At 41.2% G+C, this 142735-nt stretch overlaps 6 protein-coding genes across 27 annotated transcripts in view; 4 read left to right on the top strand and 2 right to left on the bottom strand.

The window, feature by feature from the left end:
* The window catches only part of cacnb4a (calcium channel, voltage-dependent, beta 4a subunit), a 32308-nt gene extending 2105 nt beyond the window's left edge, over positions 1 to 30203 (top strand). The window contains exons 1-13 of one of the 2 annotated variants that reach the window (XM_079356822.1): positions 8523 to 8660; positions 19330 to 19449; positions 20404 to 20526; positions 21468 to 21595; positions 22521 to 22600; positions 22807 to 22826; positions 24135 to 24215; positions 25708 to 25766; positions 25859 to 25968; positions 26111 to 26262; positions 26589 to 26684; positions 26844 to 27020; positions 28066 to 30203. In XM_079356822.1, the coding sequence (XP_079212948.1) occupies positions 8616 to 8660; positions 19330 to 19449; positions 20404 to 20526; positions 21468 to 21595; positions 22521 to 22600; positions 22807 to 22826; positions 24135 to 24215; positions 25708 to 25766; positions 25859 to 25968; positions 26111 to 26262; positions 26589 to 26684; positions 26844 to 27020; positions 28066 to 28329 (1455 nt within the window). In that variant the 5' untranslated portion in view covers positions 8523 to 8615 and the 3' untranslated portion in view covers positions 28330 to 30203. Of the gene's footprint in view, positions 1 to 8522; positions 8661 to 19329; positions 19450 to 20403; positions 20527 to 21467; positions 21596 to 22520; positions 22601 to 22806; positions 22827 to 24134; positions 24216 to 25707; positions 25767 to 25858; positions 25969 to 26110; positions 26263 to 26588; positions 26685 to 26843; positions 27021 to 28065 lie in introns of those variants that run through there. The other variant, XM_079356821.1, reaches the window with a different exon arrangement.
* A 1046-nt stretch (positions 30204 to 31249) lies between these two features.
* On the top strand, positions 31250 to 37529 carry arl5a (ADP-ribosylation factor-like 5A). The gene is made up of 6 exons (XM_079356827.1): positions 31250 to 31635; positions 35458 to 35518; positions 35655 to 35802; positions 36336 to 36419; positions 36497 to 36648; positions 36849 to 37529. The coding sequence occupies exons 1-6, from the start codon at positions 31590 to 31592 to the stop codon at positions 36895 to 36897; spliced, it is 540 nt and encodes a 179-aa protein (XP_079212953.1). The 5' UTR covers positions 31250 to 31589; the 3' UTR covers positions 36898 to 37529.
* A 5058-nt stretch (positions 37530 to 42587) lies between these two features.
* On the top strand, positions 42588 to 107011 carry neb (nebulin). 21 transcript variants are annotated; one of them, XM_079356799.1, is made up of 142 exons: positions 42616 to 42684; positions 43419 to 43527; positions 43818 to 43898; positions 46814 to 46876; positions 48073 to 48180; positions 48324 to 48431; positions 49108 to 49212; positions 49294 to 49398; positions 49514 to 49618; positions 50586 to 50690; positions 51687 to 51791; positions 51892 to 51999; positions 52477 to 52593; positions 53592 to 53693; positions 53788 to 53895; positions 54000 to 54104; positions 54214 to 54312; positions 55450 to 55554; positions 55643 to 55750; positions 55879 to 55992; positions 56106 to 56303; positions 56433 to 56540; positions 56654 to 56752; positions 56906 to 57010; positions 57243 to 57350; positions 57956 to 58267; positions 58373 to 58579; positions 58704 to 58808; positions 58914 to 59021; positions 59105 to 59416; positions 59558 to 59764; positions 59869 to 59973; positions 60075 to 60182; positions 60263 to 60574; positions 60701 to 60907; positions 61008 to 61112; positions 61200 to 61307; positions 61395 to 61706; positions 61822 to 62028; positions 62129 to 62233; positions 62321 to 62428; positions 62516 to 62827; positions 62919 to 63125; positions 63217 to 63321; positions 63433 to 63540; positions 63645 to 63956; positions 64076 to 64279; positions 64444 to 64548; positions 64724 to 64831; positions 64922 to 65233; positions 65353 to 65556; positions 65725 to 65829; positions 66005 to 66112; positions 66204 to 66515; positions 66635 to 66838; positions 67723 to 67827; positions 67942 to 68049; positions 68513 to 68824; positions 68926 to 69129; positions 69240 to 69344; positions 69589 to 69696; positions 69815 to 70126; positions 70212 to 70415; positions 70505 to 70609; positions 70847 to 70954; positions 71050 to 71361; positions 71467 to 71670; positions 71885 to 71989; positions 72903 to 73010; positions 73145 to 73456; positions 73602 to 73805; positions 73922 to 74026; positions 74223 to 74330; positions 74411 to 74722; positions 74907 to 75011; positions 75147 to 75245; positions 75676 to 75777; positions 75876 to 75983; positions 76097 to 76408; positions 76495 to 76599; positions 76726 to 76830; positions 76918 to 77022; positions 77123 to 77230; positions 77341 to 77451; positions 77732 to 77929; positions 78426 to 78530; positions 78654 to 78758; positions 78853 to 78957; positions 79061 to 79168; positions 79257 to 79370; positions 79502 to 79699; positions 80387 to 80491; positions 80623 to 80727; positions 80826 to 80933; positions 81774 to 81881; positions 81970 to 82077; positions 82172 to 82276; positions 82391 to 82495; positions 82572 to 82670; positions 82783 to 82887; positions 83169 to 83273; positions 83381 to 83485; positions 83589 to 83693; positions 83934 to 84038; positions 84174 to 84278; positions 84391 to 84495; positions 84648 to 84752; positions 85046 to 85147; positions 87343 to 87444; positions 87540 to 87647; positions 87762 to 87866; positions 87975 to 88079; positions 88173 to 88277; positions 88901 to 89005; positions 89123 to 89233; positions 89342 to 89452; positions 89569 to 89670; positions 89941 to 90045; positions 90501 to 90590; positions 91842 to 91955; positions 92090 to 92194; positions 92785 to 92889; positions 93644 to 93748; positions 94839 to 94949; positions 96138 to 96248; positions 97478 to 97591; positions 97682 to 97786; positions 97908 to 98012; positions 98382 to 98486; positions 98917 to 99009; positions 100022 to 100114; positions 100479 to 100571; positions 101407 to 101499; positions 102012 to 102104; positions 102453 to 102545; positions 103272 to 103364; positions 103809 to 103916; positions 104114 to 104300; positions 104928 to 105020; positions 105307 to 105447; positions 105666 to 105769; positions 106175 to 107011. In XM_079356799.1, exons 3-142 carry the CDS (start codon positions 43839 to 43841, stop codon positions 106346 to 106348), a joined length of 19188 nt encoding a protein of 6395 aa, XP_079212925.1. In that variant the 5' UTR covers positions 42616 to 42684; positions 43419 to 43527; positions 43818 to 43838; the 3' UTR covers positions 106349 to 107011. The 21 variants fall into 21 exon arrangements, with proteins under 21 accessions (XP_079212927.1, XP_079212914.1, XP_079212930.1 ...); XM_079356802.1 differs by having other exon boundaries at positions 43419 to 43541; XM_079356788.1 differs by lacking the exon at positions 43419 to 43527 and having other exon boundaries at positions 42599 to 42684.
* Positions 106591 to 127388, bottom strand: tbc1d8 (TBC1 domain family member 8). Its single transcript, XM_079356818.1, has 20 exons — positions 127025 to 127388; positions 122096 to 122206; positions 121805 to 121923; positions 121462 to 121690; positions 120106 to 120346; positions 117986 to 118193; positions 116252 to 116449; positions 115671 to 115820; positions 115393 to 115543; positions 113679 to 113893; positions 112789 to 112906; positions 112017 to 112302; positions 111451 to 111604; positions 111211 to 111309; positions 111002 to 111070; positions 110364 to 110634; positions 109566 to 109631; positions 109185 to 109271; positions 108974 to 109083; positions 106591 to 108888 (listed from the first exon to the last, which is right to left on the bottom strand). The coding sequence occupies exons 1-20, from the start codon at positions 127149 to 127151 to the stop codon at positions 108505 to 108507; spliced, it is 3393 nt and encodes a 1130-aa protein (XP_079212944.1). The 5' UTR covers positions 127152 to 127388; the 3' UTR covers positions 106591 to 108504.
* A 3521-nt stretch (positions 127389 to 130909) lies between these two features.
* Positions 130910 to 134175, top strand: pdcl3 (phosducin-like 3). Its single transcript, XM_079358277.1, has 6 exons — positions 130910 to 130997; positions 131796 to 131913; positions 132042 to 132132; positions 132325 to 132468; positions 132775 to 132983; positions 133656 to 134175. The coding sequence occupies exons 1-6, from the start codon at positions 130992 to 130994 to the stop codon at positions 133802 to 133804; spliced, it is 717 nt and encodes a 238-aa protein (XP_079214403.1). The 5' UTR covers positions 130910 to 130991; the 3' UTR covers positions 133805 to 134175.
* Positions 134176 to 134291: 116 nt separating this feature from the next.
* nms (neuromedin S) lies at positions 134292 to 140656 on the bottom strand. Its single transcript, XM_079358276.1, has 7 exons — positions 140357 to 140656; positions 138411 to 138457; positions 137472 to 137528; positions 136375 to 136401; positions 136228 to 136284; positions 135863 to 135937; positions 134292 to 134939 (listed from the first exon to the last, which is right to left on the bottom strand). Exons 1-7 carry the CDS (start codon positions 140427 to 140429, stop codon positions 134907 to 134909), a joined length of 369 nt encoding a protein of 122 aa, XP_079214402.1. The 5' UTR covers positions 140430 to 140656; the 3' UTR covers positions 134292 to 134906.
* Between the last annotated feature and the right edge of the window lie 2079 nt (positions 140657 to 142735).

Below are 142735 nucleotides of genomic sequence, written 5' to 3'. Positions count from 1 at the left end.
CCTGCTTCCATTGAGGCAACACCTGTTGGTTTCCCTGGTCTGTCTTCATCTGTCTTATCTAATACAGGCAAAAGGAGCCATACATATTATTATTGAAACACAGTTTCCTCTCTGACAGTCTAACCATGCCAGGACTTTGAGTTATTGGTGAACACAGTTGTGGATTTTATTTGTTGAAGATACTCTCGTCCTGTTTTTTTGTTTTTTTTGGAGAGACTTGAAGTTCTTTGTAGTCTGGCACCATCAATCCAATAACTGCCCGTTCCAAAGCCAAAGACAGTTTGAGTCTAATTTCGAGTGAAATGTGAGTAAGGACTTTGACGTCCGATAAACTTTTGGCCTCTGTTCTAGTTAGGAGTGGGAAACGATGACCTTGATTTGTATTCGCCTGGGAATTCATCCCGCTCAGCTGCTCATGAGGCGTCTAACAGCCATGTATTATTCATAAGTACAGGAGCAGGCTGTTTGAATATTCTTACTGCCGCCTCCTGTATAAATGCCACTGTAAAACAAATTCAGATTGGTTTCCTGTAATAAGTCCCTTCTGTAATTCATAAATCAGCTGGGGATTACTTTGCACTTTGACATCTGGCTAACAAGTCGTCAAGGGAGCCGAGGCTATTCTGCAATCCAGGGGTAGTTCGCCATGCCTGTCTTTCTTCACTTGACCCCCTCCATCATGTGCTAACGGCCCTCTGAGAAAACGGCGTGACATCAAATAAGGTCACGTGCACATGCTTACAAAAAGCACATGACGGCGTTTCAAATCTAGCTTCCAGATGTGATTAATGATAGTGTCAAGTGCTCAAATCTGGGGCTGCAGCTTTATCCAACATATGTAGGTCAGTATTCCTATGAGAGATTTTCCTCAGAGAGACTATGCAGACATTGCAGGTCATACTATTTATTTGATATAACGCTGTAATGTAATCAGTTGAATAAGATTTCACCTTAACCAGTTTAGAGTATTACTGAACACAACATGAGAGTCAAATATACTCAGCGAAGGGGAAAAAAGCTGTGCAGCAAAGTTAAGCTAAGTACTGAAACGTAAAAAAGAATGAAGTCTATCCACTTAAAATACAAGACGTCACAATGTCAGTGGATTGTTTTAGCAGCTCATACACATTTTCACAAATATACAGAAATCCTCGGGTTGATCTGCATGTGTGAATGAAAGCGTTTTGGACTTTTTATCCAGTCAGCCTCTTAGTAACATTTCTGCGTTAAGTCGGGCTGAGCCAATGTGAGAGTGCGTCAGGAAGTATTCAGGAAAGTGAGCTAGTGAGCGACATGGGGAGTTAACCTTTACATCACCATACAGCACAAGAGCACTTAGTTTGATTCTCATGTACGTCGTGAAGCTGCTCCTCACTTTTCACCGGTATGTTCTATACCAGTGGTTCTCGACTGGTCTTGCCTCAGGACCCACTACCAACTCCTGCACGGAACAAATTTCTGCACTTCTTCAACCAATCAGGTGAATTTCATGAGAAATTGTGCAGTTTGGATCTCAGACTGTACCAAACATGGAATAAAGAATTGGAATAAAACATACCTAGACAGACTTTTTGACACCATTTTTCTTCCAAGGAACACAATAATGACCCACTGAAAACGGCTCCATGACCCACTTTTTGGGTCCACCAGTTGAGAACCACTGTTCTATACTACTGTTAATACGTCAAACAACACACAGCACAGCACATCTTCATAGGTCGGGTGATATTGATTGGTTTGCTTTTTCTGTGTTGTCCTTTCTACATCATGTCCCGCCTCCTGACACTTCCTTCTTTCCGTCTCCTGCTTTGAGATGTGAACAGGCAGGTCAGGAAGATTTCAGGGAGGAGCTTGTTCTGAAATTTTCAACCTGTTGATATGGCCCATAAATGTATTCATACCCACTGCTGCGGAGTAATTATGAGGCTCACAGAAAGGAGGAAAAATAAACTATTGACCAGAAGTTAATTTGTATAAAGAATGGATACATGGAGAAGATAAAAAAATAAGTCAGGATAAAGAAATGTATAGGCCCACATAATGTCTCTGTCTCACTCCATTCTTCAGTCCACACTCACAGATTTCTTTAACACCCCCGCTGTGATTTCTGTCATCACCGGTGTGATCGTCATCAGGTGAGAAGAGGAGCAGTGGGCTCCCTTTTGATTCACTCCAGTATCCATAGTAACAGCTGCCCTTCAACAACATGGGGTCAAGCACAGAAGGTTGATTAGCAGGAAACCTCCTCCTCCTCCTCCTCCTGCTCCTTTATAAGCAGAAAGCCTGATTTATATTTTTCTGCAGGAGATTCTTTCATGAAATAAGAAAAGCTTGAAAGACCTCTAAATTAATGAAGCTATCGTCGATTTCTTCACATTTTTTTCTGCTTCGCGATATCTCACTCTTTTCCTTCAGATCATTAACAGGAAAAATGTTCATGTCATGATCTCTCGTCTTTTTTTCTTACGTTTTGCTTTGAAATGTTGCCTTTATGGCTCTTTGGTGCTATTCATGCTACTCCTCTTCGCTTAATTACAAGGACATGTGACATGGTTTCAATTCTCAAAAATCTCTCTTTCCTATAAAATGCTCAATATTTAATGAACAATTCAAATTAACAGTTTGGAAAAATCACAGAAACAAAGATTTTTCTGACAGTCAAATTCTGAGAAGCTCAGATAACGTGCCTCACCAGGACTGTGTGGGTGTGGTTTGATATTTGATTGACAGCACTGGCAAGAAAAAAAACTGTCATCAGATTGTGATTCAAATATTGCCAGTCAAATTCACCCACCAAAAATCTGTCAGAAGAGCACACTCAAAAACCACGGAGTGTGTAAAAGAATTGGAAGTGGCCACCATGATGTCACCCGTTGGTGCGTGGACTCATGTTTCTGATGTGGTGACAGCCCACTCTTCAAAAACAGAAGTCACCATGTGTCAGCATACCTGAAGTAATCAGATCAATACAATGAAAGAATTCATGCCCAAGGTTTATCAATAAGCTAAGTTAACCTCATTTAAAAGCTAACATGCTAGTACTGAGGGCACTGACCTGCTTGTGAGTGCTAATGTGTAAATTGAAAAATAAGAGTATTACACTCAACACTTAAACTGGGACACAGATGGTCTCTTACAACACATCACTCCTTGATTTGTGGACCGACGCTTCGAGTTTTGCATTTTTCGCTTTTCTCCTCTTGATATTTTAAAATCACCACTTTAGGAAAAGATTAGTGAGAGAACAGATCACAGCTGGTTGGTGATCTGTAGGGATAACCCCTGATTTATTTTTTTGCATGAAAGGATTAAAGAAAATTTAGAATCGTGGTGTGAAATAAATTCACTGCTTTACTCTACATCCAACGATCACAGGCGTGAAATAAAGAGGAAGTTAGTGTAGAGTTGGACATTTGTCATCCAACCTAGAACTAACTTCATCCCTCGCATGTTATTCAGTGCTGTGTTATAGTGCCAGGATGAACGCTTGTCATATCTTGTACTTTGATGTTAATAAGGGAAAAGATGCATCGCTTCACCTTGTTCTTTCCCCTCGTTCACAGGTTCCCGTAGTAACAACATGTCAATCACAGGTTACCATAGCGAAATAATAAAAAAAAAATTGTTTGAAAGGAGACCTGAAACTAGCAACCATGAACTTATTCTGATTTTTTTTTTTTATTAAGATGAAAATCAAATGAGAAGTATGCTCCTTTCCTCATCGACTCCTATACAACTGAACTTCTTTTTGTAACTCGCACAGACTGTATATAAAGACTGTATATCCTCCTGATTAAAAGCGACAGCACACCCGCCCACTTATTAACTCCTTTCCTTTATGAAATCAAAATGTTCAAGTTATAGAAAAAACATCCTAATCAAAAATAGAATAACAATAAGAATAACGAGGTTGTACATGTTTATTTCTAAAGGTCTGTTTATGAAATGGGTGTGTATGTGACTTCAGGGGCTTCTGCAGCCAGCCTCAAGTGGACACTCAAGGAACTGCAGTTTTGTGCACTCCTACATTGGCTTCATTTTTCAACACTGGAGTTTGCTTCTGCTAGTGAAGCAGCCACCTGCTGGCCATTTTAAAGAACACTGTTATAATGCAGTTCCACATGGACTTTACTTTATAATCTAAAAGGCTGCAAACCCCTTCCAGCATTCAGTTTACGCTGACTGGCTTTTGGAGTCAGCCCCAAGTAGCTTTGAAGAACAGCAGTGTGTTTTTTGGCTCGTTCTCCGAAAGCTTTTTTTTTTTTTTTCAGCCCCAGAGTTTTCAGCTTGACAGAAACACATAAGTTGGCAGAAAACTGACTACCATGGAAGAAGTGTAAAAGAGGTTAGTATAAAGGTTTGTTTTCAGGGCCTTCAAGTGGAGTTTTCTCTTTGTGAATTTCCTGCAGATTGACTTTTTAAGTGTCCGGGTTAAGTGAGGATCAGAGAGTCAACTGTCCGGGCCAGAGTGTGCGGCATGATTGGCAAAACCACTCAGGGCAAAAGAGAAGGTCTGAAAGAGAAGGGGAAAAAAAACAATACAAAGAGAGACGTGTTCAGAGAAAACAACACTTAACATGAAGATGATCAAATATCAGCGTTTCTTCCCTTCACTTTTGAAAGGGAAAAGGACAGAATGTATTGGAGAAGATTTTGTTGATCAGTATGAGTCACGGCGTGACATGCCAATATCTCGGTATCTGTCACAGAAAGGTGCTGGTGGAGAGCTGATTCTCCCAGATGGTGCAACGAATATCAACATGCACCGTTTGCATGGACAGATGTTTATGATGCCTGAACAGTTTCCCAGCCGAACCCTTAGCTCGATCAAAACAAGAGAAAAAAAACCTGACAGATGTCTATTCACAAAAGCAGCTAACTATGGTACTTTGAAAGCTTTTGATGTTTGTGCGGGCTCACTTATACATCCTGTATCTGTGTTCTCTGAAATCAACTCTGCATCTGCAAAATGTAATGCTGTTATAGGCAGAGAGAGATAAGGTCAGAGTGGAAAGGTTTTTTGTTTTAAAGGTTGATGTTCCAGTATCAGCTCAGAATGATTAATCCGTCGTTGATGTTTTTAATCCTCCTGACACACACACACACACACACACACACACACGGACAAGTGCTTTTAAGTGTGTCCTGTACATATACTGTATACTGTACATACATTTATAATAGATGACTGTAGGGAATAACAGCCGGTGGATGTGAAGTGCAACGAGCCACTAAAGGAAGAGAGGAGGAAGACAGCATGTGCCTCCAAACAACGTGGACTCTTCCCAAAATCCAGTGAAATGTAACGAGAAGAAATCATTGTGTGCTGAAGATGAGTCAGATGGGAAAGCCAGACAAGACTTTAGTGGAGACTAAAATCTGATGAAAACTGAGAATTTAATTAAGTGATAAAATCATTTTTCACATCTTAGTGTTGAACAAAGAAAGCATGCTTTTTCTTAGTTGTTGGACCCAAACGTGAAGACAATTTAAGTTGCTCTCTGCTTGACCTCGTTCCTTCCTTGAAAATTGATTTGGTTTTCAAACACGAGTTATAAAACGGTGTTTCCCCTCATTTAAGGAGGGAAACTTTGGACTTAGAGTGTAAAAATGTTTGATGCTTTGGTAAATTTTGACACCATGTTTTAAACATAATAACAGTCTCTCTTTATGTGATGAGTTCATGATCGGCTGATGGACGAGTGCAGAAGCTTTTAGAATAAACAAAAAACTCTTTGAGTCATTTCTTTGACTCAGAGAAGGAGGAGCAGAAGGAGAGTATGTGAGCAACTTTATAAACATTTATGACATATTTTTACAATATACACAGTATACGTAATGCAAACATATCCTAGACCTTACACGAAAGATAAAACCTTAACAATAATTAATTGATAATTAATGTTTGAGTTAAACCTGCAAAATACATGGCATTCAAAATGTTTTACAGTAATGAGTTCTGCGAGGACTGTTTAACGTTTTAATGGACTTCCCAGCAGCGGCCGAGCTGACAGTGAATGCTAAGTTCTGACAGAATTGGAGCTCCAAACAAAAGACCTCATCTCAGCCTCTTTTTTTTTTTTTTTAAATGACTGGAATGAATTCTCTGCCCACATTCACATCCTGTGTCACAACGCTTCCTTCTCTTCTGTCTGAAAAGGAAAGCAGGAATGTAAGAGCTTCACATTTTAATGTCGCTCCATATTGGGGATGGCACAGCTTTGGATTTTACAGCTTTCTCTGAGAAATTAAATTTTATGACTCAATCACAATGCATTACACAAGGAAGTCCCTTTAACCTAATTTTCCAGCCTGCAAAGTGAAAAGATGGGGCATCTTCACGCTGCTAATCCCTCCTATATAGGCCACATGGCTCAACTCAGCGGACTTCAATTTGTGAATGACTTAATGTGGCCCGGTCACCACTCGCTTTGCTCATGTGATGCACTTGTCTGCGAGCAACTTTTAATCGCCATACAACCTCCTGGAGACCCCCTTTAAACCCTTAAAGAAAAAAAACAAATATCAGCTGCCACACTGCTCAGGCGTTTTTAGCTTTCACCGCGTCCCCACCCCTTTTTTTAAGTTCAGTGTGTCACCTGTCTCAACGTTTCAACAGCAAAAACTGCGGGTCATTAATAAAAAAGCAGATAAATATAAACCCGTCTCTGAATACATACTAGACTGCAGCCAAGAAAAGGACCAAGGCTCCACGAAGAGAACTCAATGCAGAAGTCTTAAAAACATGCAATTATCTATTTTGGCCACTAGAGGGCGCTCTGTGTTTGGAACAAGAAGTCTGATTGTTTATTTATTTTAACCTTTATTTAATCACCAGGTTGGTCCCATTGAGATTAAGAACCTCTTTTCCAAGGAAGACCTGGCCAAGAAAGTCAGCAGCAAAAACACAAAGTAACAGACAAAGACACAAATGAAGACAATTTACAAAACACTTTTTTTTTTTTTTTTTACCATGTAGCTGAAATTATATGATTTGTGAGTATAGCAATATGCATCTTTAGTCTTTGGGCACTTTTGTTCCATGTGAAATGGCGGCTGTGTTGAGTTGACGTACTTCTCCTTGATCCTCGCTGGCTCCGTCATGGTGGAGAGCTGTCTGAGAGCGGTGCAGATACAGGTGTGCATGTGACGAGAGGCGCGTGAACAAAGTAACACTGAGCTCTTAGCTGCTCTCCCTCTACAATATGTGAGTGTGAAGCCAGACAGTCTTCGTCTGAGAGGTGTTTATTTAGACGGAAGAGAGTGTGATGAAGAGGCACGGAGCTGATGAGAGCAGCAGGTTCAGCTGCTGTTACACAGTTCGTCAGGAGAGGGCGCCACTGCTCTACTGTGTGCAAAGAAGACGCTTCAACCTTCTCTGCAGTTTTACTCAGATTAAAAAGATGTACAGGTGGTGCAGTTTATTAATTACTCAATTTCAGGGACAAGCCGTGTTTTTAACTGTATTCTGCTCATATAGAAGTTGCATGGATAAAGTTGCTCCGTGATTTGAGAGGGAATATTGTCTTGTTTTTGTGTGTTTCTAGCTAATTAAGATCTTTGATTAGAATATTTAACTTGTGGTGAAGTCGTTTGTTTCTCTTCACATTTAAGTTGCCAGTTTTTTAGTTTTGACTGTTTTTCACTCCAAACTTGGAGAATCTTTTTTTCCCTTTAAGATTCATTTATATTGTGATAACATTTTTTTAAAGTCAACCATTTCTATCTCTCTATGTAAAAATGACAAAAGATTTAACTCGTTCTAAATAATTAGAGGAAACGTATAATATCAACTGACTGAGTTGATATTTAAAAGCATTTCTCAGTTTTTTCCTGTGAATGACTTTAACAAGGACGTTTCTCATGAAAGATGTCAAACTTCAAATTTTAAATTTAAATAAACCATCACTACTCCTGTAAAACAGATTTCTATATTATTGTTGTGTTCCCAAGCTGTTTACAAAGCTGTAAAGTCTTGAGTTCTAGCACCATCACTCCGCTGTTTCCCGTTGCTGGTTTTGTAAATTAAATGCCAACCTTCACTAATGGCTGCTAAGGTTCAGCGTAAATACACACTTGCATGCAGAGACAGCACAACGTCTGCAGGTTAACCCCACTCACAGACTCTCTCTCCCTCTCTTCCTCGTCCTTATTGAGTATTATTGACTGGAGCCCGGACCAGCCAATCGGCAGACAGCATCCCACCTCTGTCATCAGCAAGAGCTGGAGGAAGGGATTGGCTTGTGTGATCTGAGCTTGGAAGGCAGATGAAATGCCAGGTCTGCTCTGCCTCTGGGGACAACCAGGTTGCCTGATAATGGGAACCAACACTCGCTCGGCTCGGGGGCAATAATATCCAATTCAGCATCAGGAAAACAAAGGGCCACACCTTGATTTTTTTTTTCTTCCTCTCCATCTGCTGCTCTAGTGTGATCTGGCTGCTCTGTGGTTCACCTTCATGTGGAGAAAGAGACTGCTGGTGGGCTCTGACGCTCCCCTGCCCTCATCATCATCATCATCATCATCATCACCCATCCTCTCTGGAACAGGTTGATCATTTGGACAATCCTGCCCATTTTGCGCCAAAGAGCTGCTTTTCGGATTCTGACTCCTCCATGTACGATAACTTGTACCGACATGGATTTGAAGACTCAGAGGCGGTGAGTGGAAGGGGCGTCTGACACTTGTGAACCATGCTTTTCTTCCGTGCCGCGGCTGGTTGATCCCATCACCAACACCCACAGAATGCGCTGAGACTTGAGTGGGCTGAGTGTGCACTCTTCTCGGGGGAGTTGGAAGAGGTTGGGGGAAGGGTGTGCACGAGTGTGTGTGTGTGTGTGTGTGTGTGTGTGTGTGTGTGTGTGTGTGTGTGTGTCGGCATGTCTGTATTTGAGAGAGTGTGTGTGAAAGGGCTCCTCAATCAGCCAACTGTACAGATTTCTCACTGACGCTGACAGTTATTGGTTTAACGGCAGCAGACGTATGTCTTCACCATCTCTCCATTTGATCCTATGGCCTTCATTGCATTCAGTAAAGCTCTGTTTACATGTATTAAGGGTATTTTTACATATGTATTGAATTCCCAGCAACATCTTCTCCTACTATGTGGCATCTTTTATCTGTCTCTACTTTCATCACATCCCACCTTTACATCATCAAGGTGCAGAAAAGACCAACAGCTGTACTTGTTAGATCACACTCTACGCTGACGATCACATTTAAGACTCGACTGTATGCATGGTTAAAGAAAGCTCACATCCTCTTCTCTTTGGGGAGAAATTGTCATTGATGCAACACGAATATTGACCTACACACTGCTTTTTGATACAAGGAGGCAAATATTATTATTGATGTGCAGATCAATCATCCGTGGGATAAAAATGTATCGCAGGAGTGGGAAAATGCTTACAAAGGCAATAAATGTAGAAGCTGCTGCTGCTGGGTGGAGGGGCGGAGGGAATCCCACTGAGCGAGAATCTGTCAAGACCTTTCTGTTACTCCATCTGACATCCAGGCTGCCTCCTGGACATTAAAGTTTTTTTTTCACACCTATTGTCTGATCCACGGTGTAGGCGAGGGCGAGGTGGGTGGTTTACAGAAGAATGAACACCTTTAACACCTGACACACCAACACATCATATCAAAATGTAAACCTCTCGTAGCGTGTCAACCTTACTTGTGTGTAGCTCTTCTTCGGCCAACTGCCTCAAGTCCCTCTTACAAGACTTGTTCATAATACACAATCATCGCTGCTGTACTATGTTTAGAGGGCTTTTGGCAGCACTGCAGAGGACTTCTGTCGAGCTCTTACTGTCCATGTGGTTTGCTATCAGCACTTGTCATTATCTTGTGGATGTCTGGATGTTTTCGGAAATGAGCCTTTGTCTCAGGACTTGTAAGGCAGCAGGATGGGGAAATAATGCATCTGTTGCTTCCTCGACCTGTAATGGCCTCAAGGCTGGTCTGACTCATCTCCAGATGAATGTGTTATAATCTTCTGTACTCGGGAAATTGTTCTTTGACCATTGACGGAGACGGCCATTTGGGTGTATGCCCATCTCCTGCTTGTAATTGTTTATGTGTGGATCATATCAGCACAGCTTTTGTTCATTTATATCTGCTGTATAGCCCATTACAGTTTGTTTAATGTATGACTCAAAAAAGCAATAATAGAAATTACAAATACACCTGATGAGTGATTGAAGGGATGTTTGAGGGAGACGTCTTTGAGACTAAACTCTATGAATGAATTACGAGATCATATCCCTTATTTAGGTTTAGTTTTCTCCAAGGTGTCCAACCATGTTGGCGGTGTATGTAATGAAGAGAGAATGCTTTTAGCATTGTAGCATTGATCTGATAGTCGAGGTGGTCAGAGGCGGGAAACGGGTGGAGATGGGACGCCACGCCGAGCTCTGGCGTCTGTACAGATAAAGCTCGAGTGTGGCACGATGGACTCAAGAACTGGCCACTTGACACTCATAGATAACAACCAAACAAACAACTCATTGTCTGTGTGTGTGTGTGTGTGTGTGTGTGTGTGTGTGTGGGTGGACTCAGGAGACAGACAGAGACGAGGTGGAGAGCTTTCTTGGCAGAGTTGTTGCTCGTGTCCGTTCACATGATAGTAAACATTTGGGAGCGCTTTAAAGTGGCTCACACCCTGAATGAGTTCTTTCCTTAACAGAAAATGAGACAAATGACATCTTCAGTTTCATTCATACCCGACCACTTTGAGCAATTTTGGGTGGCTAATCTCGGGGTTACCAAATTAACAGCCAACATTGTTTTTTATGCATAACTTTATGTCTCTGTCATGGTTTCAAAAACACATCAAATAAAGTCTTGTCCAAGCACAAGAATGCATCTTACTTATGTTTTTGTCTAACATGTTAGCTGCACACTACATGAACATCTAATCGGGGGGTTGGGGGGGGGGGGGGGATGACTGGAGGTGTGACGCTGGAGGAGAGGCTTCAGAATAGCAGAGGTGACACCAAACAGAGCTTTGTTTTGGTCTAGTGCTTTGTACAGGACAGAGGCGTTTTAACTTTAAAGTTTTATGAGAATGAAATGACACCATGTGAATTGAAATGAGTACTTATGATACTTTAGTATACCACACTGTTGAGAGTTATATCTCATATTATTCTGATTTAAAGGGGAAAAGGTTTGACCTATGAAAAATAAAGACCAATCTCTAATGAAACAATGATAAGTAGTAAAAAAAAAAGCAGATAAACTCAAGTATAGGATGGAGAGGTTAAATTCTACCTTTGGTTTCCAGACACATGGTTCTTTATTTTCAATAGTTATGCATACGGTAAAGCAGGTGGATATTGGCCTTTGGTGGCATGGTGTTTGTCTTTCCTCCCTCCTCTGTCCTGCAGCTATAGATTTCATTCGTAACGAGGCACTAAATAAGAGTTATTTGTATCAGGGAAAGACTCCCATGGCTCTGAACGGATCATTAGTAGAGGCGCCTGGAAGCCCTGGACAAAAGCATCAATCCTGTCTGTCCGGTCTGGCAGTTTGATTTCAAAGAGTTACGGCTAAAACAAATCCTCTGATGCACATTTGACCATTTGTTTTCATTGAATTATTGATATGCATTCTTTGTATTCTCTTCAACGATAATGTGCAGACTCTTACAAAGAAAACTTCATTCTTTAGGACATCCTTCTTCTTTTTCTTTACATTAACTTTTGCAATGGACAGACTAACAGATGATTTGACTGATGTATGGACTGATTAATGGATGGACAGAGAGACAGATTGACGGATGGATAGAGGGATGGACAGTTGACAGACAGATGGACAGTTGGACAGATGGATGGATGGTTTGACTGACAGAGGGATTGATGGTTGGATGGATGGCTGGATAGAGGGACAGACAGTCATATGGATGGATGATCAGATAGATAGACAATGGATGGATGGAAAGAGGAATAGATGGATGGATAAACTGATGGATGGAAGGAAGAATGGATGGATGGATGGACAGATGGGATGGAAAGATAGATGGATGGATGGTTTGAGTTACAGATGGAGGGACATACAGTCAGATGGATGTTTGGGTAGATGGATGGATGGATGGATGGATGGATGGATGGATGGATGGATGGATGGATGGATGGATGGATGGATGGATGGATAGATAGATAGATAGATAGATAGATAGATAGATAGATAGATAGATAGATAGATAGATAGATAGATAGATAGATAGATAGATAGATAGATAGATAGATAGATAGAAAGCATGCTATCACAGCAAAAACAGAGCAGCAGAGAAATACAGGGATCAAGTTTAGTTGAATGTAAAAGCTGTTGACAGTGCGCCCCTGCCATCAGTCACCCATGTAATTTACTGTTTACAGGCCTATAGGACACATCTATACAGGGAGACTACGATTTCCCCTTCACAATGACATTACTGACTTCATCCAGAACAGACAAAGTGCCTCTTTGTCTCTTCACTGTGGCATGTAAACAGCTGATCACAACACAGAATGCAATCATGCAAACGTATGTAGTGGCCGAGGATGTGAGGTAATTGGTTGAGAAGGTTGTTGGGGGGAAAAAAAAGCGCCATCGCAGGAGAAGAAATTGATGAACGGGGCAGAATTTGAAGCAATACATCATGCCTGAGTCCTGATGTCAAGCAGCCCTTTGTAGGCATGTTCCTGCTCCCATGAGCTTTACGTTGTTGTGTGTTTGTGTGTGTTTGGGCTTTCACATGCATTGTGTGCAGTTTCTATAGCAGCCCCATAGGTTTAGTAATTGTAATCTTTTTCACATTTTTTTTACAAGGTTAGTTTGTTGTATATCAGGTTTCTAACAAAGGCTAGAAAGAAGTGGATAAAAAAAAAATGAAATAGGTTGAAAAATGACAAAAAAAACAAAAAAAAACAAAAAAAAATCAAATTTCACAACCTGAAACCAACAAATGTTTCAAATGTTTGCCTGTTAAACGTCTGAACTATTAAAGAACAATCTACATTTTGAACTATAACTTGATTAATTCATTATTTGCTGTTTATTTTAAATTTTACATAACTGTCATCTGAAAATGTGTCACATTATGTTTCAGTGATAAATCTTCAGTTCTTCAGAAAGAGTCGAGCTGCTAAATAAAGAACCCTCGCTTGCTCACCAAATCTCACATTTTCAGGTCTTATGAAATGTCCAGAGGATATGACAGAGGCTCTGTTTGTCACAGTGTATCCGACTGAATGCTACCCTCTCTTTTGGTGGTCGGACGCAGAGCAGAGTGTATGGCAGCGACCGCAGGGGCAACAGACTGTACCGTCATCTGTTCGGTAAACATTTGAGCTGGGGCCTGGCTTTTCAAACGTCCACTATCCGCCAAAAAGGAAATGACATCAACCAACCTGATGAGCTGGACATGTACTGGGGTGACAGCAGCTCATCGAAGTATATGATTTTATGTTATCTATCATATATGTGGACCATATGTGAAGTGAATGGAAGTAGTTCAAGCAGCACGCTTGAATTAGAGTTTTGTTTATTGAATTAAGAATGACTCCACCTGACTGGATGTCTCACAGCTGAAACATAGAAACTGAAAAGAGAAATGATTGTGAATCAGGGATCAACTTCACGAGCTTCTGGCTTTACAAATGAGTCAACCTCCCGAGTGCTGAGAGAAATGGACAGCTTCCACGATCTTCACGCTTCAACAGCTGAGTGGTGACATGATGTTTTCACAACGGCCACTTGGACAGAAAGAGACGTGTGAAGTTATTCTCTTCAGACAAGATCACACTTGTGTAAAATTCTGAAAGTGACCATAAGAGTGTTGGAAGTTTGGTCTTAAAGGAGCAATGTGTGAGATATGTAGTGAATTAAATCATAGAATGAAATTACAGTGTCATCGAACATGAAGCGAACATGCTATGTTGAAGTGTCGGCTTCTCTGACAACAATGCAGCAGCCAGTTTGTCCTCCTTCAAGTTCAGATTCTGGTCCTGAATGGTCTGGATTAGTTTGGATCACTGATGTTTTGGACGCCTCTTAGCGATTTAAAAGTGCACAATGCATTTAATGTGTCACTTTAAAGGATATTGTTAGTCTCTAGTATCCTGATAATGGTCCTTCCCACTTAAAATATTTTAAATTCTATCTGTGAATCTTTTCAATTTGGAAGTTATTTATGCAGCATCTTTCACAGTTTGTTTTGTAGCAGTGGATTTGTCTTAATGCATTTCAGCTTTCATTGGAGTTTTCAGCTGCCGTGTGACCTACTTATTTTATTACATGATGTCAAGCGGAGCCTATTTTTAAAGAAATGAAAGCTGGCAGCAAACATTGGGATTATTGTATATCTCTGTGTTTACGTACGCAGTAACGCGATACTCTTTGTTCTGCACTGTTCAGCAGGTTTAATGCACACAGAACACTCAATCACCTGCTCTTCAGTCAACATGATGTTGTCTGACGTTATTATATTCGGAGGCAGAACCCTTCAACAGTGTTGTATTATTAGACCTTGAAATAGATTTGTAAGGTATGTTTATGATATTTGAAACCATGAAATAAAAATAAGTGAACGCAATGGGCTGATGGGATATGACAAGCATTGTAGAATGTTTTATCAGAAGGGTAGTGATGCTCTGACAGATGTTCTTAAACATGGACGAGGACTAACATCTGCACACTGACTGCAAAAAATCAAATCAAGCGACAAACATTGCAAATGATCCCAATGAATCCATTACCTATATTTGATCTTCTGTATTTTTCTATATCCTCTTAATGCCTTACTGCTGAACCACCGTTGAACTTGCGTACATTTAACCTTATTGGATAAAGGCCTGATATGACAGCCAGGCTTTATGTCCACCTACATAAGGTTTCATGAAAGTTTGTCAAGTTTTTTTTTATAGTTAACCTGCTGGCAAAAATGTTAACCTTTTCAGAAATGGTATTTAGAGAACATATGGTTATTTAAAAACACATGTTTTTAACATCCAAAAAGCATGTTTTGTTAGTTTAGGACGAATCATTTTGTATTCTGTTTAAGCAGTACAATGACGAGGCATCCTTTCTTTTCTCTTCGGCCTAAATGACAAATGAAAATGTACAGGTCGAACAAAAACGTGTGAACCTTCCCTTTGTACAAGGAAAAGATTGATAATCATAATTATGTTGCTCAAACCGTACAGCTCACGAGTTCGACACAGGAAAAGGACATTTAACTTACTTCTTGTATTCAAGCTTGTGCTATGATTTATCTGCTTTTTCGTCTCCCGTCTTTTGATGGTGAACAGTGAGTGCAGGAGCTCTGCTGATATTCTGTCTCAACCAGTGAGAGGTGAACCGCTTTGATTTCACGACATGAAAGCAACAGAAGGCATTAAAATTCATGAACTCGTTCAGGTACTATGGCATGGTGGCCATTTAACTGCACTGTGACACACATTACATCATGCAACATGGTTCAGTGTCATAAGGCTTTCGCCTGTTACATAACACTACGTATGCACTGATTGTTTCGTGCATTAGCTGCATTTTTTTAAACCAAGAAATACAGGTTTGATATGGATAGGGTGTATCTGCATTCTAACTGCTTTTGTTCTGGTTATTCTGAGGTGACCTTTGTTTCACTATAAATAGAAAGTACTGAAGAAGGACTGACACTTAATGAGATGTTAGACTAAATGACAGACAAACAGAGAGCGTATATGACTTTGGACAGGTGGGTTTTAAACACTGTGAGGCCAATATATTATAAACATTTTGATGTCACTCTTTTTTCTCTTTTTTTTGGAGGGGGGCGGGGCTTGTTGTACCTTTATTAGAGAGATAAGACAGTGGATAGAGTTGGAAATCAGGGAGAGAGAGAGTTGGGGATGACATGCAGGATGTCAGCCAACAGGTCGGATTCGAACCTGGGCCACTTGCTTGGAGGAATATAGCCCCCACATTGGGCGTGTGTAGTAACCACTGGCACTAACAGCGCCCTGTCATTGAGTTTTTTTCTCCAAAAAACCCCATAATTGATTCCTTTTAAAGTTGTTTTTTTTAAGTTGACGCAGGTGATAACGTTCTCCTGGCCCTGCAGAAGCTGCTCTGTGTGGCAGCCTGCAAGCAGCGTACAGCGCACCTGTACTGGAAGGCACTGATGAGCAGTAATATGCATGCAGACCCCAGAGAGTCTTAACACTGAGCTTGTTGTTTGTTGCCTATGGTGCAGGCGTCCAGTGTTCATGCTAATTCTGAGATTACTCAGCCGTAGTGTAGCGTGTGTTACAGAGCGGAAATATCTCACTCCGTCACGGGGACGGAACAGAATATAAGAGCTAACTGGACTAGAAAGAGAGGATCGAAGAGTGAAGCACGATGCTGTGAATTCATTCATCTCTTTTTTTTTTCAGTGGCGCTGCCCTGCTAGCGACCCAGAAACAAGCGCTGCTGCTCTCTGTCTGTTTCGGTGTTTCTCTGTCCCGACAAATTCCCCCAAGGGGGCAATAGAATAACAATAAAATCAACTTTCACTTTTTAGCATGTCAAGAGACTAGCTGATAAAATAAAGTCAACAACGGGCGGCAGACACCTTTTAGTTCCTAAAAAGGAAGTTCCTATAGGACTAAAGGTTTCAGGTATTTTTAATGGAAACATGGCACCACTAAATAAACCAGAGGATTCACTGTTGACCCAAAAGCAGTTAATGAGTAAACAAGCTCAAAGGTAACAGTGCTCCGTGAACATTGCATATTTTAAACAGTTACAGTATTAGATGAATTAAATCAAAACAAAGACCTAAATATGTACCACCACACACACTGTGTACTGTACAGTGCACAGTTACAATGTACATTTGTAAAAACTGACCTGAAGCCAGATCTCCCATATGGAACACAAACAGCTACAGGAGCGGTCAGCCAAGGGTGAAGTCCTTGGGCCAGGATGCGCTGGTTACATATGCATCATTGTTGTGTGTAGCATAATGTGACAAATAGGTCAGCGCTGTTTGAAAGTGGTTTGTTAAAGCATGAGCGGTAGATTCAGCCGGGATTATTCATGCAATTAGCCAAGAATCCACTGACAGGGCTCCACTGTGTTCAGTGATCTTTTGGCCATGTTTGCCCTTACTGGACAGGACAGCATACAGGAAGTGTTTTCGGAGGAGAAAGTAGGGGATGATGCAGGGGGATGTGGTCGTATTTGAAGACATGGCGGCTGCGGCGAGGACTTGTTCATGGCGAATATATCGTTTAATGCTAATACTTCTATCAGGCAATATAGTATTGGAGACATGGATTGCATGATGAGAATCAGATTTGTTGCAGAATATTAAAGTTTGCGCAAAGAAGTACATCTTTCAAAGTTTTGTTCCTCAGTCTGAGATCTGCACCTGCTATGTGTTGTTGGATCCTCACTGCTAAGGGTCTGAAACAGCGTCTCCTTAATAGCACCCCTCCTTCTCCGCAGGCCCTCTGCGATGTGATGCTGGAGCTTGATGAGCACATTTGAGCCGTAATAATTTCTCTCTGCTGAGGCAAGACTCGCTTCACAGCTGTGTCTCTGTGCGTCCACTGCAGCTTCTGTTTATGTTTCCACACTGAGTTTCCTCAGCTCGCGCGGTCATAATCTTACTCTCTCTCTCTCTGCCTCTTTCACTCTGTTGCTGTCTTGAGTGATTGGATGGGCGTTTTTATTGCTCCTCTAACGCAGACGGGTAGCTAATAAGGACGAGGGTTGAGGCAGTGTGTGAGTTAAGAAGGAGATGAGTGCGCTGATAGTGATGTTATAAGACTGATCGTCACCCTGAGGGAGACTGGTGTGAGGGTCAGACTATTTACTGTGCCCAAGAGGAACTGACACACACGTGCTTATTCAGGCGGCTGCACATATAACCAGTAACTTGATTTATAATCTGATTTTGAAGGGGATTTCTAACATGTCGGCCAAATGTATCCTTATCTCTAACATCCTCCAGATGCGAGTCATATTTTCGGAGTGTTATTTTCACAGTTGGAAATTGTTGCGAGGACAGATTTTGCAAAAGTAAAAAGCTGTTCCCAGAGAGCCAATCAACACCGGCAACAGCTTAAGGTGTTAAAATATATCGGAGATGCATACATAGAGATACACTTGTGAATTGGCCAACAAGCACTTCAAGTATTGGCAGTGAAAGGTCCATCCAAAGAAAACAGTTTAGCAAGACACAGTATTCTCTGCGATAAACAAAATGTCTTATAGCACATCTGTTTTAAACGGGACATATTATGAAAAATCAATTTTTGTGTTGTTTTTGAATAGAGAGAGTCTACCGACCCACAAAATGTGAAATAAACCCATCCAGTCTTTTGTTTGTGGTCTGCATAAACACTACAGCGCAGAGAAAAACGCTCTGTTTCACATTTGCTCGCCCTGTGACAGCACAGTGGGATACTGAAGAGAAAAAAAAGCTCCCTTCTGCTGGTAGCTCTATCCATGGACTCTACCCCGAGCCGAAAGCAAAAGTTGCACAGGTCTGCAAAAAGGTGGACAAAGAGGATAATATGTCATCTTTAAGGGAGTTATCCTAAGCTACATTTGTATCTGGCTTGATAAAAGACAGGACCTCCAATATTTGACATTGATGTGTTCAGTATACCCACAGAAAAACAATCCAGGTCCTGACAGTAATAGACATGACAAATAAGAAGGAAGCATTGAAGTCGGACACGTTACCCAAAACCTGACAGTTTAGCTCCATTCCTTTGATGAAAAGTGTAAAACACTGAACCCATAGAGGTCAGCACAGCTTTCCATTTCCTCCACAGACAACACTGTGTCCCCCCTCTCTATGTCATCACCAGTATTCAAATTTACTCCAACTACCATGACTACAGGAATAATGAAGCAGGGTTTCCTGTTAACTACAGACAAAACACCGTCCCTCTGAACCCCCCCCCCCCCCCCCCCCCCAGCCAGTTGTCATCTTTAATCTGTCTGCCTTTGATCCTGAATGAAGAAGAATACAAGCAGCTGTTTGACACAGCGACACACACACACACACACACACACACACACACACACACACACACACACACCTGTGGTTGCTGTAGCCTCCTAAAAATTGATTTGCTGTGTGGTTTTAAGAAATAGCCTCCCATTATGTCTTGCTTCCGTTTGCACTGTCATGCACTCAAATGTGTTAGAATCGGGCATATCAAGTTACACACCCTTTGTATGTCAGACTTAATCAGCATCATATGAAGAAAAAAAAAAGTTGTTCATACCCTGTGGATGTTCCGCCAATACTTCAAAATGCTGTCCCTTCTTGTAAGACTGAATCTTCATCTTCTTTTTCTCCAGGGTTCAGCTGATTCGTACACAAGCCGACCGTCTGACTCGGACGTGTCCCTTGAGGAGGAGAAGGAGGGCGGCCGGCAGGAGCGGGAGCAGCAGGCCACTGTTCAGCTCGAGAGGGCAAAGGTCAGGATCTCAAGGAACTATTTAGAGGACAATAGAGACACTTTCTGTCCTGTGTATCACATGGAGCTGTTTTGATCCCAGGACAGACTTCACTCCTGCAGGTCTGCATGCACAGTTTTAAAAGTTATCCATCCACGGGGCGCTGGTGGCGAGGCTATGGTCTCGTTCCCTTTAATGGTGTAGATTCCAGTAAGGTCCGGTACGTCCTGGCCCTTTTGGTTTATTGAAGGTCGTTGTCCAGATGTTTCCTGCTGTCATGTGTTCACATACCACACAGTTAATCTAAAGGTGTGGATGCTCTAAATCCCACACATCACACCTTCCTGTGATGTGGAAAAAGTTTTATAGCTGTACTGAAAAGAAAAGACTCTGCTGAGACTTCTTTAGTACTGGTGTGAGTTCACTTCACACTTCCCTGGGAGATTTAGAATATAACATTAGTTAGCACAAATAATTAGCACAAATTAGTTTGTTAGAGAGCTTTCCAGATCAACTTTCCGTGTCTCTCGGTGAATTGATAGTCAATAGGGCTTTTTCATTGCAGGCACTTTTATAGTAGAAAATCCCATGGTGTAACTAAAAGCATGAACTTTGACTCTGTCTTTTAGCTTTGGCGGATGATGGTTTCACTGCCTCCATCATGAGGAGAGATCTTTGTTTGCACCCGTCCCTCGCTGTAGGTTTGCTGCAAGTGATGGTGGAGCTTAATGTGCAAACCCTGCTCATTTAATATCTCTCTCTGCCAAAGGGAAACACACCAGTCGTGTCTACTGTGCATCTACTGTTGTGTCTGTTTTGTTCTATTATTGAAATGCCTTAACAAGAAAACAAAGCCAGCTTTATCGTATCACACTTCATCTTTTGTGACTGGTGATAATATCCCCTTTTCCTTTGACATGTTCACCTTCCAGCTTAATGCTGTGATCACATATTTTCCTCCCTGCTGTCTTACAGACTAAAGCAGTGGCGTTTGCTGTGAGGACAAATGTCAGCTACTGTGGCGCTCTGGATGAGGATGTTCCTGTGGCCGGCACTGCCGTCAACTTTGATGCCAAGGACTTCCTCCATATCAAAGAGGTACGAGTCGGGCACTGTGTGAGGATTCCTTTTGGTCCACCTCATTTAGTTTATTTATTAAATCAGCATGATGTGCTTTTATATTGAAGGCTGTTCTATTCTGTTGCTCCTCAAGTATCTGGCAGCCATTGCTCACAAAATAAATTCCATAATAATATGCTATTTATTTAGCACTTAAGCTAAACTAGATTTTTTTTACTGTCTATGACATCTTAGTTTGCAACTAATAGTTAGTGAACTCCTTATTCCGACTGTGGCTCAGTGGAAGAGTCGGCCGTCTTTCAACCAGAAGGGTGGGGCAGCTACATGTCCGTGTCCTTCAATTCAATTCTTTATTTGTCCCCGGGGGGCAATTCAAAGACACTTCATTCGACAGGAGTCAAGAAACTACACATCCCACAATCTATTATGGATGATATCACTTCTTCTTAAATGTTCTGTGCTATGTTATAGTTTGTGTTGTGGAATATATAAATTAGTTTCACTGCTACATAACAATGTCATTACTACTATTTGTGTTAGCTAGCTAACTAGCTGGCCTGCTTGCGCAAAACTATCAGTTGGCATTCAGCGCCCAGGTGCAAGAATTTAGCCTAAATGTTTATTGATTTTAACATACATTGAGTAAATTAGAAAACATACTGATATATACAATACAATTTGGTTAAAAATATCTAATAAAGGACATGACAGTTAAAGTTATTAAGGGTAGGTACAGTATGAATAAACCATTTTTTAACTTCATGTTTAAATAGGATGCTGACTCTCTAATTGATTGCAGTATTAAACTGCTGATTTGTTGCTCTGATGGAAAAGACAGCCTGGCCCAGTGTGTGGGATTGTGCCGACCTCTCTCGCTGCACCTCTAGTGGTATGTTGTCCATCTCACAGAGTGGAAATCCTAAGGTATTATGTCCTCTTTTCATCCCTCCGTTCTACAGAAGTACAACAATGACTGGTGGATCGGCCGTCTGGTGAAAGAGGGATGTGACATCGGCTTTATCCCGAGCCCTCTAAAGCTGGAAAACATCCGACTCCAGCAGGAGCAGAAGAGAGGACGCTTCCATGGGTGAGTATCAGAGAGGAAGGAGTGAGTTGAAAATGCACAGAAGGCAAAGCTTGGAAGGGATGAAGAGGGTTTTGGGGACTTGTTAAAGACAGAGCCACTCCAGAGAGGAGTAAACATGGCTGCTGGAAGAACTGGCAGATAGGGAGGAAGTGAGATGGATGAGGGCCAACCTGTGTTGTGTGGTCCAGCCTCTCAGAGGTGCGCATGGATCCTGGCCAGCGCTGAATTTTCCATCAGATGGGACGATGGGTTTCAGCCAGGAAGGGCGTTTAGAGATGCTTAGTGCCTTAGACTTTCCTGACTTTTAATATAACGAGAAGAGAGAGAGTCATTTATTTCTGTTTCTGTTTATTTTTATAACAGAAACCATTTGCACGTAGTCCTCGCCTCCATTAAAACATGCTTCCCCTTTTTGAAAATAATTAACCTTAGTCAGTTTCCACATATATTTTACTTGACCCGATTTTCAGATGGTAAGAAAATATGTCCAGTTGTTTTCTTAAGATTGTGACGTGTTTTTGTCATCATCTCAAGATAACACTGCTGGTTTCCCAGGATAAAAAATTGATTTCTTGAGAACTCTAAAGCATCAGAAGTTGACTTAATACTATACAACAGCGCCATCAAATAAAGTGTAGTATTATTATCATTATTATTATTATTATTATTATTATTATTATTATTATTATTATAAAAGGAAATCAGGGTAAAAAAAGTATTGCTGAATGTCCTCTTTGGGCTTCTGTACTTTGAGCTTAAATGAACTTCAATGCTCCTTTAGGTGTTCATATTGAATTAAATTAAGAAACATCACATTTGTTGTGTGATATATTATTTAAGTTTGTTGTCTTTGATGACTTTTGACAGTAACTGAGTCACTCCTGTTTTTCTCTTTTCTTTTTCTATTTGCTGTTTTTTATTGTAGCAACAAGTCAGGTGGGAACTCTACGTCCAGTCTGGGAGAAATGGTGTCAGGAACATTTAAACCAAATCCAAACTCTGCAGGTTGGTCCCACAGATATTCTCTGTGGAATTCACAGATACAGATGTTTGTATGTGTGTCTGCTCTGTATTTGTGTCTTGGTAACTGTGGGAGTATTAATATCATTGATATATCCGATCATGTGTGACTTGATCTTTTCTAATCCGTTTCCACAATTTCTCCAACATCAAGTATGCACTCTTCTGATATTTTTTCTCTTTTACTTTAGGAAAGCAGAAACAGAAAGTGGTGAGTGTTGCCTTTTTCTTCAAATATTTGCTCATTTTACATGTGAGCAGGGGCGTGTCCAGACTTTTCTAAGTGGGGGCGGCCCACCTGGGGCACCTTGATTACATGGCTGGCATAATGTGACGTGTTTGGGCACACACACGCAAATTAATTTCAGATTGCTAACCTATTATCCCCACTGATGAAATGTAAGTAAAACAATTTGGCAACATTAAATCTTAGCTTGATTCTTGAGGGTCTCAAAAACTAAGATTTATGTGCATTATTTATTATTTTACATTCACAACTGAATGCAACTGGACTCAAACTCAGACTCAAGTATACCTTTACTAGCAATTAGTTCCTTTGCTAGTTAGACAGTGTGCACAAGTTATTAATATCCTGTTGAAGACAGCCAGAATAGTTGATTAGTACTTAAGCTCCGCCTCCGATTAGGCAAACAGACAAATTTTGAGGTTGCACCTTGAGGGGCCAATCAGATATTAAGGGGTGCCCATGCAACCCCTGGACACCCATCTGAACACACCCCTGCTTGTGAGTGATAAAACAGCTCTGCTTTGCTGATGATGAATGTTAGACATGGATGAGATGGATCATGAACTTCTCAAACTTCAAATAGGAAAACCTCATTTTGATATGAAAGAGGGAAACAATCAAGTGAATTAAATGTGGGAGATTAGAACTGATTAGAGTGCTTTAAGTTGGAGAGGTATCCTTTTTTGCACGCTGAGTTACACAACGACTGTGACCTTAATTAACATGTCCTTCTTATTAAAATAGAGAGAAGTTGCACTGATTAATCCATGAATCAATTTGCTGTAAGCTTTAACTTTACCTTGTTAAAGCAGAATATTTTATGTGTATGTTTTTCTCCTCTCTGACTGACCTCTATTAACTTTGTTTGAGCGTTTGAGGAACGTCATCTTGGCTTTCAGGAAACTCAAAACTTTCTGATATTTTATAGTCCAATGGTCACAGACGAGCAGACTGTCTATTTTGATTTAGTCACGGCAAAGTCATTGGGTTCGAATAAATTAAGTCGTTGGTGCATCTGAGTCAGAGTCAGATGTAGGAACCAATTCTCAGAAGTGACTCTTCTCAAAAGTGATAAACCACTTGAACCAGCACATCATGTTTCAAGATGACGTGTCTGTAAATTAAATCACAACACTAACTTACAGTTATTGAAAGCATGAAAACACTTTTAATTAAAATGTTTCGTTGTATGGGAGCGTTTAAAGATACCTTGGTGTGTTCGATTTTCTAATATTACATTTTGACTGACGCTGTGTGTGCCCGCCCCTCCAGGCTGAGCACATCCCTCCCTATGACGTGGTTCCCTCCATGAGGCCGGTTGTCCTGGTGGGGCCGTCTCTGAAAGGTTACGAGGTATGACACGCTGCCACTGCTTAAGCTCTCTGACCCTTGCACCTTCTTACAGCGAATATCTTCAAACCTACATCACTCACCCAACTCTTTAAAGCGTCTGTGAGGAACTTTCTGGATTAAATATCACATCAACCTTGAACTACAGATGCATCCTGCTAACCAAAGTAGCTGTTGACGAAGTGTTTTGGAAAACCTCTTGCTCCACTCCAGCTCCACCCTTTAGTCCAAATATGGTCACTTTCAAGGGCAAAAAAAACAAGATGATAATAGCTGAACACAAAACTCTATTGAATCTTCGATTCACCTTGCATATTTTTTTGTAGTGACAACTGCTAAGGGTACTGAAGTATCATCTGTTCCCCCCTCAAAAAACCAAGCTGCCTCAGTTGCTTCATGCCGTAGGTATCCTGCATATCCACGTCTGCTGATTCCCTTTCAAGTGAAGATTCCAAGAGATACAATATTACAGCTGAAAGTGCTCATTGATTATCAGTTAACACTGCAACCTCGGGGCAACACAATGAAGGAGGCTGAAGGAGGTGGTGTGGAGTCAGTTGTCATGGAATCACCGTCTCAGCCCTTCCATTCTGGTGTTGCCGTGGCAACAACCTTCCGGGTAAACTGCTTTGAGTCTGAAAAAGTGGAGCACGATTTGAAATCAAAAAGAGAGAATGACGTAGAGCAACAAGGTTTTAGAAAGAGATGTGTGACTGAAATGCATTTTAAATGGTCAAATAGCAAAAGGAAACGTCATCAAACTTTAACAGCTTCTTAATCAGTGTGAGAGCAGATCATGCATCTCATGTGGTTTAAGGTTTCTGTGCTTCTTTTTCTGTTTTTACAGTTGTGATTTTCTTAAAGTGAGTACTGCGTTTAGTTTGTATGGAGACTGGTACATTTCCAGTGGTGTAGAAGAATTCAGATCCTTTAATTAAATGACAGTGCAAATACCAAATATTCTCAATAAGAGGTCAAAGCTGGCAATGTATGTAACTTACATGTAAGTGAAAGTACAGACTCATTGGAAAGTTGTTCTCAAAGTGAAAATAAAAGTACTCGTATTGCATAAGAAGGACCTTTGGCTGAGTTTAGATCAGTGGTTCTCAACTGGTGGATCTGGACAAAGCATGTGTATAACCGGTCTGTGAAAGGCTTTTAAAGCATGTTTGATTTGTTCAGTTTCTTGATTCTGTCATATGTTTTGTAACCACTGAGGTCCAAACTGCACAACTTTACAGTAAATAAATCTGATTAGTCGAAAAAATGTTCAAAAAGCTCTTTAAAAGTCAAATGTATAATCATAATATTAATCATCTTTTTGATCCAATCAAACCTTAACGGACAAAAATGAAATAAAATGTGCATATTTGGAGTTCATGTCAGAAGAATGTTGATTCTACGTGACTCATTTGTTTGCTTGAAACTTGCCTGACACCTTTTTGGCTTCTTTTCATCCTGTGTCCTCCCCCTTCTGCTGGATTTATTTCCGCAGGTGACAGATATGATGCAGAAGGCGCTGTTTGACTTCCTGAAGCACAGGTTTGACGGGAGGTGAGCATCCAACAGCAGGCAGACTCAATGAACAGTACATATCATCCTGCTGTCAGGTAGCTATGTATGAAATGTATGTTGTGTTGTTTCAGGATATCCATCACAAGGGTAACAGCTGACATATCATTGGCCAAGAGGTCAGTACTAAACAACCCCAGTAAGAGGGCCATCATTGAGAGATCCAACACCCGCTCCAGCCTTGGTAAAGCTACAGGAACTATCTCACTCAATGATGTGCATATCATGTTGGCGAGGACGATGTGGATGTTGTAAAAATTCACATTTCTCTCTGTTCATTCCTAGTTCTGCTTTATCTTGTCGTTGTGGTTGTTGTGTTCCTGTAGCGGAGGTCCAGAGTGAAATCGAAAGGATATTTGAGCTGGCCAGATCTCTGCAGCTGGTCGTGTTGGATGCAGACACCATTAACCATCCAGCACAGCTCATCAAGACCTCATTAGCACCAATTATCGTCCATGTTAAAGTGTCCTCGCCGAAGGTAAGATTGAAAGCTTTGATACTGCTTAGCCATCCAATAAAACCCTTGGCTGCGGTCTCGAGGGATACCGTAAAAGCTGCAGTCAGTATCATTTGAAGATAAAAAGATCTTCTGCATTGATGTTGCATAGAACAAACAAAATGATAAGAATGTGAGAAACATCCTCTCTTGTTAGCATTTCAACATGAAGTATGAGGAAACCAATACACGACTCTCCCTGAGGCATGCATTGTTACACTTGGTACCTCGAGCCTTTTTTAAATTGTTTATTCCACAATTAGAGATCATTTATTGCTCTTTTGTTTCTTTACATTTGCGTCTCACAGGTACTCCAGCGGCTGATCAAATCAAGAGGGAAATCTCAAAGCAAACACTTGAATGTGCAGCTTGTTGCGGCGGAAAAACTGTCGCAGTGTCCTACTGTGAGTAAACTTCAAACAGCCTTTTAAATCCTGCAGAAAACCCCCCCCCAACTACCTGGTTAGGGTTTTATTCTGCTACCATCAGGGGTGAGACTTAAGAAAAGAAATACATATGCAAGAACAGCAGCTACACTTCACCGTCTTTCTCTTCTACTGCAGGAGATGTTTGATATCATTCTGGATGAGAACCAGCTGGAGGATGCCTGTGAACACCTGACAGAGTACCTGGAGGCATACTGGCGTGCTACACACACTTCACTAAGCACACCACTCAACCCCCTGATGGGACGCAATCTGGGATCCACAGCGCTCTCCCCATATCCTGCTGCCATTCAGGTGAACTTGTCAAACAAGAGAAAAACATTAACAATTCTCATTTTTTTCTTTTGGTCGTTAGTTAAAAGCAAGAAATTCCTGATGTAATATGTTCGATCGCTTCTCCTGGTTGGTGCATCAATGTCACACTTGACACACTTGCATTCAACATAAAGAGCAATAAAACAGATAAATCACATTTCCATGGTATCCCAAATCCGCCATATTAGCATCTTTTGGGCTACAATTAGCTACCGGGTGGTTACCAGCAGTTTCAACATTGTTCACCCATGAAGGTTGAACTGCTTTCCTCCAGATTTTATTGCTGATTAAAGGATTTATAGGTTGCGCTATTTGTTGTTAATGTGGATGTATGCTCACATGTATACTGCATTCATGAGATAGGACAAGGCCTTTTTCAGTCTTTGTAGACCGCAGGACGGTTTTTTGCATTGTTTTATTGACTGAATATTAAGCTGGCAGAAGCAGCCCTATTGACCTCTAAATCTTGCCAGCTTTTCATAGAAGTCATTGTTCATGGTAAATGTTGTCATTTGAGGAAATACTGTACATTTCTCAGCATGAGTGTAATAGTTGAGATTCCTTCAGCCACAAAAATGCTACATATCTAGTAAGCCAAATCACTTCCTGTTCATATCAAACACCCCCAGTGCTCACACTGTAGTTTGTGATTTAGTTCTTCTTTTTGTAGCTTACTTTTATTGTTTATGTGCGTAACAAGTCTGTGGCTCTTGGTGGCAGATAACAGCTTTTAATAAGAAGACATCGACAACAACACTGTACCAGAAGGAAAAGTGAAAGAACGAAATCAACAAGATATACCTTTAAAGTCAAATGTGAATTTTCCAGTTTCCAAAGTATATTATCTTATTGCTTTTAACATGTTTGCATTCAAAATGATGTCATATCACAGATATCTTTAACACTTACAATCATTATGGAATTTTATGCATCATGTCCCACACCATGAATCATGTGTATCACTGTGTATATTCTGCGATAGCAAACAACACCATCCAGAATCCATTTTTCCTTTCTCAAAAAGGCCCAAAGAAACCGCAACAGCAACCACACAACAACAGACCACTCCCCCATTGAACGCCGCAGCCTGATGCCCGCCGACGAGAACTACCACAATGAACGCGCACGGAAAAATCGCAACCGTCTGTCCTCTGGCTCTCAGCATAGCCGAGACCACTCCCCTCTGGTAGAGGAAGACTACCAGGACCCCTACCAGGATTCGTACAAGCCTCATCGCAACAGGGGATCCCCAGGAGGCTACAACCACGACTCCAGGCAACGGCTCTGAGCGCTGGCTGTGTGTAAACCAAGTTTAGGCCTGTCTTTCTCTTACCAACCAACTATGAACACATGAAGAGTCAAGGCTGTTTGCTGTAACATGAAGAAAACTACTACACTCATTTGGACTGTAACAACCTTGTATTGATGTGTAGTACCTTTTTCCCTCTGGCCTTGGCTCGTGACAAAGAGCATATAAACCTAAAGAATAAGAATCCTGCTTCTTGCTTTGTCGTGAAACAAGGGAAGGGACTGGATCTGAAAGTAGCACAAGATTAGAAAAGTTTGAAAGGGAGGACTAAGGCTGGACCTGATTTAAATATTCCCCAGACATGGCCTGTGAGCTCAGTACATGAGCAGGTGTTCGATATGTGAACCCTCCCTGCCATCTCAGCTGTTACTGTAGCATGCAGGTATAGGACTGTACAGCTCACGACTTCTCGTCTCAGCCAGAAAGCAAGAGCGTCCAGCAGTGATGATGAGCACAGAACCTGTTTGCACGCGTCCAGGAGCTGCTAGAAGCAGAATATAATGCATTTTTAATGCTCCTCAATTTTTGTTTGCCACTGTCCTCGATGTGAGTGTAATAAATCCTGTGGAAGCCTGTTCCCAAATCCAGAGTTTAACACGTTTGTTTTTGAACATGGATGGTGTTTTGTTCTTTTCAGGGTTCATGCTGTAGCTCTTTGTCCTCTTTTAGTGATTTCTTGGAGTACTTTTTCTCGAAAACCATTTTAAGACGGAAATATAAAATCATGTAGAACATCAGGAAAGAGGGGTTTTTTTTAATTTCTTTATGCCACATTTGTCAGTATCCATATCAAGATGAATATATATTTATTGATAACAAATTATGAAATATTAATATATTTGAAAGCACCAAACCTCAGGAATGAGAGGTAATTTCGAGTACATACACGTTTTCTGACAAATGTAGCGTTTATGTTCCTACTGAGGGAAATTTGAATACTGATTATTAAGATTTAGTTTTCCCCCAAAAAAGACGTCACAAATAAGGTCATTTCAGTTTATTTTTCATATACATTCCATACTTTTATCAACTGCTGTTATCTGTTTTTATGCTTGGCAAGGTATTTTTCCTGAATAACACAAATGGATTTTAGTGAGAGATTGATATTGAGGGCTTCCATGTGTAAATACAGTCAAAATAATCAAAGGGAAGAGTCTATAGTTTATGGTATATGATCAAAACATTCCTGTCGTTTCTTCTGGCAAAACCTTTCAAAAACTTTCCAGCACTAGGAAAAACAACATAAAATCCCTCTGTCATATTTTGTTTTTAGAAGTTGAAATATTTTCTTTGAGTAGCAATTTTCATCAGCTCCTTTCTCTTACACTTTAACTCTATTTTGAGCTGCAGTTTTGTCACTGTATAAATCTGAGTTTCATTAAAGACTCTTTAAAAAGGATGTGAAAGCACTTGAGTAGGACTGCACTGCATTTGTCAAAATGTCTTTTACATATTAATGTACTTTTTCTGGAAATGTAGAGCGTTTTCCAACACTTTTAATCAAAAAGAATTACTTATGCTGCCCAAAAAAAGAAATGACTGATACATTAAAAAAAGAAAAAAACTCTTAAACAACATATCTTTGACTCGTGAAATGGTTGTTTTTGTTTATTTTCAGTTCATAGTCCAGGGATGTCATTGTGCTTCAGTGACTCTGGAAAACAGGGGTCGACGTGGAGACTTCTGTTCTGATATGCCATAATCAGTAGCTTTTACTGTTGTTGTTTCCAATCTTTGGATCAACAGTTTAAAATAAGAGTTAAATACTGCCTGTGAGAGAATGATGCATTGATTAGAAGTTTGTGTGCACTGTCATTTTCCAATTGTAATGAAATAAAATGCCCTTATGCTGTAATTGATTGTACTGTTATTTGTTCAAAACATATACACGACTTTCATTTATCTTGTCATGTGACTTTTTAAGACAGGCTGATATAACTTCAAATGTAGAAGAATAGCTGGTGGAGCAGTGGTTAGTGCGCATGCTCGGTGTATGGAGGCTATTGTCCTCCAAGGGTGGACCAGGCTCAAATCCGACCTGTGGCTCCTTTTTCACATGTAATTCCCCAGTCTCTCGCTCCCTGATTTCCAACTCTATACACTGTACTATTTCTCAAATAAAAAAAGCCCAAAAATAAATATATATTTTTTTATTTATTACTAAATATATCAATGATAAGGTTGGTGGTCTTTTCTTTTTTTCTTCTTCTTTTTTTAGCATTGTAACTTTAATAAAAGGTATGTTTAAAACATGTTGCAGATTAAGTGGAAATTCGAGCAATCTTTTGAGAAAGTTTTACTTTTACAAATATTCAAAAAATCTAATATTGCAGCTAGATATTGTCAGATCCCCAAATAAATGCAATGTATTCTTTCTGTTTTTATCCATATTTAAAATGGAAATATACAAATATTTATCCTGGGAATAGCGAATTTATTTACTAAGACATATCTTACTTACTTAATGTCTTTAATTTTCAAAAATATTGTTAATTGATTTGGTTGATTTACTTTTTAGCATTTTAGCTTTAATAGCAATCTGCTTGAAACTTTTTGCAGATCTTTTGAAATTAATGTTTTATCATTGAAAATATTTAAAATCTAGATATTGTCAAATTCCCAAATTTATAGAGTATAGTAATTCTGTGAAAAAAATAAAATAAATATAATATATAGAATGTATATATAATCTCTATTTGAAATAGAAATTTACCAATAATTATCCTGTAAACAGTATACCTATTTTCTATACCATGTCTCACTTACTTAATGTCTTTAATTTTTAAAAATACTTTCTCATAAATACATTATTTTTCATTGATAAATATTTGCTGTATTGCTCTCACTCACTCACTCTAAATCGAGTTTATAACACTGCCAACAAGACAGTGATAGTACGCATGCGCAGCTTTGACAGCTAATAAGCGCAGCGCATTCACCACAACAGCCAGCTGATAGCGACCATCCAGCCAGCCACTGTGGCTTACGTTTTGGTTTTGCTTTCGGCAATACTTCTCACTTTTCGACCTCAATTTAGAACACATGATAAAAAACATCAATAAGACGAGTGTGTACAAGTATGGAGGTTGTTCCAAAAGGCTCTTCGTCGTCGGTGTAGTCGACTAGTCAGCTAGCTACCAAGTGGGTAAAGTTGATAGCACTGGATAGCATCAACCCTGGCTAGCTAAGGTACAGCGGACTCCTACAAGCTGGCATTTAAAAAAAACTCATCGTCAGCCATGGGGATACTCTTCACAAAGCTGTGGAGGCTTTTTAATCATCAAGGTAAGACTGGTCGTTGGTCATTTATCGTTAAACTATCGAATAAACGGTCGCTTAAGGGGGCTAGGTGGTCAGTGAAGGCCCCCCATTAAAACAGGACTGGTACACATTTGAACACACATGATGCTTACTTCGAGCACTTTTGGGGTTTATAGGGTTTATCTCTGTGTCTCAGATTTGAATAGGAGCTGAGGGAGAGTGTCTTTGTCTGTTTCCTTGTATATTATTTATGCTCTTTGGGGCTAGGAGGGAAGGTTATGTGACACCACGTTGATCCTCATGATACTGATCTTGAATCAGTAAACAGTTTTTTGTGGAAAACCCCCCTGTAACGTGAGTTCGGGTCCGACGTCTGGGTCAGCGTTTATTATCTGTTCACCAGGTGTGATGGCTACACAAAACAAGTCAGCCACATCAGCAGTAACGTGGATGAATGAATCACTTTGACTTTGTATCTTCACTGTGATCACATCACCTGATCAGAGACGTGTCACGAGCAGCACAGGTGAACCCAACATCCATTCACACCTGGCTCTAAACCAGGGGTTTTCAAAGTGCGGCCCGGGGGCCATTTGTGGCCCTTGAAGGGATTATTTCGTGGCCCCCTGACCTCAATCTAAGAATTAGAAGATTTTTGACGAAAGGCCTCATTCAGATGGCTTGTTTTATTTTTATTTTTCATGTTAGCAAGGGCTGAAAGATATTTTCTAAAATAGATTATTTTCAGTACAATTTGTTTTCTTTGTTTTTTTAGCAGCTTTGACTATTTTCCACATTTTTTCCTTAACTAAAAAAATGAACCTTTGCATAATTTTTGGAAATAAGCAGACTGTTGTTTAAGCATTTAGTAACTTAAGCGAAATACAGAAAGCTTTTACTAAAAAACAAATGTTGCAGGCTTCTTTCAGAGAAAAATAAATAAAAAACCCAGATGAAGTACGAAAAAAAAGTATTTGATGTCCTTTCATTTAAGACAATTTTGGGGGAAAAAAGTTTGGACACCACTGTTCTCAAGCTTTGACACACCCACATCTGTCCCTTCAGGCATGTGTACTGGGCTTATGCAGAGCATGTACTGCTCTGGTCCAGTGACAGCCTTTCACCACACTGTACATATAGAGCCTTATCACCAGACAGACACGTTTGATAACTTCTTTTTTTTTTTTTTACTCATCCAACATTAGAACTGAAATAAATTAATAGTTGAATGTAAAGTTTTGTTTTAGTTGACTTTTCCTTTTGAGTACATTTATTGCATTTTTAGTTATAACCTTACTTAGAATCCCTGAATTTTAAAATCAGACCCAACAATCCAACATATGTCAAAGTCTAAATATGATTCATAATATTTTTGTCCCTGCACCTGTATGCATTTTGCTTGGATGTGTGCACATGCTAGTTTTTGCTCCTGTTAACAAACAGATTCTTTCTCTGGATAAATCATCTCTACTCTCTGCTTTCATCCATCATGTCAGTGGACTGTGTGAGGCTTTTATTGTTACCACTGGATCCAGCCCCAGCTACACTTCCAAGTCCCAGGAAGTCTAACCACAACCCCCCCCCCCTCACCAACCACCACATGGGATCAATTCAGTCCAATCTGAAAACAACTGTTCATTCTCAGTGGGGGGAGCACATGTGATTACACATTTAGTTTTATGTTTAAAAAGCCTCATGGCAATGTTTATATAAAAAAAACAACAACAACCTTATTGAACATAGTCATCACTACACTTGAACTCACAGTTGTTTGAAAAACTTCCAATTTATATCCATTTTCTAAAACATTTGTAGTTTAAGGTAAAAGTGCAGTGGTGACGTTTGGGTAGCCGTCATATTAACAAACAAATTCACACTTAGAGAAGTGTTTTCCCTTCACTCCTTTTAAATATAATTGAATAATTAGGCTATTAATTATAAATGAACAGTTTCACCTTCTAATATGACCACAGCCTTATTACCTTTTTCTTACGTTTCTTAACCCAAGCCTTGCTGTAAAGGGAGACTTATCAAAATGATCAAAAAAAGAATTTGTCGTTTTTGAAGACCTACTTTTAGTTGTGAGAGGAAACACATTTAACGGTATATTTAGCTTCGCTTGCACCTGCGTGACCCTTTTTAATGGAGAAGTGTTTTTGCTCCGAAGCCTTCTGATCTTCTGATCTCTGCATGTGTTTGTCTGCATGTTGAGTCTGCGTATGTGCGGGCTGTTTTGTCTGCTTCAGCTGTAGTTTTGTTGAAGTAGCTTTAGACCTTGTCCCCACAGCTATCATGTTTTGTTTAGGGTCAGCACGGCAGAGTTGCAAAGATTAGGCCCACACTTCTGTTTGAAACCGCTTTCACTTCCTCAGCTAAATTATGGTTTTAGTTTAGACATACTGTAAGTGTAAATTAAAGCGGTGAGATATAGCTGCTGATTTTCTGTAAATCTGTTGAACTCAGGACAGAGAGGGGATGTTAAGTTTCGTAGAAAGTGGTGTACTTTGCAAAAAGATGCAGTTATATAAAGTAATCTATTACTCTATTATATATTCAGAATCCTCTGAAGAGAGACCTTATATTATGGGACTCATCTTATGAATCATGTCATTGTATTACATTTGTATGTGTTAAAGACTTGAGTGAACCTCTGCCCTTTTCTTGAATCTTACGCTGTGAATCACTTTCACGGCCCTGTTCAACAAAAGTCTGCTCTGGTGTTTACATTCGTCTGTACGTACACTGGCCTTTCTTCTTCTTCTTCTTCTTCTTCTGCTGCTGAGGGGGAGACGAGCAGCTGAGTAGAAGAGGCGGTGCCTTTATCAAATCCTCAGGGCACGACAGGATTTGGGGGAGTTTAGGCTCATCCATGAGCTGCAGCTCTGTTATGAGCGCTTCATGAGCTCAACACACATTTCTGCTGCTGGAGAGCACAAACTGCTGGAAATTTCTTTCCAAAAGAGTTTTCTTGCTGACGTCCCGATAGGTCTTTAAACTTGCGTTAAATAACTCAGAGAAGTGGGACACTGTTTGTTCCGATCTTTCCTCCAAGTGGACCCACCGAGGTGTCATCGGGGAGTTCCCAAGTTAACAAAAGAAGTTTAACTCCACCTTATGATGCGTCGCATCCTATCTGTAAGGCCTGAGTGATGAGCAGAAAATAGAAGTTTGTCACAAAAACTAAAATAAGCTCGAGAAAAGACATACCCACATGTTCGACCCAGCTAATCTGTTTTCTTTGTAGATTGTAGAATCAGGATTATTGGAAACGATGGAGAAGTTCTAGACTAGATTAGAGATGAAAGATTCTGAGTTTTGTTGCAAAATATTTCCACAGCAGTAACTAGCGCTTTGATTCTGTCCTTGTACACGCTGAAGGACATCTTGTCACTTTGGTGTACCGACGGGGGAGCAGCATTCATCCTGGCAGTCACATCTTGTTCATCTTTTTCATAGGTACAGTCTCTTTGTGTTTGTCAGAAAAGACGTATGCGCGCCATCTCCACAGCTGCTGCTCCGTTCGGCCTGATCGTACAAGCTTCTTTAAGACCACCCACTAAGTCATCTGTAGCCGTGAAAGCAGCGCTGTTCACAGCACCACAATGTCTCAGTTATACCCGATGCACGAAGCAGCTACACAATTTGGAAGTGAAGGATAATGCTGGACACAAAAGGGCCGTTGTTTGAATCTCTGTGCAGTTCCACATCAAAAGACATCTTTTAAACAGATTTCTTGGCCGAGTTTACACGAGAGTCATACGTCAGTCAGTCACTAGCACTTAGCCCACATATTGATGTCACTGTTTGCTCTGTGAATTCATTCAAAGTGTCTTTATTGCCTTTCAGAACACAAAGTTATTATTGTGGGGCTGGACAATGCTGGCAAGACCACCATTCTTTACCAGTTGTAAGTATCCAAACTGCACACTCTCACTTATCCTCTTTGAAAAGCTCTCACTGCTTTATCATCGGTTTAATGTATCATGAATGAGTAATATCAGGTTTTATTTGAAGGCTTCTGTCGGCGTTTCTGTGTGTTCTAGTTCAATGAATGAGGTGGTACACACCTCTCCGACAATTGGGAGCAACGTGGAAGAGATTGTGGTGAACAACACCCATTTCCTGATGTGGGACATTGGGGGCCAGGAGTCTCTTAGGTCATCGTGGAATACATACTACACGAACACAGAGGTACGTAAAAGGCCAGTGAAATGAGCCGCAGCGGTAGACGCTCTATGCAGCACGCTGCGTAATGTCTGAGCAAAAAAATGTGTCTGTTTGCGTTCACACCTACTGTACAGCTCCTCCGGTTCATCTCCTGTGTTTTTCAGTGTGTGAGAAGGTTTTATGTTGGAGGCAGTTCAGAAGCGCTGTAACTGTTACTTAATTTTCTCTGGAGAAATTTGACAAGCTGATGATTCAATTTATTAAAAAAAAAAAAAAAAAAGTGAACATCCCACTTAATGCATATCTTTCTGATCACTCAAAACAATGTTCAAAGAGTACAATAAATGTCTTTGTGAAAAAACATGAATTTGAACTATTTTTTGTTTTCGTTTTTGGGAAGTTAGATTGTTGCATTTTTTTTAATACTTGAGAAAATCTGCAGGAAAAGAATAAACCTAACGTCGTAATGAAGTCAAGTGTCTCCTTAGTCCACAGTGACCAAAGTGTGGACGTGGTTTTTCTTTTACTTATCAGCATTTTGTCTTTCTCTTTCCCAGTTTGTTATTGTTGTGGTAGACAGCACAGACAGAGAAAGGATCTCAGTGACCAAAGAGGAACTCTACAGAATGCTGGCACATGAAGTAAGTGTCACGAGAAATGACCGTGGTTTCTGTATTACATTATATGAGTCTACATTTCTCTCCATCTGCCCTTTTAGGATTTAAGAAAGGCCGGCTTGTTGATCTTTGCCAACAAGCAGGACGTGAAGGGTTGCATGTCTGTGGCTGAGATCTCCCAGAGCCTCCAGCTTACCTCTGTGAAAGACCACCAGTGGCACATCCAGGCCTGCTGCGCCCTCACTGGGGAGGGGTGAGAACTACATTTACTACTCGTCCCGTTAAAAAGGAAACTTGTACATGCAAACTGAGATCACTTACATTATTTTGAGTTTTTCCCTGAAAGGTGTTACTTCCAATATTATTTGGTTGACACACAAAAATATAATCTTCATGCTTGTTTTTGCTCTCCTCCACATCCCCTCTCCTCTCCATTGTCTGGTTTACCTCCAGGTTGTGCCAGGGTCTCGAGTGGATGATGTCACGGCTACGCGTGAGATGATGACCTTGGACTTTGATCCGGAGCGCGCCCTTTCTCTTTGTTTTCCTCAGCCTCCAGACAATGAGCTCGAAACAAGTGTGAAGGGGGGGTCGGGGGTCATGTGACTGATGGCTGTCCTCCTCATTCCTTGTGATGCTGACGTGGACAGGCTGCTGCTGGGGGACTTTATATTCTTCTGTGATAATTTATTTTACAAAAGACGTCTATGAACAACAACAAAAAAAAAAAAAACGTGACCTTTTCAGAAGAACATGAGACAACACAAGAGACTCAAATTTATTTAAACTGAAATTTCTTGCACGGTTTTCTTTACAGCATTACACAGAAGTCAGCATAGTGTCTGACTTGGAACTGTACATGGACTCCTTCTGCTTCGGTTGTGTGTGTCTTGCCCACCCGTGGCCTTTGCAGTATTGCCGGACTGGCTGTGGTGGTTTTTAATGCCCCTCCCTGTGTGTACAGTCCAGTATTCTCTTTTAACGTGGTGCCTGCAGCAGAATGTTAAAGCTATGATGGTTGATGGCGACTGAAAGCTGCAGAAAGGGGGGGGCAAAATCATAATATGCCCCCCCATACCTTCAGTCCCCATGAATAATCGGTGAAATAAAGTGTTTTTATCTGTTTCAGGTGAATCTCAGCTTGTCATGAGTGAGTATTTCTTCAAGGTGATTCACTCCGTTTCATTTACTTCCCCCCCAGGGTTAAGATTTGACTACTTTGAGTTTTTGTATTCAGTCATTCTTTTTTTAGTCCAGGATGTGTCACATGAGCTCACGGCCACTGGTGCTTTTCAGGGAGCATGATGAGCTGCCACAGAAGTAGACAGGGCAGAGCCACAGATTAAGAGCAGGGGAGAAGAAGAAGAAGAAGGAGCGAGACCAGGTCCCAAATGTGAGCAGACAACAGAGAGGGATTAAAAGAGAAAAAAGTAAGGGCTACATACGAGTGTCATTCTTCTAAAATGTGAAATTAAAAGGTTTGAAAAGTAACACAAATCAGCCCAATACCCGCCAAAGTATCAACTTATTCTTAGACTTTATGCTTCCATGATAATGTTGTTAAATGGAAATAGCTTATAACCAAGTGGGAAAACAGCTGCTAGAGAAATGTGAAGAGAAATTCAATTTCACACTCTGTTGTTGAAAATGCTGAAATACACAAACAGTGGACATGCACTAATGGAGAGATGTCAGAGTGAGAGGGCTGCACACAGCACAGTGAGTGCTCCTGAGTTAGGGGATTCTGTGCCTTGCTCAAGGGTCCCTGATCAGTGCTCAGGAAGTGATATGGCCTCTCTAGCTACCTGATCAATTTCCAAATTTTGGCCACACTGGGACTTGAACAAGAACCGGCGACCCTCCAGTTCCCAACCTAAGTCCCTACAGACAGACTGACTTAAAATGTGATGAAATGTATAGAACCAAATATAAGGTCATGTGACTTAGTTTACTGCTTCTCTTCATGATACTCTGTGTTACCGTCATCAAGCAGGCTCATTTCAAAGTGTTTACACAAAGTGATAACAGTCTGAATCTTAAGCCTGGAGGACTTGATTCTTTTTATTAGTAGTTTATGAAACACATGACTTGAGTATAAGGACAGAGTCAGAGCATTGTGTGTCTGTGTGGACGTCATGATCTCTTTCTGAGACGAATCAGCGTTCTGCATCTTCTGTGTCCAAAGAGAGTTAAAAGAAGAAATGGAGCTGATAATGAGCTTCTGCCCTCACTGAACATGTTTGTCTGATTGTTCCTGAAGTTTGAACAAGAGTGAAAGTGATGTTTAAAAGTCTATAATGAGACATCTTTTTGATTGATATTACACTGTTTCAAAAGAACTCGGGACGTTATATAAAATGTTAATAAAAAAGAATGTGATTATTTTCCAAACATTAAAAACAATATTTATTTTAAAATGGCACAAAAAAACTAAACAAAATAAAACATTTTAGAATTTGTATAAAATAATATTCCAAATTTGAACTCGTTTAACCAAAAGTAAGCACTGGGTGACATTATTTCATCCCATTTTCTTTGAACTACACTTCAATTGAGTTGGGGAACAACTAAATAAATTCCAGATAGGCGGACAGTTGACGTTTGATTTGTTATCTTTATGCTGTTTTTAGTTAAATTTTGGATTTTATTTTTTCACAAATGATCAGATTGAGTTTTTAGTGACATTGGATACAACATCCCATCTTGATAAAAAACATGGTTGTTTAATGATGGGCCTTCATGACAAGAACAATAAAGAAAAAGACAAACAATTAAAGGGCACAGCTATAAGACACAGATTAAACAGTAGAATGAACACCGTCAGGAATTTATCTCCTTGTTTTTCTGCCCATATTTCAGGAACTGTAGCAGGTGAGTGGACCGTCAGCAGGAGTTTTAGGACCAGACAGTTCAGGAGACTTTGAAGACGAACTATTCACTAGGGAGAAGTATTATCACGAGACACTTTACAAAAAGTGAAACGAGAAGTGTAAACTGTGGGACTTTGTTTCCGTCTGTTTTGCTGCCTGTCCATAGTGACGGCTGAGATGAATCTAAAAGTGACGTAAGCCCAGCTGACAGTTACTGTATTTCCTCCTTTGCATAAACACAAATCACCCAATAATACACGGACTTCGTTGTCGGTCCATTTGTCTGTGTTTTTTTTTGTGTTCACCGACTGTTCATGTTTACAGCAGGATTTAAAAAACCTGACAAATGGACCAAACACTGTGCACTTTACATCACACAGAGTGAATACCTACTCTCTCAAGCAGCAGATGAAAAGCTTCGAGGGACCTGAGTAGTTCATAGTTCTTGTGGTGCAGAGTAACTATAAAACAGAGAAGGTTCCTGGAGCTATGAAAAAGAAATACTGTGAACATAAGTTTATTATAATGAACTGAAATATGTTTTGAAGCCTTGCAGGATGCAGGATGGGAGGGCTCTGTGTCCTCCCTTTATTTAGAGTAGTGAGTCAGTGATTGTGTCAGACACTGTAATCACTCTGAAGGTCTGACCCCGGCAGTTGACCGACATATTGTTTGCACTGGTCCACCTAATGTTGACAACACTGAAGGTCTGACTACAGTAGAGACTGTTAAGTTTATTTGCCTGATTCCATGGTGAGAATAAACAAATCAGTCTAAACCTAAAAGATAAACTAAGACATCACTTGTTTCTTCATAGAGCTTCAATGATCAGTCCAGATGTTTGCATTCGTCTGTATATCTGCCCGTTTGTAGAGTGCAAGCCATCCTGTTTTTGCAAAGTCAAGCTATTGATGCCTGGCTGTTTTTATTTCGAGCGTCTTACCTCACTAGAACCTTTTGTTTTTTTTCATCCCTATGTGTTGATGTACAAGGATCGACTGTTGGCAGTGTTTGTGTTTTGGTTGTCTATCCTGCAGCTGTTGTGTTTCAGTTGCAGTGGTCATCAGTCAGTTTTTCCAGTGACTAAGCATCATGTAGTCCTGCCCCCCCCCCCTTGTCTTTAGGAAGTCATTCTTTCGACTGCTAGAATCATTAAAAGACTGATACCCCGTCTGAAGTTCAAACGTAATGCACCAAATGTTTACAAAGCCTTAAAAAAATTGGATAACCTCATACTCAGACAAACGGTTTGAAGGGTACATCGAGTTCTACGTGGCTTTGGATATTGTTCAAAAGATGAAGAGGTCTTAAAAACAGTCCTTTCTGGTCAAAAATAAGTGTAGGTTCGAGTTGATCTCTGGATTGGAATACAAATAGTTGAAGATTAAAACAAGAGGAAAAGTTCAGGGCTCGCTCTTTAAAAACAACAGAAGTAAATGCACTTTCATTTGTTGCTTTTAAAAGTAAGCGACAATGTGTAAAAAAGAAAAAAAGACATGTTTTTTACTCCTGCATATCTACTGAACAATAAGCCAGCAACACTCTTCAAAGGGATTATATATTACCTAGAACAGTCAGGTAACAGTGAGGTTTATTAATCAAAAGTAATTTGGCCTTTAAAAAAACTAAGTATGAAACCTTAGTGTCAGGCATTGAATGTTTCTGTCCATGTGCATGACGCTCTGTGACTGTATTAATATGAGTTCACTTTAAAATAATATATTAGTTCATTAGTTTCATGACTTCAAAACGACTTTACTTCTTCAGTTTCTGCAGATTAGATGAAGACTTGTGATGTTGCTAATGAGGCCTAAGCAGCAAGTCATCCAGTGCATCACAGAGTGGAGAGCCCTAACCACGCTCCCAACAGACACACACAGAGAGAGAGAGAGAGAGAGAGAGAGAGAGAGAGAGAGAGAGAGAGACGCTCAGCTGCTGCTGTCCATCTGGCTCCCTGGGCAGAACCCTGCTGCTGGCAAAACGAGTGAGAGCATAGGTATGACATACCAAAGAGATAGAGGCACATCAGTTAAAGAGACAAAAATGACTTGTCTAAAGTTCTGCATCAACGTGTTTAACGCCGTTTTCCACAATGTTCTTCTTCCATAATGTTCTTTATACACATCTGCAGCTGCACCTCACAAGTACAACTCACTCAGTCTAGAAATAGTTCCTGTTTTTTTTTTAATCTCAAAGTCTTTTTTTACTCTCGTCCTGGAGTTAACGCAACTTCCTACACCAAGTTCCTACATTTGAACTTGAATTTGCTTTTTGTGCTTTTTTGAGTATCGGCCATTTTAGAGAATTAATTGAATGTTTATTTTCTTGTACACTGTAAATGATTCAACCTATAATCAAGATGTGTTTCTGTTAATGAGCAGGAATCGGCACAATAACTACTGTATATTTGTATCTGTAGCCATTTAAACAGGTAATCACAAAAAACATTACACAGGTTTCCAAACACCGTTCAAAAGACCGGACACAGAAAAGCTCACCGACGACTTTAACACATTACTAATAATGTTCTTAGACTGAATCATGTCCATTTTCTATTTGCTGTATGACCTGTAGGTTGTGATTGAAGAGTTCAAATCTTTGTTTTGGTAAAAAGATACAGACAAATATGTTTTAAATTAGTTGGCATGAGAGCACTGTTAAAAAACCATACGGTGTGAAATTGTTGTTGGTCTTCCCTCAGTTGTCTCAAAGGCTATCAAGTCAAATGTCCTCAACCTTAATTCCACAGCAAATGTCAGGGCTTATGCAGGGTGACTCATTATATGTTTACAGACTTTGTCTTAATCCAAAGGGCGCTGGCGATTAACTAGATGAACTTACATTTGACGTGCGTATGACTATATTTATGTGGTTCGTATTTATCAGAGCATTTGCTTGTTTTTGTTATTTTCTGTCTCGCTGGTCTTCAGTCTAGCGTTGACCTGATTCTCGACAGGAGCGAGCGTGCTCAGGGTCAGCTAACAGATGACCTCAACAGATCTGGCACTCACAGCCCCGCCAGGCCTTACTCATATCCTTCCCCATCTGTGACCTTTTCAAACCTTTCACAAACATTTATCAATACCACAACAACCACACACCCCTCCACACACAAACACACAGTGAGGTAGTTGGGGTTCACTCTTGTCTTCTCCAGACCCCCAACTCCACCAGTGCCCCACTGCCTTCCTCATAACTGTAGCGCTGATGTGTTAGCCTCAACAGGTGCTCTTTTCTGTGAGGATCACTTAGGTATATTTAGATTTTGAAACTCGAGAGGACCGGCCTGTGATTGGCTGTGCCGGCCACATGATAACCTGGGTACAAACCTCAGCTGTGTGCTGTCGCCCAGCGTTTCTCTGGAGGGAAGCTGGGAAGACTTTGGCGGCTTGGGAGACCAATTAACTTTAATATTTCTGGTAAGCAAAAAAAAAAAAAAAAAAGGATAATGAAGCACCAATATCATTATTTTCTTCACCCTGCATGGCTTTCCATCTGCTTGGACTTCCATCATTTCTTAAACTGCTGCCATACGGATCCAGGAGGACAGCTGAATGAGGAATAAGGAGAGTGAAAGCTCTGCTGCACCTTGATGGAGTTTAAATAACCGTCCAGAACTGCAAAAATCAATCAAGCTCAGAGCCTGGCCTGCCTTTTGGATGTATTCGAATCATCAGCAGAAGTCTGACCCTTTCGCCTTCCTTCTGCAATCTCAGCACCTTTCCACCTATTTGGTTCTTCCATCTTATCTCGCACGCCTATTTCTCATGCTTTAGAGAGAAAAAAGAGTACGTTTTAATTCAAAGAGAGGGCTATCAAGTGCTAAAAAAAGGGAGTTCGTATGCCATCCTATATTTAACCTGCAGCCTCAGAAGGCATTGCATCTCCGTTTGCTAAACAGAGTCCACCAATCAGGCTGTGGCATTAGCTTACATGTCAAATAGCTGAAGCACTGTTGGGCAGCTGTCGCCAACCTTCAGCTGGGAGGCTCAGGTCTTTGAACTGTGTTGTGGCGAGTGAGGGAGGAGGGGCAGCAAAGGCCTGTGAGGATGCACTCAGGGTCTCACATCCCTGAATCTGTAATTCTCCTTGTGCCATTATTGATTTACACTTGTTGAATAGCTTGTGAGTCTTGTCACATTTTTGTTATTAGTTTGTGCAGGATTGGGGAAAATCACAAAGTTGGACTATCAGTTTGAGATCCAGTGGATGGAAAGTGACGGTTCCTTCCTGTAAGGAAACACTGCGGCAGTCTTAGGCTGGTAAACATCTACATGTTAGTGTTCTGTTTCTCTGTTTTTAATTCCCCTTTTTGAACAGGGCGATTGTGCTCAATGGGGAATAACTGGCAGCATCCTAAAACTGCTAGTGCAGCTTTTCTATGTTTCCAGTTTAAGCTTCTTTTGATAAAGGCTGGTTAACATGACGAGTTGGTGCTACAGATAGAACCGCTGAGTTACGACGGGTGTTTATATGATGTAAGCTTTGAAATGTTTTACACCCAGGTGTTAAGTGACGAACGCCCTAAAGTTGTCATCTCTGTTTTGTGTAGAGCCTCTAAAACTGTGTCAAAATGGCGGGCACTGTTGAGGAATATGAGGAATTTGAGGAAGAGGAGGAGATTGTTGACGAGGTAAGTGGATATGTTCATCTCTTTTTGTATATTGATTTTAAAGTGAAAGAAAGTTCATCTTTACTTTTAAAGGGATTTTTTTTTAATTATTATTTATTTTTTTACATTTCAAGACTTAATATGAATTAAAACAACACAAACGTAAACTATAGGTAGTACAGGATTTCATTGACTCCTGTACATTGAGGGTATTTGCACCAATGAAGGCCCCTATGAATAGTGACGTTAATGACCCTCTGCAGTCAGCAGTTCAGGGAACAAGTCATCCATGCCTGCTGGTGGATCCTGTTTCACTGGGACACCTTCTGATGGCTTTTAAGTCCTGTGTTTCCTACAACCATCAAAACTATTTCAAGCTGAAGACGATTAGGAACGTGAATATTGTGTTGTTCTATGAAGGTACAGTGGCCTTAACCAGAGGCTGTGCCAGCTACACAACCTTTTTAAAATAGAATCATTACATCAGAATTTAATCCTTACATTCATTGGAATCATTACACAGCGACTTAAAGTCGGCTATTCCTGCAGAGAAATTAAAAACTTGTATTTTTTTGTATTTTTAAAGCAGGCAATCTGCCATATTTAACATATCCAGTGTATTTTTCCGATGCTGTAATGCCACCCAACTTATGATGGCATCCTTCCTGTGCAGCAGACGCACTTACAGGCTGGATTACATGCAGGTTGAGGGTGTCTCTGTTTCTGAAAGTTAAAGTGAAGAATTTTGTCTTTTGTTTTTAAAATGACTCTGTAACATATTTTTACAACATATTTAGCGTCACTCTTTGAACTCTCTGTTCATCCAACTTTTCCCCAGTGATTTCTGTCAGTGTATTTTGTGATTGCAGGATGTTTTTATGTCTGTATATGTTGTACATGAATTACTGTGTCGCTAAAGGTCTCCGCGTCAGTGTCCAATGGAAGAGTGAAAGCAGAAGGCTAACACCTTAATCTCATATTTCCTGGTGAAATAGGATTAAAGTTTGCCTTGTATTTGTCCTTACTTAATATGCAGGATATTTTATAGGGGAGTTTGAAGGATCACATCATTCATCTCCCATATAATTTATCATCTGTTTCGATTTACATCTTTGAAGTAAAGATGTAAATGATTTGGGAGGCGGAACAGGCGGATACTCACAAACCCTATACACTCTGATTTCACGAACACTTTCATCTGCACTGTGGAGAAAAGTGAAAAGAAAGACGGCTTCTTATTTAATCCACAGAATGGGGAGAAACATAGTGAAGTTCAGGTCGTAGTGGAAAACGTACAAACAGTTAAAGTTTCTCATTTCAAGCTTAGTGCAGGTTTTTGAAAAGTCTTAAATCATTCAAATGTGTTTTTTTAATATTCACCTTTTTTTTTTTAAATGGCTGACCCCCTCAGGTCATTCAGAGCAGGAGTGTAGAGTTCTCTGTCTGGCGTTCAGACAAATTTAGAAGTGGACATCTACGGCTCCTTTGGCAGAGCGATGGAGAGCAGGGGGAAGCAAAGGGAGAGAAAGTATGAGAGGGAGTGAGGGGTGGTGGAGGGGAGAATGAGAGGAGCTGTAAATCACACTGATAGCCTGGAGCGGCTTCACGTCACACTGCTAGAAATTTGCTTAGGAGAGGAGGATGCGTGGAAAAAGTGTGTGACCGTCGATCAGTTTATACACTGCTTCGTAGGGACGTGCAGATGGCAGTAGTTTCCATCCACACTGATGGTTCTCTCCTGTCTGATAGATTGAAATAATGAAGCCTCTTGTACATGTTGATCCTCATGATTGAGATGTTCTTTCTCACAGCTCTGGTTGCTCTGAAATTTCAGGAAGATTTGAAGGAATACTGAGTCGTTTTTCTTTCCAACCTTACGCCGCCTGTCACTTTGACAGTTTCTACAGAGAGAGAAGGAAAACTCATAGCTGGAACCCGATCCTGTAGGTGGAGAGGAGAGGTGTTCAGCTTGATTCTCAAGCTTTTCTAAAATGACAGTTTTCACTTTTATTTCACCGAATTAATGATGCAGAAATGTTTTGATTACAAACCCAGATTTAAAAACCTAGCTTGAATGAGTTCTGCCACCACTTCAGTACAATGAGGGAAAAAAGGAACTACATCTGTTTGGCTCAGAGCAAAAAAGAAACCCTACAAACATTAAAAAAAAAACAAAAAAAAAAACAGTAAACATGTTTTATGGATGCAACACATTATAAAAAATGCAATTAAACCCACTTCACTGTGGAGGATAGGAGGCTCAAACTTCAGTGATCTCCAAATGTCATCAAATATAACCCAAACTATCTGCATGGCGAGATATTGCTCGAGATTAGTGAGAAGATCTGTAATTGTTGCTCTCATTTGTGCTGTGTTTGAACAGACATTGAAAGTACAAAACTGTCTAAACAGCTTGTATACTTGCTGTGTGCTGTAGCAGCAGACAACAGGGATAACAGTCTATTTAATGGCAGAATAAGAATAGGATTATAGTCATGAGAGCGTCTGGTCTTTATAGACTTGGTCACAGAGTTAGAAGCAGTCTGGCTCACATAACACAGAGGATATTAATGCCACTGTTTCCTCTGAATACAGACAGCACCGAGACATTTACCTCACAAAGTTTACCCTCTTTTCAGTGACACAATCTGAGTACAGGAGAAGTCCGTTGGTGACGGGTTAGGCACAGAGATACCTGATGACAGCACTATTTTGCAGCGTATTGTTTGTTTGAGAGCAGAACAGATCAAATGTTGTGCAGCAGCTGCATCCCGGATTGTTTTAGTAGAAGTGGGACTGATAGATCAGCACCAGAGCTGTGGAAAAATCAACCTCAATCCTGTGAGGAAAAAAAAAAAAAAAAAAGTACTGTGCTGTTTCTCCATTCAACTGTTCTGGCAGTTTTGAAAACCCCAGAGTGTTTCCTATATTTGTAGTATTATGAGGAGATAACAACGACCACGACAACTGTCGGTGAACAAACCAGTCAGTCCTCTCAGGTAAAGCACCTCACTCCCAAGGGACGACAGCACCAATCGAGCAGGATATGCCTCCCTTGTCTTGACCATGTTGCATCCCCCTCCCTATGTGCCTGCCTGTCTGGAGTTTCCTGCTGTCTGCTTATTTCATTAAAGGCAGTGTCTCTCTTTGTTTTACGTCCGGTTTGTCAATAAAGCCTTTTAAGTTACTGCAGAAACATCAGCATGCACGTCAAAGTCTTTTGCAGCTTTTAACAATTAACTTTGTTCTTAAAAAGCACATTTAAACGTACCTGTCCAGAAGAAATGCCTTCTTCTTTTTTGGTGCAGTTATTTGCTTGTGTTGCTTCTCTTCTCAACAGACGCTATACTGTCACTCGTAGGTGTTTTTATATGTGCTGAGCCTGGCATTGCATGTGGGGAAGAATCGTACGGAAACTTTGAAGCTGTTGATGTATATTAAGCGCTTTCCTTTACATGTGTAGCTGTTCTTGTTCCGGCCTTCATCTATTTTACATACATACTGTATATCCTGTCATTATCCTAACGGCCAGGTGTGTGTAGAATATCTTAGGGTTTCACTTAGAACCCTTTGAGTCCCAGCATGTGCCATTGAATTCTTTCTCCTCTTTTTTTTTTTTTATAAACTCTAGTATCAGAAAGGTTCAAAGCTTTAAAATAACCACAGAGCTTCAGGTAGAAATCTAAAGCTGAAGGGAGAGAAAGAGCGGAGTCTAAACTGCACAAATACGTTGCTCACTGTGTTTGTGCAATTAAGAGAGTGTGCATGAGTAGCAATCTTTGTTTATTCAAAACAGGAAATGATCAATTATAAGGTACCAAGGACTTCTATTTTGGTGATAATTATACATTTTATTTATGGGCACCTTTCATGAAACTCAAGGTCACCCTACAGTTGAATAAAAACAACACAATCAACACCAGGGGATTTTAACAGTTTGGTATCAAAGATTATAATTCTGGTATTGAGACAACCCTATCTCAATGTCAAGAGCTGTAAACTTCTGATACAGCTGCAAAAATACCTCTCCAAGATTTGCTCTGTGAAAATGATTTTGCATCCTTCTCCTTGACTTTGGTGATTGCACGGTCAGTGGTTGTTCGACTTCCTGGGCCTATATGTTTTCTGTAGTTGGGAAACCTAGGCCATTATGTTAGTCAGATGCTTTACTGTTTTTCACCCTGTCCTCCTCCAGGCTGGTTTGCCTACCAGGAAAGTCAGGAAGAGGGTCAAGGTGGATACTTCCAAGTTCATGACTCCATACCTGGCTCACAGCCAGAAGATGCTGGACCAGTACAGTCATGTAAGCCCCATGTTACTCACTGTGTATCTCTGTTTATTGTTTCTTGGTTGTGGAGGAAGATGTTTTTCAAGCCTTTTATATAAATATATTACAATGTATTTCATGACGACTGTGCTCAACACAATTATCTCTCTCTTTGGCAGAACAAGTACAGGCATGCTTACGACATGTCCCGAGGTCAGCCTCCTGCAATCATCACCGATAGCCCTGAAATGATTCGCATCAGGAAGGCCCAGGAGCAGCTAAGTGAGGTACTGCTGTGCATCACCAAATCACCAAACCAGGATTTCCAGACCTTTAAAGGGAACTTCACACTTTGTCCACTGGGGTGCAACCAAAATCTTCACAAAAGATCCCCACAGTTACTTTAAAATAGACATTTAATGACTGATACTGAAGCTATTTGGTGAAATATTTCACATACAATGTCTACCTTAACTTTGATACCAAAAAACAAGAAAGAACTTGAGTGCAAATATGTTTAAAAAATGTATCAGCTACCTAGTAAAGATGGTTCTGAGCTGTTTTAAAGTCTTCTTGTAATCCATCCTGAATCATTTTTTTGTGGATCAAAGTGATCCTATCCTACTTATCCGGATAATAACAAGAATTGAATTACCTGAACTTGTCCAATTATGTAATGCTTTTTTACCTTATGAGCCCCTCCATTACTCCATGCCTCCATACTTTTGAACGCCTGGGCCCGGAGTGTTTCTTAAGATGGCTCACTGTTTAAGTACCCCTGAATGTCTCATTACATTAAAGAAAATATTTTGTGGACCAAAAGTGACAACGTGAACGTAGAGCAGTGATTCTGATTTTTCTTTTGGCTCGGTTAAGCTATAAACAACATGACAACCAGGATGAATCAATGATTAGCTTTTGCTCTAGTTATGAAAAATAATATATTCCATGTGTCTTCATCAGGTTAAATACCGCATGGAGGGAAATAAGGCCCGGAACCAAAGCCTGTATGACGGTGAGGCCAGGGAGGTCGTCCACGTCAAGCATGTGTCTGATCTGATCAGCAAGGTGAGCGATCTACATTTAAAACATCTTTTAAACACTTCTGTTTAATATATATAACACCGATTCTGTGCTCACCCCTCACAGGTTCTGTACAGGCAGAAGTGGGATGAGACTAAGGACAGGTACCTGCTGCCTCCCGATGCTCCTGAGCTGGTCCTGGCTGTGAAGAATGCTGCTAACTACAGCAAAGTAAGCAGCATGAAGGGCCGCTTTTTATGTACTAAACAAACATTTCTCTGACATTAAAAAAAAAACATCCAAGTGTACAGTTTACTAAATGACCCTCACCCCCCCTCTCGCTCAGAAACGTTACACTGAGGACTGGGATGTGGAGAAGACCATGTTCTACCCATACAGCGACAGCCCTGAGCTGCGCAGGGTGGCCAAGGCTCAGGAAGTCCTCAGTGATGTAAGTTGAGCTTCCAGTTTTCTTCTTACATCTATGAAAATGCATCACCGACATTAAGATTGTGAACATGTGTGTGAAAAAGAACATTTGAGTTTCTTTGTGTGCTGCTCAATATGAAAACGTGCTGTGTATTTATGTAGGATGTATTTATGATGTCAGCAGCACTTACTATTATTCTGTTGGTGATCTATGGTGAAATGTAATGTAGGATTTGTATCCATATCGGCCGATTATATTTCCAATGGGTTTTTTTGGTGCTTTTTCCTTTAAACATGCAGTATATATCTAAGAATGTAGAACAAAAGGATTTTGCCCTCACTTGTCCATTTATTTTCTATCACAGAAAACGTCACCTTTTATATGTTTGAGGCAGCTGTAACTCAATTGTTAGAGTCGGTCGTCTCTCATCTGGAAAGTCGTAGATTTGATCCCCAGCTTCTGCAGCAACATGTCTTATTTGTCCTTGGGCAAGACACCAAACCCCAAGTTGATTTAAATGTGTGTGAATGGGATTGGTCATTTCTGTTGGTCACTTTACACAGCAGCCTCTACCATCAGTGTGTGAATGTTTAAGTGTGACGTGCAGGGTAAAAGCACTATGAGTAGGCAGAAGACTAAAAAAGGCAACTTTCACTCACAAAGTAGGCAGTTAAAACAGCAAATTTTGCACCACTTTCCTTTAAAAAAAAAAAAAAAAGGCCCATAAATATATTCTTTTCTTTCAGTCCATTCATAAATGCTGAGTCAGTTGTAACATACAAACTGTGATTGCAATTATAATGCCCATATGTGCTCATCCTTTCTTTGGAGCACAATTGCCTTTTGCGTTTTCTGCTGATGTAGCAAAAGTCACCAATCAACGTAGATATGATCTGAATGAGGGTGGCTACTCTAAGGTCAGCTATTGATGTTAAAGAATGAACCATCTCGACGAGGTCAAGCTCTCACTTTGATTTTCCTCCTGCAGGTTCAGTACAAGAAGGGTCACTCTGAGCGCACAGCTAAGTTCACCTCCTTGGCTGATCCTCCTGAGTCGGAGCTGGCGAGGAGAGTGGCCAATCAGCGCAGTGACGTAAGCAGAAAGGGTCTGAAGTTGTTCTCAAGCATATTTCACAAGTGTAAAACCAATGAACACATAAATAAAGGATAGAAGTAGAAATTGGTGGTGGGACTTAAGTTTAAAATCAAATATTCTAGTAGTGTCGCAACAGGCTTCTTATGTTGTAAAGAAATGTTGTGTAAGACAGCTTCTTCGGAGAGGAAAGATTTGCGTTCGTATACTTGCACACTGCCTAACTTGAAAATCAATTACTTGCAATCTTTGAGTAGAAAAAACATTGCCAATAAAAGTCTTTTTGCAAAGTAAGAAAGTGTGCATGAAAAAATTCAAAATAATATAAAATTGTGACTTTTTACATTTTTATTTAAAATAAGAGATTTAGTTGGGAATTAGGGTTACTCAAAAGTACAGATCATTAACGGGGAACATTTATGAAATGAAGCCCCAGGTTGGCCACCCCAGTCAAAAAGGTCTGGAGGTCGCCTCTGCATTGTTACATTTGATCTGTCAAAGCTTTTTTTAAGTAGTAGGGTTAATTTAAGACGCTTACATTTTGCACAGTGCACAAATGGAAACAGTGCCCTCAGAGGCTTTTTGAATCCCGAGCCACTGCGGGGAATAACGGGCCAGCTGCTCTCTGATATTAATGGCCATACTAAGCTGGGAAGGGAGAGGCTAACAATAGTTTGAAATGACGGAAGTTCCAGTCATTCCTAATGTGTTTAAGAATATAATAATATTGACAATAATAACCTTATTTAGAAATCACATTTAAAATAGAGTGACAATGTGCGTCGACAGATAAAACAAAACCAGGGTTTATCGGCGTGCAAAAAAAGAGGCTGAAGTTCAAGCATGAAGATGAAGGAGCAAAAAACATAACTTAAAGTCAAAGAATTAAAAATGAAATGCTTGAAGTTCCTCCAGTCATTTTCTTCACTTCTAACAAAGTATCCTGAATCTCAAAATACTAATTCTCTAATACTGAATCTGTTTTATTTTCCGCAGCTGAAGTACAAGGAAGATTACAATAAAAATGTGAAGGGCCAGTGGTGCGAGACGCCTTATTTCGATGTGGCCACTGCCAGGGTGGCGATGGAAAACCTCAGCACTGTGAGAGCTTTGAAAACACTTAAAACACGGCATAATCAGAGTGGTATTCATTTGTTCATGTTTATACAACTAACTGTCAATCCTTTCTCTGTCATTGTAGAAGAGATACACGCAAGCATTTGAGGACGAAAAAGACCAAATTTATTACATGCAAACTGACACGCCCGTTTACGACACAAACAAGAAGGCTCGCATTGCTATTAGTGAGGTGAGTAAACACGAACACAACACACGCACACGCAAAAAAGTGTTGGATTATTTTTATAGGTGCTGTCTCATGTGGAAGACACGACAGAGAGTTGACCCGTGTCTCAGAGCAGAGTGTGAGTTAATACAGCGAGACCACTCTGACGCAGGGACTCGATGTATTGTGCCCACACACACATGCACTGCGTGACTGAGAGATCTTCATTCGCTTCACAGCACTGTAGTTTCTCTTGAACCCAGTGACAACATATCAGACAATGTGAAGAGGCCTTCCTGCTGCTGTATACCTCAGAGACGCCCACTTCTTCACACGTAATTCAAACATGCGTCATTTCAGGAAAACTATAAAGACGTGTTCTTTCACGATGAATGACTGTACTAGTGTTTTGTCCATTTTTATGACTTACCACACGAAATCAGTGCATGAACACGATTCATGTTTTTCTTACTCACACGTTTCTCCGTGTCTCATTGTCAGGTCCAATACAAGAAGGAATACGAGAAGACAAAAGCGCAGGCTGACTACAACACGCTCCCCGCCACAGAGAATCCTCTCCTCAGGCAGCTCAGATACGCCGGCAACATCCTCAGTGACGTAGGTGTCGAGAAAACCAAGGCCAAAAAAGGATTTTTTTTTTTAAGTCACAGCTGGTTTGATGAAAAATGATGGATGATGGAGGGGATTTTTTTAAGGATCATATGTGATACAGTTTTTGAGGCAGTACAGAATTATAATAGCGTTAGAGTTTTCCATGTGTGTTTTCTGTGTTGTCAGAGATGCTGCTTGCAGGAGTTTGACTATTACTCCTGTTAGGCCGTTAACAAAAAAAAGCTGCCGAAGTGATTTAGGTGGTTTTAAATGTTATTTAGAGCATCTTACATGCAGCTCGTTCTAAGTGGATTTTCTTTTTTTTTAATTGAACTGGTTTTAAAAAAAAAAAAGCCCTTAATTTACGGTGAAAGGTCACATATTCTACTCCTTTTTAACCAGATTAAATATGTTTCAGAGCTCCCCAAAACTGTTCTGGGAGATTTCTTGTACCAAATCCACTCTGATCATGTCTATAAACCCCTTTATTTCAGCCCTGCTCAGAACAGGCTATTTCTGTGTCTGTAGCTTTAAATGTAAATGAGCTGTGTCTGACCACGCCCCCTCTCTGGAAGGGCTCGGGTGGCCACTAGGTTTCTTGCACCATGCCCTATTCTTGTTTATGGTGAGAAGGCAGACTCAAAGGGAAGAACAAACACCTAGCTGTGGGAGTGCCACCCACCTGGGGGAGGGGCTACTGCCCTTTGTGATGTCACAAAGGGCGGACTTTTCTCATAATTGGGGGGTTTCTCGACAGACTTGGGACACACATTAGTGTTAGAACAACATGGTGAAGTGTACTTGTCATAATATGTGACTTTTAAACCGTAGTGAAGTCACTTGCAGCTTTCTTTCACAGTTAGATAGTTTTACTCCTTTTACTGGTGAGCAGTTTACAGTCCTGAGCGAATCCATTTGAACAAATGTTTAGTTCAGCTGTTTCTGAAAGTGTTTTTCATGTATTTTGTTTCCTGTTAACATTCCTTTCTATATGTTGTTTGCAGAAAGTATACAAGGCCAGCTATGAGAAATCCCGGGGCTTCAGCATCAACTACTGTGACACGCCCAAATTTCAGATGGACTCAGTTCTTAAGAAATTCTCCGATGTAAGAAAAATCTACAGGGTTAAAATCGTTTCTTTTTTTTAACACAAACTAAATTATTATTCTGAAATAAAAATCTTTATATTTCATTTTTTAGGCACATTACAAAGACAAGTATGAAAATGAGGTGAAGGGCCACTACATTGGCAGCTATGAAGATCTATACATGCTTCATTGCCAGAAAATGGAGGAAATGAAGAATGAGGTGAATCTTTTTGTGACTCTTCTTACTTTTTTTTTTGTCAATTTTAAAATCAGTATTTGAATTAATTTTTTCTTTACTCACAACCTTCATTTCATATCTTGCAGCAACTGTATAAGTCTGAGTACGAAGACATTAAAACAAGATGCTTCTATCCTCAAACAATGACGCCCGAGTATGAAGCCACGAAGAAGCTTGAGCAGTGTAAAGATGTGAGTTTGATTTAATTTGTTCAGTGCTTCTACACACCAAAGGTTTTACATTCCTCGTGTTTGATGACTGTTGAGCATAAAATGTTTCTATCTTTCTTACGGTTTGCAGAAAGTTTACCGCCAACATCCCGACACAGTGAAATTTACACAAGTGGTTGATTCACCGGTTCAGGTTCAAGCCGCCCTCAACGCCAAGCAGCTAAGTGATGTAAGTATGACGGGGTGGAACACCTCTCCTGGTACTGATTCACAACACACTGAATCAAAATTTGTTCAATATATCTCTTTTACTCCGATTGGCTCGTCTCTTGTGTTTATATTGTTTATCAGTACGACTATCGTTTTCATGATTTCTTACTGTATGTTCACATGAATTTAAGTGATTCTTAAGATGTAGATGTGAACATATCTGTTTCTTAACATTATCCATTGTTGACTGAAATTGCTACAATTACCTTCTCCAGTGGAGATCAAATTCTCCTGGATGTGCAGATCACGTTAAAATGTGCCCAATCATCCACGAAGCCCAGCTGTCTTTCTGTGGGCACCATGGAAACTGGAGAGCGATCTCTCTGTAGTATAAATAGCAACAAGCATTCAGTTGGCCCAGAATAAACCCTGTGATCGGAGAGGGGCTGGGGAGCCAGGGAAAGGGACAGTTAAGATATTTCACATGGAGCACAGCTGATGCACTGCTGCCCTCTGGTGATAAGAAGTCAGATAACACCTTCCCTAAACTTATGTCTGGTCTCAAAATAACTTACAGTGCCTCTTATTTGTTTGCTGATCCTGTACTTGACATTTTGCAGGCAGGGTTTTGTGAGAGAAAAATCTCACCGTGCTGTCTTTAACAGTCAAATATAGATTACTCACTTCAAACCTTTGCCATGGAAAATGTCAATAAAGGCTGTTTTCTGCAGGCCACCGTCAGTGTCTGACAGTAGCCCTGAGGCATTGGTCGCCGGTGGCCTAGTGGATAGTTCAGGCCCCATGCACAGAGGCTGTTGTCCTCCAAGTGGGCGGTCTGGGTTCAATTCGGCCTGTAGCTCCTTTCCCATGTCTCATTCTGAACTCTCTCTCACCCTGATCTCTGACACTTTCCACAAGGTCATCTCCTATCTCGAAATAAAGGTGTAAAAAAAATTCTAAAAGAGAGCTTATTCCTCATGATCTGGTTTTGCTTTTGTGGGTCACATACTGTACAGGCATCAATATGAATTTTAGTTTCAATTCATAACCAGCTGTAAAAACCTAACAGCAGCTTTAAAAGGAACACTGCTGTAACACAAAGAATATATATGTATTGTTCTTTTTCATGAAATATATCACTTTGCTCTTTTTGCAGTTGAACTACAAGGCCGATTATGAGAAAATTAAGGTCAAGAATAGCCTGCCGCCAGACTATCCCTTCTTCATCCAGTCCAGAGTTAACGCTTTTAACCTCAGTGATGTAAGTAACGGCCCATAACAACAACCACATTTCTGTCTGCCTTTATTTGGTTTGCATTTTGTGCCTCACTGTGAATGTCCCCTTGCAGAACTGTTATAAGTACGAATGGGAGAAGGACAAAGCCAAAAAGTTTGAGGTCAAGGGCGATGCTATCTCGATCCTTGCTGCTCGTGCTCACACCAACATTGCCAGTGATGTAAGTCCTCTGCAGTTTCTGCCTTAATGATTACTGTATTTTTTCACTGATTTAATCTTTTATACTCTTCATCAGCCGTCTGCTCTTTGTTAACCTTGTGTCCGATGACTTTCTGCTGGTCTCTGCAGGTTAAATATAAGAAGGAGTATGAGAAGAACAAGGGACAGATGGTTGGAGCTCTCAGCATTAATGACGATCCTAAAATCTTGCACTCTGTTCATGTGGCCAAAATCCAGAGTGAGGTAAGTGCTAAGCTCGCTGCAGACTTTTTTATATTTAACATTTCCTTTAATATTAATTTAATGGACCTAAGAGGAGCGCACTCTTGAGCAATCTCTCGATGATTTGTCCACAGCGTGAGTATAAGAAGGACTATGAAAAGATGAAGACCAAGTACCATGCACCACTGGATATGATGTCAGTCACCTTGGCTAAGAAATCCCAGGCCATCTCCAGCATGGCTGGGTACAGGAGCGTCAGCACCAACTTCTTCCTCCCCCCTGATAGCGTGCTGTTGGACCTGGCCAAGAAAGCCAACATCATCCAGAGTGATGTGAGTATACACAGACTTTACAACACTATTTAGTTTTAAATCAAATATCCAACACTTTCTTTAACATTTGTTATGAGTTTTTTAAATGTTCATTGTCACCATGTTTCTTCTTGTTCCCTTGCCTCTAAGAATGAGTACAAGTCTGACTACAACAGCTACACCAAGGGTTCCCCATGGATCCCCTTTGGCTCGTTGGATGTGGAAAAGAATAAGAAAGCTGCTGAGATCCTGAGCGAGGTTTGTGTTCAACAGCGGCATTTTCTGGGGAAGGATATCAAGTAGTTAATAATTAAAGATAGATATTGTCAATATGTGTAACATCATGTGTGAATTTTCCTTGTTTCCTACAGAAAAAATACAGACAGCCTCCTGACACAATCCCCTTCACTGCTATTGATGACCATCCCATCCAACTGCAGGCCAAAGTCAACCAGCTTCAGAGGAGCGATGTGAGTCGACATTCGCTCTGACTCTTCTTCTGCAGGAAAAATGTTTTCAGTTTGCTCATGTTCTGAGAGCAGCTGAGAGAAGATTGTTTTTATCTTTATTTTGAGATGAACAGCAGACATGACATCACCTCCTATTTCTTTTTCGCCCTCCAGCTTTTCTACAAGAGAGGTCTGGAAGAGATCCACCAGAAGTACTCTCTCCCTCCTGATGTGCCTGAGTTCCTCCAGGCCAAGTGCAATGCCTATAACATCAGCAATGTAAGGCATAGAAATACTGAGAGACCACTTTTACACATGAAACATTTGTTTATCACAGCAAACCTGGAAGAAAGAATCTGATATTTCACTAAACGTAATGCTCAATATGTAGCTGTGTATGCAGCAACATGAACTGTAGGAGAGAACGTTCGGGTAAATCTGTACATTTAACTAATCTTATTCCATGTGTATTGTATCTGTTTTTATTTATTTCTACAATCTGTCATTTCAGAAAGCCTACAAGCACGCCTGGCAAGAGATGATTAGGAAAGGTTATGACATGAAGCCCGACGCAATCCCAGTTGTTGTCGCCAAAGCTGCCAGACACGCTGCCAGCGATGTAAGTTTCCTCTTTTCACTCACAAACTTCATATCAATGGGAAAATTTAGCTGATTTTCACTATAGACAGAACCTATCAAAACATCCACAGCCACGCTGTCACACAGCAGCTCTCATACAGTCCCAACATGAGGAGACTCTCTGCAGATACAGACATCACTTGCTTCTTTTCAGATTATGAGTGACAATCGAGATTCTTTAAAAAGGGTGTATACGCTTTTTTGGGGGATAAATCCTCTTTTCCGTGTTGTTTTGGTGAACAGAAAGACAAGTTGGGACTTTACCTGTAGCCACACTGTGTGCCAGTGGGATTGACAAATACAATCCCAATTTTCTATACATGGGACTTCTCTTTTGTTGCCATGGAATTGAAACAGTTATTTCAATTATTCTGATATCATGACAACCCTACAATAAAACCTGCTGCTGCCATGTAATACATCCTGTCTTGTATAACAGCTCAGCTTTTTTAGCCAGCAGGCTAGCAAAGAGGAGTATGCTTAATTGGACTACATATATTTTAGATACTCATAGGATATCCACTCAAAACTAAGTTCACATTCCCTTTATATGTCAAAAACTTACAGCTGCTTTTTAACCTCTAGGTCCAGTATAAGAAGGCTTACATGAAAGACAGAGGCCACCACGTTGGCTTCCGCAGCCTCAAGGATGATCCCCTTCTGGTTCACTACATGGAGGTGGCCAAGCTGCAGAGTGACAAGAACTACAAGAAGGACTACCACAAGGCTAAGCTGAAGTATCACACCCCTGTGGACATGATCAGTCTTGCACACGCCAAGCAGGCCTCTAAAGTGCAGACCTATGCTGGGTACAAGCAGCATCACCACAATTACTGTCTTCTTCCTGACTCAATGAGTCTGGGCCTGGCTCGAAAGATGAACTTCGACGCAAGTAGTGTAAGTTGGGTTTCCTTTAGGGTCTGTAATTCCATAAATCTATCAAATACTGGGGTTCCCGCAGGTTTCAGGCTGAACATGTCTCCTTGTCTCCTCCATTTATAGTTTTACTACAAACAGGACTATGAGAATTTCGTAAAGGGCACTGGCTGGATTCCGATTGGGTCTTTGGAGGTGGAAAAGGCCAAGACAGCAGCAAGAGCTCTGGATGAGACAAAGTACCGCCAACACCCTGCAAACTTCAAGTTCACCAGTACTACTGACTCCATGAGCATGGAGCTGGCCAAGACCAATGCCAAGATCATGAATCAGGTAAGGAGAAAACATCATGACTGCAATGTTTTGCTCTTGTATGAATCTTTTATTTTTCTTGAAGCCCTTTGAATTCTTGATCAGACTACAAATTAAGAAACCTGTTTCTGTTATAACTCTGCAGAAAGAGTATAAAGCCAGTGGAGAGAAGTTCATGCACACATACCATCTCCCATCTGATGCCCCTGAACTGTTGCAAGCCAGATACAATGCTGTCAACATCAGCCAGGTGAGTTACAGATTTTTCCCTTGGTGTTTTTTTTTTATTCAATATTTGTTAGAGACATTACGTTCATACAAAACCTCTAACTGCACTATGAATGATTTTTTTTAGAATTACTACACCTATGCTCATCGCCAAGATCTGCTCAAAGGACATCACGTGAAGGAAGATTCCATCGCTGTTGTCGCTGCAAAGTCTTCTAGAGACATCGCCAGCAATGTAAGTTGTAATATCTTCATTATGCATCGTCACAAGTGTACTGAATTCAGCGAGTCATCACTAATATTTTTTCTTTTATATAGTACAAGTACAAACTGGCTTATGAGAAGGCAAAGGGCCACCACGTTGGCTTCCGCAGCATCAAAGACGATCCTCTGCTGGTTCACTACATGGAGGTGGCCAAGCTTCAGAGTGACAAGAACTACAAGAAGGACTACCAAAAGTCCAAGCTGAAGTATCACACCCCAGTAGACATGATGAGTCTTGCGCATGCCAAGCAGGCCTCTAAAGTGCAGACCTTCGCTGGATACAGGAAGATCCCTCACAGCTACATGCTTCTACCTGACAACCTGCATTTGCAGCGGTGTCGCGGCATGATGGACATTCAGAGTGATGTATGCTTTACCTTTATTCTATCATGGTGTGACTCTAAATTAAAGTCATATGCAGCAGCAGAGCAATACGCACTGTAATGGCGGTGAAATCTTCTTCACAGTTTTAAATAAATACCTTTTTTTTTGTCTTTAAACTCACAGAATGTCTACAAGTCCGATTACAACAACTTCTCTAAAGGAACAGGTTGGGTTCCTATTGGTTCTGTGGATGTTGAGAAGGCCAAAGCGGCTAAATTTGCCCTTGATGAAATAAACTACCGCCAACACCCCAGTGCTTTCAAGTTCACAAGCAAGACTGATAGCATGAACATGGTTCTGGCAATGGCCAATTCAAAGATCATGGACAAGGTAAGACTGGACTTTGTTAACATATAAATGCATGTCAAACCACATTTTTACAAGAACTTTACAAATAACACGTATGACCATTCGTTCTTTTCTTTCCCTCAAAGGCTTCATACAAAGCTTCTGGCGAGAAGTTCATGCACACCTATCATCTGCCGGCTGACAGCCCTGAGTTCCTCCAGGCTAAGTTCAATGCTCAGACCATGAGCGAGGTTGGAGCTCAATATATATTTAAAATTTCCTTTCTGTTTTATGAGCATGCATGTCAACAATGCACAAAATATGTTTTGAACACTTCGCTCTTTATCTACAGAGTCACTACAAGCACAAGTGGCTGGAAACTATTGCAAAGGGATATGACATGAAGCCTGATGCCATTTCCATTCTGCATGCCAAGCAGGGCAGACATATTGCCAGCAATGTAAGTAAAAATTTACTTACTTTCCAATTTAAACCATAAAAATCCTCCACAGGTTACTTACCCCTTCATCTTACTTTTAGGTCCAATACAAGAAAGAGTTTGAGAAGGCCAAAGGCCATCATGTTGGCTTCCGCAGCATCAAAGACGATCCTCTGCTGGTTCACTACATGGAGGTGGCCAAGCTGCAGAGTGACAAGAACTACAAGAAGGACTACCACAAGGCTAAGCTGAAGTATCACAGCCCTGTGGACATGATGAGTCTTGCGCATGCCAAGCAGGCTTCTAAAGTGCAGACCTATGCTGGGTACAGGAAGATCCCGCACAGCTACATGCTTCTACCTGACAACCTGCAAATGCAGCGTTGTCGCACCTTGAATGCGCAGTCAAGTGATGTGAGTTTTATCATGGCATTTTAGCATTTATGATTAAAACAATGTTTTGAATGAAACCTCATTGAATCTCCACTGTGTGTTTTAATTATGCAAAAGCTTGATTTCCATTTCATTTTTTCTTTTTAGTCTGACTACAAATCCGAATGGAACAACTTTGTCAGAGGCGTTGGATGGGTTCCAATTGGCTCAATTGGAGTTGAGACTGCTAAAGTTGGCAGTCAGATTTTGAGTGAGCAGAAGTACCGCACTCATCCCTCCAACTTCAAATTCCGTAAGCTGATGGACTCCATGGATGTGGCTCTGGCTACTGCCAACAACAAGATCATGAACAAGGTGAAACATGTTCAAATGTGTAGAGGAGAGTCACACAGTAATAAGGATTTAGTTTTTAAACATAATCATTACTTTTTTGTTCTGTTGTTTTTGTTGACAGCAAGCATACACTGCAGCTTGGGAGAAAGACAAGCTGACTATTCATGTCATGCCAGATGCTCCTGAGATCGTTTTGGCCAAGGCTAATGCTATCACCATGAGCAATGTAAGGAATTAGATAACACTATACTTTCCACTCATTTTATGTCCTTAAATTGCTTTTTTATTTATGTCAAAATGTTTTACTTTACAGAAACTTTACAAAGCTGGTGTTGTTGAGATGGCCAACAAAGGCTACAACCTCAAGGCAGACGCTATCTCAATAGTGGCTGCCAAGTCTGGAACAAAGATTGCCAGTAATGTAAGTTGTGAGAAACATCTTGTTTGTCACCACTTTTTCCAAAGTGCTAGATTTCAAATTTAAAAAAAATGTGTTTTCCCCTCACAGTACAAGTACAAGTTGGCGTACGAGAAGGCCAGAGGCCACCACGTTGGCTTCCGCAGCATCAAGGACGATCCTCTGCTGGTTCACTACATGGAGGTGGCCAAGCTGCAGAGTGACAAGAACTACAAGAAGGACTACAACAAGTCCAAGCTCAAGTATCACTCACCAGTAGACATGTTGAGTGTGATCCACGCCAAGCAGGCCTCAAAAGCTCAGACTATGGCTGGATACAGACAGATCCAGCACAGTTATTCTCTCCTCCCGGATGCCATGAACTTTGTGCTGGCTCGCAACATGAACGTCCAGGCCAGTGATGTAAGTGAAAATGTTAAAATCCCTCCCGTGCCATACCTGTCAGTAGTGTTGTTGATATAAAGAATTGTGTGGTTTTATGTTCCATTTAATTATAAGACCTGCTATTTCTTTTTAGTCTGAATACAAATCAGATTGGAACAACTTTGTCAGAGGCATTGGATGGGTCCCAATTGGCTCAATTGGAGTTGAGACTGCTAAACTTGGCAGTCAGATTTTGAGTGAGCAGAAGTACCGCACTCATCCCTCCAACTTCAAGTTCCGTAAGCTGATGGACTCCATGGATGTGGCTCTGGCTACTGCCAACAACAAGATCATGAACAAGGTGAAACATGTTCAAATGTGTAGAGGAGAGTCACACAGTAATAACGATTTAGCTTTTAACCATGATCATTACTTTTTTGTTCTGTTGTTTTTGTTGACAGCAAGCATACACTGCAGCTTGGGAGAAAGACAAGCTGACTATCCATGTCATGCCAGATGCTCCTGAGATTGTTTTGGCCAAGGCTAATGCTATCACCATGAGCAATGTAAGGAATTAGATAACACTATACTTTCTACTCATTTTACGTCCTTAAATTGCTTTTTTATTTATGTCAAAATGTTTTACTTTACAGAAACTTTACAAAGCTGGTGTTGTTGAGATGGCCAAAAAGGGCTACAACCTCAAGGCAGACGCTATCTCAATAGTGGCTGCCAAGTCTGGAACAAAGATTGCCAGTAATGTAAGTTGTGAGAAACATCTTGTTTGTCACCACTTTTTCCAAAGTGCTAAATTTCAAATTTAAAAAAAATTTGTTATCCCCTCACAGTACAAGTACAAGTTGGCGTACGAGAAGGCCAGAGGCCACCACGTTGGCTTCCGCAGCATCAAGGACGACCCTCTGCTGGTTCACTACATGGAGGTGGCCAAGCTGCAGAGTGACAAGAACTACAAGAAGGACTACAACAAGTCCAAGCTGAAGTATCACTCACCAGTAGACATGTTGAGTGTGATCCACGCCAAGCAGGCCTCAAAAGCTCAGACTATGGCTGGATACAAGCAGCCAAACCAGCACTACACTGTGCTGCCCGATGCCATGAACCTTCAACTTGCTCGTAACATGCAGTTCATCGCCAGTGATGTATGAAATTATAACTTTATAAACTACACCATCATTCTATGAATCCATGATCCATCATCAAGTTAAACTGTTTCTGTACATTTTCCAACAGAACCAGTATAAGAGTGAGTATGAAAGCTTCGTTAAAGGAATTGGATGGGTACCAATTGGCTCAATCGGAGTTGAGACTGCTAAAGTAGGTGGTCAGATTTTGAGTGAGCAGAAGTACCGCACACATCCCTCCAACTACAAATTCACTAAGAACATGCAGTCCATGGATCTGATGCTGGCCACAGCAAACAACCAGATTATGAATAAGGTACTGAGAAGGACTTCATGTGAAAGCAGAACCAAATGATCCCTTATGTAAATTAAAGACATTAACAAACAACTTCATTTTCTTTTTTTAGCAATCATATGGCAAAGCTTGGGAGAAAGACAAAACTACAATACACATCATGCCTGACGCAATGGACATTGTTCTCGCCAGAGCGAATAAGAAGAACGTCAGTGAGGTAATGAGGTTTATCTCAGTTTTTCCACCAATTTCTAACCAAAACAAAAAAATATGGAAATATTTATATAGAATTTAAGGGATAATAATGTTTCTCTCTTTCACTCGTCAGAAATTGTACAAATTGGACAATGAGCTGTCCAAGAAGAAGGGCCATAATCTTCGTGGTGATGCCATTGCAGTCCTGGCTGCCAAAGCCTCAACTGCTATTGCCAGTGATGTAAGTATGTTTGTGGTTTTATGTACATTATACTACCTAATTTGTTTACCAACAGCCAGTTTTCCCAAATCAGTGTTTCATTATGTAAACTCTCTCTTGTTTAGTTCAAGTACAAGACAGGGTACCGTAAGCAGGTGGGCCACCACATCGGTGCTCGCTGCGTCCAGGACGACCCTCTGCTCATGCTGGCTCTGAACTCAGCCCGGATTGCCAGTGATGCTCTGTACAAGAAGGACTTCAACAAGTCCAAGACCAAGTTCAACCTGCCAGTGGATATGATGGCCTTTGAGCTGGCCAAGAAGAACCAGATTCAGGTCAACCATGCCAACTACATCACCCGTCTCCACAACTGGACTTGTCTGCCAGACTCCAATGATGTTCGTGCGGCCAGACATGCTTATGACATTCAGAGTGATGTGAGTATGAATGTCTTTGACAATACTTGTTTTTCTTTCAGCTCAAATTATTGTAATTTTTAGAGGGATTTTTAATACATTTGGAACATTTTAACAAACATATAGTTTTTTTCCTCAAGGCTGTGTACAAGGAGGATCTGAGGACAATGCAGGGTATTGGATGGGTGCCAATAGGTTCACTGGATGTTGAGAAGGCAAAGAAAGCTGCTGAAGCTCTTAATGAAAGACTGTACCGTCAACCTCCAAGCAACTTCAAATTCAAGATCACCACTGAGGACATGCCCATGGTGCTGGCTAAGGCCAACGCTCAGGTTATGAACAAGGTATGCAAACTGCAATCTGCAAAGTGCTGTAGAATTGAAATAATGGATTTTAAATAAATTAAATTGGACATTAGTATGATAAGTAATTTTTCATCCCTAAGTAATTGTTTTGCAGAGTTAACTGTACAAATTAGCTCTGAAATCTTTGTTTTCTGGGACTGCAGAAAGCATACGTGGATGCATGGGACAAGGAGAAGACCAAGCTCCACATCATGCCTGATGCTATGGATGTTCTGTTGGCCAAGGCAAACAATGTCAACTACAGCCTTGTAAGTAAAGAATGAAATATGTTTGATCCAAGAAACACTCATAGAGCACTTAGATATACTATATTAGTTTAAATATGTATTTGTTATCAATACTTTAACATGTCATCATGTCTCAGATCTGATGAAAAATGGATAAACACAAAGTCATGTCTGTGGTAAATTTGTTTATTTACAGAAAAAGTACAAACAGGCCCATGAGGATGCCAAGAAGAAAGGCTATGATATGCGCAATGATGCCATTTCGATCATCGCAGCCAAGGCCTCCAGGAACATTGCCAGCGATGTAAGCCGTTTGCTTTATCAATTAAAAAACAACCTGATCTTTTCATTCACTGCACCTCTTGGTATTGAATTTTGCTTTTCACGTTTTCAGTTCAGGTACAAGACAGAGTACCGTAAGCAGGTGGGCCACCACATCGGTGCTCGCAGCGTCCAGGACGACCCTCTGCTCATGCTGGCTCTGAACTCAGCCAGAATCGCCAGTGATTTCCTGTACAAGAAGGACTTCAACAAGTCCAAGACCAAGTTCAACCTGCCAGTAGACATGTTGGCCTTTGAGCTGGCCAAGAAGAACCAGATTCAGGTCAACCATGCCAACTACATCACCCGTCTCCACAACTGGACTTGTCTGCCAGACTCCAATGATGTTCGTGCGGCCAGACATGCTTATGACCTTCAGAGTGATGTGAGTATGAATGTCTTTGACAATACTTGTTTTTCTTTCAGCTCAAATTATTGTATTTTTTAGAGGGATTTTTAATACATTTGGAACATTTTAACAAACATATAGTTTTTTTCCTCAAGGCTGTGTACAAGGAGGATCTGAGGACAATGCAGGGTATTGGATGGGTGCCAATAGGTTCACTGGATGTTGAGAAGGCAAAGAAAGCTGCTGATGCTCTGAGTGAAAGACTGTACCGTCAACCTCCAAGCAACTTCAAATTCAAGATCACCACTGAGGACATGCCCATGGTGCTGGCTAAGGCCAACGCTCAGGTTATGAACAAGGTATGCAAACTGCAATCTGCAAAGTGCTGTAGAATTAAAATAATGGATTTTAATAAGTTTAACTAGACACTGGTATGATATGTAGTATCATATTGACCTATAAGTATTAGTTTTTGCAGAGTAAACTGTACACATTAGCTCTGAAATCTTTGTTTTCTGGGACTGCAGAAAGCATACGTGGATGCATGGGACAAGGAGAAGACCAAGCTCCACATCATGCCTGATGCTATGGATGTTCTGTTGGCCAAGGCAAACAACGTCAACTACAGCATTGTAAGTAAAGAATGAAATATGTTTGATCCAAGAAACACTCATAGAGCACTTAGATATACTATATTAGTTTAAATATGTATTTGTTATCAATACTTTAACATGTCATCATGTCTCAGATCTGATGAAAAATGGATAAACTCAAAGTCATGTCTGTGGTAAATTTGTTTATTTACAGAAAAAGTACAAACAGGCCCATGAGGATGCCAAGAAGAAAGGCTATGATATGCGCAATGATGCCATTTCGATCATCGCAGCCAAGGCCTCCAGGAACATTGCCAGCGATGTAAGCCGTTTGCTTTATCAATTAAAAAAACAACCTGATCTTATCATTCACTGCACCTGTTGGTATTGAATTTTGCTTTTCACGTTTTCAGTTCAGGTACAAGACAGAGTACCGTAAGCAGGTGGGCCACCACATCGGTGCTCGCAGCATCCAGGACGACCCTCTGCTCATGCTGGCTCTGAACTCAGCCAGAATCGCCAGTGATTTCCTGTACAAGAAGGACTTCAACAAGTCTAAGACCAAGTTCCACCTGCCAGTGGACATGTTGGCCTTTGAGCTGGCCAAGAAGAACCAGATTCAGGTCAACCATGCCAACTACATCACCCGTCTCCACAACTGGACTTGTCTGCCAGACTCCAATGATGTTCGTGCGGCCAGACATGCTTATGACCTTCAGAGTGATGTGAGTATGAATGTCTTTGACAATACTTGTTTTTCTTTCAGCTCAAATTATTGTAATTTTTAGAGGGATTTTTAATACATTTGGAACATTTTAACAAACATATTGTTTTTTTCCTCAAGGCTGTGTACAAGGAGGATCTGAGGACAATGCAGGGTATTGGATGGGTGCCAATAGGTTCACTGGATGTTGAGAAGGCAAAGAAAGCTGCTGAAGCTCTTAATGAAAGACTGTACCGTCAACCTCCAAGCAACTTCAAATTCAAGATCACCACTGAGGACATGCCCATGGTGCTGGCTAAGGCCAACGCTCAGGTTATGAACAAGGTATGAATTGAAATGAAGGAATGAGCAAATAGTACTAATTACCTGGTGTATTTTAAAATGATAAAGAAAGAATTTTAACCAAAAACGTTATACATGCAGGTAAGGCTGAACGATTTATCGTTTTTGTGATCAAAATCGCGATTTCAAAAAACGCGATCACGTGATCGCCACAGCCGCGGTTTTTGGCAGTGCTTCTCCCGACTGACCCAGGAGCTGTTGTGTCCATTTACACATTCTGCCCCTGCTTGTGTGCGTGACTTCTTTAGCCTGATACACAGCTTGACAAATAGCTAACAGTTTTCCTCCAATAAAGAAGCTGAAGTTTCTTTGTCCAGTCTTTAATAAAGGAAGCACTGTAAAACTAAACAGACATCAAAACACAAGTTATTCATCTCATAATATGCTAAGCAACCGAAAAGTCCGCTAGCTTGATGCTAACGTCTAGGAGGATTTGAATAGGAATGCTAGCGGTTAGCATCGCGAATGTATCAATTGTTGTTATCTCACGTAAATTTATTAAACATACTCAAAAGAAACAATGCAAGATCTGAACATGAACACCACACAGAACATCACACCGTCTGTGTGTTTCTTCTTAATAAATAAATCTGAAATCAATTCTTAACTTTAGTTTTCATTCTATTAATTTAGAGTTCTGGCATTTAAAGTTTTAACTGGCATGATGTAATTTCTTGTCATGTTTTTAAATGTCGCTGTACATTGAGAACATTGCACAAACTTGATTTGAAGAAAATCGTGATAAAAATCAAAATCACAATTTCTGCCAGAAAAATCGCAATTCAATGTTTTCCTAAAATTGTTCAGCCTTACCTGCAGGGATTATAAATGAGTAAACTCTTTTGTTTTTTGTCCTGTGACTTCAGAAAGCATATGTGGACACATGGGACAAAGAGAAGACCAAGCTCCACATCATGCCTGATGCTATGGATGTTCTTTTGGCCAAGGCAAACAACGTCAACTACAGCTTGGTGAGAGAAGGAGAAAATACCTGTGATCTTACCAATATACTTTTTGATAGACTTTTTTATTCAATGTTGAAGTCATATAATTTACATCTCTGGGATGATTGTGTTTTTCCACAGAAAAAGTACACACAGGCATATGAAGACGCCAAGAAGAAGGGTTACGATCTGCGCGGCGATGCCATTTCCATCCTCGCTGCCAAGGCCACCAGAGACATTGCCAGTGATGTGAGTGTCTCAATTTAGTAATTTATTCATGACTAATATGAAGCAAGAGCTTCTTCCCATACATTCATTCATTTCACTGTAGTCAAATAATTCAACTTTGCGTCTTCACTGTAGTGCAGTGGTTAGAGCTGTTGCCTCAGAGCGAGAAGGTACCTGGTTCAACCCCTAGTTGGACAGTCTGTGTGTAGTTTACACGTTCCCCCTGTGCATGCATGGCCTCCAGGTACTTGTTAGTTAAATTGGTCACTTTAAATTTCCTAAGTGTGAGAAGTTTGTCCCATCGAAGTTTGTCCGACTTGTCAATGCTCGGAGTGATTGGTGACCACACCAGCATGGCAGCTGGGATCGGCTCCAGTCTCCGCAACCCTCAACAAGAAAAGCAGTATAGATAATAACTTTTTTTTTCTCGTGATACCACCTTTCCCCAACTGTCAATGATTACATTTTGTAATTTTTCCTCCAGTACAAGTACAAGACAGGATACCGTCAGCAGGTGGGCCACCACATCGGGGCTCGCTGCGTCCAGGACGACCCTCTGATCATGCTGGCTCTGAACTCAGCCAAGATCGCCAGTGATGCTCTGTACAAGAAGGACTTCAACAAGTCCAAGACCAAGTTCAACCTGCCAGTGGACATGTTGAATCTTGAGCTGGCCAAGAAATGCCAAATTCAGGTCAACCATGCCAACTACATCACCCGCCTGCACCAGTGGACCTGCCTGCCAGACTCCAACGATGTCGTCCAGGCCAGGAAGGCCTATGACCTTCAGAGTGACGTGAGTTTAACTTTCCTTCAAATTTGTCTCAGTAACTCTTTTGTTATAGTTTGTGCTACCAGATCCCTGAGTATTTACCTTTGTCTGACTATGTTCTGCAGGCTGTCTACAAGGCTGACCTAAAGTGGCTCCAGGGCTTGGGCTGGGTCCCCATTGGCTCGCTTGAGGTGGAAAAAGCCAAGAAGGCTGCTGAAGCCTTGAGTGAAAGAAAGTACCGCCAGCCCCCCAGCACCCAACACTTCACCAGCAAAACAGATGCTATGAACATGGTTTTAGCAAAGAATAATGCTTTGACCATGAACAAGGTAGTACTCATAACTATTTAGGGTAGAATACTTACTACTTAAACATGGCCTCACTTAAAGAAAATAATATTGATCTTAACCTTCAATGTTTTTTTTACGGTGTGTTCCAGCGTCTGTACACTGAGGCATGGGAGAAGGACAAGACGACTCTGCACATCAAACCCGACACTCCAGAGATCATCCTCTCTCAGCAGAATGCTATCAACATGAGCAAGGTACACTTAATCCTGATTACACTGCACACTACATGTCAACAACTGTACTTCTTATGTTGAAAGGTGTGACAAAACTAAACGTTTTAAAAGTATTTTCAAAGAATTTTTAACCTTTTTTTTTTGCATTTGTTGTTATGCTAACAACCTTCATATTATTCTCATTTTTTTACCCACCTTTGTTTCTTTTTAAAAAAAAAACATAAGCTTTCAATTGTTCACCTAAAGTATTTGTCTTACTTTTCAGAAACTGTACAGACAAGGTTTTGATGAAACAATCAAGAAAGGTTACTTCCTTCCAGCTAATGCGGTGTCAGTCTTGGCTGCTAAGGCTTCCAGGGACATCATCAGTGACGTAAGTGATTCATATTGAACTATACTATATTTATTTATGTTATACAGACGCTGGTGTAGCATACAATGTAAGACATTTTCCAGTTGAATTAAAAACAGTTTTGACCTTATATTGACAGTACAAGTACAAGACAGGATACCGCAAGCAGGTCGGCCACCACATCGGGGCTCGCTGCGTGGAGGAGGATCCTCTGATCATGCTGGCTCTGAACTCAGGCAAGATCGCCAGTGATGCTCTGTACAAGAAGGACTTCAACAAGTCCAAGACCAAGTTCAACCTGCCAGTGGACATGTTGAGTCTTGAGCTGGCCAAGAAATGTCAAATTCAAGTCAACCATGCCAACTACATCACCCGCCTGCACCAGTGGACCTGCCTGCCAGACTCCAACGATGTCGTCCAGGCCAGGAAGGCCTATGACCTTCAGAGTGACGTGAGTTAATCAAATCAACTTTGATTGCGACTGTTTTTATACGTTGTGATGTAACATGCACCTGTATATGCCTTTTTTCACTCAGGCTGTTTACAAAGCTGACAGGGATGAGGTCATTGGCGTAGGATGGATCCCAATTGGTTCAATTGATGTTGTTAAAGCTAAGAATGCGGCCAACATCCTCAGTGAACGTCGGTACAGGCAGAAACCGGAGACATTCAAATTCAAAACTGACATGACCTCCATGCCCATGATATTAGCGAAAACAAACGCTGAGACCATCAACAAGGTACGTACTTCTATATCAAATGTGTTCATTGTGGTTTCCTGTTGATCACGTTTAAACAAATATTTAAACTTGTTTGTTTCACACCACAGAAAAACTACATCGCTGCTTGGGAGGCTGATAAGGTCAAGAACCATGTGTCGCCTGACCTTCCTGAGCTGGTGCTTTCTAAAGCTAATGCTTACAACATGAGCAGGGTATGTTGGGTTTGTTCTGTAAAAGTATTCTACATAAAAAGCAGATAGGGGTGTAAGAAAATGCCATTGTATGTCATCCAGGTGATAGTAATTTAAGGCTTGAGCTCAAAACTAACTGGACTTGTTTGGGAGGGTTAATTCACATTGGGCCAGAGGAGACCACTGGTTGGATGGAGGTATTAAACAACCCATCTATGTTGAGGTTGAACAAGTCAACTGTTTTCCTTTCTTTTTCAGAAACTGTACAGGGAAGGCGTTGAGGAGATGTTCAGAAAGGGCTACGACATGAAAGCCGATGCTGTCTCTGTAAAAGCTGCTAAACACGGAAGAGAAATCATCAGCGACGTGAGCAACATGAAAATAATGCTTTCACATTTATGCTGATTTCTAGTATTTTGTAAAGCTTTCTGTTAATCATGATTTTTATTTTCTCTACATAGTACAAATACAAGACAGGATACCGTCAGCAGGTGGGCCACCACATCGGGGCTCGCTGCGTCCAGGACGATCCTCTGATCATGCTGGCTTTGAACTCAGCCAAGATCGCCAGTGATGCTCTGTACAAGAAGGACTTCAACAAGTCCAAGACCAAGTTCCACCTGCCAGTGGACATGTTGAATCTTGAGCTAGCAAAGAAATGCCAAATTCAGGTCAACGATTTCAACTACAGAACTCATCTGCATAACTGGACCTGCCTGCCAGACTCCAACGATGTCGTCCAGGCCAGAAAGGTGTATGACCTGCAGAGCGATGTAAGTGATGAGGATTTCTCCTGATTTCCTGGACATTGAAAATCTTTTTTCATTCATTCAATAAAACCTCAATGTACCTCTGTTTCCTCCCTATGTGTCTTGTAGGCCGTATACAAAGCTGACATGGAATGGATCAAGGGAACGGGTTGGGTACCAATTGGGTCAGTTGATGTGGAGAAAGCCAAGAAAGCTGCAGAAATTCTGAGTGAAAGACGGTATCGTCAGCCCCCTAGTACCTTCAAATTCACTGCCAAGACATGTGACATGCCATATGCACTTGCTCAGGCCAATGCCCAAACCATGGACAAGGTAGAGATTACTATTTCACTCTATTTAATTTTCTTTGAATTATTATTCCTTGTGTCTTTGTTGTGGAGACAGTTTAGAAAGTATCATGACAAATCTAACACCAAAAGCAAGATCACAAGTGTAAGACAAAGATCTTTGTTTGCTTAGAACTAAAGTTGTCCGTCTTCAGAAAGAAGGGACATCTTACTAAAACCTGTTTTTTTGCCTTTTACAGAAAGCTTATAATGCTGCCTGGGAGAAGGATAAGACCAACCTTCACGTCATGCCAGACACCCCAGAGATCGTCCTGGCCAAGCAGAATAAACTCAACACCAGTCTGGTAACAAACCTCTTAGTAGATCACAGTTTATAAACAGTGGACGTTAAGGCAACATCATGTAGTAATCCGGTCTCTTTGGCGCCCACCGAAGGTCACGGAGTGCAACTGCACTCATAAGACACAGTGCTGTTTGTGTCTCCCATGCAGACAATATGTTTTTGTTGACAAGCAGAGGGTTGGTCTTGTAAGAAGCCAAAATACCATTACCAAATACCGGATTGTGCGCAGAAATGACTGCTTGTGCCTTCAGCCAATCGTAAAGAGAACTTCATGTAAAGATGGATTTATTTATTCATTTAGAAGCGAACCTGAGAAACAGCTTGATTTGGATGACTTTCTGCATCCAGTAAAGCTGCTACACATGAGACAAAGAAGACAATGCTAACGATACTGCCTTAATGCTACGTAGCATTACGTTATGAGTAATATCTGCAAGGATGTTCACTCTGCTTCTTGCTTGGTCAGTCTCTCTTTTTCTCTTCTTTTGCATTATCTGTCACTGTCCTCCTGCATCTCTTATTTTTATCCATTCAACCAAACAGCACAGAAACAGGCGTAAAGCTGTACCTGTTTTTGTGAGAGAATAGTAGCCATCTGATCAACTTACATAGCAAGGAAACCGAATCACTCTGAGAACCTTGAGAGACGCTATCCTCTCTGGGGAAAGTTGTTGCACTTTAAAATTGACTTTGAAACTATGATTTTAGGGTGAAAAAAGTTACACTTTGTTGCTTTAACCAGAGAGTGAGTTAATTGTGCCTATGGTGAAGCATCAATAGCGTAATCTCATTTCTGACCTCTCAAACATCTGATGTTAAGAACAGTTCTTGGTCCATATGTTCTGTATTCTGTATTATGGTTCAGCGAGCACAGTGTACAAATCTGACAAATTTCATTGTGATTTTTTCCACAGAAATATTATCGTGAAGGCTATATGGACACCATCAACAAAGGCTACTACCTTCCCAAAGATGCTATTTCTGTTCTATCAGCAAGGGCTTCAAGAGACATCGTCAGTGATGTAAGTCTGTGTCACCCTTTACCATGTTTACATTCCCTTTACTGTGTTGCTGAATATGTCAGTATTTTTGCACATTCACTGCAACGATTTGTATCTCTGAAACTAATCCAAATATTTCCATCCCAAACGTTCAGTACAAATACAAGGCCGGTTTCCGCAAGCAGTGTGGCCACCACATTGGCGCCCTCAGCGTGAATGATGACCCACTGCTGGTGTTGGCCGCTAATGCAGCCAGGATCTCCAGCGACAACGTCTACAAGAAGGACTTCCACAAGACCAAGACCAAGTACAACCTTCCAGTGGACATGTTGACGATTGAATTGGCCAAGAAATGCCAGCAGCAAGTGAACGACTTCAACTACAGGACTCACTTGCACCAGTGGACATGCCTGCCAGACTCCAATGATGTTGTTCAGGCCAGAAAGGTTTACGACCTGCGGAGTGATGTAAGTACAATGCAATGCTGCTTTGACAGCATGAAGACAGTCTTAAAAGTCTTTGCAATTTCTATTTAGCAGTGAGACAAAACTAAGCCTACATGCAGAAAAACACATTCTGAATTTGGTGAGTTTAACTTCAATTTGTTTTTAGGCTGTATACAAAGCTGATATGGAGTGGCTGAGGGGATGCGGCTGGTCACCTCAGGACTCTGTGGATGTTGTCAAAGCTAGAAATGCCCAGAAGATATTCAACGAGAGGCTGTATCGCCAGCCACCAAGCACTGTGAAGTTCACCAGTGCTGTTGACCTCCCAGCTATTGTCCTGTCTAAGCAAAACGCTCTCAACATCAGCGATGTGAGTAAAAGCATCTGTTGGCGCTCTAACATATTTCTCTATTAAATTTTTCACTCCAAAGCAAATATTTGTGGATATTAGGAGTCAACGCTCTTGTTTTTTTCTCTTTCTTACAGAGTAAATATAGAGAAGTTTGGGATCGCGACAAGCTCTCCTATAATATGCCACCTAATGCCCCGGCCTTTGAACTCTCCAAGGCTAATGCTGTCAACATCAGCAATGTAGGTTGTTTCATTCAACGCACTAAAGCATTTCTGCCTGTCATAAAAATGCTTAAAACTTGACACAAATGTGTATGACACAAAAGTTAGTTCTATCTTATAAGAAAATGCATATTTTACTTCAGATGAGATTAAAGGATTTGTGCTTACACATTTTATTACATTCTTATGTGATCATTTTTCTTTTTCTATGCAGAAACTGTACACAAAGACATGGGATGACCAGAAGGCCAAGGGCTACCATATCAAGGAAGATGCTATCTCTGTGCTGAAGGCTAAAGCTTCCAGAGATATCATTAGTGACGTAAGAAAATGAATGCTTATGAAATGAATTGAAGAGATTTCCAAACAATCCAACTTTCAAATAAACTATCTTCTTTTCAGTACAAGTACAAGACAGGATACCGTCGTCAGGTGGGCCACCACATCGGGGCTCGCTGCGTCCAGGACGATCCTCTGATCATGCTGGCTCTGAACTCAGGAAAGATCGCCAGTGATGTTCTGTACAAGAAGGACTTCAACAAGTCCAAGACCAAGTTCCACCTGCCAGTGGACATGTTGAATCTCGAGCTGGCCAAGAAATGTCAAATTCAGGTCAACGATTTCAACTATAGAACTCATCTGCATAACTGGACCTGCCTGCCAGACTCCAACGATGTCGTCCAGGCCAGGAAGGCCTACGATCTGCAGAGCGATGTATGCATATTACTGTGATTGTTTCTTTTTTATAATGATACGAACAATGATCTGAGGTTTTTGGGATCTTTCAGTGGTATGAATAATGCTAACGTTTCTCTTATTTTTATTATTGCTTATTGTGTATAAAGATGTATCATTTCACAGAATAACATGAACCAATCTGCCTGTTTTATCTCCTCAGGCTGTCTACAGAGCTGATCTTGAGTGGATACGTGGATGTGGATGGGTCCCACATGAGAGTGTGGATGTAATCAAAGTGAAGCATGCACAGAAGGTCCTTGCTGATGTAAGTTTGACAAAATTATTCATTTTAAACACAACTAAAAACTTTAAAATGTTTAGAAAAATGTCAGGCAGAATAAATGTTTGTGTGTATTTTGCTGAATCCTTGGTTGAATAATCTTTATTTCTTGTATTACAGAGAGGCTATCGTGTCAAGTTGGATACGCAGAAATTTGTCGTTCCCACTGACAGAGTGGACCTGGTCTGCGCCAAGAACGCTGCTGGCGTCCTCAATGAGGTGAGCATGCCTCTCTGTTATCAAAATACAAAACTGCGTTTTGGGGGAAATTAACTTTATTTAACGTCAAGAATGACGCAACCTTTTAAAGCTTTGCTATAGCATGTATTCTGAGTTAAAAGTAAAACTTGAGGATTAAGAAGAGCTCATAAGATGTTTGAAAAGGGCAGAAGCGTGCAGGCAGAGGGGCCTTATCGCACTGCAGGTCAGAGAGCCCCATTAATCTTAGATGTCAGCTGTACTGCAGAAAATCAGCCTGGTCACAGAAAGTCAACCTTTATACCACTCGTACTACTACTTGTACTTGTAAAGGGGTTATTCCACAATGCTTTAGACTGCTTTTTTTCCAGCTAAATCATACAACAGAATGATTGCAAAGTCAGATATCAGGTTTGTTTTTTGCTGACTTTGAACGTTTGTCTCTGCTCAGGCGAAATATCGTGAGGCTTGGCACCAGGAGAAGACCAAGTTCACCATATCGGACACTCCAGTACTTGCCACAGCCAGAGAAGTGGCTAAGAACGTTCACCCGGTAGGATAACTCCTCATAGGAAGTATTTTCTGCATATTTCAGTTCATAAACAAAGCATAATATAATAGACCTTTACTAATAATGTTCATATCTTGTAGCACCTGTACACCAAAGAATGGGACAAGGTCAAAGCCACAGGTTACTACATGCCTGGAGATGCCGTACCAATCAAGCAGTGCATCAGTAATTCTAAAGTTCAAAGTCAGGTATGTAGAGGGAAGTAGTTGCTACTGTTCCTTTTATTACGAGGACGTTCATTTAAGCTGTAAATTTAATTGTAAGCCTTACAAAATGGAGATAACGTCTTTTTGTCGTATAGCATAAGTACCTGGATTCATACCGCAAGCAAGTGGGCCACCACATCGGTGCTCGCTGCGTGGAGGAGGATCCTCTGATGATGCTGGCTCTGAACTCAGCCAGGATCGCCAGTGACGCTCTGTACAAGAAGGACTTCAACAAGTCCAAGACCAAGTTCAACCTGCCAGTGGACATGCTGCAGTTTGAACTGGCAAAGAAATGCCAAATTCAGGTCAACGATGACAGATACAGAACCCGCCTGCACCAGTGGACCTGCATGCCAGACTCCAGTGACGTCATCCAGGCCAGAAAGGCATATGAACTTCAGAGTGACGTGAGTGCTGATCTGATTTAGGCCTTTCTTTTTTTTTTTGATTTGTATAATGATGAAATGTTGAATGTTTCGACTTCTGTCTTTAGCATGTGTATAGGGCTGATATGGAATGGCTCCGTGGCTGTGGCTGGATGGCAGCTGACTCTGTCGACCACGTCAAGGTCAGGAACGCCCAGAAGATTATTAACGAGGTATGTTTACAGTATCATCTTCATCTTTTCATTTCATTATCTTTCTCATTCTCAACACACTTGTACCCACTTTCCTGTTAGATTTTTTTGTATCTCACCTTTCTGCTTCTGTAACTTTCCCTGCAGAGGCACTACAAGAAGCATGCCAAAGAATGCTTCTCAAAATTCACCCTAATTGTGGACCGCCCTGAGATCCTCCTGGCCAAGACCAATGCTGCAAACCTCAGCGATGTATGTCAAATAAATACAAAATGTTCAAACCGTAAAGAAAATGCTTGGAATCAATAAACTCATCTTAATTGTTTCCTTCCACTACAGCTGAAGTACAAAGAGACATTCAACGCAGAGAAGGGTCAGTACATTGGATCAGAGGACACTCCCCAACTGGCCCACAGCAGAGAGGTTTCTAAGAACATCAGTGAGGTAAAAAAAAAAAAAAAGAAAAAGTTCCCATTTGATATTTTTGAAATATTGAAACTGAATGAGACTTCTTTAATTTTGCTTCTACTTTGAATGATTTCAGAAACTCTACAAACTGTCCTGGGATGAATCAAAGGCCACAGGCTACCAGCTGAATCACGAATACATCCCACTCCTCAGTGGCAAGAAGGGAAGGGAGATCGCTAGTGATGTAAGTGTCTTATATTTCTTCATTTTATTTAACTTTGTTTGGCCCATTTACATGAAATCCTTTTGTTTTATTTTGACCTTCTTGTGTTTTTTCATCCTGTATGTGACTAGGTCAAGTACAAAGATATGCATGAGAAGGCAAAGGGTCATTACATGGCTGGAACCCTGGTGGACTTCCCCGAAGTGATGCGCTGTGGAGAGCAGGAGAAGAACAAGGGACTGGTAAGATACTGATAACAGTGTGTCTATTTATTCTCCAATGTTTTGAATTTGAACTGCAGAAGTGTCAGAGTTACATATTGCTTCTTTCAATATTTTTCATTTCTTAAAAAGAGAGAAGTTGTAATTTGAAACTCTTGTTTATGAGGCATTTCTAAATGTATTACTTTTATAACAAAATCAAGAATTACTGTAGTTATAATCCACATATGATTTTGATTTTTTTTTTTTACATTTTTACCAACATCATTAATGACTATTCCTGTTGTGCATGTTTTCACAGAGACTCTATACAAAGGATTACAATCAAAGCAAGCTCAAGACCCACCTCCCACCTGACATCATCGCTAACAAGGTGGCCAAGCGTTGCCAGGACATGTTGAGCGATGTCCTCTACCGCACCTACCTGCACCAGTGGACCTGCCATCCTGACCAGGAGGACGCCATCCGTGCCCGCAAGACCAACGAGATTCTCAGTGACGTAAGTTCACATTCAGTACACATATTCAGCTTAATATGAAAGCAGTATTTATTGTTAAAACAATATTTTCATATTGTGTTATTCTGTAGTTAATAAAGGCTCTGCTATTAAGAGACATTAGGAATGAAAGTAAAGATCGTAAAATTCAAAAAGCTCAGATGCTATCCAGTGCAACATTCATTTTTATTAGTTATTTGTTTAGATTTGAAGAAGGTCTCAATTTTTTTTTATTAGATTGTTTATAGTGTGCAGCAACGTTACCAGAGGAGTGTAGTTGTACGTTAACCCCTAACAGCGTTGATGCAATGTAAAAAGAGGCCCAGCTTCAAATGTTCTGTAGTTAAGCACATGATCTGCTGACACAAATAACAAATCAGACTTTGAAGGGACTTAAAAACAAGAAGACCACCTTGTAAATCAGTCCTCATTATCTGCTGTTATGTTCTCCTCATTGTTTTAAATCACATCTGTGCTCTTTGCTCTTTTCATTCATCAGGTGTTCTACAAGGAGGACCTGACCTGGATGAGGGGAATCGGTTGCTATATCTGGGACACGCCCGAGATTGTTCGTGCCAAGAAGTCCTACGAACTCCAGAGTGATGTGAGTAAGAAGAAGCCTGATCGCAGGAAATGCTCAGAACTGTTGATCATTATTATTATTTTTAGAGTATCCTTGGTGTGTGTATTTGTGATCATTGACCCTTGTGTTTATGCTCTGTTACAGCTGAAATACAGAGATGAAGCAAAGAAAGAATTCAACAATTACTCCATCGTGACTGACACCCCCGCCTATGTGACTGCCGTCCTGGGTCACACCTGGGCCAGTGATGTGAGTGAGAAGAACTTATAGTAAATAGGTTTCTTGGCTGAGTTTTAGAAATACATGTTCTAAAGTGAATTCATTTTCCATTTATTACAAACAGCTCAACTATAGAGAGGCTTACCATAAGGAGAAGCACCTGTACACCACCATCCTGGATACCTATGACTATGCCAAATGCCACAACTTCAAGCACTTCTTCAGCAATGTAAGTAAAGACTGTCACTGCTCTCAGAATCAATGGTATCAGTTTTCACAACTGAAATACATGGTGATAATATATGCTGTTTTTTGTTTGTTTACGTCAACAGAAGAACTACAGTGCTGCCTGGGACAAAATCAAAGCCAAGGGCTACACGATGCCACACGACTCACACGCCCTGAAACATGCCAAACAGCAGAAAGTCATCCTCAGCAGTGTGAGTTTAACTTTTGCTCCTGTTTGTTAATTAATTCACTTATATAGAAGATCTTCAAGAGATAATATGAATGCTGTTACCCCTTTAGGTGAAGTACAAGGAGGATTACGAGAAGTTCAAATCCCTCTACAGCCTGCCCAAGTCTCTTGAGGACGATCCTGGCACTGCTCGCTGTGTCAAAGCTGGAAAACTGGTCCTGGACGTAAGTCACCACACTCTGTTGTTTAAAGAAACAGGCAGCTCAAATGCATCAAATATATACATATATATGCGTATACATAATGCAAGAACCAAAGGCAAAAAACAGAGAGACTCTGTTGTCCATCTTCACAGCGTCTGTACAAGGAAGACTATGAGAAGACCAAGGCCAAGAACCATATCCCTCCAGACATGCTGGAGATCCTGTCTGCTCGCAACACCCAATCCACCGTCAGTGGAATCCACTACCGCAAGTATCTGCACCAGTGGATCTGTCTCCCCGACATGCAGGTTTACGTCCAAGCACGCAAAGTCAACGAGCAGCTCAGTGACGTGAGTAACGACGCACAGCTTCACACTTTGTATTTTTTTATTGCGCAACATCTGATTGGACACCTGGCTCCACCTGCAACATGTTTGTTTAATATTTATGAAGTTTTTTCCTATAATTTATGCTGAAAAATGATGTTTTCTGCTGAGATATAAAACATTTTTTTAATTGATGTTGTATAATCAGATTTAAAATGTAGACTCAGATTGAGATTGTTGTTGATATTTCCCCCAAAAAGATGAGAATTTCTACTCAATGTGAGGAGTCAGAAAACCTTATTTACTACGTGTAGCCCGGAGAATGTACATTACTGTTGTTCTCTGAAGACAGTCGGACTCATACCGCCTTTAAGTACATTTCAACAACAGGAATGCAGATTCTTAAGGGCAATTACGTCTCTTGAGAAAAAAGTGGAAAGCCAGGACCTCAATGTGACAGTTAGGAATAATAAAGTAAAAGCCTGAGGATGTTTCACACCTCTGCTCTAAGCTACTCCTGGTTTTGCCAAAATTCCCTTACATAGTAAAAAAAATTGAAAATAGGAACCAATAAGTAAAAGCACAAATTTGCTTTTGTTTTTTTCTGTGCCTACTTTTCCTGAATCCTTTTATTTGAAATGATAACTATTTAAACAAAAAAACACATCTGCCAACACTCAACTTGTCTTTTTCTTTTTTGTCTCTTTTCAGATCTTTTACAAGGATGACCTGAACTGGCTGAAGGGTATTGGCTGCTACGCCTGGGACACACCAGAGATCCTCCGTGTGAAGAATTCTGGTAATCTTCAGAGCGAGGTGAGCCCCTTTTCAAATCCTTTTCAGTAACAATCTTATTATACTTTCACTATCATCATCATTTCCACAGAGCTTCATTTCCCAGCTGGTGAGGTTGATGGTCTATCGTATTCCTTTTTGTTTTATTCCAGAACAAGTACAGAGCCAAGGGAATCGAATCGTTCAAGGAATACTCCGTGGTGACCGACACTCCAGTGTATGAGACAGCCAAGCAGAACGCTCAGAACCTGAGTGATGTGAGTGACCCTTTAAATATTCTTTAAATCTTTGAAAAAAGCATCATGACCTTTACATCTCATCTTTTTTTTTTCTCTCTCTCTCTTTCTGTCTTCAGCTGCACTATCGCTATGACTACAACACCAACATCAAGGGCACCAACAACACGCCTGCTGTTACCATCGACACGGAAAGGGCACGCTTGGCTAACTACATCCAGAGCGATGTAAGATAATATTATATCGATTCCATGCCTGGTTGTTGTGTAGGGGCCATATATGAGGGTGTTAGGCCATTTAGTGCTTTAAAAACCAAGAATGCAACCTAAAAATCAATTCTGTAATGGCAGCTAGAGGCCAGAGGCTACAACAGATATATTTACAGTTGTAACTGCAGCCTCTATGTTTTTATTAATTTTAGAAGTTTTGGAGAAATAGTTAATGCACTTCCCACTGAAAAAAGATGAGTAGATAATCAATTTTACAGGAAATGATGTCACAGTTCAGGACGTCACATCTCACGCTAAACAGACCAAAAAACAAGCATTTAAAAGTAGAATAAAAAAAAACGGAAAATAAGTTTCTAGAAACACAAAACAAATAAGACAATGCAGATATATAAGGATGATAATTCATCATGTGACCAGAAGGGGTTTGTAATGATTAAAACATTACACATATGTACAACTGTGTGTATCAAAACAGGCATATGTAAGTGTTTCTTTCAATGATATGAGATCACAGATCCTGGAGAAGAACCCAAAACACAGAAGTGTTATAATATACTTTATTCCTTTTAAATAAAATGTACTTAATATTGACATCTTTTATCATGATATATATTTTTAATTGCAAATTATTAAACTGTGGTAAGGACTCCAACATGGCAACTCTATAGGAAATATCATTGTTCCAAATATATTTAAAAACAAGAAAGAAAAATGAGTATAAGGACCTATTTTTACGAGATTCTGTTTCCTTTCATGTCTTTGCCTGCGATGTTCTGATTGTCTTTGAAGCTGAAATGCATCCTGTTCCACTATATTGTCTCTCCCCCTTTTTTTCAGAACGTGTACAAGGAGGCCAATAAGAACTTCATGCCCACTGGATACTCGCTGCCCAACGACACCCCGCTGATCAAGCAGGCGAAGATGAACAGCATCGTCACCAGCAATGTAACTCCTTCTCTGTTCTGTCGTACAATTATCCATTTTCTCAAACAGCCGTTTAACCTTTCTGCTAATATCACTTTGATGTGCTTAGGCGAAGTACAAGGAGGCCTATGAGATGACAAAGGCCAAAGCGTACACTCTTCATCCAGAGGGAGTCAACTTCGTCAGCTCAAGAAAGGCTAACATTGTCAACAACAATGTAAGATAAGACACAGCGGATCATACGTTCGTGATGGAGAGCTAGCTTCTGTCAGATACAGCAGCCTCATATTTTACTTTCTTCCTGTTCCCAGCGTCTGTATCGTGAAGAGTACCACAAACAAAAGGACAAGATCCACACCACCTACGACACCCCTGATATCAGACAAGTCAAGATGAACCAGCGGAACCTCAGCGAGGTACAGAACCTTTTCCCGCACGATTTATTCATTTAAAGTTTCTGTTTTTATTCACATGGCGTGATGGAGTTTAACAGTTTTGCTCTACTAATTCGACTTTCCTTCTCATCCTAGTTGTGCTACAGAGAGAAATACTACAACACCAGAGGCCAGCTGATCAATTTGCCCATTACGCCCCAGCTGTTGCACTGCCACCACGTCAATGAGATCACCAGCGAGGTATGTGTTAAACAAGAGAGCCCAGCAAGGATCCTTTTGTTTGAAAAATGTCACTAACTTAATTTTCTGTTTCTAGCTGAAATACAAAGAGGATCTGATGTGGATGAGAGGCATCGGCTGCTTCTTGTACAACACCCCAGAGATGGTCCACGTTCGCAACATCACCCAACAAAGAGTATGTTCTTCCTTTTGCATTTATCCCGTTCATCATTCATTGTCATTTACACAACCAATTTGTTGCGGTGACATCAGGATTCATTGTGTGGTCTGTTTTTCACGATTTACAGGTGAACTACCCGGTGGAAGCTAAGAAAAACTTTGCCAACTTCTCTGTGGTCCTGGACACACCAGAGTACAAGCGTGTGACTGAGCTGAAGACCCACATGAGCGGCGTGAGCTTTTTTCTTCTTTTTTTTTTTTACTATTTTTGATGCATATAATTTAAAAATGTATATTTTTATCTAATTTAATTTTGCACTGTGTGATTTTTCTTCTGCTATCCTGCTCTGCTGCTGTAACACTACATTTGTCATTTTGTGAGAAGAATAAAAGATTATCTTATCTTATCCTATCTTATCTTAAAAAACACATCATCCCATTGTACGAGTAATTGTGGAATGACGAAAAAGTAGAAAAAAATATTTCACTGTTTTTTCTCCTCCTCTATTTTCAGATGGTCTACAAAGCTCAGAGTAAGGAGGAGATGGCTAAGGTCACCACCACCTTGGACTCTGTGGACATCAAGAGAGCCAAATGGGCCCAGCAGCTGACTAACATTGTAAGTTCATTTAAGACATAACAGATTTTTTTTTTTTTTTTTTTACACAAATCTTTTCATTTTTTCCTGTTAAACCATTAACTGTTGTGTGGTCTGTTTCTCTACAGTTCAAGTACAAAGACCTGGCATCTAAGGAGAGGGCCCATTTCACTCAGGAAATGGAAACTCCGGTCATGGGCCATTCCAGGAAAATGAAAGTGGTCCAGAGTGACGTAAGTCCTGCTTCACACTCTTCTTAGAGAAAAAAGAAACGTAGAGCGCTCAGTTATGTGACATCAGTCGTACAATACTGTCTCGTTTCTATCTTCCCCTCAGAACAAATACAGAGAGCAGTACGAGAAGATGAAGCACAGATACACGGCCATCGCTGATACACCTATCCTGATCCGTGCCAAGAAGTCCTACCTCCAGTCCAGCGATGTGAGTACTGCTTTAGCTGAACAGGCAACAGTTGTATTTTTAAAAATAACAATAAACACTGAAGTGCATACCCTGTTTTTGGATTTAAAAATATTTATTGTCATCTTTATTGGGACAATTTGGTCACATTGATTTTTTATAGTAAAGTGTAAACTTCAGCACAAACTTTCTACTTTCTCTTTCTTAATACCACCGTCTATGTCGAAGGGAATCATCTTGGTTTTTTTTTGTTTTTTTCAGCTGCGTTACAAAGAGACCTTTGAGCTCTCCAAAGGTCACTACCACACAGTCAAGGATGCTCTGGACATCACCTACCACCGCAGAGTCACAGATGACATCAGCGAGGTCAGTGATGAAATTATCTGATGGATTTTTTTCTTGTGATTTTGTCTGCATATTTTTTTACTCCCATTAGTTCATTCCTACTGTATTATTTTACTCTATTATCTCCCTAATGCATTCTCTGTTTCTCTACCTCAGGTTAAATACAGAGAGAAGTACATCAGCACTCTGGGAACATGGAAGTCCATCCCCGACCGTCCCGAGTTCTTCTTTAGCAAAATTGCCAACGACAACGTCAGCAGCGTAAGTACTCGCACATACTCACATTTCCCACAATATGAAGAAGGGTGTTTCGTATTATTGATGGAATATTTAACACTTGATTTTTAATCGCTTCTATGTCTGTTCACTTCAGGTTAAGTACAAGGAGGACCTGGAATGGCTGAAGGGTATCGGCTGCTTTGTGTGGGACACACCTGAGCTGGTGCGAGCTGAGAACAACAAGACGTTGTACAGCGAGGTGATGGATCTTTCCTGTTTATTTTTTCAACATATGCAATGTCAAAATCATTCTAACAAATGTGCCTCTAAATCGAGTATTGAAATAGATCGTCACAGGAGTGATTACACTTTCTGGATGTTTCTCATGATGGTTTGATTTCTTGTTAACAGAGACTTTACAAAGCGTCCTTTGAGAAGAACAGAGGCAACTTCAAGTATTCCTGCGACTCTCCATTCTTCGAGGCTGCCAAGAATGCCTCCAATCTCATCAACGACGTGAGTCCCTTCATTCTTTAACCCGAGACAGTTCATGCAAAATAAATATTTGACCTATTTGTAAAGTTGATCATATTTCCGTCCCTGGTTGCTACAAAAAGACGGTGTGAATTTGTCATTGATGTTTATGATCAGTTTTCCTCTGTGTGTGATATCAGGTTTTAAAAACGTGTCCATTGTTTTCAGCTGATTTTTTTTAACCTTCCTCTTTCTCCTTTAAAAGTCCTTTCACGTGTCAGTGCACATTGTTTTCTGGACATTTGTCTTTAACTACCTTCTGACATTCTGAGCAGAGAATCTACAGAGCTAATTACGAGAAGAACAAGGATAAGTTCACCATTACTACAGATGATCCTAGATACCTGCTGGCCAGAGAGAACAATAAGATGAGCCAGGTAAACGTCCTGGTCGTGCTGTAAGGCCGGTCTGCACCCCTCTGCTGCAACCTCCAGTCTGTTCCTCCAGACCTCTCACACTCGTGCATGAGGTCGCTGATTGCCCGCTGATGGTCGTCTCCGCATGTCTCAGCTGACAAAATATATTTTTCTCTCTCTTTGTCTTCTGGTTGGACAAACAGGTTTTAAAAACCAGCCACTCAAGTAGCAGCTGGGACACTGTCTTGAGTGAGCAGGACTCGTCTTTATTTGTGCGATCAGAGAGACAGTTGAATCACTTATTTACTGATAATTAAAAAAAAAAAAAAAAAAGTTAAATGGCAATAGTGAAGATGATGACTTCTGTCACTCTGAAAGCACAGATAACGACAAACAGCTCTTTCGTCTCACTCGGATCTCCAGAGTTTGCCTCCAGTCCTCCCAGTGATGCTGCTGTTTCTCACTTGTCCTCAACTATGGCATGCTGTGTGTGTGTGTGTGTTGTTTTGTGTGGACAGGCGAAGTATAAATTCAAAGCTAAGGAGCTGCTAAAGAGTGGCTGCAACGAGCTGCACCGCCCTGACATCCTCACAGCCCTTTACTCCACTTCATTAGGCAGTAAGGTAAAGAGCGGCAGAGTGCTGAAACACGTCAACTTTCATCCCTGTCCACAAACAAGCAGAGACGGGGAGTTCAGGACTTACCCTGCAGTCATGTGATGCCGAAAATAGACTTAGCAGAAAAGCAGAACAGCAACTCGACACTTCAGAATAAAAAGTTAACGTCATATTAAGCAGAGAGGAAGATTGGTTGTGATGGATCATTTTAATTATTGACATGTTTCCTATCAGATGATTTGTAATGTGGTAAAGGTTTGTAAAATACACTAAATAGAGTCATAGCATTATCCCTTATGAAAAGTCGGGTACTGATGCAGCAACAGGTCTGCAAACAATTCACAATATTAACAAAAACACAAATACTGGAAACGACTTTTTGTTTAAACACTTAAAAAAAAAAAAAAAAAAACATGTCTTCCTTTTAACTTCCATGAGGTTTTCTTCGGGTGAAAAAAAACACGTCCCATTTCTGCAATAGGAGCGTTAGAGGAGCCAGTGAGTGCAGGGTTACCGGCATGTACATCAGAGACACAAGGTTACCGTACTCTTTCTCCCTGCTGTTTTTGGACAAGGCATCATGACATCCATCCTCATCTGTGGCAAGGTATCATCTAATTCATCGGTTCATCCCACCTTTCAAACTTTCAGAATGGTTTTAATATCTACACATCCCACCATTCTCATTCATCCTGTAACCCTTTCATCACTTCTCTTCATGTCTCACAAAATTACTGAACAGTTCATTCATCATCAAATGCAGTGAACTCGTTTCCCGACAACTCGCCGACCTGTATCGTCACAGACTGAAGCTCCTTTAAAACAGAAGCTATAAGTCATGCAGTTTATCAGAGCTTTCTTCCCATTAGCTTTTATTTGAAATACTTTTAATCCCAAAGTCAACATTCTTGTGTTCTCTGAAGTAAGCATCGAATTAACCAATTAGTAAGCACGCCAGTGACCTCGCTGGTCAGCGTGAACTACGAGGGCACTGCAGACTTTCAAGACTAACCCGTAGGAGCACTTGTCCATGTCTTCATTTTCTCTGAAAAATAACTCCCTCTGTTTGTTGTGCATGTTTCATAAAGAGTAATTTTATAAACATTTGCATTGCACTTCACCCTTTAGACACATTGCACCACTTCCATTCAGTAAAAATAAAACAAGATAAATGTTTGGTCAGAGGTTTCTGACTGATTATCTGTCCAAGAAAAGACAGAACAGGAAATGGAAAACAGAAGACTGACTTTGTTTTACTTCAGAAATATATCATTTAATGATAGAAACTAATTGTTAAAGTCAAATTATTAATTGTTAAAGTTTGTAAAATTGGCTTTAAGAAGTATATTAATATATAACGCTTAAACACTTCTTATGTCTTTAACTTCTATAGATGTACACTTTTCTTTTGTTGTATCGAAGATACTTCAACATCTGTTTTCAGGGATTATTTCCCCTCTTCTGTACTTAGACTACATCAGTTTTAAGCAAGATGAATCATGATACACCACAACAATTAGCAAAACAACTACAGCAGAGAATGTATTGAGGGGGGTTGCTAACTTGTTTTTGTGTTTGCACGTCACCCTCCTTCATCAGTGGAGGTACAGAGAGCAGTATGAGCGCGCCAAGGACAAGTTCACGTCAGTTCTGGATACGCCGGAGTACGAGTCCCACAGACGCAGCAAGAAGATCAGCGATGTAAGCATTTCGTTTTTACAGTCACAAGCATTTCTGTACGTTTACTGTTATTGCAAGTCTTTTGAGCTGACTATGACAACCTTATCATTCCTCAGATCATCTACAAGATGGAGTATAACAAGACCAAGGCAAAGGGCTACACCTTGCCTTACGACACTCCATACCAGCAGCACATGAAGAAAGTCAAGGAGCTCACAAGCAACGTATGTCCAACTCTGACTGGATTCTTCTTTCTTTCTTTTTTCCGCAGATGCATAAGTCGCCAAACTATGATGTTAATTTGTGTAAGTAATTTCTGCTTTTAATGCATCCTGCAGCTGAAGTACAGAGAAGTGTATGAGAAGAGCAAGGCCCAGATCAACGTGGACCCTGAGGCTCATGAGATCCGTGCTGCCAAGGAGGCCTACAAGAACATCAGCAATGTAAGTGTCTTCAGTGACAGTCCAAGGAATCATCAGTCACTTTCTACATTAATGGATTTCAGTTTAACTCATTTCTTTGTTGTTGTTATTGTTTGTTTGTTTTTTTAGCTTGACTACAAGAAGAAGTATGAAGCCACCAAGATGAAGTGGATCTGGACCACAGACAGACCCGACTTTATCAATGCTGCCAAGAACTCCCTGCAGCAGAGTGATGTGAGTCCATGCTTCTGTGAACGTGTCACTCATATGTCATTTAAACACCATCCAAAGGTGTTGCTTTAACTTGACTCATTGTTTGGCCCACAGGTTGAGTACAAGTATGACAAAGAGATGATGAAGGGCTGCGTGATTCCTGTAACCGACGACAAGCTCACCCTCCTGAATATGAAGAATGCAGATTTGGCCAGCTCAGTAAGTTTTGAAATGTCTTTATTACTAATTTACACTACTAACTTCTTTCTCAGATGGGCTTTATCTGAAACTCTCTCCCATCTGGTTACTGTTACATGTTTCTTCAGTTAAGTTCGGAAATTGTCACATACTGGACGAGGACACAGCAGCTCCTTGAAGTCAATGCAGTTTAACCTTTTGGACGATTTAGATTTTTCATTTTGTACTTCCCAACCTCTGTTTATAATCTTGTTACAAAAGTGTGCTTTGTTTATTTACGCATGAGTTTATAGTGTTGCACTTTAACTGGGGGCGGCTGTGGCTCAGTTGGTGAAGCCGATCGTGTCCCCAATTCCTGCAGCCACATGTCCGATGTGCTCCTGGAAAAGACACATTCCAAGATGCTTCAGAGAGGCTGTATTTATGTGTATAAATATATTACTTCTGATGATCAGTTCCTCAGCAGCCTCTACCATCAGTGTGTGAATGTGGTGGTGTGAAAGCGCTTTGAGTGGTGAGAAGACCAGAAAAGAACTACACAAGCTCAAGACCATTTATCTGCCACCTATCAATAAAGGTTGATTGATTGATTGATTGATTGATTGCATTTTATTAATTAAACTGGACTTTTCCCTGCCCTCCAGGTGAAGTACAAAGAGAAGTATGAAAAGTCGAAGTGTCACTATGTGCCTGTCAGTGACACTCCTCAAATCCTCCATGCGAAGGCTGTGCGCACTCTGGCATCAGAGGTAAGTATCAATCAGCAAAAAGGCAACCACTTTTGTATTCCCTTAGAATTCTCCGCATGCAGAGAATTAGAAATATTACACTGAATGGGTTACAACTTCTTCATTTTTCACCCTCAGAGCAAATACAAGGAGGCCAGTAAGAAGGACATGCAGTCGGGCTCATTCACCACCCTGTCTGAGACTCGTGACACAGTTCACAGCAAGCAGATCAACAAGCTTGTCAGCGGGGTACAACGTTCACCAATTTATTTTTTACAGAACCAGCTCCACCTTCTTGTAATTCTGATTTTTTTTTTTTTTTTTTTGGTGCCTTAACGTTCCTTTCTCGTCTTACAGAAACTGTACAAAGCCAAGTTTGAGAAGGAGAAGGGCAAGTCGATCTATAACCAGATGACTGTTCCACCTGATGTTCAGCACGCCATTGATGTGGCCAAGAATCAGAGCAATGTGAGTCGTCTCCACAAGGAGGCTAACATGTCGTTTTTGACAGCATACATTTCTCTTACACTTCTCTTTAAATGTGCGTGAGCCACTTATTACTACATGCAAATATCTGTCCGCAGGTTTCCTACAGGAAGGACGCCAAAGCCAACCTGCACTACACGTCTGTGGTGGACCGTCCTGACATAAAGAAAGCTACCCAGGCTGCCAAACTGATCAGCGGGGTAATCAACAAGTTTGTTCATACAATACGTTGATTAGCCGAAAGCCTGTCCTCCACCGGGGAGGGATTTGTAGCATCTGATTGGCAAATCATTTAAATGAATTCACACATTAAAGTCACATTCAATGAAATGAACTGAAAGTAATTTATACCATGCACACTATTATTGAAAACAAATGAAAGGTCTTTGAGCCAAAGGTGAAACAAAATCTCATGATCTATCGAGCTAAGTTTTTTCACGTTCAACTTCTTTTTTTTTTTGGCTCTACAGATTGGCTACCGTGACAAAGCTCGTGAGGAGGCCAGCCGTGGAGGATCTCTGGCCTACCGCCCAGACATCGCTCTGGCCACTGAAGTGTCCAGGCTGAACAGCCAGGTACACCAGGCTACATCTGGGCCGGTTATGCTGTTTTTTTTTTTTTTTTTACTGTTTTATCCCCTGGAAGATGTGTCTTTTCATGTGTTTTACAAACAAGATGGCTTGAGAGAAAGAAGAAGAGAAAACCATATTACACCCGGACATCTCCTTCAGAACATTTGCAGACTTGTATTGCTTTGGTAGATGCTTAGCAGTAGTCCTGTAGGCTTAATGATACTACTAGCAGCTCATCCATAGCGCTTTCTTCGCCATCCTGCATTATAATCTACGTCTTCATCTGTCATTATAACGCCATGACAACATATTTACATGTTTAACTGCTCATGTCATTATTCATGTTCCCTCCCCATCCTTCATCCTGTCTTCTCAGCCTGTCACTTTCCTTACTCCTCACCACTCTCCTTCCATAATGACTGTGTGTTCTCATCCATCCATCTCACTGCGCTTTGTAGGTGGAGGCCAAGCCCTCCCTCCATGGAGCAGCTTCCTATGATACCCCCCAGATGCGCCACATTAAGAAAATGAGTGCCGTGACTAGTGATGTAAGGAGGTTCATGCCCTGGTTCATGAAACTGAATTTGAACTGTTGATATCTGAATTTACTTAAAGGTTCCTTGAGACAAATATGTGGGACAAAAAAGATTTGATTCAGATGATCAAATCAGACAAAATTGTGATTTTGATTGGGCTGCAGCCTTGCTTCTTGAAGTTAATCCTTGTATGCATCCTCTACTCTATTGTTTGCTTTACAAGCTTTGGCTCATTGCTGGACTTAGGCAGACAATCGATGCATTACTGCACTGGTGTAAAATACTGTATGTTAATGAATCTTGTTAACTTATTTCGTTTGAATGTTTTCTGTCATTTTCTAACCTTTTCCTTAATTACTCAGTCCGTGGAAATGTAAGAGGTTTTTTTTTTTTTTTTGATGATGAACAAGCATGCATTTGAATGATTTTCCAAAGGACTTGTCAATCCAGCGGGAAACCATGCTAAGTTGTATCTTAATGACACTTGCTGCTGGATTTACATGTTTGTGTCCAAGAATGATATTGTTTGTCGTACCTGCTGTTTCAAACTAGGTTATCTTCTGACTGACAAACAGCTTAGGCTTCCTTTGACCTTGACCACCCTCATACTCTCCCAAGTGCCCAGTGGGGCCGCTTGTCAACAGGCAAGGCAGGAAACTGCATGGGGCCCCAGACCAGTAAGGGGGCCCCAGAAGGATTAAAGCAGCAACCCAAAATGTGCACATTGTGCAATGGCAGTAAAAGGCCTCTTGCCTGGGTCCCCAAAAGACCCAAAAATCACCATTTAATTATATGTGAACGCCATGTTTTAATGCTGATCACAGATCAGGCTCAAAAATGTAGTAAATAAATAATACTTTTGCATTTAAATACCAAGTTAAAACTGAAATCAATCCCAGCTGAATCCAGGCACAAACGCTTGACGAGCATCTTGCAGGATTTTCCACATGTTGTTTGAGTGCTTATAGGATAACTGAGCAGTGAAGCCAGACAACAACGGTGTTTTTCTGCAGTTATGTTTCATGTATAAAAAGGGATGTAAACTAACTAGCACACAGTTTACAGAATGCCAAGCCTGTCCACCAAACAACATTGATCTCAGCACTTACTCATCCCTTTTTAGACATCATTACAAACAAAAGCACTGTGTTGTTCTGTTAAATGTTTCCAGTGTGATGGAGTCTGTCAATATCCGACTGATTATGACAATATTATCGGTACTAATATTTGACGCTAACCTTCAATTGCATCCCATCCCAACAGCTGAAGTACAAGGAGAAGTTTGACAAGGAGATGAAAGGAAAGAAACCACAGTATGACCTGAAGGATAGTAAGATTTATCAGACTTTGAAGGACGCCAGCGTGCTCGCTAGTGAGGTAAGTTCTCACGTAAACAACGGGTCTCGTTTCCATGCTAGAAAACGTCATTATGAGGAAATGGTGAGAAACATAAAAAACACAACTCGACTATTTGAAGCATTTCTGAGTGTGTCTGTGAACACCTCCTGCAGGTGAAGTACAAGGGTGACCTGAAGAAGATCCACAAGCCTGTGACTGACATGGCCGAGTCTCTGTCCATGCAGCACAATCTGAGCACCAGCAAGCTGTCCAGCAGCGTAAGACAACACATTCAACCCTCTCACACGCTTCAGTCTCAGCCGACTGTCCTCCTGCACTTTATCTAACTTCACGAGTGATCATCATAATCATCCATGTCACCATGGTAACACTGAACATCAATGCAGATTTTTATCACCATCCTATATGGACTAAACACTAATCGACATGATTCATTACTCTGTGACCTCATCTGGTGGTGACCCTTTCCCCTCCTTCCCCATCACGCTTTGACCTTCTCATACTATCACCTTCTGTAACCTCCCCTTGTTCGTTCTGTCAGTTTGATTACCTCATTGCCTTTTTATAGATTTTAAAACTAGTCATTTAACAAAGCTCCCTTCCTTTCCATTGATTCCTGATCTTCATTTTTCACAAATTTATAAACCATCTTTTTTTACTTTCCCCCTCATTTTTTCATCTCGTATTTTCTGACATTGCTAAAAGCTTTTTTTTTTTTTTTACAACTATAATGTTAATAATTAATATCTTAACGTTTTTTTGTACTTGAAGGGAGAAGCTTTATCCCGACATGCTTTTTTTTTTAACTTCTTGTATGCTGTACTGAGCTGTCTTACTTGTACTATAGTACTGCTACAAGAAGAAATTTGAGGAGAGTAAGGGTCACTACCTTATGATCGCTGACACACCAGAACAAATCCATCACAAGGAGGCTACTGAACTTCAGAGTAACGTAAGTGGTACAAACACTGGGAGGTCAAAACACGTTCCACGTACACAAACACACTGCTGTGGGTTTCAGCTGTTTTAACACTTTACTATCCAACAAATGTTTGTGCAATATTTAATAATCTCAGAATTTAATCTCATGCACTCACTGGAGGGGTGTTTTGCTTCGATATGTGAATAATTTGTTTGGGACAGCATCAAGTGGTGATACAGTATTTTACATTTTCCTGCAATGTGAGTAAATGCCATAAAAAAAGGTTTAAGGGTCACCGGTAAAGCTGAGTTTGTAGAGCCTCAGCCCTTTGTGCATGTCCCCCCCCTCTTTCTTATTGTTTGACACCACTTGATTTGTTCTTTTAATGACCACAACAGGATTTTTGTTTTTGCGCCGGTGGCCTAGTGGTTAGTTTGCATGCCTATGTACAGAGCCTGTTGTCCCGAAAGCAGTATAAGGGATTAAGATTCAAATCCATCCTGTAGCTCCTCTCCTGCATGTCACTCCCCACTCTCTCTCTCTCTCTCTCTCTCTCTCTCTCTCTCTCTCTCTCTCACTCTCTCTCTCTCTCTCTCTCTCTCTCTCTCTCTCTCTCTCTCTCTCTGTTGCTGTTGCCCCTAAGATAAGAAATTATACTACATACTGTAGATACACATGCAGCATACACTGATACGTCGTGGTATGTTGCAGTAAAACAGCTCTAAATGCTTTTCAAACTACCCAAAGAAAATATTTGACATTGAATGTATGTGGTCTGCTCCAGGTGAAATATAAGGAGAAGTATGAGAAGGAGAAGGGCAAGGCAATGCTGGACTTCGAGACTCCCACATATGTGACTGCTAAGGAGGCCCAGCACATGCAGAGCCAGGTAAGCACCATGTCTGCTGTGTCCCTCTGCGCTTCAAACGTTAAACACCTTCAATGACAAGCTTCTCTCTCAGGCAGAGGACTCTTCTGTTCCTGCTGAATTGTTTTGTATTTCTTGTTGCTTTACATCGATATGCTTCAGCTTTGTGGAGGTCCAGCTATTGCTTACAAAATGGATTAGAAGTTGTTCACATTTTATAGTGCCTTAAATTCCAGTTTACTCAGTAAGGACAGAGTTGTTGGGTTTTTTGGGACAGACGATTAGGATTGTTGTTCTTCTTCATGTATTTCTCTCTGAACCAGCTGGAAACAAACAGGTAGACAGCATTGTAAAATGTGTTTGAAAAAAGGGCCCCTCAGGTACTGTTGCTCCCTTATACTGTCAGTTCAGTATCTATCTTACTCCCATGCTGCAGAAAGGAGACAGGTAAAGTATGTTTTTCTCTTAGAATGCCAAACTTGATCCTATAGATGAAAAGTTTAAAGGACAGGTTCACATTTAATCCCATGTGCGGCCTGTGAAATACAATTCGAGCCTAGATTATAAGTTTTACAGTCTTTACTCATCTGTGTTTTTATTTTGATACGTAACAAACATTAGAATTGTTACCTTACTCCTAAAAACTACATGATTTTAAAAAAACAGAAGGAGGAAAGTCCCGCGTGTCAGTCCGACCACGGACGGAGGTCAGTGCTCTGAGAGAAGGCCCAAAGATGGACTCCTTAAGACAGGCAGAACCCAAACAAAGCCCTGTAGCACACAAACCGCTTCAATTATGAAGGTGCAAGATCCCACTGTGTCTTCCTCAATCACGCAGTGCATCGAAATGTCCTTTGTACATTTTCCATAAGTGATTTGTGTGATGCAGTACTTTCATCAGATTTTGCCTGTTTGAAGAAATCCTTTGAATAAATTAGATTTTCACACTCTCATGCACAAACTTGTAAGGACTGTACATTCAAAAAATGGTGATCATTATAAAGACTTTGGTGCCAACCAGGAAAAGGTAACTGCTTTGTTATTATGCGCTGCTTGCATGTTGTTACATGTGCTCTGTCTGTCCCCTGTCTCTTGTCTTTACGGCGAATAGAAAGACTATAAGAAGGACTTTGAGGAGAACATGAGGGGCAAGAACCTCTCAGGCTTGGAGGTCACCCCTGCCATGATACATGTCAGACATGCCACCAAAATAGCCAGTGAGGTAAAGGATAGTACATACCTGACCACTCCCCTTTTGACCTCACCCTTTATACCCATACTAAATAGAGCCTGATCAATCACTGATTTTTTTAACTTGAAAAAAAAAAATCACAGATTACCGATGTGGCACTCGATACAGTGACATCTCTCAGTGGGTACTAGACCTTTTCGATGCAATTTTTCAGCACCAGTGTGACTTTGCAAAGTTTGTCAGAAGGAAGCATCTTTAACAATTCACTTTAAAATAAGAAAAAAAACAAAAGGTTGTACACACATGCTTCATACGGTGTTGAGAATATTGTAAACTTTGAAGTCAGAGCACCCTCTAGTGGACAAATTCCATATTGAACCATGACAATATCACCTGAAGTGTTTTTATCTGCAGAACATGCTCTCACCAAAGTTTTCATTCCACACATGTTTGTAACACATAAACTCTGATGACTCTAAATACTAGAATCGGCTGCTGATATCAGTAATACCAAAATATTGGTCGGGCTCTAATACTAAGTTTACATCATACCCACAATCCTTCCTTCTTTCCTCCTCTACTTTTTTTTACCCCCTGGGTTTTCCTTTTATCAGGACTTCTTTTAAGTCCACACATGCAGTTAAATTTGAGTTTGCATGATTCCCCACACTACAGAGCCATAAACTATTAATGATCCGACATTCATCCATCTCATTTCTCCTTTTTTCAAACTAGTAGACTAATTAGTACTATTTTTTTTGGTTTGTTTTCAAATCTCTACCCACTGACATCTTAGATTCCCTATGTAGCAATCAGGACAGCATCTGTAGGTTTAGAGTTCAGCATGCATGCATGCAATCGTTTCAATGATGCAGCAATGTTTTTCCTGTGAAATGTTGTCTCGAAACATTTTGTAGTTTTGTATTTTTTGTTTCGTGTTCTTTGTGATAAAACGACATTTTCTTTGTCTTTTATCGGGATTCTTGCCGAAGTCACCAATGTTTCCATTCTCTCTTTAAAGATGTATAGCTTCGTTCAGTGAGAAATAATACTTTTTAAATCTGAATCTGTCCTTTTGGAAAGCTTGGTGACTTTGAGCTCAGACGGGGCAAGCATCAGAACGTGTCGAGTACTTGTACTGTTTGTCTTTTATGCTTTGGCCTGCCTGTGTGCCCGTCCTTCTCTGCAGTCTTTCTGTTCTTCTTCTCCGTCCTGTAGAGAGAGTACAGGAAGGATCTAGAAGAGGGAGTGAAGGGTAAAGGGCTCACTGTACTGGAGGAAACTCCGGAGCTTTTGAGAGCAAAGAATGCAACTCAAATCCTGTCTGAGGTACGGCAGACGTGACGTGATGGAAACAGCATCACTACCTCAACAGAGTGCCTTCCCACAATCCCGCTCTTGGTGCATCATCTGCTGAACCCTGTCCCCTTTACTAAGCTTCATGATCACACTAAAAGGACAGCAGCTGTGTTTGACATGTCCCTGCTTGATGACATCACTAATTTTCCAGCTCTCTCCTTTTCTGTGACTATAGCCTGACCTTCACCCCTCAACCCTGTTGAATTTTTCTTTCATAATATTTCTTTTCTATCTGATGAATACTCAAAAACTCAACCTTAAATGTATCTGTTCTCTTTTGGAGTAAATCTCTTTCTATTTGATGTTTACCATCCGTCCACCCGGCGTCAGTAAAGCGGGCAGTGTAGCGGGTCTTCTTGGTAGAGAAGGAGCTGAGCCTGAAGGCCAAACTTTCATCTTGCTCGTTCGTCCAACCTTGGGTCAAAAGTGAGCTAAAGAATGAGAGCATGGACAAAAGGTGCCAAATAAGCTACCACACAAGGGAGACTGAGCTTAGCCTTGAAGATAGAGGAAGGAGCTCGGACATCCAGAGAGAGATCAGAGGAGAGCCGCTACTGCTTCACATCCAAATTAGCTAGTTCAAAGGGGGCTTTGGGACAGGAGGACGCTGGAAAAACGGTAGCTGGAGAGAAGGACGTCTTACTTGCTCCTTTTTAAGCAGAAGAAAACGGGTGGATGGGTGATGGTGTGGTTTGTTTTTAGAGCATGCGTAGAGTAGACAAGCAGATTCACGCTGTGGTCAAACACGCATCACAGCATGTGCTGAAGACTCCAGATTCTTTAGTTATACGTTTTTTTTTATATATTTGGGACTGAGGTAGATTTTAAGATCGCATCATATTGGTACCACTTTAAATCTGAAACGTGCTTTTATGCTAAACCATCTTAAATGTTGGATACTTTAACAACTGTAACAAAAGTTCCTTAACTTCCTTTATCTTATTTTTCTTTTTTGAGTGTCAGAAGAAACTTAACACCAGTTACAGTTTGTACCCAATTTGTTCCTTAAAAAGTCTTAATTTCTTCTAACCTTCTGTATCTACCAATCCCCCCCCCACACACACACACCGCCCACCATCAGGCCTTTTTGGGTTTGAAGTCCCGGTCTCCCCTGAGTAGAAATTCTATGATTCAAAGTGATTGCTGTTTGCTCACATCCGAGTGTTAATGTTAAACTTTATCACCTGTGATATTTGCAGAGAGAGTACAAGAAGGCCATGGAGATGGAGATAAAGGGCAAGGGAATGTTGGCTTTGGCTACGGATACCCCAGACTTCATGAGGGCCAGGAACGCTACTGACATCCTCAGTCAGGTCTGGATCTTGTGATTTTTTTTACTTACACGATGTGAGCTGATCGGATGAGACGCTCTGTGTGCTCACTGACTGTTTTCTGCTCCTTAGTCTAAGTACAAACATACCGCTGAGATGGACAGGGCCAGCTACACCTCTGTCATCGACACCCCTGACATCATCCACGCTCAGCAGATGAGGAACATTGTCAGCCAGGTGAAACACTCGAACATATCTCGCCCTAAGAGGATGCTTTAGCTGGAAGAGTAACCCTTTGTTTTAATCGCCTCTTTTAGGTCGAAGTTCAATTCAGATTTTTGTGTTTTTCGTTCAACAGAAAAAGTACAGAGAGGAGGCTGAGAAGACCATGTCTCACTACGTGCCAGTGCTGGACACTCCCGAGATGCAGAGAGTCCGCGAGAACCAGAAGAACTTCAGCACTGTAAGTAAACAGTATGAATGATGCTGGTTTAAATAGCGTAGCTTGTTTGATGATGTCGATCCGGCATCTTGAAGTGAAGAGTTCCTTCCGTGTCTGTTTTGTCTGTGCTCTTTTGTAAAGTATTATCTTCAATACGTTAATCTTTTATTCAGTTAGTTAAATGTCCGGTTTCCTGTCATTTAGTAAAACCTGCTCTGTCATGTAAGTGTTTGGTGTCGGTCTTTGTCCTCGTAAGTTATTCGTTACTGGAGCATGTGATTTAAGAAGTGAAAGCTCTCAAGCTAATCCTAGAGCAGCGTTAAGGGACATGTTTGATTTTCTTCTTTTTCTTTCACATTTTAACTGCACTCTGTGTTTCTCTCTCTGTAGCATCAATACCAGATTGACCATAAAAACATAAAGGGCAAAGTGTCGTCAGTACAGGACACTCCTGAAATGCTTCGTGTTAAAGAGAATACAAAGAATTTCAGCTTGGTATCTCCTCCGTATCTCGTTTTTTTTAATTTATTTTTTTTATGGTTTCTTATAACACGTTTTATTTTCTTTCTTCTTGATCTGTTGAGTTTTTTTCTCATCTATAACAATCCCTGATATGCAGCCCATACTTCTTTGGACCACACTGATTTTTTCTTATCCTCCATTTTTTTTTAATCTTAAAAATGCCGCACTTTAATTCACGCAACTAACCGTCGTTCTGTAGAGTAACACTGACGTCTGCTTAGTGCAGAGCTTGTGTGTTGTTGAATACTTTGTGCTACTGTTGTTTGTCCTGTACAGAAAAGAAGTCGTCCTGTCTTTTTGTTGTGTCCAGTCAAATACAGATTTTTTTTTTTTTAGTATATTTTGGTTCTGGTACAGTCGGGTTAACTACTGGTTGCTGCTTTGATTCCTCCTGCATGTCAAGATTGCGTACAAAGATGATTTGGGAGAAGGAACGGCTTTGCCAGAGACTCCAGAGATGGAGAGAGTTAAACGCAACCAGAGGAACATTAGCACGGTACTCCACAGAGTGACCACCCTGCCCCCCCCTCCATATTCCCTTCATGACTACAGCTCCATACGTTAACCAGACGGCTCCTTAAATGTCACTTAAAATGGCCCTTTACAAGTCAGTCTTTTAGTGTCATCTTATGTTTGATAAGTCAATTAATAAACTAATTTCAGAATTGAACAGAGCCCACAAAGATCCCTCTTTGTTCGTTTTCGTTTTCTGCCGAATAAAAGCTTTTTTCCTTCAGCTTATTCTAAAAGGCCTCCCGTGTTCGGTCGACATATATTCATGATTTAGTTGTGTAACATGCATCAGCTTTGTTTACATAATACAGCCATGTTGATGTCAATGTTTTAGAGCCTAAAATCTAGAAAATAGATCGGGAACCAAAAGTAATCTGTATTTGGTTAGGAGGCTGGATAACCAAGAGGTCATGGTGGCGCCCGCCTCTACTGAGGTCTTTACATGTGCATGTTTTGAGCATTCACATTTAAACAAGCAGGTTTTATTTCAGTGTAAATGCTGTGTAGGGAGTGATCACAATGTCCAGTAATTAAAACTCAAAGAGACTTTAGCACCGCCCTGTGATGACCAGAAATACTTAGTAACAAGCTTTAAACACGTTTCTTATTTCTGCAGAACAACAAAGGATTCTGTGGTGACTGACTCACTTTTAAAAACAGCCTCTAGTGGCCTTTTTGAGGAACTGCTGTATTTAGACCCTGAGATTTTAGCTTAGTTCTTCTCGTGGGAAATAAATCATCCGTACAGGTTACAATCGCCTCATAGATGGAGACTTTAAGGGCTCTGTGCGATTCTCAAATAATATTGATCAATCCAAACTCTAAAGTTATTAACTAGTCATCAGAATCTGAATGGTTGATGATCTGTTGTTTCTGTCAGCTGCTCCTCAGTGTTTGTTGTTGTGACTGGATGGACCTGTCTGTGTCTGCAGTAAACTCTGTGCTTCTTTGTCCCCTGTCTCACTCTCTACCTGTGTGACTTGTGCAATGGGCAGAATCAGTACAAGGAGTCTGTGGGGCAAGGCACAGCCATACCAGACCCCCCCGAGGTGAAGCGGGTCCGAGAAACTCAGAAGAATATCAGCTTGGTATAGGAACATAAAACCTAATTTTACCCCTTTACGATCATCTCCAAAAACACCCCTGACCCCCCTCCTTCACTCTAAAAACTTTAGTTCAGATTTGACATCTTAACCAACGTTCATAAGTCGTTTATTTTTTTTAAGTTTTTGTGCAGTGACTCTTTTACGTCTCCTCAAAAACACCTCCCAAAAAAACCCCTCTGACATGACCGCTCATTTTAAAGTCCTTTGTTGTGTTTCGTTCTTGTTTCCTCTCCGCCAGCCTAACATACCTTTGTGGATTTTTTTTTTCCCCCTCCGACCCAAAATGATTTTTGCATTTTCATAATGTGTGTGTCACGACCATATCTCACTTTTGTCTCGTTCAAAGCTTCAGTACAAAGCAGGAGTGGGACAAGGCACGTCCGTGTCCGAGACTCCGGAGATGGAGAGAGTTAAACGCAACCAGCAGATTATTAGCACGGTACTCCACAGAGTGACCCTGTAACCTCCTTCATCTCCTCGCCAACTAGTCCTCCCTCCATCTTCCCTCCTGCTTACTGTAGTGGATGATAACCAGACCTCTGTGTACATGTCATCTCTTTGGATCTAACTTTTTTACAGATTCTTTCATACACATTTTGTCCCTTTTGAGACTGTAACGACCCCAAAGAGACTTTTGAGATGCAGAAACGTCTTTGCCCAAGTTCATCTCTGCAAGAAAAATAGAAAAAGCTTTTTGGCTGGAGCATAAAGATCTTCTTCTTGGCCCGCTTAAAAGAAGTCCCTTCCCAGCTTCTTAGCATTCTCCGAACCATTCTGTAGACGAGCATTAGTGGAAAAAGGTTTCCATTTATTTATTCTTTACTAGAGGCTTTCTCGAGAGGTAACTACCAGAAAAGTTCGAAACAGATCAGAGCAACGCAAAGTGTGAAGCAGCTAGAGGAGGAGAGGGGAGATCACTACTCCAAACATTCACTTCACGTGGCGTCTAGTTGCAAATGAGACAAAGATTTTTGGCGTATCTACAAAGGAGTGTGAGGGCTCTTTATAACTTTTCACTCCCATGATATTTTTATGCATCTAAAACCTGAATAATAAACTACATCAAGTGTCATCCACTTTTCAACCTTTCCATCTCCAAGTGGCCGAACTACCTCTGAAGTGTTTGACGATCTGAGTGATGACAGCGTGTTTCTGTCAGCTGCTCCTCAGTGTTTGTTGTTGTGACTGGATGGACCTGTCTGTGTCTGCAGTAAACTCTGTGCTTCTTTGTCCCCTGTCTCACTCTCTACCTGTGTGACTTGTGCAATGGGCAGAATCAGTACAAGGAGTCTGTGGGGCAAGGCACAGCCATACCAGACCCCCCCGAGGTGAAGCGGGTCCGAGAAACTCAGAAGAATATCAGCTTGGTATAGGAACATAAAACCTTATTTTATCCCTTTACGATCATCTCCAAAAACACCCCTGACCTCCCTCCTTCACTCTAAAAACTTGAGTTCAGATTTGACATCTTAACCAACGTTCATAAGTCGTTTATTTTTTAAAGTTTTTGTGCAGTGACTCTTTTACATCTCCTCCTTCCTCCTTCTAAAGTTCCTCCATCCTCACTGTCATCAGTTTTGGTTTATAACTTCAATATTTTAAAAAGCAAATCTCAACAAAATCAAAGTGTTTCTCCGTCCCCCTCAACTAGTCTTAATGTTCCTCGTATTTTTACCCTTTCATCTACACATTTTGATTTTCCTTTTCTTCTCGATTTAAAACTAACAAAATTCCCAAATTTCCCTGAATGAGACTTTATTTTCCTGGGTATTCAAATTTACATTTCCTCCCTTCCTAAAATTAATCTCATCTTGGGTGTTTTTGTTCATTTTATTTTATTTTTTTTGATATTTGACTTTTTATACGTTCTCGTTCAAAGCTTCAGTACAAAGCAGGAGTGGGACAAGGCACGTCCGTGTCCGAGACTCCGGAGATGGAGAGAGTTAAACGCAATCAGCAGAATATTAGCACGGTACTCCACAGAGTGATCCCTCCATCCGCCCCCTTTTCTCTCTCTCTCTCTTCATTCCACCTAAACAGACAGTCATAATAACGCTCCTGAGATGTCCCGATGTTTATGCTTATCACATCAAGCCATGCCGATATAACCCAAATCAGCCCTTCGAGGGTCAACTTAACCTGCTTCTTCATCTCTCAGGGAAACGTGTGTTTCATATTTGCTGTGAGTTTTGCTGCTGTGATGTGTCTCTGTCCGTCTTTTTTTATTTATTTTTTATAAATTGTCTCTGATTTACTTGCTCTCTCCTGTTCCCTCCACTTTTTTTTCTTTTGCACGAAACCCAAATCGTCTGTTGGGTAGATAAAATACAAGGACTCTCCAGCTCGAAGCACAGCTATACCGGACCTCCCCGAGGTGCAGCGGGTCAAACAAACCCAGAAGAACATCAGCTCGGTAGTGGAACCAAACTGAACCAAGTGTGCTCCTAACTGTTGAGAGTGGACAGTAGTGCCTACCATAAGCTTTTCACATTTCTTCTTCCCTTTCCTACCTGCCATCCCCCCCCCCCCCCCCCCCCCCCCCCCCCCCCCCTTCATCAGCTCCCACTCATCCCATCCCAGGCACAGGCTGCCGTCTCCTGCCGTCATCACCGCCTCCACCTTAACGTCGCCTTTCATTTCATCCGTGCTTCTCCCTCTTTTTTTATTTTCTCTTCTTACTTTTTCAAATCATCTTTAATCTTCAACCATCAACCCCTCCAGCTGAATTAAACCTCCTCCTCTTCACTGTAGTGTGTGATGTACTTTCTGTATACAGAACTTTTTAACATGCAGCCAAGCTTTTTTTTTTTTTTTTCAAATAAAGCCGCTGCAAAATTAATTTCATCTTCCCAGCATATGACATGTTAATCTTCTGCTGAAGCGTGTGATTTCTTTGCGACATATGGATGATTCACTCTATAGGACCAATTTCTCAGACACTGCTCGAATGGATCTTAAAAGCAACCAAATGACACGCCAAGGAAATTCTCTGAGATGATTAAATCTTGGAAAATTTCCCGTAAATTGTCCGTACTTGGGTTGCTCTAAGTCTCTGAAACCAGTCCTATAGGTGTGTGGTTTTGAGTATTGTTCAATGAGTCTGACTGGCCCCTTTGGGTGCTGTGCTTCTGTCCTGTAGGTGTTGTATAAAGACAGTTCTGCCAAGGGAACTCCTGTGGTGTATACTCCTGAGATGGAGCGGGTCAAAAGGAACCAAGAAAACATTAGCTCGGTACCTTCAGAGCGACGGGAGACTTTCTCCCTGTTCCCCTCGTTAACCCTCTCCTAACTGAGTTTTCCCCTAGATCTAGTTAATTGTATTAATTCGCTCTCTTCTTCTTCATGTTTTAACACCACCAGCTGTGGTACCATCACCGCTAACCTCTCCTGTTGTTTAAAATTACTCCACTTCATCCTTCTCTGAAGACTGGGATGTAATTTTGTTTGATTTAATACTTTGTTATAGAAAGCCCTTCCCTCTAATTCATCTGTCTGACATCCCAATAATCCCAGCTCTTTCTGCCAGCAGCTGTGTGTGTGTTACCATTTAGCCCCACCTCTTGTGCTGTGGATGCTAACGGCTGCTGTATGATGGCTTTAAAGCGTGACCCGTTTCTCGATGCTCACTGTGCTCCTTCTTCTGTTTCTCCGTCAACCTGACCTCACTTCCCACCAGGTGCTGTACTCTGACAGCTTCCGGAAGCAGGTTCAGGGCAAGGCCGCCTTCGTCCTGGACACACCTGAGATGAGGCGCGTCAGGGAGACCCAGCGCATCATTTCTGGAGTAAGAGTTTCCCTTGTTTTCATTGTGTTGTTGTTCCCTAAGTTTGATTTTTACCCCTGGAAATGTGCGTTTTCTGTCCTTGATCTGAAAAACTACCGTCTCCTTTTAAAAAGTCTCGGACGTGAATAATTATTTCTCCAGCCCTTCGTTTAACCGTGAGTGCACTCACTGTGGTTGTTGTCGTCGATGCTGTCCAGGTGAGATACCACCAGGACTTCGAGAAGAGCAAGGGCAGCTTCACTGCCACCACCTCGGACCCGGTGACCGAACGCGTGAAGAAGAACACCCAGGACTTCAGCGACATCAACTACCGCGGCATCCAGAGACGCGTGGTGGAGATGGAGAGGAGACGTGCCATCGAGCACGACCAGGAGACAACCACCGGTACACTTACAAGCATGTCATGGAGGTTGTTACATCACATGTAGGGTAGGTCACAGCTTTCCTCGCTCATCAGGAGCTGCTGACTGATGACGATCAGCTGAGCTGATAAAGAGTCAACACAATCAGGAGTCTTTCTGTGATTTTGTTTTTCATGAAAATCTTGGTTTGTTTTTTTTCTTCACGTATTTTTATATTCTTTCATTTGTGACTCTGTCCATCACCTCTCTCTCTCTCTCTCTCTCTCTCTCTCTCTCTCTCTCTTCTGATCTCTGTGTGTCGATCACTATGATACAACCCAAGGCCCACTAATGTGGTCCCCTTTAATAACAAGTGTTTTGATAGAGCCCTTTTTGAGTTATTGGATTTTTTCAATAGTTTTGAATTTCAGAGTGCAAGTTCATTTCGATTGAGAATCCCTCTTGGGAGGCAATTTTAAAAGTCAAGACCTTATACAAATAGCTTTTCTACAGTACAGATTTTTTTTTTCAGATTCTTACCTGTTTCATTAAATGTATACGTTACGCATCAATGAACTCGGGTTAATGTTTACGTGTGCAAAGGCTCAGTTTCATTTGTCACTTGACCTCGTCGATAAACGTGACTGATCTTATCTGACTCTGTCCTCAGATCTGCGTGTGTGGCGCACAAACCCCGGCTCAGTGTTTGACTACGACCCTGCTGAAGACAACATCCAGTCCAGGAGTCTGCACATGATGTCCGGTGAGATGAAGCATTTATTTCAACCGTCCTGGTAGAAAATTCTCAATAGCTAGGCAGCCATGTTCTGAAAAAGTAAACAGCCTACTGTCCACTTTGTACACGGACTATAAATGACTTTCAAAATGAGGATCAGGTTGAAGAACATTTAAAGGTAGTGATCAGGAACTTTCACTCATTAGGAAAAGGGTGAGGTCGCCCCCTGCTGGCCATAAGAAAGAATGCAGAGATGAGACGCTTTCCCTAGTTTGATGATTTATAGTTGAGTGATAATGAACCATTTCAATAGTTCAAGCTCAGCGTCGCAGCAAGGAGCACTCCCGCTCCACCAGCGCCCTGAGCGGCCCGGCCGATGAGAAGTCTGAGGTGTCCCAGGACGCCGACCACCACATGTCCCTCTACAGCAACGGCTTCATGACCTCCTCCATGGGTAAATATCCCCAACAAATAAAATGTTAAAAGTTAAAAGTACTTTACCAAACATTGTGTGTGAGAACAATACGCCATACTTGATTTTATATGTTGTACGTATGTGTGTATTTTGAACGGCTGTGGTGTGTGAATGTGTTTAGACGCTGATGGTCACTTTGTCGTCAGAAGACAAAAATATACAAGCTCAAGTCCATTTACCTTCTTTCTCTTTTGCAGGCTACCAGACTGCTAAGACTGTGGAGCTGCAGCAGAGGTCCTCATCAGTGGCCACCCAGCAGACCACCGTCTCCTCCATCCCCTCTCACCCCTCAACCACTGGAGTACGTTACACACACACACTCACAAAATACACACTGCACACACCCCATTTGGGAAACTTTAATGCAAACACAACAGCCACAAAAAAAAAAAAAAAAAAATCATTTGCAGACGTTTCCAAAGAAACTGATGATCAAGACAGTAAAAGATGATATCATGTTACATATGGATGTAATAAAGTGATAATAAACTTCAGTTTTAGTTCCTCTGCTTTAGTGAAAATATATTTCATGCAGCAGGACTGTCAGTATGTTCATGAAAACAGAACTTTTTATTTCTGTGTTTTTTGTCTTTGTTGACACAACCCTAAATCGAAATATCCGCAACCTTACCATTTAATGTCTTTTAAACACCACCCTCATACATGTCACTGACTGTGGCCGACCTCTCTTCTCTCCTCTGTGCAGAAAACTGTGCGTGCCATGTACGACTACGGAGCAGCCGACAACGACGAGGTTTCCTTCAAAGATGGCGACGTGATCGTGAACGTGCAGGCCATCGACGAGGGCTGGATGTACGGTACCGTGCAGCGCACCGGCAAGACCGGCATGCTGCCAGCCAACTACGTCGAAGCAATATAAAGACAAAGCCCGCCCATCGTCCCTCCAGAGTGGGCGTGACACATCCACGGGGCAAACTGATCACAACTGTGGCTTAGTGCAATGTGTAGCTTGTAGCTCCTGTTAGCTCTGTATCTGTATTTGAATTGTGTTGTTATTGTTTGGTCTGTTATCATTCATATGCTGCTGCTCCTGCTGTTACCTGTGGATGTGACGTAAGCATCATGACGTGACACATATACATACTTCTGATTCAATGTGAGAGAAAGACTGTGTGTACGGTTTGAACACACAACCTAAGAAAAGTAAGACTCACTAACAATCGTCCTGGCCCATTATTGTGTACATTTAAAAAAAAAAAAAAAACTTGTGTCCAAATTCTCATCATATAGCGAAGGGCTCCCGCAGCTGCAGCTCATAATGATGCCTTCGAATGGATTCGACAGGGAGAGAAAAATAAAGAAACATATAAAGGAGTCTGTTACCATCTACCTCCTCCGTGATGAAACCACTCCTGAAGAGTTGTACCAGATGAGCCTCAGTCTTCCCTCCATGACACTAAAGGCTCACTTCTCTAATATGCTGTGTGTGTGTGTGTTATGTGTCTTCAGATTATGTAGGTCGTGGAGTGATCACGTCCTCTACCTTTAATCAGTAGCGAATAAAGCACACCAAGCTCCTGCAGCGCTCTGCCTCCTGCTTCATCTTTATCAAGAACTACTCATGTTTGTGTCTTTCTGCACCCTTCAGGGTTGTTTTTGAGCTTTTGTACTGAAACACATTTATGAAATAACATGGAGAGATGAAGCAAATCAAAAACACAAGTCATCATTTTTCATCATGTTATAGGGCGCTGCTGGCCTCATGTAAAGAGGCGTTAGTCCTTGTAGCGGGGGCAGACCCGGTGCAACATCCGACCCCCTGGCTCCTTTACAGCATCTCGTTCCCCACTCTCTCTCTCTCTCTCTCTCTCTCTCTCTCCTCTGACTCAGTCCACTGATTAAGTATAAAACCTTCAGTATGTTCCAGAAGCTTCTGCTCAGTCTTGAACAGAAATGTGCTCCAAAGAATACAACATTAAAACAGTGAAGAAAGTTTAAACACCTTTTTATTCAAACAATTCCTGCTGTGGTTTCCTACTTTGTGCATGTACTTCAGAACGCTGCTGGAGGTGTGTGTGTGTGTGTGTGTGTGTGTGTGTGTGTGTGAGAAACTTGATACAGAAGGTATAAAATGAAAAACAAATCACTGATTGCATGCAGTGGGACTGTCCTTACTTCTGCACGGTTCTTATGAAGGATCAACCTTATAAAGAGACTAACATGCTGAGTGTTCATTCATTGACTTTATTACTGCTCCGTAACGTCGTTTAAAAAGAAGAAGCGTGTCGCCAGGTTGTGAAAATCTCTGCGTAGTTTTCATCCTTCTCCAGCCGGACAGAAAACAGACTCTGGTTTAAAATGTATTTACACGTTTCTGAACATTTACACTTTGCCAGAAAGCAAAAAAAAACAAAAAACTTTAATATTGAATTTATTTCCGTCCTTAATTACAGGTGAAAAACTTTGGCTTTTGGCTTTTTACACAAGTGTAAATGTGTAAAGACATCTTTAGTAGACCTCATGGCCTACGACGCAGTGAGACACGTTATCTTGATTAATGACAGAGTGAATTATTCATGAACGTTCACAAAGATATTTCACAACCTGGAAGTTAATCAAATGAAGACTCTAAAGGGTTAATGATTATTGTCGTCGACGTGTCATAATGGGCTCCACATTTAAAGGTGCAGTAACTTAAACCGCAGGCATCGTCATGGTGATTTAAAAAGGCAATGTTTATCATTTTTGCAACACGTCTTCAGGCCGTCAGCACAGAGTCGCACACGTCGACGTTTCTACTGATACCGGTCGAGTCGAGCAGTTCACCACCTGCTGCTGACGCTTGGAGATCAGCACTCTTTTTGGCTCGCCTTTCTGTTTTCAGTGCCGGGTCAAAGTCATTGAGGGGTTGCAGGAGGTTTTTTTTCCTGCAGCAGTGTCACTATCTGTCAGTAAATGTCACGGATAATTAAAGCTCTTCAGCTTCTGGGATTGAAGCTGCCGCATGTTGTCACATTTTTGTCATACTGATGTCGTTTCTGTCTTCATATGAACTCCAGCCGTGTCGCTCTTCAGTCATCTGTTCCCTTGCTGCAGAGAGAGCAGACCGGCCCGCTGGTGATACTGCCTCTCTTTAGCTTCGGAGATTTTCACAGTCAGATCCACCGGCCTCTCAAAGAAGTTCACCAGCGCCTGTTCGGTCAGCAGAGACGCCAGGATCTGAGCGAAGCTGATCGTCCAGTCCTTTTCCGCCATCTTGACGACGCCTCCATCCTCAGCAGAGTCCTGGGCGGGTTCGGCCTCCGAGACCTCTGAAGCTGAGCCGTGCGCCCGATGCCCGGCCTCTCCGATCTGCAGCACCAAACTGGTTACCGTAGCGATGGCCTGGAAGAGGTCGTTCTCCTCGGGGTTGCCGTGGAACATGCTGTAGAGCGTTTTACAGAACTGGATGAACTCCCGCTGTGTCAGGAGAAATTGAAGAGAGATTATATCAGTGTTTCCTTAAAGGCCAATGCACGCTGAGTCCACAACATGTTCCCAGTACCTGGTTCATGAGAGGCAGAGGCTTCTCCACATCTTTCTCCTTCTCTTTCGCCAAGTCCTGCAGCATCTGCTTCAGCTGCTCCTGATAGTCCTTCACTTCTACGTCAACATCTGCAACAACACATTCAGCACAAACGATCACATTTCGACAGGTTAGCGGTGAAGCTGATTCTTTGAAGACGTCAGAATAATAAGAGCGAGTCACGACTGACCGGCGGGGAGGTTAACGTAGAGAGGTCTGTTTGTGGACAGCAGGGGGCTCTTCATCAGAGAAGGGTCCTCCTCACTTTCTGTCAGAGCTGCACACACACACACACACACACACACACACACACACACACACACACACACACACACACACACACACACACACACACACACACACACACACACACACACACACACACACACACACACACACACACACACACACACACACACACACACACACACACACACACACACACACACACACACACACACACACACACACACACACACACACACACACACACACACGCAAGTTGATCAGACTTCAATTCAGCGTGAAACTTTTTCTGACTTTCACCATCAAAGTGAACGTGAGGACTAACCTGGCGGGATGTGCAGACGATACAATAACCGTATTTTCTCATTCAGCTCTTCACAGTACAAAGTGTCTGAAAGGAACAAACAGGTCGAATCAAAAGAAAGGCTCCCTGCTGAGCCCTCCTCCAAACAATCATGCGGGGACACAGCGGGGAATGAACAAATATTTGACGTATATTCATTCATCATTCGCATCACTAAATGTTTGCTAACAGTTATTTATGTTGCTCACGCGTGGAGCTTCTCTGAACTTCATTTGAACAGAAACTCAAACTCCCTCGTCCTCCAAACTTCAAGAATCCTGAGGAGACAAACTCCAGTCCAAACCAGCTTTAATGCTTCATCACTTTATGAGGGATCGTGTCATTCCTTCCAAACTTCTTATCATATATTTGTTACTCTGGTCAAATATATTTCATTAGCTGTAACCACTGAAGCTAAATGATGAAATATTCAGCTATCAATATCTATCAGATGGTCAGTCTCAGACGTAGCTCAATTTGTGATGGTTTTTTTTTTTGCATTTTTATCAACATTCAATCTCAGCTCGAGGTTTTTTGGAGTTTTAAAGAATTGGTTGTTTCAGACGACTTTATGAATCCTAAAAAGGCAATTCAGCTGGAAAGCAGAGTGGAGCTGAAGTACAGTCAGAGTCGGATTAATGATTCTTTTCTTGACTAGATTAAAATGCTTTAACTTCCTGATCTGGGATTAACACCACTTCTTGTAAAGACTGCTGGAAAGCTCACAGTGACCTTCAAATCAGCGTTCTCTTTACTTGTCCTTCCCTTTCCCGTACTCACCCAGCCAGCTGGCGAACTCCCTAAACGTGACCAGGTTGTCTTGGTTCTGGTCCAGCAGGGTGAAGGTGCGGTTGGCCAGTGTGTCGGCGTGCTGGTTGCCCCCCCCGGGCCACGGCACCAGCAGCCCGTACAGGCTCTTAAACTGCGGCCGGTCCAGCCGGTACTGACGCTCGATGAAGGAGCGGCCGGTGTCAGTGTAACGCCATGCTGCCGCCTCTGCCGCCGCTGCAGAGCTGCTGTCGCCCCAGTACAGACTGATGAAGTGCTCCGTCTGCAGGAGCAAAGCCCAGGAAGTGGGGGAAGAACAGGAAGAACTATGGTTAGACTTTTTAAATGTTTAAATGATCTGATAAGAAAAGATTGAGCTCCGGTAGACCAAAGGGAACGTGCATCTTTACTTTTATTAACTCTCCATGACGGATGTTTTCTCTCTTACTTTTCTAGTCACATTAAACTGACACAACGCACTGGCTGCTTTGACAGGTCAGACTTTTTGTTCTCTTTCTCCTGAGATATCAGGTAACAAGCTGAGCTTAAGGGAACTGACCCGTAACGACCAGAAAACAGAGTTCATAAAATCTTCAGGCTCCTCCACACACAACAGACACGTGTGATGATAAGAGAGATAAAACAGATACCTTGAAGAGGTCGTAGACGTCAGACAAGTTCTCTGGAGAGATAGAAACATCTTGATTGACCATTCTTAGCTGCACACACACACACACACACACACACACACACACACGCGGAGGTTTAAAGCAAAGGTTCAGGATGCTTAATATCAGAATCAAACCGTCTCGAAGTTATTTGTAAGTGCAGCTGTAATACATCATTGCACTCTGCTCACAGTGTTTTCTTTGATGGTGTCTTCGTGAGCTTGGAGAACCTGGATTCTGTGTCGACAGCGAAGTCTCTCGATCTGCCTCACTGACAGCTCTCCAAATTTCTGATGAGCAGAAACACGACGAGCAGAAAATGAAACCACTTCACTTGACTTATTCGAAGAGACATGTTTTACTACTTCAAACAGAAATCTTCAATACAACATTTCACTGGAAGGCCTCCCACAGGAGTCTGATGTGTTCACCTCGTAGGAGTCATTAATGAGGTTGGTGATGTTTGTGGGTGTCACAGCAGGAAGCTCGGTGTCGCTCGTCTCTGCAGCAGCAGCAGCAGCAGCAGCAGCAGGCGGGGAGGACGGAGGACAAGCGGACTCTTCACTTCCAACCTGGTCCAGAAAACTGGGAAACATACATGTCTGATAAATCAGAGTTTAAAACATGATGCACAGGCGTACAGCAGCGAGCCGAGCTTCCTCATTACTACCTGTGGCTGCACAGGTGTTGAATTAAAACCATCTGTGCAGGACACAAACAATTAGGAGGCTAAACCTTCAGATCGAACAAAGAAACATGACAGCAAGGTTGTGCATGTCTGATCAATATGGAAAGACCTGATCAACTGTCGTGTAAAATACAACATGAAGATGCAAACACGCTTTGTTGTAGAGCGTGTCAGAAGGAGAACAAGAGTTCAAAACTGACAACTCAGGAAGAAAATGAGATGAGAGAGCAAGATGTGATGAACTTCTCCTGACTTAGAGGACACACTTGAATCCACACACACACACACACACACACACACTGCATGTACCCGGTGAGAATCATGAGCGCCTGTCCGTCATCCGTGCTCGCAGAGAGCTGCGCAGCGTTGGCCTCCAGCACTGCCAGGCCCAGCTGGAAGATGGCTTTGATTCCATGGAAGAAGAAACAGTCGACCACGCAGACGGCGCTGTGGAAGGGCAGCACGCTGAGGAAGAGCGTGAGGAACCACGAGAGGGAGACGGAGGAGAGCGTGGAGAGGTCGGGAACGTTTTCAGCCAGCTCGGGCAGACGCTCCCTGATCAGCTGCTCGAACACCGACTGGTCCACCTGAGCTCCTACAGAGAGAGAGAGAGAGCGAGAGAGCGAGAGCGAGAGAGAGAGAGAGAGAGAGAGAGAGAGAGAGAGAGAGAGAGAGAGAGAGAGAGAGAGAGAGAGGGTTGTGATTCATGTAGAGAGGAAATAGTCAATAACATCAACATATTGTTGTTTTTGTCTCGTTTGGGTGAAGAAAATAGTTGGAATCTATAAACACATCGAAAAAACTCTCGTCACGTCCTTTAAGTGCTCGGTGTTGTTCAAAGACGAAAAGGCTCCCACAAACATGTTGACATGAAACAGAGGAGGAAATTGTCTTGAATAAAAACGGCTCCACCAACACAGGAAATGAGCCCCCTTCATTCAGGGGGACCAAAATAAGCCTTCTGCTTGTTTGGTCTGAGACGCGCGAGACAAAACAACCACAACATAAAACACAAGTGTGCAGACAAATTGGCGGAAATAAATGAGGTTTAAATAAAAAAATTAAAAAAAGCTTCTCTCACCGATGACTCTGCGGTTGAAGTAGTCGGGCAGCATCCTCTCACAAACGGCCACCAGCAGCCAGAAAGCTTCTTCCTCTTTAGCGTAGAGCAGCAGCACCGACGCCAGGATGTTCATCGACTGGAAACGGGAAGCAGAACGACGTCAGGATCAGAGGGCTCCTCATTAAGACAACAACTGTCTTCATGACATCCATGACAGCGTCTGGATGGACGAGTTGGACTTTTAGGTCGTGTAATAATCCTTCTTTTATATTTGACGTTAAACACGACGACAGTATATCTTTATTTATCTATGTCGCTTGTGTGACGTTTGCCTTTATTTCATTGGTTGACGGATGCTGTTAAGTCCTATTTGAATTCATTAAGGGGGTTGCAGTACTGCCGAGGTAGGTACTCTTGAGCAAGGCACCAAACCAAACCTTCAACAGTTCCAGTCGCTCCCTGTGTGGCAGCCCTGCTTCGAGATCTCAATAAACACGCCTTCAATAAAAGAGCGTAGAACCAGAATCTGAGATGACTAAAGTAAACACTTTTTTTTTTTTTTTTTTTAAATACAAATAATTTATAAAAATGTGGATGTCCGATTTTGTGGCTGATTTTGGACCTCAGAGGGAAGATTTGTGGTCAAATAAAGAAAGCGCCCTGCTCGCCACAGAATCTATCTGATGGCGTTTAGACATTTTGATAATGAGGTTTTACATATTAGGGATTAAATTGTGTTTTCTGCACACGATGTTTCCTTCCACAATGAACGTGTTTTCATCTTTAACCATTTACCAGTTTTACTTTTCGGATGCCTCAAAGTAAAATCTGTTCGATGTACCGAGCAGCAGGATCAGCAGCAGAGAGTGAAGGGCTGTAAAGCCTCCTCATCTCCGATCGGTTCCTACCTGACAGTATCCGATCTTGGGGTTGCGGTGAGCGTAGGCGGTGAGGACGCGTCTCAATGCAGCGATGCCGGTGGGGTTTTGAAAAGCGGGATGGTCCGGAAGGGATCGATGAAGGTCTCTCTCGATCTCCTCCGTGGCCAGGCTGCTCTGACCCATCGACTTCTGCACCAGGCTGGTGTAGTAGCCCTGATGGGACTCCAGCTCAGAGGACGCGTCTGCAGAGAAAACACGGACGGGGGACTTTAAAAAGCTGCTGCTGTATACTTTCCCATCATTTTCCATATCAAATAATAACTTAAAAGAAAACTAAAAAGAGACGCTGCTTATGTTTGATCACCTCAAGCCTGTTTTAATTCTCTAGAAGCGATCAGCGTAGGTTGTGTTCACGGTCATATATTTACAGACTTATATTTTTCATCTACATCCAAATACTTCTTGTGTTTGTGCTTCCAATAAAATACTCCATAAAATCCCACAATGCTTTGCTGTATGGAACTGTAACACAAACAGAGATGCAGCTAAAATAAGCTCTGCTAATGTGTTGATATAAAAGAACAGGCATTTAACCCATTCAGAAGAAGACTGATGTGAAGACTTGATTATATCAAACTCTTGGAATGAATCATCAGTGACTTGATCCGTCTTCGTCCTCAGAGGTTTTTCTCCACTTTCAGTTCCACAAAAACTGTTTCAGTTTCAGGCTGTGATCAAAAAAAGCTTCTTTTTTTTTTCTTTTGCAATGAGACAGGAACCAAAACTGAACCGCTGAACAGAGAGACAGTTGATGTTCTCGCTCAGCTGGGCTTGGAGGTGCTGGACCTTCTTCTGCTCAGGTGTTTGTGTGTCTGTGATTTTGTTTTTGAATAAAAATCTCAGTTGCGTATGTTTTACTTCTTCTTCTTCTTCTTACTTTCGTTCGGGCTCAGATTTTTACGCGTCTCTAAAACACAATCGGTTGGTGGTTTTGAAGGGCTATGTACCTTCTGCCACCTTGAAGACCTTTTATTACCTGTGAGTAAATCTGTTCTATTATTTTGTCTGCTGCTCAAATGAACTAATAAACTAAACTAAACTAAAGTCTGACCTGTGGCTCCTTTCCCACGTCATTCCCCCTTTTCCTCCTTTTTTTTTTTTTAAAAAGGTAGTTTGGTTTTTGATTGTGACGCGACCCTTTCCGCCTCGTCTCTCACCTCTGTCTCGCTCTGGTGCTTGGTGTTGGCGTGTGGGCGGAGCTGGGACTGTCGTTAGAGTGGTGCCTTCGAGGAGGCACAAGGGCCCGCTCACATGCTCTCAACGCCTCTGACTGGTCGACTTCACATCACACCTTAACTCCGCACATACACACACCTCCTCTCACACTCCCCCAAACTTCACACCTCTCAATATACTGCTTAACAAATGAATATTGTCAGTGCATTATATGGAGAGATGTTTAATCACAATATATAATGATCTAAAAGAGATCTGAAACAAAACCCCTCTGAAGTATTTCAGTCAGCATTATAAATGTTCAGCTCCTCTTTTGTCTTTCACTTTGCAGCTGATGAAAGCAAAACCAAAAAGATGAACAGATTTGATATTCCAGCCTTCCTTCAGTCCGTACGTCTTTTTAACATGCTGTTTATCATCATTATTATTAGTCTGTATTGATCGGCAGGGCGTAGAGTTGGACGCAGGCTGTCCCGCGCCCCCTCCGGTTACTGTTTCGTTCTACCTGAGAAAGTCATCCACAGCTCGCCTCGCAGGGACTCAGGTATCCCCATGGCAACCAGCCTTTGGCTCTTCTCCGTGCGAAACATGTGGACGCCTCGACCGAACTCCGAGAAATGATCGTCCCACAGACGCTCCTTCGCCTGCTCCGTGCTCTGACACACACACACACACACACACACACACACATCCTTGTGATAATTCACTTCTAATAATTGAATGAATAAATCACATGAACGCGTCATTTAAAAGTGTGAGCCTCTCTGGCGGCCTCCTCTCTACCTTGTTGCCGTTGGTTCCTGGTTGGTTCAGATGGAACGCCGTCATCAGAGCTTCACTGTTGATAGTATTACGGAGAACCTGCTCCTCTATCTCCTCTTCATCAGAGTAGCCCGTGTCGTAGTAGAAGGTGTAGTAAGGCGTCGGGGAGCTCTGACACGATAAAAGAGTCATCATCAGTTTTTTTTACCCAACAATATGCTACATGCTCAGTCCGAAGCAGTGAAACTCTCTCTTTTAAACTTAAGGAGTTCTTCAGTTTGAATCCACACTGTGCTGTTTTCATGCAACAGAGTCTAATCGCCTCTCAATGCAAACACTAAAAGGAGATCAATTCTTCCTCACAATCAGACAAACAGTCTGAATTTCATCGTGAAAGTCTGCTCCGTCTGCTTCACGTTGGGCCCTCCTGTTCCCAACCCGAGTCCAGAGAGCCTGAGCTACTTCATGAAACTGCATTTAGAAGAATTCAGAGGTGTCTTATCTGCTTACTCGGTGTGTTGGTAACCTTTAGCTGAGACTGAGAAAAATCAGGAACATGTTGAGGTGAAATCAAAATGAAAATTCAAGACCGGCTGACGTACCACCTTCCGCTTGCCGTCCTTTTTGTTCCGGAACATGGACTGCTTCCACTGCAGAGATCGGAGTCTGGAGTTCAGGTTCTCCACCAGCTCGTCTCGCTCCTGAAGCTCGATCAGCTGGAACGCCTTCTTGGTGCGAATGCTCACGATGACGGGGTTGGGAAGCAGGCTGGTGCTCTCGGCTTTCTCGATGGACAACACCTGAATCACAGCGCACGTTTTTTAAGGCCAGGATCAATCATGTTCATAAAAGATATTTGTGCATCAATGTCAATAATAATGAATAATCTAATTCTTCAGAAATAAACTAAAAGGATTGCTGCTACATTAAGACAATAAAAACAAGAGCACACTATTCAGAGTCTGACTCTAAACTACAAAATCAAAAGTTCAAAGTTTATTTCTTTACAGGAGACGTTTGACTCATCTGTCGACGAGCAGTTAAAGATTAAAACTCTGTACATGAACATGTCTGATACTGGAGATCAAATATCCACAAATAAAAACACCTCAGAGTGACTGTAACTCAGTGAAAAAGAAAAGAAATGATTTTTAAAGTTCCAGTTCTGCAGGACATGCAAAGAACAAAAAAAAAACGTGTTTTTAGAGGATTGAGAAAATCTGGAGGAAATTTTCTGCGTCCATGGCAACAGGTCAGGAGTGATCAAAAATTTAGACAATGCTTCAGTAGAGAAGAGAAGGAGGGAGCAGAGTATGCAGGACTACGGCCATCTGTCTGCTGAATAACTGAACCATGCTGATCTTTGATTAGCAGATCGACACATTTCAGTTTATTTATTCCAATGTGAAAACCAAAGACCAAGAGGACCAGAAGACCAAATGTAATGATTTATTGATCCCTGCTTTGTTCTCACGTTGATTCATTTAATCACTCATTCACCATGACGATCCCCTCAGAGCGTCGAGACGTTGGCGTGTTGTAATCCTCCGCCTCATGAAACCGGTTTATGTGTTACTCTTTAACAAGCAGCTTGCAGAGCAGCAAACACAAAGTGCATAACTCACCTACGAGTCTCATCGTTACTCAGGGGCTTAAAAAAAAAAAAACCTGGTTTGTATAACTGTGAAGTCACACGTTTCATTTGCTGAGAGGCTGTGAAATAAGACAGAACTAGGAGAACTACTCCTTTTTTTTCAGTTTTTTTCAGTATTTTACTTCCAGCCCCTCGTGGTTGGTTCGGTAGTTTTTACCATGTGGTAAAGTCAGAGAATAACTCAACATTTCTACCAGCTTTTAACACTCTGTTGGGTCATTAAATCACAGAAAAACACCCAGAGTCTCTGAAGTGTTTGAACCACTTCCTCATTGGCCATTACTGTCAGAGACTTTTGTTATGACTGAGGAGAAACAATGATCCGGCTGTGTTAGCAGTAGAACTGCTGCATTAGTCTCATCACTCACTGAACCTGTCCTTGCTCACTTTGAGTACTTATCATCTCTTAACCCCCTTAAATCAGGAGGGTAATCTTTAAAGTTTTAGACTGGATAGGATTCAGTAAATGCACCGTAACATCGTGTCATTTAATCCTGCTCTACTCAGAAGGATCATTCACGTTCATCCTCCAAGCCTCAGCCCTCCACAGTTAAAACCTTTAGAAAGTCTGAAAATGAGCACTTTACCCACGCACAGGTAAGAAAGCTCCAAGACTTTAAAGAGCACTTTGTGCTCCTGGTGAACAGGTGACCTCAGTGAGGCTGTGGTTTCAGAGGCGTACCTCAGAGAGCGGTATCAGCAGGATGCAGTTTCCCTCCTCTCGGCTGGAGAAACACAGGTAGCTGTCGGTGGTGTAGAGAGTCCCGGCTGTGTGACAGCGAGCGTGCGGGGTCCAAACCGAGCAGGGGGCCACCTCGTGGAGTCGTTCAGCGCGTGGGAGCCGAAACAGGGCCAGGACGTACTCTCTTAACGCCTGTTCTTCCAGGATCCTGGGAAGGATCAGACAAAGGGGGAAGAGTTAGGCTGTGACACGTTGATGTGGCTTTGGAAGCACAAATCTACAGCTTGAAATCACCACCAAAGGTATGACTATAATCAGAGACAGAGGTGTCAAGAATGTGATAACATCCAGCACATTGCTGCACAGTTAGATTTGACTTAAAGAGAAGATTACCACTCTCTGAAGATCTTTGTAGCTGAGCTTTGAAGGTTTAAATCCACACCTTCCTGCCATCATTAATCTGAGCTGCGTCTCGTACAGTCAGACTTTAAAATATGTGTTTCTACTCTCGTCTGTGAATTTACGAGTCAAGTGAAACAACGAGACAACAGAAGTCTTTGCAAACATTAAAGATGGATGTCTTCGGAGCGGGTGGAGTTTGTGGGTCAGGTTTGGACCGGGGGGCTCTGCCTCGGGTGCGCTCATGAGAGGAAGTGTACTGTCCTACTTAACAAGCAGAGTTTGTTTGAGCCCCGAGGACACAGATCTTCTCCATTCTGTGGCCAAACGTTCCTCTCCAAAGGATGACTCCACACCTCGCACACATAAGATCCCACATGAAAGGAATGCGTGTTTATATACTATAATGAGTATAACACATGGTGAAGCTCGGCAAGAGTTTAAAAACTGACCAATGACAAGGATACCTTCACAAGAAGTAAAAGTGCAAACGTGTTTTTGCAGAAAAAGTTGGATAAAAACCTCACAAGTTTCCTTTAGTATAGAAAAATAAAATGTGCTCTCGTTCTCTAAATGAATGTGATGACTACTTATGCAAGCCCATTAATCGACTCTGTCTACTGTAAAATGCAAAAATAAATGTGCTCTTCACAGGTACAGAAAGAAATGTGAAGCCAGTCACAGGTCACACTTCAGCGCTGCAGCTCAGGAAGTTTTACTTTCTACTTCTTGTTTTGGTTTCGAGGTTTTTAAATAGACAGAAATAAATAGCCCTGAGTATCAGAGGGTTTATCACGGGGTATTCTGAGGGGGAACTTTGTCAGTAAACGTTGCACATGATGATGTGAGGTGAAGTCAGGTTTGAGTGAACAATGCGCCGATACCCGCAAAAAAAGATGGTATGTCAGAAATGTTAAAGTCAAAGACAGCGTGTGGGAATAAACAGTCACAGAAGAGTCACACAAACAGTGTGAGATCTGTTCACGGGATTCTGCAGAGCAGAGGGAGGTGTTTCCAGGTGTGTCTTGTGATTACTCCACAATCACAATGAATAAAAAAAAAAAAAAAAAAAAAAGAGTATCGCTCTTTTCTTTTTTTTTTTTTTTGAAGCAGTGCCATGGGGTGCAGGTAGCCGAGCGGTTAGTGCATGCAGCCCCATCGGGCGACCCCAATTCAGATCCAACCTGTGTTTCCTTTCCCACGTCATTCTCTCTCTCTCTCTCTCTCTCTCTCTCTCTCTCTCGTATATCTAAAGAAAGCACAAAAGGTCCAGAATAATTTGATATCAAAGTTCGGCTATGTTCATGTGTTCCACTGAGCTGCTCGTCAGATCACCAGATTCTTCCATCCACCCACATTTGACCAAAAACACATGAGGGGGAACTTCTCTACAAAAATAACCCTCCAGTGTTCACACGCTGTGAAGGTGCAGCTGTGAGGAAGGAGCCGTGGTTAAATCTTCTCTTAACCTCCTCTCATCATCATCATCATCATCATCATCATCATCAGTAGCTCAAGGTCGAGGTTCAGGTGTCTTTATTAGCACCTTCAGAAAGGTCAATGAGTCGTGCAGACAGGAAGGTCAGCGTTTCAAAGATTCACAACAACACATGACCAAACAAGAAAAGAGCAGACAGAAACGTTTCAGCAAACATGGATAAAGTTACTCAAACAGTTTAAGATGCACTTCCCACAGGATGCTTCTGCTCTCCAGCTCTGACCTTTTGGTGATGCGTGCAGGCTGCTGCAGGACTCGGTCCAGCTCCAGGCCTTCGCTGTCCAGCAGCCGCCTCAGGGAGATGTCAGCCAGCTGACCGATGACCCCGAAGGTCTCCTCCAGGTTCAGGAACATGGAGAACTCCCTCTGTCGCTGCCGAGTGTTCACCCTTATGGCCTCCGTCATCAGACCGCTGGAGACCCGCTCCAAGCGCATCACGTCCGCCCAGGGAATCACAAACTTCACTAGGGACCAGGAGAAACACACTTTGAGTTTATCTGCACGTCACAGTGACGACGCGACCTCTGAAATAATGAAGCATCATAACAGACGTGTGAAAAGAAACGTGCAAAAACTCTCCCAGCAGCTGAGCAGGAAAGATCTATCAATCAATCCTGTGACGGAGCGGCTCCATCACGGAGTGTAGACGCACACACCAACACACACGCGGACACGTACACTGCCACACACACACGCGCACCAAACTTTCCCCTCTGCCAATGCTCCTTATCACGCAATTAAACATATCATCTTCCTCCTTTCCCTTCCCGTTCCATAGCGCGACCAAGGGTCTCATACATTTAAATCACCATTCAGGGCGTTGGATGCACGCTCCGTGGCGTCCCGTTCGGATGAAACAGAGGCGGTACATTTCCGCCAGGTAAATAGGTGGACGTGGCGCCCAATCACAACCACGTGATTTAGAAATATACGAATCATAATGCCCGGTGGGAGGGGTTTTTTCCTTTAAAAGGAAGGCTGTGTGGGACCTTCAGGACAGAGAAGGCAAGTTACAGAGAAGGCAAGTTACAGAGAAGGTAACATCTCGAGGACGAATGTTTTTTTTTGAACTACTCATGTTGGAGATTTGTGCTGTAAATATTGTTTTTGTAAATATTTTTTTTTCTATTTTTTTTTTGTTTTGGATTTTTCACATTTTTTTGTAAATATTGTGCACTTGTGGAGGCCGGTGAAGAATAAATCCACCAAACACAGTCTTCGACTACGCCTGTGTGTTTTTTCAAACTTTCTTTTCGGGTGTGTAATAAGAGAACCCCGCCACAAATCCATTTGGTTACTTTTTACTGCCTGAAGGAATGTTTTCTTTTCCTTCTCAAGTTCTTGTCAATTATTGACCTTAAAAACGTTGAAGCAATCACTGAAAACCGTTCGGACATGTATCACTTTAAATACTCTTTACACCGAGGAGGTCATTTGTTTGAGCACAGCTCTCTCTTATCATTACTTAGAGAGACAGAAAGAGAAAATGTGAGCTCAATTCTGTGACATATTAAAGCTGTTTGACCCCCTAACAGACTCTGCATTCAGTCCCTTCGAGCCCTCACTTTGGAGTACAGACCTTCCTTCCCCAGCAGGAAGGAGTAGAAAGCCATGTGGTTGATGCTGAGGTAGAGGAAGCCCTGTCGAGGCACCCGGCCCTTCCAGCAGCAGCACGAGTAATATGTCACCAGTTTCTCTGACGAAGGGAGGCCAAAGTGAAGCTCGAACTTCAGCAGAGCCTCCCTGAACTTGGCCGGGTCCTCCTCCTGCGCTGCCTGGCGACCCCGAGCGTCCTCAGCGATAAGGCCCTGACGGAGGGAGAACTTATCTGTGACATGCATCATCATGTAATCTGGTTCTGCATTTGATCCGACGTATTCCTTAAATCCTTTTCAAATACGAAGAGGAAGCTAATTCCATACCCGGACTTTGCCTCTGACGAAGCTCGCCCCATCCTGCTTGTTCTCAAACACAGACAGAGAGTGGAGCAGGTTGTGGATCAGCCAGTCCCAGTGCTTATTCACCTCCTCTATGGCAACTCCTGACGGACAAAAAAAAAAAGACTCAAATCATGCAGGAAATACAACGTCTGTAAAAGATCCAATGAGTGAGGAAAAAACAAAACAAACAAGAACAAGGTGCACAATCAAAAAAGAATCTGAAAGTGGAGAAGTTTAAGCTCAGAGTAAAAACAGCGGGGCGGTTGAGCTCACCGCTGGCGATCACCCAGCTGATCTGGGAACCGGGAACCTGAAGGAGAATTCGGAAAGGTGTGACTCTGGCATTGGAGTCCAGGACGGTGTCCAGCGCTCCCACCAGGAGACCTGCAGAGACGACACAGAGAGTTCAGCCAACAGTATGATCATCGCCGCTGAGCGCGGCCGTTAGACTGTCACGTGTGGCATCGTGTTGTGTTTCAAATTAAAGCTGAGTCTATGAGGAGGACAACAGCCAAGCGAACCATCAACGTAAAGCTCAAAGTGTCTCCAGTTTGAAGTTCACCTTTTTCTGGGGCAGTTGAGAAAGTAGAGAAGAGGAAACAATGAGCTGACCTCGAGAGCCAAACACAGGCATGTTTGATGGGGTTTGTTTATTTGTTAGATGAGACAGTCATAGAGCGGTGACGTGCAGCCCACAGAGTCAAACCAGCACCTCTGACACCTACCTCCGCCCTCCGTACACGAGGCGTGAACTAACCACTGGGCCATCTGACACCCCCGAATGAAAGTATGTCGCACAACCACAGCAACATTTCTGGCATTAACTCGGCCCCCTTTTTAGCCCTGCTGCTCTACACAAGCTTTATATGATCACAGGAACAACGTGCTGTGATGTACGAGTGAAGACTTTTAAGAGAAGGACGAGCACGACGCTGCGTCTTCGCCTCAACACTGAACAGAGGGGAAGAGTTCGACGACATTTCACAGCTGCATGTAAGAAAGAAAGCTGAGGTCCTGAAGAGGTTCCGGCAGCTATGACACGTCAGCTATCGAGGTCTGCCATTGGCTGATTCAGCCCTTGAAGGCGGGCCCTTTGTGTTGGCACTGAGATCGTTCTTACTTTCCAACTCGAGCCGCTGCAGTCAGCTCTTCAGAGATCACACTTAGGCAGCGTTCACCCGTCCAACTTTTCACTCTTCAGATTCTGGAAAATTCACCGTTTTTTTAACTCATCTTCACTTTGAACTTCTGGGCTTTAAAAAGGCAGCATTATCAGCCAAATCCATCGAACATACAACAGCAGAGTACAACCTGCATCTCCAGTATGAAGCTCTGACTGAAGCCCCATGAGGGCAGCCAGATCTGTATCTCTCTGTTTAACTTGTCTGCTCCACAAAGGAGGGCGAACCGCACGTCTTGGCTGGACTGTTGTAAAACAGGAACGAGTGTCAGGATGATTTTATGATTATAGTCAACAGCTTCAGGGTTGTGCGCTTGTAAAAGCTGCAATGAAACGTTCCTACAAACCCTGAAAGCAACGTCACCACGATGGGAATCGCAGCAGGCTTTTACAGGCTCGTGAGAGTCCAAGTGAACTTTAAGAGACTCTTAGACTTTCACAAAAGAGCTTTTATTTTGGTAGTTTTGTAATCTTATATCAATAAATATCATCTGTCTGAAAGCCTGAATCACTGGTACAGCCTAGAGAAAGCACATGACACTGACGTGTGAAGATAAAGTCAAACTGTAAACCACATCTTACAGTCAGAGTCGAGCTGCCTGGAGCTGTGAACCCGGCAGCCCGGCAACACAAAGCCATCCGTCTGTCACCAGGAAGCCCAGGAGGCCTTTACACAGAGCGATATGAATCAACATCCTTCTTTGCTCTCGGTCACGTTGTTGGAGGGAGAGGAGACAAAAAGGCTGCTGTCAAACTTCCCAAAGCCTGCAGCAAAAACTGACATGTCCTTTTCTGCAAGACTGCGATGTCTGTTTGCATTTGAACGCATCAAAATGAATGAGCCTCCATGTGTCCGCTTTGTCTTCGTTGAGCACTTTTTACAGTTCTGCAGGGAGATTAAGGAAGTATAGAAACTTTAACCTGCACATAAGATGCAGCTAAAGACTGTACTTTTGTTTTATTTATTTATATTTTATTCATAACCTCGATGGGGCCACCTCATGAAACTGGGCCCCCAGAAAGCGTTCCCCTGTAGCCCCCCTAATGGGCGGCCCTGAGTATCAGCAGGAACAGCACAGTGGGACAATGGCTTGATGGGTCTAATACTAAATTCAGACGAGGAAACAGGAAGTACTGGTTATGTTAATCATAGACGTTGAAGTTTGAGCAGCTCTGAATCACTTTAATATCATAATAACAGTAACAGACGTAAGGCTTTTGGATTTTATTTTCATCCTATGGGATTATATATTTTATTTATTTTTGTCCAGCTTAGTTTTTGCAGGATTTTATGAATTTTTCAAAAGTCATTATTGTATTTTTTTTTTGTCCCGTTTGTTTTTCCAGGCGTTGGATGGTGAAGTTCTGTTCTGTGCGGGCGATGAATCCAAAATAAGTAGAAACTGAAGACACACTGGAGACATGTGAAAAGGTACTTTGACTTAGTAAATGATAACACAGATATCTATTTGTATGAGGGGGCTGATTGGCTGCAGATGTTTCGCTGCCCTGCCCTGCTCAGAAATCCTGCTCAAAGGACGTCATCATCAGCGGGGAGACAAGGGGGGGGGGGCTGCTGGAAGGTCTGCTCTTTGAGAACACGTGTATCTGTAATCTACAGAGAGTGAAACTAAATGCTTCTTCATGATTAGAGGTCGAACAGCAGAAAGAGGCTTCAGGCCGTCATCCAAACGAGGCCAGTTCTGTGTGAGAATGGATCAACTTCTCACTGGAGCTTCAACAAACTCAATTTGGGGACTTTTTGGAGAATTGATGAAGAACAGTTCCAACATGCTCTTCTTCTGTTTCAATCCGTCTGTGTTCATTATTTATAACCCTAACCCCCTCAGCACTTTTTTTTTTTTTTTTTTTTTTTTTTTTACTGTGGTACCCACCTAGAAATCAATCAAACATGTTTCTTCTTTTTACACTTTGATTCACAAACTCCAGCAGCCGATCAAACATGTGTTGAATGAATTGTTTCTGTTCCCCAGAGAAAGGCTAAACACTTTTCTTTTCACTTTATTTAAAGATAAACTTCAAATACCGAGTCATGTTCCCCTTCCTCATTTGACACATAGAGAATATAGACTGTGTATGGTACGCACGTAACTGTGTGTGTGTGTGTGTGTGTGTGTGTGTGTGTGTGTGTGTGTGTGTGTGTGAAAAAAAGCTGTAAGTTGTAATAAAGGTGAAAATAAAGATCCAAACAGACTGAATGAAGGTTAAACATCTACATCTCCACTCTGTGATGTTTCCTACACTTGAGCGGGAGGAATGCTGAAGTGACAGATTTTGCTTGATTGGTTAATGTTGAACAACGTGACAACAGCACTTGACCTTTAGCCCCTCTCGTCATGGGAACAGAGGGAACAAACAAAAAGCTAACCCCGTCCAGGAAGTTCCTACTATTCTGTTTTACGAGGGAGGATGAGGGCGAGTTTCTCCACCGGGAAGAAAACAGAAAGAAGACAGTGTTGAGAGTCAGCTTTAATAAGAAGGAACGTCAGTGTTCACATTGTGTAGGGAGACGACACGCTGCACACACACCAAAACACAGAGAGGAAACGAGACAGAGGAAGCAGCAAACGCAGCTCACAGCAGTGGGAAAAAAAGATCCATCTATCAGAGGAGCAACAGCTGCATCAAACACGGGCTCCACAGAGCGTAATCATCAGTAAACGCAAGGACAGCAACTTCTGCAGGCTGAAACATTTACATTACAGCACATGTTCACTTCCTTTCATACGTGTCACACAACTGAACAAAGAGACACGAGAGCTGTAATCACCCGACTGGAGATGACAGACTTCCAGATTTAGACCAAGTTTAAACTGACTTCAGTTTCAGGATTTTCAAATTAAAGTTAAAAAAAGAAGAAGAAAAAAACAGAGAGAGAGAGAGAGAGAGAGAGAGAGAGAGTCCATATCCTGAACATCTGTCTGCTGATATTTATGGAGATATTGCCTCCTGTTCAGTCTCTAGACTTGAACTTTTAGAAGACATTACATTTCCATGTATTGCCTAAACTGATAAATAAAACATTATTTTACCCATCAGGAAGACGTGTACGACAGCTGTAATAGAGGAATATTGAGACTGTACATTGTGTAGACTCAACAGACCAAAAACAGAAGATATTCAACAATAGCAATTAAAACAGAGGATTCTGACAAATCCTCAAAACTGAGAGGGTTTAAAACTACAGATTAAAACATGTTTAAAAAAAAAAAAGAAAAAGCTCTGCTTCACATTTACAATAGATTCAGATTGAAGTCATTTCATAAATGTGAGGCCTCTAAGACGTACATAATCGGCTGATTCAAGCACGGCTTAAAGAGTTTTATTAGCAGCAGGAGGCTTGACATACAGCACAGATCACATGGACTTAAGAAGTAAAGAAGCGTGCGGTTAATTAAAGCATGATTAAGGGAATAGAAGGGTCATGTTGGCTCAGTTTATTGGGGATTTTCTCCATTATTCCTTTTGTCTAGTGTTTCTGGAGCTCTGAGACTTGAAGTGTTTGTTCACTTCACCATGCATGCATGCACGCTGCAGGACTGACTGCTTTCTGTCTCAGATCAGAGACCTAATGTCAAATGATTTGATGGAAGAAGAGACACAGTGAGTTTGCAGATTTTGAGAGACTTTGTTTCTGAGCATTAAAGCTTCAGCACAGATGAAACCCAGAAGGTGAGAGTTTGGAGCAGGAGAACATTGTTTGGGATAATGATTCAAGTCATCATTTGCCATGGGAACAAAATCTGAGTACACAGACGCATGTGAACCCTGTGTTTGTAAAATCCCAAATTTAGTGAATATGGTCAATTCTTGGAGTTCTGGGAAAGCTCCCCTTGGACACGCCCCCTTGTTTACCTGTGGTTTTCCCTGCTGGCTCTGTGGTTTTTCCTGTTCTATGGTCATTTAACTCTTCGTCTTTTACATACATGTATTTTTCCATAGACAGCATTTGGCCTCCTCTGTCTTATCATTAGTGTTATGTAACCTGGATGTGTTCTCACCTGTGAACCTGCCTGTCGGCTCCCCGTGGCCTCTCCTCCTCTGCAGGAGAAAGAAGTCGTTGCTCCTCTCGGTCACCCACAGCTTCAGAGCGTTTTTCAGCAGAACTTCCTCCGGGTTCAGCCACATATCGTCCAGCTGGGTGGGACCGGGAGGAAGCCCTCCACGGTCTCTGTCCCTGTAGCGGAGGTCTAAAAAGTTTTCCCCCGGCTCGGGAGCGGCACAGTGGACACTACAAGGGCGGGTTTTCGTGTCTCTCCATGTTTCGGGTTTTTCCTGCACTCCTGGCAGCTGCAGGTCTCCCACTTCCTCGCCTCACGTCTGCTCCCTCACGCCCGATCTACAGCAGCTGTACACACGAGTCAAAGATCGTCTATACAATATGATGAGTCACTCTGTTGTGGAATGAGGTTCTGTTTTACTGAGTGCAACTTTTTGTGTATAAATCAATATAACGTTTTATTTCGATTTCATAGTATTAAATCATTTTAGAGAGTTACTGAGAAACACCAAAATTACATTTAGATAAGGCTACACAATGGTGAAAATAAATCAAGTAAAAGTGAATATCAAATCTGTTCCCTCAAAAGACTTCAGGATCTCTTGTTTTCAACTTTTAAAAAAGTGTATGTATTTCTCCTGGTATGAAAGTGTAATGTTTCTTGGCTATCCATAGAAAAATATACCAATTTGTTTTAAATAATTCTGTTTTCTTTCTTTCTTTCTTTCCTTCTTTATAAAACTAATAAAAAGAAACAAATCAAACAGAAGCCCTGCAAGAAATAGTTCAACTTAAAATGAGTCTGAAAAGCAAATACCTCAGAACTGTGAATTTAAAATAACTATCACACAAACCCTTTGGTGTATTATCTACAACATAAACAAAAAGTTTATTGTCATTAAAAAAGAATCCTCAACAGAATCTGTTGTATCCTAATGTTTTAGAAGCAGAATTATTGGCCAGGTATATGCGCGCACGCACACACACACACACACACACACACACACACACACACACAAGGGATTTGACTTTGGTGAACAATTCTCTCTGGAGAATACAAAAAGTACAGCATTAAACAACAATAAATACAAAATAAGAGCTAAGTGCTAAGATAAACAAAATAATTACAAAGTTACAAAAATAACTATAAGAAAATACAGATGTCTATTTTTTATTTCATTAAACAATATTAGGTAAGGATCTTTGACTCAAGCTGTTTGAACTGACATTATACCTTACAGTCTACGCATTATACAGATAATTACCAGTCACATCACCATGGTATTATCCAGGATATGTCTTCATTAATTCTAATATTGTAAATTAAAACACAAAGGGTCTTTACCATTAACTGAACTGTACAAGAATATGATACATAATCATTATTAACAGTTTTTGGTCTATATTTGTTGCAGTGAAATTACAATGAGAACAACGAAATAGTATTTTTTTTTATGCAGACAAAAATAACAAATATGGTTTGGATCTTGAGAAACAGGGTCAGAGTGGGAGCTCTTCGTTTAATATTCTCTCTTCCGCATTTCACTAACTTTCCCTTCCGCCAGTTCCGGCTGAGAGCCCTCCTATGATTGGCTGCTTGGCTGCGTGCAGGTACTCAGTGAATTCATCATCACACAAAGGCTCCTGATCAATTCATCCATCACAGCGGACAGACCTCAACCTGAGGACCCCTCAAGAGTTCATGTCAAGACTTTAGTTATTCTCTTGTGTTCGGCTGAGTGATTGAGTTGATCCTCACAAGTTGATTGTAAATTATTAGGCTACATAATAATCCTTTTTAACTGATAAGATTTGCTGATGTGTAATCTCAGCAATTTATGTGCAAATTGTGCAGAAAGTCCTTCAATTAAAACTGTTGAAACCAGAGAGAGAGAGAAAAAAATAAAACATTAAGTTGTCAATTTCAAATATTAACATCAGGACATTGTAAGAAGGGCTTTCTTAGAATAAATATTATTAACTAATCTACAACTCTATCTTTGTGTTATTTTAATTCTTACTGTCCTATACTAAAAATATTTTCTGTAATGTTTTAAACGAGACATTCTTAAACAAATTAAGACACTACTTTAAATGTTTTTTGTCTTCATAACACCATCAGGACATGTGACAATAATCACTATTTCCCTCCCTTTAGTTTATCCTGGGTCTCTTGTCAATCGATAAATCATCACATAACAAAGGTCCAAAAGTCTGCACGTTTAACCTCGCTGGCCTCGAGCTCCCTTCAAGCATGAGCCACACCACAAGACTGTACGGTACTGAATCTGCTCCTGCTGAAATAACACGACCTGGCCTGAGCACTCACCCGTGCTTTGAGAGGGCCCTCGACAAATCAGGGCAAGATTTTTAGTGTCCTATATCTGGGACATAATATCAGGAATGACTTGAGTTATGATGATGTTGTGCAGCGTCAGTGCTGCAAACTGTATATCATTTTAAAACAAAGCTTTTTAGAGCAATTACAATACAGAATATTTCTCAAATTACCAAGATGGACAAGTGCAGGTCAAAATGTTTGTCACGAATAATGTCTCCACATTTCAGGCTGTACTGAGAAATTGTATAAATGTGTCGTTGACTTGATTAAGAAATTATAATCATAATGTTTCTTACTCAGCCCACACTAAGTGAAACAACATATTTCCTCATGTTTCTGGACACATTTTGTGAATATCTCTTCGTATTTTTTTGTGAACTTCTGAATTTCCCTCGGGATCAATAAAGTATCTATCTATCTATCTATCTATCTATCTATCTATCTATCTATCTATCTATCTATCTATCTATCTATCTATCTATCTATCTAACTGTAGTGATGACAGTATTGGTGATATAAGTAGAAAGCAGAAGGAGAAAAAAAGAGGAAGTTAAGCAAGTAAAACTGGTGTGAGCTTAAATTAACAAGATGGAGTACCAACAGACTGAGATGACGACTCAGAGTCCCGTTAGCATGGAGTTTAGTGAATCAAGGCTAAAAAAAACTAAAGTTAATGATACAACAATTCAAAGATCTGTTGTCTAAACTTACTACTTTCATCGTCTTTTATTGCTTTTATTATTTATGCCTATATTTATACTCCTTCTGATCTTCAACTCTACCTTTCGAGACCTTCATGTTGGTCATGTTTGCATTCAGTGGCTTCTTTGTTTATTTGATCATTCCTTGAGCTCCTGCCATTATTTTTTGTTTGTTTGTTGAAGCAGTTCTTTGTTTATGTTTATTTGTATTATGTATAGAAAGTTAATGTTCTTATTACCATACAGTCTTTCTGTTTATGATTGATTTCTTACTAAGCTAAGCTCCCTAATATTTTTGTATTTTTTTAGTATTTGTCAACATTTTGATGTTGAATCAGATTTAAAACCTAATTTACATAAATGAAAAAAGTCCACGATTGTGTGTGAGTGTGTGTAACTTGAGATTTGAATCTTATTTTTAACTCAATACAAATTTAAATCTCATTTACATGAATGAAAAAAGCCCACGATTGTGTGCGCGCGCGTGTGTGTGTGTGTGTGTGTGTGTGTGTGTGTGTGTGTGTGTGTGTGTGTGTGTGTGTCAGCAACAGCACCTGTTAGGTTTCCACAAATGGAATGCTGCGCTTCAACTCCTTTTATGGTCGCATTGAGCGTCAGACGGAAATCAGTAGTGTCTCCTTTATTATTGTCCCCCTTTTTTTCTAAAGTGAGCGTTCCGCATCTCTCTAAACAGATATTTCCAAACCAAAAGAAGATACTAGAAAAAGTCAAATATACCAAATAAAAATGAACTTAACATTTTGCCTGTTAAATGGACATTATTTTAAATCTCAACGTATTGAATTTTTTATTTTTTTTTGGGGGGGGGGACACACCGTTTGTGTTTCCTGCCGGAGTCGGTCCGTCGCCGCTCCTTCTGTTTCCGTGTCTGGGAGGAGAGCAGTAGTGTGATTTCATCTGTCAAAATGCAGGCCAGTAACTCCTTATTTATTCATTTAAACGCCGTCATTTACTGTATTTATATGATACTATTAAACACGGGTTGGTGTCCGTGTTGTGTTTTGAGATAATTTCACAGCAGAGCTTTAAAAGTCTGTTAGCATGTAGCATAGCGTTCACATGTAAACTAAATCAGGTTTTAATCCTCCTGTGACATTTAAAAGGTTTTACAGTATTTAAAAAGACACATTTATAAGCTATAAGCTTTTTTAATGATGACTATTTTATTATTTGCTGTAGCGTTTTTTAAATGATTAAAATACAATATTGTTGGTTTAATCTGGATAATCTGACTAAATATTATTTTTCATTTAATATTTATTAAAGCTGAGCAGTTTATCTATCGATCACAACAAAAGGTTGTAAAGGAGGGAATAAGGTCGAAATATTCTCCTTAATTTATTTATTAATTAGAAGCAAGCATGCTGATTATTAATCATTGTGAAGCTCATTTATTAGTTATTATAGTAGTAATAATCTGTAGTTAATAAGCTATTAAGTTTGCCCTCCTATTAACTGCTTATTGATAGTGAAGCAGGAAGTGTTTGTACATTAGCTATGATCTTAATGTGCTTTTTTAAGTGTGACCTTTATGTGGTAGAAGTAAGAGAAAACATCTACAGTGGATCAGGGACATTTTACGGCCTCACTGTCGCCTTCGAGTTCAGATCCTTTAAACGCTGCTTTCAGTCTTTCATTTAAAAAAAACAAACATGTCATATCTTCGTGACACTCATCGTAACAGGACATGTTTTTGTTTTTCCACCCAGGACCCGAACGAAGACACCGAGTGGAATGATATCCTGAGGAAGAAAGGTATTCTTCCTCCCAAAGAGACGCCTAAAGATGATGAAGAGGAGGAGCTGGCACTCCAACAGCAGTCTATCGGTAAGAGAGACACTTTGGGATGTCACCCAGTTTGTTCTACATGATCATGTTTATTGAGCATAGTTTAATCTGCTTCGTTCAACTTGTCACTGAAGGTAAGACAACTTATTGTTTGTTTTTCTGAAAAGTTAAAACATATGAGGACATGACTCTGGAAGAACTGGAGGAGAACGAAGACGAGTTTGGTGAAGAGGATGAGGCTGCCATTGAGCTGTACAGGTAACTGGAAAATATCCACGAGGGGGTCTGGTACAGTTAGAGACTACAACACCCTGGATTATGAATAATTTAAAAACATTTGTTATAATCTTGCCAAAATGACTTCAAATCCTACAAATCTGAAAAAGTGTTTTTGGACTTTACACATCCTGTGTTACTGCACACTGATAGGAGGTGTTTTTCTCCTTGCAGACAGAAGCGTCTTGCAGAGTGGAAGGCAACTCAGATGAAGAACGTGTTCGGCGAGATGGTGGAAATCTCAGGGCAGGACTACATCCAGGAGGTCAACAAGGCCGGAGAAGGCATCTGGGTGGTGCTGCACCTCTACAAACAGGGGTAGGGCTCGCAAAGAAAACACGAAGAGCACACTCGAAGAAGTGAGAGAGAAAAAAGAAACAGAGGCCTACAGACGTAACTTAAGTCTAAAACTACAGATAATATTGAAGTAAAGTTTGTGATATCTTCATGTCGCTGGTTTGAGAATGATTGTTGGCCTTTCACAAAAGAAAACTTTGAAGCCATCACAGCTGCTTTGAAGTCGTTAGGTGTTTAAACTTTTGACTTACTAGTTTAAGAACCACGTGTTTTCCTTTATCAAAGTAATCGTTTTGAAGAATCATCATCTTTTATCTCTTTTCCCAGCATCCCCCTGTGTACCCTCATCAATCAGCACCTCAGCATGTTAGCCAGGAAGTTCCCTCAGACCAAGTTCCTCAAATCCATCTCCACCACCTGCATCCCCAACTACCCAGACCGCAACCTGCCCACCATCTTCGTCTACTTCGAGGGAGAGATGAAGGCCCAGTTTATTGGACCACTGGTATTCGGGGGCATGAACCTCAAGGTTGAAGGTAGGATGTTCCTTTCTCCAGAAAAGAAAACAGCAGCAATTAAATCTTCAAGACCACGAGAATAAATCTAAATTAATGCAGATGTGATTTTTTTAAATTATTATTATTTTTTTTTTTTTTAAGAGTTGCATAACCCCAGACTATTCAGCTAAATTGATCAGGGACCAAATGTTCAGAAAGCAAAGGACCCGGGGCCAGACAAGCAAGCCAACACAACAACACAAGCTTGTGCTAGGCTGCGAACAAAGGACCAAAGATGTTCTATTAGACGGGAGCGCTCTGCTGTGTTTAACACTTTAATGTGACAACAATGACGGTCATTCATTCGTTTTTCCATCAGTTTATATTTGAATTTTTTAATTGTAAATACAACTGATTCATGAGTCGGATGTCATGGCCCCGGGGCCGTGAGTTGACGAGGCCTGGTGTTGCCTTTCAGTTAGAGAAAAACATGTATTTGGAAATTTCATAATTCTCCTTCAAGCCAGCTACATTCATTTTTCATCACATACTAACGTCTAGACAATTGGCCTTGTGTTTAGGGGAACGTGGCCCTGACTCAGATCAATCCTGAAACTCACTGATGTTCTAGTGATCAGCTATTTGTACTTAACTCCAGTGAAACAATGCACTTCTGCTCATGTTTTATTTGTCCTTTTCTGTCCCATCCAGAGCTGGAGTGGAGATTATCAGAGTCCGGGGCTATAAAGACTGACCTGGAGGAAAACCCTAAGAAGCAAATTGAAGACAAGCTCATGTCATCGATCAGATGTTCCATGCCGACACGAAAGGACAGCGACTCGGAGGACGAGGACTATTAGTAAAAGAACAAAACCTGCCACTCCAAAACAAAGATTCGTCCTCGTCACTTCAAGAGAAACAACCAGAGGAGCTTAAAATATCATGTTTGGACTCTGAAACAGGTCCCCAGTCCTGCTCGAGGGCACTGGGACAATCTCTCTGCTGGAGAGAATCAAACCCTGTTCATATAAAGTACAGCCTCTTTGTACCTTCTGGGAGAACAGAACAGTCACTCTTTTTTAAAAACAAATATCCAACTCCTTCAACAAAAACATCACAGACAAATGTTAACTTTTTTTATTATGTTTCATGAGAAGTATGTCACAACATGTACATGTGCATTTAGAGCTGTTGGATTAAATGTGAGTTCATCTCTTTGCCACAATAAGAAGTGCCTGTTTCCATGTTTTTTTTTTTTAATGTCTGTGTCGTGTTTATTATAAAAACTCTACAGGAGATTAAAGTGCCTTGATGGTATTTTTTTGACACCCACGTTTTGTGCAACAGTGCCAACGTGCCAAATCTGTACCGAGGATCAGTCCAATGTTGGAGAGGGGGGAAAAAATCAGCTATATCTGCAGATATCTTTCTTAGTTCTGTGTTCAATCTGTGGATAGATAAAGATGTACACATTCATTGTGTTGGTCCCTTAAATGCAGCTATCAACCCTTGTGGAAAAGATTCCTAATAAGACAAGATGATCGCTCAACTGTAGAGTGATAATGCTTGCTGTAGTCCACAAAGCACAATGCTGGTGGAAAGAGAGCTGCAACTGTAATACAATGAAACTCAAATGAAATGCTATTTGACTGGTAAATGAATCGAGTAGTATTTCCAATAAAATAAGGCGATACCGATAGTCTCTGGTTATGCTAATATCGTCTGGCCAATAAATCGGTGGTGCTCTCGCTCACATTAACTTTGGAAGCAGGAAGACGCGTGGCAGCCGAGGCAGTGCAGCTCGATTTTACCATCAGGACAATAGTTTATTATCTGTTAAAAATAAGAACATCATGTCGATGCGTGTTGTTGCTCCACCCGTCGATGTTGGTGTAAAGTTCAGGAGCTGCCGGCTGGTCTCCTGTTCATCTTGATTTTTGTCTGGTTTCGTTGACTTTTCCTCTACAACATCCCCTCCGGCAGACCACGAATCTTCTGTTTCATTAGGGAGAAAGACAGCGGTCAGTGACAGCAGTTCATCGAACCTCGACAGTGATGTAATCAACCAGGATTAACACTGGCTCTCTTGATTACTTTCTCTCCTTATAGTCACAAACTGCTAACTTTTTAAGTCAGAAAAAGCGGTGGAAACACTTTTCATTGATTTTGTCTGTTTTTTTCACTGATTTTAAAAGTCAGGAGCACAAACAACCTTTTTCTAAGGTGAGTTGACAGAAGTTTTTAAAGCTGCTTAACTAGACATGCTTTATTTCACCAATACACATAACAGAAGTGGATTTGCCTGAGGCTCACCATATACATGAAACAGTAGAAAAACATATAGGCTGTCAATAACAGACAACATAGCCGCTAGGTTTACACATTAAAAATCAGCTTATATCATGGTTCAGGTCTCATCAGTCATACAACTCTGAACTAACAACCAGAAAAACCAGTAGAGGGCAAAGTCGGGCAAAAACCTGGTGCATCCCAGTTTTAAGCAGCAATGAGCACATTTTGTTTAACACCTAAATACCTCCACCTCTTCAGTAAAGTGCAGCTTGTTTTAAAATCAGTAAGTTTGGAGTGAGTGTAACTATTCCTGGACCTACAGAAAGTTAGGATGCCAGAAAAAAAAAAGAAAAGGAAAGGAGCCGGCTCGATCATTTGACCCTGGAGGCTAGCGCTAACTGGAGCCATTTACTGCCTTTTCTCTCAGGTCTTTACTTAATGAGATGTGAAAAGAATTACTAGTTTGAAATGCAGCATTATTTAACCAAGTGAGATGTCGCGAAATCTCTCTTTTGTTTTAGCGTTTCCTTCGCTGTTCAGGGCCATGTTTAACATTTGCCTGAAACCGATGTTTTAAAACACACAGCTGAAAGTTGAGAACCAGCATGTATCTTAAATTGTCTTACCAAAAGTAGAACCTTCTTATTTTTCCTCTTGGACAGCTTGGGGTAAAGTCGAATCAAAGGGTGAACAGAATGAGTCTGGAGGAGGAAAAAGAGAAGAGTCAACTTTAGAGAAGTAAACATGACATTTAACACTTTATTGTATCGATTTATGACGTAACTTAAAAAAAAACATGACCACCACGATCAGACCTTTAATCACAACCTGTCAAAACCAGCTGCTTTTTTATTGACAAAGACTGATGCAAAAACTGTAATGGAATCCATGCATTACAATGTGAATAATTACTGTTTAAGCTGACATTTCACCACAGTGACAGAGAAGATTTACAGCACCATTAGTGGTTTCCTGGTTTTATTCTGCTCACCTCCACCTGCTGCAGAGGGCCCACAGAGTTGCGAGCTTTAGAGTAATGAAAGAGGAACTGAAAAAAAAAAGAGAAACTCAGAGGTCAGCGACGTGCTGCTAGAAAATATAAAACAGAGAATAACTACTCTCTTCTCTTCATACTTACTCTTTTGAAAACGTTCTGGGCCTGCTCCTGTGGGGAAACACATTTTACCATAAATAACAGATTTAAAAATCACATGGCGATGCTCGCACTCACTGCTATACAGTATGGCATATTTTTTACAGTAACTATTAAAAATAATATGTATTCTTAGGTAGTCTTGTGTTCAAGACCACAATAACTGAGACCAAGAAATCCTGTGACCAGAGCGAAACAAGACCAAGACATTTAGGGACCAAGACCAAAACCATCTCTTGCCAAATCCTCCTCTTGTGTGCAGGGTCTCTCACTATATGACGGGGAAACATGTGGACATAACTGAGGGGAAAACTTCAAATTAATTTAAGTTATTTGATGTTTTAGAAAGGGGGTGTTCTCCTTCTAATCACACACAGGATGTGGACTTGTGGAAATCGGTGGTGGTCTTGATTTAAAATGCTGAATCCTCCAAGTGTGTGTGTGCGAGTAAAAATGCTTTTGATTCCAAGACGAGCTCTACTGCTCACTCTTATCTGCCCAAAACCCAAAAACCCTTTAGATATATAACATGGCCTTGAAAACATGCTTCAAATACTTCAAATGCTTTTAACCTTTGAGTAAGAATTTATGTTTATCTGGAGCCAGAGGCTTGCTCGTGGAAAATCTAAATTTTGCAGATACAGTTCAGTCGATCTCAGTGGCTTTGTAAGTCAGACCATGGCGTGGGAGTTTGCTCGCAATATTCAACTTTCTGTTGTTTTTTTGAAGTTATTTTCAGTGGCATTTTGGCTTTGACTGAAGACAGACTTGGAAAGGAAACTTGGGGAGAAGTGAGTGGTGGCCGAAGGTGGAATAAAACCCACAGCTGCTGTGATGGTGACAATAGCTTCTGTATATGAGGCACGCCACTCAACCACAAGGTTATCGATGCTCCATATTTACCTTTGCTTGTAAATCATTGTATAATAATATAGATGAACAGGTCCTATGATTTAAGTTGTTTTATTAACCTGTCTCAGTTTGATATATCTGTATCTAAAAATGTAAAAAAAACCCAGAAAAAAACAGAAGACATAATCGTTTGTTTTCCTGTTAAAAGTGTTTCTGGTGTTTGCACTCACCTCGTTCGGTTGTCCCCACACAGCATCACTATAATCACCACTTTGAATGCCTCGAACCTGCAGACAAACAGCCCTCATATATGAGCAGGTAATGGCAGTGGATGCAACATGAGAGAGAAAACATGAAGGTGTTTTTTTTTTTTTTGAAGTGCTGAACCTGCAGATCACACTGTTTGTTCTTTAAACCTGCCAGTCAGGCCCAATGCATTTCTCTCTCACTGCTCTTTAATATGCACATCTGCTTCTCTCTGACATGTGTTGACCTTTTAGCAGATCAAACTGTAAGTGGTCATCAGCACACTGCAGTTTACGTATTCATCGCTGGGATATGTGCAAAGATATCAGACGAGGACGATCTATTTCTGTTCATTTAGGATGAAGAGGAAATCTGCTCGACTTCTTTTTACCACCTTTCACTTGTCCAACTCAGCGTAAACCATACTGTCTATACTCTCAACCAAATATGATCGTTTGATAAGAATGAGCAGGTAAAGAGTGAAGAGACAGATGTGAAGATTGTTCTTTCTCCCTTGTTCCTTAGTGGAATCTTCCATCCTGGTTCAAATCACCTGGGCCTGTTGCTCTCAGGGCATGAAAGCCCCACCCCAGTGTTGCTCTCTCTCTCCCTCTCTCTCTCTCTCTCTCTCTCTCTCTCTCTCTCTCTCTCTCTCTCTCTCTCTCTCTCTCCCTCTCTCTCTCTCTCTCTCTCTCTCTCTCTCTCTCTCTCCATTTTGCTTCACACCATCCTGTACTACATTATGCCACACATCCACAATCACACGACTGACTTTACTGACAGATACACTTCCTGTTTGTAGTTATCGTTTCATTTGTTTACTTTCTTCTTCCAATAATTTATTCATTACGAGCAGTTAACTTGTGTCCTTCCCATATTTGTCCTGGACCTCGAGCCAGGCCGGGCCACAGATAACTCCTCACCTTTCTGAGCGTTATCCCATCGTCCAATCCATTGAACGGTCTCGAATCTGAGCGAAGAGCAAAGGAGAGGTCTTGTGAATGTGCAGCGTCAAAACATTTTCATTAGAATAATATATACAGTGAGATGTAAAAATGTCCTTTCATCATAATAATCAATGCAAAAGAAGAATTCATATCTACTCCACGGTACAATGGTATTTATTCTGTAGAAGTCAGTTTCAGCAGTGATATTATTGTACGTTATGCTTGTTGTAGGTGCTATGTGTACTTAAAGAGCTCTTGAATCACAAAAGCACCAACACTATATATTTGGTAGGACACTTTGAAGTGACTTCATGGTGAAGCGGTGGTAAGGAAACCAGGCCAGCAGCTTCTTCTACTTAACAGTGTCGAGCAAAAGCTGAGGCTAAGAGTGTGGGTAACTTTACTCTGATTAATTAAAGTGAGTGAGCCGTATTTAGTCCTGCAGTACACGTGTGCCTTTCAGGGGCGCCGTTAGACTACTGCTCAGTTTAGTTTGTTAGTTTATTTGAATCAGGGTAAAAAAAACAACATTAATCTCAGAAGAGAAGAGATGCTTTGTAGATTCAGGTAAGTAGCTCATTTCCATCTGTTGTCCCTGGGCAGATGATGGCAAGAGTAAATTACAAGTCAACCACACACACACACACACACACACACACACACACACACGCACTCGCTCATACGTAAGTATGATAAGTGTCATAAGTCATAAGCGTGTGCACCCTGATCTGTGGGTTCTTTACCGCATGTGTTTCCCCACCCTCTGTCCTCCCTCCTCCAGCCCCCGGCTTTTCCTGGAATAACTGTACTTTTCAGAAATCTTTCAGCATTAAAGCTTGATGCAGTGATGCTGATGTGTCTGGATGCGAGAAGCATCCGTGACATCTCTCCTGCACAGCGCGAAAGTAGACCAGAACCTGGTTTAAATAAGTGACAGTGTTGGCAGAGGTGAAATGCAATTACTCATGTAGTTCATCATTTTGAGGTACATGTCCTTAACTTTTCCTAGTCGGTTGAACACTAGGATTTTTCTTCATTTCAAAGAGAAATGATTGTTTTCTTCTTCTTCTTTTTTTTTAAAACAATTTCTTTGTGATTTTAAGCGAAATGCAAAAAAAAGAAACTAAAAACCTGTTACGTTTAAACATTAATGAATCAATATAATAATTTGTAACAGCGATGAGTAAGTTATAAGCAGCAGCTGTATGTATTGTCTGTCCTCTCACAGTTTAATTTGCTTTGTGAAAAAAGAGTAAAGGATAGTATTGATCGTTTGAAGATCACCATCTGGGCATGGAGACTAAAACTCGTTTTTTAACGATTTCTCAATTTACATGTGCAGAACTAATAAGTTCCCTAAAAGGACAATTGATCTTATTGTTATAGTAAATAGGAATGCAAGGTTACTGAGACACACCTTCAACCACAGGTGCTTAAAAAGCAGCCTTAAAAGCTCCACAAAGCAGATGTTCAGTCATGTCAGCAGATGTTCAGTTTCTGGTCAACATAGTTTGTTTTAAGAAAATAAAGAATCAAATAAGTGACGAAAGGGACACAACTTAATGTATCTGTAAGGATAAATTATGCCTTAATTCTTGACAATATGGCATATATCAAGTTGTCCTTACACATGGTTTAATGCTGTATAGTAATTTGACCAATTAAAGTAAATATTTACCTTCTTCATCTTTAACCATATGTTGAAGTGTTAAAGGAATTATTGAAAGCATAAAGTATATAAAAGACAAAAATATTAAGTAGCCTATGTATTTCAGGTAAAATAGTGCCTTTTTTAAAAAATAATGAACAGGCTATTTATATTATACACAAATTAAAAACGACACAAACCAAAACATTTTTTTACAAAATAAAACATTTTTTTAAACAACAAAAAAAACTTTCTCTTTAAAATATTCACTCACCTGCTGTGCACCAAGATCCAAGAAACCAGAGAAAGCACAGAAGAAAAAGTTGTCGTACAGTTGGCAGAGTCATGATCCGTGGAGGTAAAGTTCTATGTTACTCCTCTCTCTCTGCTCGGTTCGGTTCGGCTCGGCTCGGCTCGTAGGTCAAGTGTGTTCTCTAGATGCTTCGTGCCCTCTGCCCGCAGCAGTTTAAAAGCACACACCAGCTCTCATACGCAAAGGTGACCAATCACACCTCCCTGCTCATCAGCACACCCACATGCGCAAATCCAACGCACCCTTCTCTCACACACACGCACACACACACACACACACACACACACACACACACACACACACACACACACACACACACACACACACACACACACACGCACGCGCGCATACGCGTCTTCTATTTCCTGGAATCAAAGTGCATTGGGAATAGTGGGTGGGCTGAATTTTTAAACACTTCTGAGACAACCAGTGTGCTGATGTCTATGACTGGACTCTCCTGCAGCATCAGATGGGAAATGATGATCATGAGCCTAAAGCAGCTCATGAATCACATGTTCAATAACAAGCTGTGTTGGAGCATTTTGCAAACAACATCACAACTAGTTGTTTTTTTTTTTTTTTTATCAAAGAAGACATCCATCCATACAAATGCAAAAAGTAGCCTACTTTTTAAAAAAAAAAAAAAAAAAAAAAAAGGAAGTAAATTGTGGAAAGGCCTAAATCAGCTTTTAAAGACAAAGAGAGAAAACAAAGTGATTTGTTTGTGATGCTGGTAAAGGTTGTGTGAGTAGATTTTAGGTGGTCATAAAACACACTAAAAGTAATACTGATGTTTCCCTATGAGCGACAAAAGTAAAGAGCGGCTAGATTCGTTTCCCAGCAGAAAGGTTCTTCACAGGAGCTTTAAATAAATTGGGGCAAATTCCTTCTTATTAATCACTTTCAATTTCCAGTTTCTAACCTCTTTTAGGGGAACAACGTAACCCTTTATTATCTACACAGATTAGCCACAACAATATGACCAACTTTGCAACCTGTTTCCATTAACACCTCTTTTGGCACTGGCAGCCCACTACTGCAGTTTCAGAGCGCTTCTTGCCGGACTTTACTGTTGCTAGGTTACACAAATTAAACCCCCCCCCCCACACACACACACACACCACCACCACCACATCTGTATTGAAGAGATAAAAATGAGCACGTTTTATTCTGTCTTGTCCTCAGCCTACCACTGATTGATTCAAATGAGCCATTTATTTCAACCTGTCACATTTAAATCTCCATTCTGTAAGTTAACATGCGTGGCCCCTGACATATTAAAAGACATACATGAATAATGATGTCTGGTTGTAAGTGAGCCAGACAGGTTTATCCACAGTCTGATTCTTTTGTTTTATTAAAGTGATCAGGCAGGTGGACTCTATTTGTGGACGCTGTGCTGTGTTGTTGTTTCTGATCAGGGATTAACTGCTCGGCTCAGGAAAGCTGCACACAGATTGAAATTCACATTTCACCCGACAGAAACGCGTGATTTTACATTAAATCTGACCTTTAAATGGATAGTGTGAGAATGACTTTCATGGCCAGACAGTTTGGCAAATGGCTCCTTTCAATGCTTTCATGGGAATTTTACTGGATGATAATTGGGAAAGAAGTACAAAACTAACATGTTGAATCATTTTCAATTCAATCCAGTTTCTTTAACTATCGTTTTTTGTACAAGATCTTTACTCTCCGTCATCGCCCTATGTCTTTAATACTTTCACAAACTTCATTTCCACTGCACGGCTTTTACTCTGCTGGTCTGTTGCTAACAGGCTACAGCTTATCTGTTGCTACTTACCAAACTTCTGCTACTCAAAAGCACTAACTGTACATAAAGATGGACAGCATGTCTCCAACATCTCTCGTTCACAAGTGAAGCAGAAATATTGCTCGTTATCTTTTTCCCCTGGTGGATTATTGATATTGAGGCTCCGCCCATTCCTCTACCCAAAACACCCGACGCTCAGTCAGCAACATCGGACTGTGTCATTCATGCACGGCCTGCTACAAATAATTTAAATCGCATGTCCAAACTAAAAGACGATACTCGCCAGACAGATTGAGCTTTCCCGTCTGTGGAAGAGATCTAAAAGAAACAAAAAGGGCTATTAGCTTAAACACTATTTACTCTTGAGTCTTCCCAGCATGCATCACATTTAAGGATGTTGTAATCACAGGCCATCTTGTGTGATTGTCTTGCATAAAAGCAAAGGAAATAGAAATAATTAAGCCATGGAGATTGAGTTTAAGAGCTTCTCATTCACTTTCTCATTTTTGAAAGATGGACCCGCTCCTTTGTAGGGCCCTTACACAACCAGGGAGTTATGAAATCAA

This window comes from Symphodus melops, assembly GCF_947650265.1.
Source record: "Symphodus melops genome assembly, chromosome: 12".
Taxonomy (NCBI): domain Eukaryota; kingdom Metazoa; phylum Chordata; class Actinopteri; order Labriformes; family Labridae; genus Symphodus; species Symphodus melops.
Note: the sequence above shows the minus strand (reverse complement) of the source record. Positions and strands in the feature narration are given on the sequence as shown.

Coding starts and splice junctions, on each gene's coding strand:
- arl5a (XM_079356827.1), top strand. CDS start 31,590: ATGGGGATACTCTTCACAAAGCTGTGGAGGCTTTTTAATCATCAAG. Junction 36,420..36,496: donor ACAGAATGCTGGCACATGAA/GTAAGTGTCACG, acceptor CTGCCCTTTTAG/GATTTAAGAAAGGCCGGCTT. Junction 36,649..36,848: donor TGCGCCCTCACTGGGGAGGG/GTGAGAACTACA, acceptor GTTTACCTCCAG/GTTGTGCCAGGGTCTCGAGT.
- neb (XM_079356788.1), top strand. CDS start 43,839: ATGGCGGGCACTGTTGAGGAATATGAGGAATTTGAGGAAGAGGAGGAG. Junction 77,231..77,340: donor GAAGGGAGATCGCTAGTGAT/GTAAGTGTCTTA, acceptor GTATGTGACTAG/GTCAAGTACAAAGATATGCA. Junction 80,728..80,825: donor ACGCTCAGAACCTGAGTGAT/GTGAGTGACCCT, acceptor TTCTGTCTTCAG/CTGCACTATCGCTATGACTA.
- tbc1d8 (XM_079356818.1), bottom strand. CDS start 127,151: ATGTGGCTGAACCCGGAGGAAGTTCTGCTGAAAAACGCTCTGAAGCTG. Junction 111,310..111,450: donor TCATTAATGACTCCTACGAG/GTGAACACATCA, acceptor TCTGCTCATCAG/AAATTTGGAGAGCTGTCAGT. Junction 111,071..111,210: donor ACACCATCAAAGAAAACACT/GTGAGCAGAGTG, acceptor GTGTGTGTGCAG/CTAAGAATGGTCAATCAAGA.
- pdcl3 (XM_079358277.1), top strand. Junction 131,914..132,041: donor ACTCCAACAGCAGTCTATCG/GTAAGAGAGACA, acceptor TTTTCTGAAAAG/TTAAAACATATGAGGACATG. Junction 132,469..132,774: donor CTGCACCTCTACAAACAGGG/GTAGGGCTCGCA, acceptor CTCTTTTCCCAG/CATCCCCCTGTGTACCCTCA.
- nms (XM_079358276.1), bottom strand. CDS start 140,429: ATGACTCTGCCAACTGTACGACAACTTTTTCTTCTGTGCTTTCTCTGG. Junction 137,529..138,410: donor ATGGGATAACGCTCAGAAAG/GTGAGGAGTTAT, acceptor GTTTGTCTGCAG/GTTCGAGGCATTCAAAGTGG. Junction 136,402..137,471: donor TGTGGGGACAACCGAACGAG/GTGAGTGCAAAC, acceptor GTTTCCCCACAG/GAGCAGGCCCAGAACGTTTT.